The sequence below is a fragment of the Coregonus lavaretus genome (genome assembly GCF_964263955.1).
Source record: "Coregonus lavaretus genome assembly, chromosome: 20".
NCBI classification, from domain to species: Eukaryota; Metazoa; Chordata; class Actinopteri; order Salmoniformes; family Salmonidae; genus Coregonus; species Coregonus lavaretus.
The window spans coordinates 45,320,759-45,463,525 of record NC_140007.1 but is presented as its reverse complement, the minus strand read 5'-3'; the positions used below and the strand labels follow the sequence as shown (position 1 = coordinate 45,463,525).

The 142,767-nt window shown below is 43.5% G+C and overlaps 8 protein-coding genes and 1 long non-coding RNA gene across 12 annotated transcripts; 6 read left to right on the top strand and 3 right to left on the bottom strand.

Annotated features, from left to right (window-relative positions):
* The first annotated feature begins 13,558 nt into the window (after window positions 1–13,558).
* Window positions 13,559–20,232, top strand: spsb1 (splA/ryanodine receptor domain and SOCS box containing 1). Its single transcript, XM_084185278.1, has 2 exons — window positions 13,559–14,311; window positions 16,852–20,232. The coding sequence occupies exons 1-2, from the start codon at window positions 13,618–13,620 to the stop codon at window positions 16,977–16,979; spliced, it is 822 nt and encodes a 273-aa protein (XP_084041404.1). The 5' UTR covers window positions 13,559–13,617; the 3' UTR covers window positions 16,980–20,232.
* A 5,734-nt stretch (window positions 20,233–25,966) lies between these two features.
* LOC311148335 (solute carrier family 25 member 33-like) lies at window positions 25,967–46,888 on the top strand. Its single transcript, XM_084185269.1, has 7 exons — window positions 25,967–26,143; window positions 29,926–30,108; window positions 37,867–37,944; window positions 41,108–41,208; window positions 42,349–42,415; window positions 45,060–45,340; window positions 45,647–46,888. Exons 1-7 carry the CDS (start codon window positions 26,100–26,102, stop codon window positions 45,847–45,849), a joined length of 957 nt encoding a protein of 318 aa, XP_084041395.1. The 5' UTR covers window positions 25,967–26,099; the 3' UTR covers window positions 45,850–46,888.
* Window positions 46,889–51,435: 4,547 nt separating this feature from the next.
* LOC311148339 (uncharacterized protein) lies at window positions 51,436–61,686 on the top strand. Of its 2 annotated transcripts, none has more exons than XM_084185274.1 (7): window positions 51,436–51,959; window positions 52,203–52,586; window positions 56,694–57,002; window positions 57,334–57,450; window positions 57,718–57,915; window positions 61,055–61,213; window positions 61,518–61,686. In XM_084185274.1, exons 1-7 carry the CDS (start codon window positions 51,917–51,919, stop codon window positions 61,553–61,555), a joined length of 1,248 nt encoding a protein of 415 aa, XP_084041400.1. In that variant the 5' UTR covers window positions 51,436–51,916; the 3' UTR covers window positions 61,556–61,686. The 2 variants fall into 2 exon arrangements, with proteins under 2 accessions (XP_084041400.1, XP_084041399.1); XM_084185273.1 differs by having other exon boundaries at window positions 52,203–52,670.
* A 1,799-nt stretch (window positions 61,687–63,485) lies between these two features.
* Window positions 63,486–70,595, bottom strand: LOC311148343 (uncharacterized protein). Its single transcript, XM_084185279.1, has 6 exons — window positions 69,756–70,595; window positions 69,401–69,499; window positions 69,075–69,109; window positions 68,873–68,955; window positions 68,696–68,752; window positions 63,486–66,136 (listed from the first exon to the last, which is right to left on the bottom strand). The coding sequence occupies exons 1-6, from the start codon at window positions 69,835–69,837 to the stop codon at window positions 65,914–65,916; spliced, it is 579 nt and encodes a 192-aa protein (XP_084041405.1). The 5' UTR covers window positions 69,838–70,595; the 3' UTR covers window positions 63,486–65,913.
* A 709-nt stretch (window positions 70,596–71,304) lies between these two features.
* Window positions 71,305–73,207, bottom strand: LOC311147310 (uncharacterized protein). Of its 2 annotated transcripts, none has more exons than XM_084183994.1 (4): window positions 72,227–73,207; window positions 71,999–72,071; window positions 71,767–71,886; window positions 71,305–71,653 (listed from the first exon to the last, which is right to left on the bottom strand). In XM_084183994.1, the coding sequence occupies exons 1-4, from the start codon at window positions 73,084–73,086 to the stop codon at window positions 71,552–71,554; spliced, it is 1,155 nt and encodes a 384-aa protein (XP_084040120.1). In that variant the 5' UTR covers window positions 73,087–73,207; the 3' UTR covers window positions 71,305–71,551. The 2 variants fall into 2 exon arrangements, with proteins under 2 accessions (XP_084040120.1, XP_084040121.1); XM_084183995.1 differs by having other exon boundaries at window positions 71,344–71,653; window positions 71,999–72,068.
* A 2,697-nt stretch (window positions 73,208–75,904) lies between these two features.
* Window positions 75,905–87,302, bottom strand: dnase1l1l (deoxyribonuclease I-like 1-like; the record flags this gene model as incomplete). Its single annotated transcript, XM_084184031.1, has 8 exons — window positions 75,905–76,114; window positions 76,234–76,325; window positions 76,480–76,642; window positions 76,821–76,933; window positions 84,050–84,177; window positions 84,335–84,421; window positions 84,699–84,787; window positions 87,159–87,302. The coding sequence occupies 8 exons, from the start codon at window positions 87,300–87,302 to the stop codon at window positions 76,034–76,036; spliced, it is 897 nt and encodes a 298-aa protein (XP_084040157.1). The 3' UTR covers window positions 75,905–76,033.
* A 12,766-nt stretch (window positions 87,303–100,068) lies between these two features.
* On the top strand, window positions 100,069–101,158 carry LOC311147544. Its single transcript, XR_014614803.1, has 3 exons — window positions 100,069–100,143; window positions 100,555–100,667; window positions 100,817–101,158. It is a non-coding gene; the product is annotated as an uncharacterized lncRNA (long non-coding RNA).
* Window positions 101,159–110,136: 8,978 nt separating this feature from the next.
* On the top strand, window positions 110,137–116,606 carry LOC311147904 (ATP synthase F(0) complex subunit B1, mitochondrial-like). The gene is made up of 7 exons (XM_084184740.1): window positions 110,137–110,278; window positions 112,611–112,647; window positions 112,836–112,978; window positions 113,628–113,791; window positions 114,539–114,664; window positions 115,729–115,908; window positions 116,357–116,606. The coding sequence occupies exons 1-7, from the start codon at window positions 110,251–110,253 to the stop codon at window positions 116,432–116,434; spliced, it is 756 nt and encodes a 251-aa protein (XP_084040866.1). The 5' UTR covers window positions 110,137–110,250; the 3' UTR covers window positions 116,435–116,606.
* A 736-nt stretch (window positions 116,607–117,342) lies between these two features.
* Window positions 117,343–134,852, top strand: LOC311147903 (epidermal growth factor receptor kinase substrate 8-like protein 3). 2 transcript variants are annotated; one of them, XM_084184738.1, is made up of 19 exons: window positions 117,343–117,430; window positions 122,418–122,482; window positions 122,817–122,887; window positions 124,993–125,057; window positions 125,485–125,643; window positions 126,390–126,539; window positions 127,105–127,196; window positions 127,304–127,401; window positions 127,842–127,981; window positions 128,702–128,822; window positions 129,072–129,142; window positions 129,477–129,551; window positions 129,856–130,001; window positions 131,825–131,990; window positions 132,491–132,519; window positions 132,719–132,815; window positions 133,810–134,012; window positions 134,239–134,371; window positions 134,553–134,852. In XM_084184738.1, exons 2-19 carry the CDS (start codon window positions 122,442–122,444, stop codon window positions 134,595–134,597), a joined length of 1,902 nt encoding a protein of 633 aa, XP_084040864.1. In that variant the 5' UTR covers window positions 117,343–117,430; window positions 122,418–122,441; the 3' UTR covers window positions 134,598–134,852. The 2 variants fall into 2 exon arrangements, with proteins under 2 accessions (XP_084040864.1, XP_084040865.1); XM_084184739.1 differs by lacking the exon at window positions 117,343–117,430 and adding an exon at window positions 118,947–119,010.
* Window positions 134,853–142,767: the final 7,915 nt, after the last annotated feature.

Sequence of the window (142,767 nt, the reverse complement as noted above, 5' to 3'; positions counted from 1 at the left end):
AGGGTAAGCCTACAAGAAAAACAGCCCTTATTTTAAGTGTTTCTAAAATCCCCTATGGGAAAAATGAATGGTGGAAAAACGACTGGAATAATTTCCCTGTTTGACTGCTAGGTTTTATGGGTATTATGACACACACACTGTGGGGCTCTATTGAGGGCTTCCACCATTTTAATGTAGTCAACTGGGTGGGATTTCCAACTTCATTGGCTGATCCCTCCAAACGGTAAGAAAACGTTTTGCTACGAAAGCGAGCGTTTGTCCAGGTAGTTACCTCCCCGTTTCGGTCCGTTTGGTTCCTAATGAACATACCCCAGCAAAGCGTCTGGGCGCTATTGGACCACGTGACCGGTTAGGGCAGCGATCATTTTACCTAATTCATGTCCAACCTAAAATGGGAAAGAGGTGCGAGGACTGGAGAGGATAAAACGAACAGCAATGGTTTAGTTTAGGAATTTTGTTTTAATCGCAAAACCTCGCGTTTCCAACCCTCTGCAGCAGGTTCTATTGGCTGAAAAAAAAGAAGTTGCCAAGCAAAGGTGAGTTTTATTTAGTTCGTGTGTGTAGAGCTTTTGTTTCGGCTTTACTTATGCTATGTTTTCCTGTCTAGATAGCTAATTGACATTCAAGGTTTTTAGAAGTGAACAACAAAACACATGTCATGGAGACTCAATCTTTGACACACTTCCTCTGTTAGGGCTACAAAGTCACTGCGAAGTACCTTCACCCTTGCTAGGTAGGTGCTAGATACTTTCGCGCATGGAACTCAAAAGTGGCCCAGTGTCATAGTTAACTTCCAGCTGGAGTGAAAGTTATGTTAACTACTCGCCAGGAGCAGACGGACTTCAGCTGCTGCCTTGCTAGCCAGAATCCGACTAACTAGACAACCATTATATGGCTCGGAAAACGTACCTCAATCCAGGGATGGCAGTGTACTCTAATTATCCCAACTGACAAATTGAGAAAATTAAAATATTGCTAGTTTTTCGTCAGCATACTAGGTTAGCTAATGGTTATAGCAGCCCATTGGATTCCATGAAATTGTTGGGGTGAGTAGCTACCGGAAGTGTTGTCGAATCCAATGGGCTGCTATAACATTAGCTAGCCTAACATACTGACGAAAAACTACCAGCATTTAAAAACTAGCAGTATTTAAATCTTATCGATTTGCTACCAACTGGATTGAGGTACGTTTTCCGAGCCATATCTCACGCCGGCTCGGGGCTGTAGTGATAGCCTTGTTCCGACTCCAGAATGTAATGAACATCTAGTCGGATTCTGGCTACTGCTTAGCTAAGAATATAACTCCAGTGTTTGAATGTAATGAACTTCGATTTGTAAAACGTAATCTCTTTTAAGTCATAGTCATAAACCACACTGTAAAAAACAACAACATGTTTTTACAGTAATTTACTGGCAGCCAATTACCTGTAAATTACTGTAAAAACTAAACAAAGTACAGTATGTTACCATGACTTCCAAATAAACTTTAGTTTAACAGTACACTACTGTAAAGTTTACGGTAATGTTCTGTTAAACCAAAGTTTATTTGGAATTTACGGTTACATATTGTACTTTTGTTTTTTTACAGAAAGTTACAATAAAAACAATAGGATTTTTTTTTTTAAACAGTGCACGTTTCCATCCAGTATTTATGCGAATGAAGTCATGCGGTACAAAAAAAAATCACAAGTGTGACGGATACAGGAAGATTCGATACAATTTTATAAATGTCGACAATTTGTTCGTTCGACAGTGGCATCTATTTGTTTCGGGTAAAATTAATTACGCGACGAATTGAAGTGGAAACAATTTATTGTGCAATTGTTGATAGAATAACTACCATATTGAGGTACATTTGCAGTCATGCGTTGCTATGTTGTGTGGTCCTCCCACTGCATCTTGAAAAAGCATGCACAGTTTAGGCTACAGGGCGGTGAAAGTGCACAAGTGATTCGCTTGATGCTCCTTTCCAATAAAATCGAGGGTCTTAATTTGTATACTAGTGACATGATGATTGGTGCTTAGCTGCCAATTAACAAATAAAAATGATCTTTCTCTTAAAAGTGTCCACTTTATCTGCAAACTGTTGTCTAGAGAGCATGCAGATTGGGCAAGTTTGACATTTATCGCCACAGTTTGTGACAACTATTGATAGATTGGAAAATGCAATGGAAACGCATTAAACTCATGTTTTTTTTTTATTTTGGTACATGAACGCTTAAGCGCAAAAGTGTTTTGCTGTGCAGTACATCGTCACACACAGGCTTTTATCTGCAACAAAGTCATTCTGATGGAAACACACCTCTGGTGGGGAAATGTGCATATTTTAGTAAATGTTTTATTTATTTTTACCTTTATTTAACTTGGCAAGTCAGTTAAGAACAAATTCTTATTTACAATGACGGCCTACACCGGCCAAACCCGGACTACGCTGGACCAATTGTGCGCCGCCCTATGGGACTCCCAATCACGGCCGGTTGTGATACAGCCTGGAATCGAACCAGGGGGTCTGTAGTGACGCCTCAAGCACTGAGATGCAGTGCCTTAGACCGCTGCGCCACTCGGGAGCCCAAGTGGCTCCACATTGAATAAAGCTTTCTACACTCATGTATCTAGACCAGGGACCTGGGACTTCCCGTGCAGGTTCAACCTGCTGATTGGAGTTGGCTTCTCTTTCATTTTAGAAACCCAGGATTCTATAACTGGGGGCAGATGGGAGCATAAAAGTGCCATATCATCTATATAGAGTTAGTGTTTGGGCCTAAATGTGGGCCCGGTCAACCCGAGAGACTAGATGTGGACCTGGTCAACCCGAGAGACTAGATGTGGACTTGGCTTAGCTAAATCCTTTAGAGTCCCCTCCACATCTCAATCAGCTCCTTACTAGCCCAGGAAACCCAGCAAGCCCAGCTGCAGGATTGTCACACAAGACACTCACCTTGCACCTCCCCTCACATTCACTTATGGATGGTATGAATAGGGACAGGTAAAAACACATTGACACATTGCATAAACAATCAAATAGGTCATTTTCAACACCCCTCCTTATTCAACCTAAGAATTAAAAAATGAAGGAATTACTTTAAAGTCTCTTGGCGGACCACCATCGTAGGGTAGTACATACCAACTGTCGCTAATCCTCATTTGAAATGTATGATCTATACTGAACATAAATATAAACGCAACAATTAAAAAAGATTTCTGAGTTACAGTTCATAAGGAAATCAGTCAATTGAAATAAATTAATTAGGCCCTCATCTATGGATTTTACATGACTGGGAATACAGATGTGCATCTGTTGGTCACAGAACCAGTCAGTATCTGGTTTGAGCACCATTTGCCTCATGCAGCGTGACACATCTCCTTCGAATAGAGTTGGTCTGGCTGTTGATTGTGGAATGTTGTCCCACTCCTCTTCAATGGCTGTACGAAGTTGCTGGATATTGGCGGGAACTGGAACAAGCTGTTGTACGTGTCGATCCAGAGCTCAATGTGTGACATGTCTGTTGAGGATGCAGGCCATGGAAGAACTAGGACATTTTCAGCTTCCAGGAATTGTGTACAGATCCTTGCAACATGGGGCCGTGTTATCATGCTGAAACATGAGGGGATGGCGGCGGATGAATGGCACGACAATGGGCCTCAGGATCACGTCACAGTATCTCTGTGCATTCAAATTGCCATCGATAAAATGCAATTGTGTTCGTAGCTTATGCCTGCCCATACCATAACCCCACCGCCACTATGGGACAAATTCTCTAAAGCGACTTTGGAGGCGGCTTATGGTAGAGAAATTAACATTCAATTCTCTGGCAGCAGCTCTGTTGGACATTCCTGCAGTCAGCATGCCAACTGCATGCTCCCTTAACTTGAGACATCTGTGGCATTTTGTTGTGTGACGACAACTGCACATTTTTAGAGTGGTATTTTGTCCCCAGCACAAGGTGCACCTGTGTAATGATCATGCTGTTCAATCAGCTTCTTGATATGCCACACCTTGATATCTCCAGCACAGAGAGTGTGCAAATTAACATGTTTCATACTCCCTGTCCTGAGGCCCTGAAGGCTGGACAGGCGTTGAGAGGGACGGTTGTTTAAACCAGGCTGTGATCGTAAATGGCTCCCTATATAGTGCACTACTTTTGACCAGGACTCGTAGGGCGCTGGTCAAAAGTAGTGCACTATGTAGGGAATAGGGTGCCATTTGAGACATGAAATGGCCACCCACTGCAGGGCTATACTTCCTCTGTTTGGCCATCACTGAGGAGACATGACCTATTTAAAAATAGTTGTTTACTTGCATTCGAAAAAGAGCCAAAACACTTCTCAATGAACTCGTCTTCAATTAAATTAGTCTGGCCTTCCGTTTCTCTTCTCAGAAGTAGCTTGCACAGTTTAGTTTCTGATAGCACAGTTCCCTGTATGTCTGTAGTTCCCTGGCTGTATGATGATAGCACAGTTCCCTGTATGTCTGTAGTTCCCTGTCTGTATGATGATAGCACAGTTCCCTGTATGTCTATAGTTCCCTGGCTGTATGATGATAGCACAGTTCCCTGTATGTCTGTAGTTCCCTGGCTGTATGATGATAGCACAGTTCCCTGTATGTCTATAGTTCCCTGGCTGTATGATGATAGCACAGTTCCCTGTATGTCTATAGTTCCCTGGCTGTATGATGATGGCACAGTTCCCTGTATGTCTGTAGTTCCCCGGCTGTATGATGATAGCACAGTTCCCTGTATGTCTATAGTTCCCCGGCTGTATGATGATAGCACAGTTCCCTGTATGTCTATAGTTCCCCGGCTGTATGATGATAGCACAGTTCCCTGTATGTCTATAGTTCCCTGGCTGTATGATGATAGCACAGTTCCCTGTATGTCTATAGTTCCCCGGCTGTATGATGATAGCACAGTTCCCTGTATGTCTATAGTTCCCCGGCTGTATGATGATAGCACAGTTCCCTGTATGTCTATAGTTCCCTGGCTGTATGATGATAGCACAGTTCCCTGTATGTCTATAGTTCCCTGGCTGTATGATGATAGCACAGTTCCCTGTATGTCTATAGTTCCCTGGCTGTATGATGATAGCACAGTTCCCTGTATGTCTGTAGTTCCCTGGCTGTATGATGATAGCACAGTTCCCTGTATGTCTATAGTTCCCTGGCTGTATGATGATAGCACAGTCCCCTGTATGTCTATAGTTCCCTGGCTGTATGATGATAGCACAGTTCCCTGTATGTCTATAGTTCCCTGGCTGTATGATGGCACAGTTCCCTGTATGTCTGTAGTTCCCTGGCTGTATGATGATAGCACAGTTCCCTGTATGTCTTTTTATTTTTTTATTTCATCTTTATTTAACCAGGTAAGCCAGTTGAGAACAAGTTCTCATTTACAACTGCGACCTGGCCAAGATAAAGCAAAGCAGTGTGATTAAAAACAACAACACAGTAACATATGGGGTAAAACAAAACATAAAGTCAAAAATACAACAGAAAATATATATACAGTGTGTGCAAATGTAGCAAGTTATGGAGGTAAGGCAATAAATAGGCTATAGTGCAAAATAATTACAATTAGTATTAACACTGGAATGATAATGTGCAAGAGATGATGTGCAAATAGAGATACTGGGGTGCAAAAGAGCAAAATAAATAACAATATAGGGATGAGGTAGTTGGGTGGGCTAATTTCAGATGGGCTGTGTACAGGTGCAGTGATCGGTAAGGTGCTCTGACAACTGATGCTTAAAGTTAGTGAGGGAGATAAGAGTCTCCAGCTTCAGAGATTTTTGCAATTCGTTCCAGTCATTGGCAGCAGAGAACTGGAAGGAATGGCGGCCAAAGGAGGTGTTGGTTTTGGGGATGACCAGTGAGATGTACCTGCTGGAGCGCAGACTACGGGTGGGTGCTGCTATGGTGACCAATGAGCTAAGATAAGGCGGGGATTTGCCTAGCAGTGATTTATAGATGGCCTGGAGCCAGTGGGTTTGACGACGAATATGTAGTGAGGACCAGCCAACAAGAGCGTACAGGTCACAATGGTGGGTAGTGTATGGGGCTTTGGAGACAAAACGGATGGCACTGTGATAGACTACATCCAATTTGCTGAGTAGACTGTTGGAGGCTATTTTGTAAATGACATCGCCGAAGTCAAGGATCGGTAGGATAGTCAGTTTTACAAGGGCATGTTTGGCAGCATGAGTGAAGGAGGCTTTGTTGCGAAATAGGAAGCCGATTCTAGATTTAACTTTGGATTGGATGTCTATAGTTCCCTGGCTGTATGATGATAGCACAGTTCCCTGTATGTCTATAGTTCCCTGGCTGTATGATGATAGCACAGTTCCCTGTATGTCTATAGTTCCCTGGCTGTATGATGATAGCACAGTTCCCTGTATGTCTGTAGTTCCCTGGCTGTATGATGATAGCACAGTTCCCTGTATGTCTATAGTTCCCTGGCTGTATGATGATAGCACAGTTCCCTGTATGTCTGTAGTTCCCTGGCTGTATGATGATGACAGTTCCCTGTATGTCTATAGTTCCCTGGCTGTATGATGATAGCACAGTTCCCTGTATGTCTGTAGTTCCCTGGCTGTATGATGATGACAGTTCCCTGTATGTCTGTAGTTCCCTGGCTGTATGATGATGACAGTTCCCTGTATGTCTGTAGTTCCCTGGCTGTATGATGATGACAGTTCCCTGTATGTCTGTAGTTCCCTGGCTGTATGATGATGACAGTTCCCTGTATGTCTGTAGTTCCCTGGCTGTATGATGATGACACAGTTCCCTGTATGTCTATAGTTCCCTGGCTGTATGATGATGACAGTTCCCTGTATGTCTGTAGTTCCCTGGCTGTATGATGATGACAGTTCCCTGTATGTCTGTAGTTCCATGGCTGTATGATGGCACAGTTCCCTGTATGTCTGTAGTTCCCTGGCTGTATGATGATGACAGTTCCCTGTATGTCTGTAGTTCCCTGGCTGTATGATGGCACAGTTCCCTGTATGTCTGTAGTTCCCTGGCTGTATGATGATAGCACAGTTCCCTGTATGTCTATAGTTCCCTGGCTGTATGATGATGACAGTTCCCTGTATGTCTGTAGTTCCCTGGCTGTATGATGATGACAGTTCCCTGTATGTCTGTAGTTCCCTGGCTGTATGATGATGACAGTTCCCTGTGTCTATAGTTCCCTGGCTGTATGATGATGACAGTTCCCTGTATGTCTATAGTTCCCTGGCTGTATGATGGCACAGTTCCCTGTATGTCTGTAGTTCCCCGGCTGTATGATGATGACAGTTCCCTGTATGTCTATAGTTCCCTGGCTGTATGATGATGACAGTTCCCTGTATGTCTGTAGTTCCCTGGCTGTATGATGGCACAGTTCCCTGTATGTCTGTAGTTCCCTGGCTGTATGATGATGACAGTTCCCTGTATGTCTGTAGTTCCCTGGCTGTATGATGATGACAGTTCCCTGTATGTCTGTAGTTCCCTGGCTGTATGATGATGACAGTTCCCTGTATGTCTATAGTTCCCTGGCTGTATGATGGCACAGTTCCCTGTATGTCTATAGTTCCCTGGCTGTATGATGGCACAGTTCCCTGGCTGTGTGCCTGTCGTTCCCTGGCTGTGTGCCTGTCGTTCCCTGGCTGTGTGCCTGTCGTTCCCTGGCTGTGTGCCTGTCGTTCCCTGGCTGTGTGCCTGTCGTTCCCTGGCTGTGTGCCTGTCGTTCCCTGGCTGCGTGCATGACCTCCTAGCAACATGGACAGAAATAGATTCAATCAAATCTGCTGATAGGAAATGACACATCTCAGGTGTTCCAGTAAAGAGCATAATTGTGTTCATGGGGCTTCCTATGAGACATTCTGAACTCACAGCAACAAACAAAAAAGCATTGATTGAAAATATATTGATTGAGTTGGCAGTTGTGTGTGCATAGTGATCCAAGCTATGCAACCTGTTATTGCATATGATTACTGCATTTGAGTCAGTCAAAGAAGTCATCCCATTCATTGATTTAAAAAAAGTAAGGGCTTATGTAAGTTACCTGTATCTGAACATGGTGTCGATCTAGTCACAATTGTATGGTTGAATTTCTCAGAAGAAGTGCAATGCATCAGGCTTTCACCTAGGACTTGGTGCAAGGTCAGTAGTCTTTAGCGCTGTCCAGTAGTCGGTCACAGTGTAGCCCTTGAAAACAACAGACAGTAACAGCATGTTTTTATATTTTTAAGCCAGAAGTTTTATGATTGATTTTCCTGTTATCCCCAGACCGGACAACTGTATAATACTAAACGGCTAGCCCCGACCAGACAACTGTGACGGCTAGCCCCGACCAGACAACTGTGACGGCTAGCCCCGACCAGACAACTGTGACGGCTAGCCCCGACCAGACAACTGTGACGGCTAGCCCCGACCAGACAACTGTGACGGCTAGCCCCGACCAGACAACTGTGACGGCTAGCCCCGACCAGACAACTGTGACGGCTAGCCCCGACCAGACAACTGTGAAGGCTAGCCCCGACCAGACAACTGTGACGGCTAGCCCTGACTTCGAGCTTTCTGCCCTCTTTTTTTTATTTCCTATTTTTTGAAATTGTGGCCATATTTTAGTTTGTCTGAACACTGAAGTTTACTGCAGAGATGGAAATCTAGGACCTAGCAGCTGTCTTGCCCTCTGTCTGTCTGTTTACACTAGCAGGGCCTCGCAGTTGCAAATAATGCTGTTTGTGTTTTCCCCACTTGCTGAATGTGAAACCACAAATATTAGTTGGTTAACACACCCAGTCTTCCCTAGTTGGCTACGTCTTGAAGGCTGTCAGTTGTTTTTGTGAGTCATTTCTGATAATTTAAGGACCTAAATTTAGCTGGAAAAACATTTTAAATCGGGAAAAACATTTTAAATCGAGTTCATCTAATCAATTCTCTATGGACCGGTGAGCTCAAAATTGTATTTTTATGCACCATCATTGAGTTCGTTAGGCTTACTATGCCTTTCCAGGAGGGGCATTTCTTTCGGCAATAAGCTATGACGTTGCCCTCAACCTTTTCTTCAAGCATTTCTTGGAATTATTTCATGGAATTTTTCAAATATTCTGAAGACATGATTTAATCAAATCTGTTCCGTGGACACAGTGTCACATGAGTTGATGACATCACGGCCCGTATCCACAAAGCTTCTCGGAGTAGGAGTGGTGATCTAGGATCTGTCCACAGAATCTTACTCATTATGAACTAAAAGTCTAAACTGTCAATAAGTATTCAACCCCTTTGTTATGGCAAGCCTAAATAAGTTCAGGAGTATATATATATTTGCTTAAGTCACATAATGAGTTGCGTAGACTAACTCTGTGTGCACTAATGTTGTTTAACATGATTATTGAATGACTACCTCATCTCTGTACCACACACATACAATTATATGTAAGGTCCCTCAGTCGAGCAGTGAATTTCAAACACAGATTAAATGACAAAAAAACAGGAAGGCTTTCCAATGCCTCGCAAAGAAGGGCAACTATTGGTAGATGGGTACAAATAAATAGAAAAAGCAGACATTGAATATCCCTTTTGAGCATGGTGACGTTATTAATTACACTTCGGATGGTGTATCAATACACCCAGTCACTTGAAAAATACAGGCGTCCATCCTAACTCTGTTGCCGGAGAGGAAGGAAACCGCACCATGACTTTAAAACAGTTACAGAGTTTAATGGCTGTGATGGGAGAAAACTGAGGATGGATCAACATTGTAGTTACTCCCCAATACTAACCTAATTGACAGAGTGAAAAGAAGGAAGCCTGTACATATAAAAAAAAAAATATTCCAAAACATGCATCCTGTTTGCAACAAAGCCATAAAGTAATACTGCAAAAAATGTGGCAAAGCAATTAACTTTTTGTCCTGAATACAAAGTGTTATGTTTGGGGTAAATACAACACATTACTGAGTACCACTCTCCATATTTTTGTAAGCATAGAGGTGGCTGCATCGTATTATGGGTATGCTTGTAATCGTTAAGGACTGGGGAGTTTTTCAGGATAAAAAAGAAACTGAATGGAGCTAAGCACAGGGAAAGTCCTACAGGAAAACCAGGTTGTCTGCTTTCCAACACAGTGGGAGATGAATTCACCTTTCAGCAGGACAATAACATGCACTGAACAGAAATATAAAAGCAACATGTAAAGTGTTTTTATGAGCTGAAATAAAAGATCACAGATTTTCCATACTCACAAAAAGCTTATTTCTCTCAAATTGAGCACAAATTTGTTTACATCCCTGTTAGTGAGCATTTCTCCTTTGCCAAGATAATCCATCCCCCTGACAGCTGTGGCATATCAAGAAGCTGATTAAACAGCATGGTCATTACATAACACAATGCCACAGATGTCTCAAGTTTTGAGGGAGCGTGCAATTGGCATGCTGACTAAAGGAATGTCCACCAGAGCTGTTGCCAGAGAATTGAATGTGAATTTCTTTACCGTCGTTTTGTAGAATGTTGCATTCGGAAACTATTCAGACCCCTTCACCTTTTCCACATTTTGTTACGATAAAGCCTAATTCTAAAATGGATTAAATAGTTTTTTCCCCCTCATCAATCTACACACAATACCCCATAATGACAAAGCAAAAACAAGTTAAAAAAAATATAAACTGAAATATTTACTTAAGTATTCAGACACACATTTTTAAAGCACCTTTTTGCAGCGATTACAACCTCAATTCTTCTTGGGTATGACGCTACAAGCTTGGCACACCTGTATTTGGGGAGTTTCTCCCATTCTTCTCTGCAGATCTGTCAGGATGGATGGGGAGTGTCGCTGCACAGCTATTTTCAGGTCTCTCCAGAGATGTTTGATCAGGTTCAAGTCTGGGCTCTGGCTGGGCCACTCAAGGACATTCAGAGACTTGTCCCGAAGCCACTCCTGCATTGTCTTGCCTGTGTGCTTAGGGTTGTTGTCCTGTTGGACCTTCACCCCAGTCTGAGGTCCTGAGCGCTCTTGAGGTTTTCATCAAGGATCTCTCTGTACTTTGCTCCGTTCATCTTTCCCTCGATCATGACTAGTCTCCCAGCCCCTGCCGCTGAAAATGGTATTGGCCAGGTGATGAGCGGTGCCTGGTTTCCTCCATTTACATTTACGTCATTTAGCAGACACTCTTATCCAGAGCGACTTACAGTTAGTGAGTGCATACCATTTTAAAAAAATATTTCTTTATACTGGCCCCCCGTGGGAATCGAACCCACAACCCTGGCGTTGCAAACACCATGCTCTACCAACTGAGCTACATCCCCTGCCGGCCATTCCCTCCCCTACCCTGGACGACGCTGGGCCAATTGTGCACCGCCCCATGGGTCTCCTGGTCGCGGCAGGCTACGACAGAGCCTGGATTCGAACCAGGATCTCTAGTGGCACAGCCTTAGACCACTGCGCCACTCGGGAGGTATACGTGATGCTTGGCATTCAGGCCAATGAGTTTAATCTTGGTTTCATCAGACCAGAGAATCTTGTTTCTCATGGTCTGAGAGTCTTTATGTGCCTTTTGGCCCAAGCGGGCTGTCATGTGCCTTTTTACTGAGGAGTGGCTTCCATCTGGCCACTCTACCATAAAGGCCTGATTTGGTGGAGTGCTGCAGAGATGGTTGTCCTTCTGGAAAGTTCTCCCATTTCCACAGAGTTACTCAGTCAGAATGACCATCAGGTTCTTGGTCACCTCCCTAACCAAGGCCCTTTTCCCCGATTGCTCAGTTTGGCAGGGCGGCCAGCTCTAGGAAGAGTTTTGGTGGCCACTGTGTTCTTGAGGACCTTCAATGCTGCAGACATTTTTTGGTTCCCATTCCCAGATCTGTGTCTTGACACAATCCTGTCTCGGACCTCATGGCTTGGTTTTTGCTCTGTGGAACCTTTTTATATAGACGTGTGTGCCTTTCCAAATAATGTCCAATCAATTGGATTTACCACAGGTAGACTCCAATCAAGTTGTAGAAACATCTCAAGGATGATCAATGGAAACAGGATGCACCTGATCTCAATTTCGAGTCTCATAGTGAAGCATTTTAATACTTAATAAATAAGGTATTTCAGTTTATTTTTTTAATAAATGTGCACAAATATCTAAACCTGTTTTCGATTTGTCATTATGGGAAATTGTGTGTAGATTGAGGACATTTTTATTTCATCCATTTTAGAATAAGGCTGTAACGTAACAAAATGTGGAAAAGTTGAAGGGGGTCTGAACTTTCCGAATGCACTGTACTTTACAATTTACATACATTAACGTGTGGTGTGCGTGTGCATCTATCAGTTACACACAACAAGTAGGTCACATGGGGAAGAGGCACTGTTGCTTTATTTGTTTTTTTGAAACCAGCTTTGCTGTTCACTTGTGCTATATGAAATGGAAGGAAGTTCCATGCAACCATGGCTCTGTATAATACTGTGCATTTCCTTGAATTTGTTCTGGACCTGGGCACTGTGAAAAGACCCCTGGTGGCATGTATTTTGGGAAGTGTGTGTGTGTCAGTGCTGTGTGCAACACAATGTTTCTTATAAAAAAACTAGAAGTGATGCAGTCAGTCTTTCCTCAACTCTTAGCCAAGAGGGGCTGGCACGCATAGTATTGATATCAGCCCTCTGATTACAATGACGAGCAAGACGTGCCGCTCTGTTCTGGGCCAGCTGCAGCTTAACTAGATCTTTCTTTGCAGCACTTGACCACATGACTGGACAATAATCAAGATAAGATCAAACATAAGCACAGTTTGTCATTCAGTCAGGTTTTAACAAGGCTAGCATGTATATCAACCAGCCATAGTCCATTGATCAGCCAGCAGATGTGGGTTAAGGCACTGAAGCAGTTATGAAATGCGAATGTGTACTATGACTTGTGTGTCAGCTACATGACGTGAAAGTAGTCGGTGTACCATCTTGGTCCTGTTGGAGGGCATGGTAAACCATCTTGGTCCTGTTGGAGGGCATGGTAAACCATCTTGGTCCTGTTGGAGGGCATGGTAAACCATCTTGGTCCTGTTGGAGGGCATGGTAAACCATCTTGGTCCTGTTGGAGGGCATGGTAAACCATCTTGGTCCTGTTGGAGGGCATGGTAAATATTTTCTGGCCATTATCCCACTGAACTGAATGTTATGGTGCCACATGTATTTATCTGAAATGTATATTATCTAATGTCATAAGTAATAGAATATTTTGCCACTTAGCAGATGTTATTTATTTTTTATCCGAAGCGACTTATAGTACATTATGTGCATGCATTTATAGTATAAACCCTGTTACTAGCTCCAGGCTGTTACCAACTGAGCCACACAGGCCCATATTATAGTGATTGGGAAATAGGAAGCCAATGAACTGTAGTGTAATTAACGTTCTTCCATCTTCCCTTCCTCCTATCTCTTCTCAGGTGGGATTGAACCAGCAGCTGGCCTGACTCTGTTAACCGGCAACCAGTAGCAGGGCCACCGATCCAGCCTCCTGATTGGCTGTGGAGGAGGAGAGGAGGGGGAAACTGACAATCAACTGATTTTGGCTTGCTCCCCTCTTTTTTTTCTTTGTTTTGAGGAGGGGGGAGGAGCAGGTGGACTCAGGCTCTCTGTGTGTTCTATCTTCCCAGACGAGCATGGGGCAGAGCGTCCCTGGAGGCATAAAGACTATTGACATGAGGGACCCGGCGTTCAGGCCTCTGAAGCTGGAGTTGGCAGCTTTGGACCACGCCAAGCCCTCCAGGCTGGACCTGCTGCTGGACATGCCCCCTGCTGGACAGGAGGTCCAGATGCAGCACTCCTGGAACAACAACGACCGATCCCTCAACATCTTCGTCAAGGACGACAACAAACTGGTCTTCCACCGGCACCCCGTGGCTCAGAGCACGGACGCCATCCGGGCCTGTATCGGCTACACCCGGGGGCTCCACGTCTGGGAGATCAGCTGGGCCATGAGGCAGCGGGGAACGCACGCCGTTGTTGGCGTGGCGACAGGAGACGCGCCACTTCATTCTGTAGGATACACAGCCCTGGTGGGTAATAACCACGAGTCCTGGGGCTGGGACCTGGGACGGAATAAACTCCACCACGATGGGAAGAACCAGCCCAGTAAGGCATACCCTGCATTCCTGGAGCCGGATGAGACGTTTCTAGTCCCCGACTCGTTCCTGGTAGTGTTGGACATGGACGAGGGGACTCTGAGCTATATAGTGGACGGACAGTACCTGGGGGTGGCTTTCAGAGGGCTCAAGGGGAGGAAGCTGTATCCTGTCGTCAGTGCTGTGTGGGGGCACTGTGAAATACGAATCCGGTACATCAATGGACTCGATCGTAAGTGTATATATATATATTATCTAAGGGGTTCAGGGTTGGCTTTTGTCTTTGCTCTGAGTCTAGGGCTGCACGGTTTGGACAAAATATCTAATTACAATGTTCTTTGGCCAGATATTGCGATTTTATGAATTAAGGACCTTTTTTTTTTTTTTTTTTTTAATATGTGCGAGATGGAATCTTGTATCTCCTGTCCAGCTTGTTTATCGTGTTCTTGAAGCTGTCTTTGCTGACTGTAAATCAAATCCTATTTTATTTGTCACATGCGCCCGAATACAACAGTGAAACGCTTACTTGCAAGCCCTTAACCAACAATGCAATTCAATAAATAAATAGGAACCATGTCTTTTGGCTATGTGATAGGCGATAGCCTCAGTGATTTCTATGTGTCTACGAGATGTTTTTTCATAGGGTGTTACCCTTGAAAACGCATCGGCAATCAATGCCTTTTTAACATTGGTGGCTGAGGCGTGATTGGCCAGCATGCCATGCAGAGTTAGAGAGCCCCCTTGTGATTGGTCAGCATCCTCCTGTGCATGTAGAAAGTGAGTCTAGCACATCTAAAAAGAGTCTATCACATCTCACTGGAGGAGGTGGCGTAGGCTAGTTTTTGTCGTATTAACGGAGTGTCAAAGAAAGGAGAAAATCGCAGCCTCTTGCGATATGGATATTGCACGTGCCAATATCACAATTTCGATCTGAATTTTGATTAATCGTGCAGCCCTACATGAGACACAGTTTTAGACTTTCTAAACGCTATAGGAGTCTACTAGAGCCATGTCTCACGGCCAGCTGTTGGGCGCTTTCAGCAGGACACGACATTCTGGAACGTTCAGATAGAAATATGCTGTGTAGAACAAACATGCCTCTCTGACGTGGCATTTATGATCAGGAATAATGTTGGCTCTATTCATGACCATTGTTTTGATCTGTAACGTTTGACAACGTAAGGGCTACTGCCCGTGACCCTAGCCATCCCGCTAATGCTTCCTCCTAGGGAGCTTTAGCAGCTCTGTCTGTCTAGACATTGGGTTGTGGTTGTACAGACTGACGTGATTCATAACTAAATCATAGACACAAATTTGGGCTGTGTCCAGAATGACACTTGAGCATAACTGTAACAGTCCATTCAACGGTTGGGCCCATTTAAAACACATTACTGCACACCAAGGTTACACCGGAGCATCTAGGCTTTCTTGCCTGGTTCCAGATCAGTTTGTGCTCTTTCCAATTCCTATGGTTACTGTTAATGTATAGGTGTTGGCAAGGCAACACAAACAGATCTTGGATCAGGCTAGAACAGACTACAATTAGGCTAGCGTGGTCCCAGATCTGTTGGTGCTGTCTTGCTTATTTCTAGGATCATTTTCGCACATTTTGTCTTGCTGGCCGTGACTATGACCATAGGAGTTAACAGAAACTTCACAGATCAGGTTAGAGGCTTACAGACTACACCATTAGGCTAGCGTGGTCCCAGATCTGTTTGTGCAGTTTTTTTTTCTCAAACTGCAATTCAACAAGACAACCTAAACAGATCTGGGACCAGGCTAACAGCCATTGATCCTAACTATTATCCAAGCCAGTTGGGCACTACCTGATAAGGTGCCACTGGCATCGTGATAACATCACTTTATCTCTCTGACCGATGCCCCAGAGACAATCCTGTTCATCACATCTTTTTCTCTTCTACCATCTTAGGCCCGTGTAGCTCAGTTGGTAGAGCATGGCGCTTGCAACGCCAGGGTTGTGGGTTCGATTCCCACGGGGGGCCAGTATGGAGAAAAATAAATTAACAAAAATACTGCACTCACTAACGGTAAGTCGCTCTGGATAAGAGCGTCTGCTAAATGACTAAAATGTAAAATCTTAGGATTTGACTGCTACCTCTCGGGTTGGGTAGCAAGGAGTCACGAGAATGGTCTTTAAGTAATCACTGATCTGACATAAAGTAGAATGGTGTACTGTAACAAGATTTCCATTGCATTGTCAGAAGCGTGGAATGAAGCATTCATTTCAAGAGTATTCACAAGGCCCAGGAGTTTTTCCTTGCCATGTGATTTGACCATGAAAAACTCTGGCTCCTAGATTCCCTCTCTAGATAACAAAACTCTGGCTCCTAGATTCCATCTCTAGTTTAGAAAAGAAAGCATTGTGGCTTTGAAGGGTGAAACAAACCTCCGTGGACAAAAACAAAACACGATGCCTGTGACTAGTGGGAAATGACTCCCAATGGACTGGACTGACTCACCCTCATGACTCCTCGTCCACTCTTCTCCTCTCGGGGGAACGTGGTTTCTAATGAGAAAATACATGTTTTTCAAAACATGTTGTTGTACGGGAGCGATTCACTCCTTGTACACTAATACAAATAAGCATGACGTAATCACGGTAGTAAAATGTTCATCAAAACAAGTTGTTGTTGTACAACAGGACAGTTATGATTGGATGGGTGGGGGGTGTGTCATGCTCTCGCTGATATTGAAGTTAAACTAAATGTGAAAGTCTATATTGCTGCACTCTAAATCTCTCTTTCTCTCCAGCTGAGCCTCTCCCTCTGCTGGAGCTGTGTCGGTGCTCTGTGAGGGTAGCTCTGGGCAGAGAACGACTGAGTGACATCCATGGTCTGCCCCTGCCGGCCTCTCTCAAGAACTACCTTCTCTACCAATGACCCCGGGCCCCTGAGCACGACGACATTGAACATGCCTCAGATCCACGGTCTGCCTCAAGAACTACCAAACGGGCTGCCCTGTGCCCTTCACTCACAACACACACTGAGTTTTCACTGTCCGCCTCTGTCCATAATCAACAACTACCGACGACAACCCCGAGGGATTGTCCTGTCCCCTAACTAGGGATTGTCCTGTCCCCTAACTAGGGATTGTCCTGTCCCCTAACTAGGGATTGTCCTGTCCCCTCACAACCCTCATTATGGACACCGAGCACAGGCTCAGAACCACAGCCCACCCCTACTGGCCTCCGTCAAGAACTACCAATGACCAAGGGAGGGACTGGGTCTGGGACTCCCTCACAACATCTCTCTCTCTCTGTCCCCTGACTGCCACGTCTGTGCCATCAATACATACACAGAGCACGCCTCAACCCTCGCTCTCCATCTTCGGGATGTACCTATTGAGGGTAAACCAACCAGTTCAGCAACCCAACATCACTCCAGCCTCTGGGTTTGAACTCTGACTTATCCTCCCAACCCAGCCCTCGGGGCTCGTTTGCACCAATCACATTACACCACAGAGTGAGAAGAACACCATTGTGTGACGCTCGGCCTGTTCAGGAAGCTATAGAGACAGTGGTTGGTGATGGGTCAGGTCTTTTTAGATTTTTATAATCGGCGCACACAATGCGGGTAGATTTAGGTATTGGCGGGTAAGAAGATCTTTCACCAGCCACGTTGGCGGGTGGTCAGTTTGCAGGGCTCGACAGTGCCAGCGTTACATTCGCGAATAAAAAGTCAAAAGTCAAGTATGCATGCACATGTTAGAAAAATACTGCGGTAGCTGTTTTCTAAGTATTTCTGCTATTTTCTACCATCGCTGCTAATTGCGCAAATAAATCCTATATCCAACGTCGCGCAGCAACACTGCCTGGCAGGGGAGCTGAGCTCACCGAGTGAAGTGCTGATAGATACATTTTTGTAGGCGCTGCGCACGGGCATGAAAGTTAGTCTAATTTACTTGAAAGTCTACAAAGTGAGACTTTGTCCTCCGTGTTTCTTGGCTATTTTAAATTGTTTTGTTCACAAGCTCGGTTGTTTTTCAACGTTAGTTTGAGTCCGCTGCTTATAACTGATGGTGAAGAGACGCCATAATCAGATCCCGAATGTCACACAGACACACGTGACAGAACTCGAGTGGCCCCGTTACTACGGTAACCTCCCGCCCTTAAAGGTGCAGCTGGACATTTTGTCTCAGATATTTTTGATTTAAAAGACAAAAAATGATATGAAATGTACTTCTTACTAACACATTTCTTGTTTTAGAAACATTACAAAGCATGGTCATCTGTTTTTCTTTTGTAATTATGGCAAAACTATTTTGGCTGGTAAAAAAAAATCTGAGTGGCTGGTAGATTTTTTTTATCTCCCATCTACCTTGCCACAATGGCTGGTGGACCCTAACAGTACATATTAGGCCCTGTTTATACTCCTGTTTTTATGGTTTACTTTAATCATATACTGAGACATCCACGTCTGTGACGGACATGACATGCAGACAGATGACTTCAAACAGAACTTTGCTGTTCCTGAGGACCAGAGGATGACTGCCACGGTGGGATTCCTGTCTGTCTGCTGGTCATGAGGACCAGAGGATGACTGCCACGGTGGGATTCCTGTCTGTCTGCTGGTCATGAGGACCAGAGGATGACTGCCACGGTGGGATTCCTGTCTGTCTGTCTGCTGGTCATGAGGACCAGAGGATGACTGCCACGGTGGGATTCCTGTCTGTCTGCTGGTCATGAGGACCAGAGGATGACTGCCACGGTGGGATTCCTGTCTGTCTGCTGGTCATGAGGACCAGAGGATGACTGCCACGGTGGGATTCCTGTCTGTCTGTCTGCTGGTCATGAGGACCAGAGGATGACTGCCACGGTGGGATTCCTGTCTGTCTGCTGGTCATGAGGACCAGAGGATGACTGCCACGGTGGGATTCCTGTCTGTCTGCTGGTCGTGAGGACCACCATGTAAAGACAAGTGAGACTCCTGTATGTCTGTCTGTGTATATTGAAGTGCAATGAGTTTGACGGTATGTCAGTCTGTTTTGACCTCTTAAATGTCATTTACTTTTCAATCCTTTTGTTTTCAGTTTGGCTTTTAAATGAAAGATCAATCACGTGAGACACATGTACGACTTGTCCTGTTGGTAAATGGTTAGATTAGCGATGGCTGTATGACATGAAAAATGTATGCACTCACTAAATTTAAGTCGCTCTGGATAAGAGGGTCTGCTAAATGACAAAAATGTAAATGTAATGTCCTGTTGGGAAATGGTTAGATTAGTGATGGCTGTATGACATGTCCTGTTGGTAAATAGTTAGAATAGTGTGTTGGAATCAAACCTTTCACTCCCTAAGTTTGTTGGAGCGGCAGTTGTGTGGTAGAATAGATGTGTTTGGAGGGGCAGTTGTGTGGTAGAATAGATGTGTTTGGAGGGGCAGTTGTGTGGTAGAATAGATGTGTTTGGAGGGGCAGTTGTGTGGTAGAATAGATGTGTTTGGAGGGGCAGTTGTGTGGTAGAATAGATGTGTTTGGAGGGGCAGTTGTGTGGTAGAATAGATGTGTTTGGAGGGGCAGTTGTGTGGTAGAATAGATGTGTTTGGAGGGGCAGTTGTGTGGTAGAATAGATGTGTTTGGAGGGGCAGTTGTGTGGTAGAATAGATGTGTTTGGAGGGGCAGTTGTGTGGTAGAATAGATGTGTTTGGAGGGGCAGTTGTGTGGTAGAATAGATGTGTTTGGAGGGGCAGTTGTGTGGTAGAATAGATGTGTTTGGAGGGGCAGTTGTGTGGTACATAGATGAGTTTTATGACCCCATTGAAGTGCTGAGTTTGTTAAATAATTATTTTCCAAACACCAACACTTTCTGACCACAAGGTGTTGCCATTTCTCATGTCTTTATAATTCCCCCTCTTGTTGATGGTCTATCATAACAACAATAATATATGCCATTTAGCACTCTTTTATCCAAAGTGACTTAGTCATGCGTGCATACATTTTACGTATGGGTGGACCCGGGAATCGAACCCATTACCCTGTCGTTACATGCACCATGCTCTACCAACGGCTACAGAGGACCACCATGAAATGGTACTCCTTTTATATCATTGTTGAGAGATTTTCTTAAAGGTTTTATGAAGTTAGTTGCTGTTCACCGTCCTCACTCTCATCAGTAGAAGACGGTTGACTTCTCCAGTGGGGGGAGGATTTAACCCAGCGTGTGGGACTTCTCCAGTGGGGGGGGGGGGGATTTAACCCAGCGTGTGGGACTTCTCCAGTGGGGGGGGGGGGGATTTAACCCAGCGTGTGGGACTTCTCCAGTGGGGGGGATTTAACCCAGCGTGTGGGACTTCTCCAGTGGGGGGAGGATTTAACCCAGAGTGTGGGACTTCTCCAGTGGGGGGGATTTATCCCAGCGTGTGGGACTTCTCCAGTGGGGGGAGGATTTAACCCAGAGTGTGGGACTTCTCCAGTGGGGGGGATTTATCCCAGCGTGTGGGACTTCTCCAGTGGGGGGAGGATTTAACCCAGCGTGTGGGACTTCTCCAGTGGGGGGGGGGGGGGGGGGGGGGGGGGGGGGGGATTTATCCCAGAGTGTGGGACTTCTCCAGTGGGGGGAGGATTTAACCCAGCGTGTGGGACTTCTCCAGTGGGGGGGATTTATCCCAGAGTGTGGGACTTCTCCAGTGGGGGGGATTTATCCCAGCGTGTGGGACTTCTCCAGTGGGGGGAGGATTTAACCCAGAGTGTGGGACTTCTCCAGTGGGGGGGATTTATCCCAGCGTGTGGGACTTCTCCAGTGGGGGGAGGATTTAACCCAGCGTGTGGGACTTCTCCAGTGGGGGGATTTAACCCAGCGTGTTTATTCTGCAGTGCTGTCTGCTAGGCCCGGTAGGCTGGACAGACCAGCACTGACCTCTAATGTTGATGAGGAGGTGATAGATCTCTCCGTTTCTCCTGGAAGAACCACCACCACAGTTTGTATCTCAAGGTGACCTTTAACCCCTACCCTTAAAATGGATAGTTCAACCAAATGACATATTTAGTTCCCAATCATTCTAGTGCAGTCCACGCTTTTGGTTAGTTTACCTAGTCTCCCCTTGTCCATAGAATGCTTATAGGGTAAGGAAACCAAGATTATGTTATTTAGTTTTTTCGATGAACAATCCCTTTAACTCTGCAATCCCTTTTAACTTTATTTCTGTAATATTTGAAGTGCCCTAGTTGTTTTATGTACTGTTGGGGACACCGTAGATTTTAAAGACAGTTTTTTATTGGAGAGCTTTTTATATAAACTGACGGATGACATCGCTGTGATCATTTGTAGCGTGCACCAGCAGCTGATGTCTTCTCATTGCCCACCAAGCCAATCAGTGTCCATGTTCATGATTTCTCTTCCTGCTTTGGACCCATACAGAATGTTTTGTAATGTGTTTAGAGGACTTGTTTGGGTAGAGGGATCGGGGGATCCTGAAACGTGACTGGGGGGGGTGGGGTGTTATTGGATGGTATGGGGTCTTTTTTTAATTAGTTAGCTATTATTTGTTTTAGTTGGATATCATAGGTTCAAATGACACCCTATTCCCTACATAGTGCACTACTTTTGACAGGGGTCGATAGGGCTCTGGTCTAAAGTAGTGCACTATATAGGGTATCATTTGGGACGTACAATAGGAATGTAAAGTAAAATTGGAGAAAAGCCAATCCACACGTGCTGCTGCAACGTGATGCCAAGAGGGTACAAATTATTGACAGCATATTGTCATATTATGAGACATTTTCTGTCTAGTATTTTAAATGTCCAGATGTAGTCCGTTTGGCATTGTGCTGAGCCTTGACTGTGCTGCGCTGATAGTAATTTTTTTTTAAATGTCTATCTCGCTTGCAACTACTCATTTGGTTAGTATTCCTTGATGAAATGGTTTGTAACTATAATAAAAGTTTATTTCAAATTATATTCTGTGTTGTGCTGTCAAGTTACTTTGTTCTGTATGATTTCATTGGCGCTCGAACTATAAATAAATAAATAAATAAATAAATAAATAAATAAAACTATCAACAAGGGTAGCCGAAGCAAGTGGGAATCGAAATGGTTCTGAATTGTGTGAAGACGGTGGCAAGAAAAAGTATGTGAACCCTTTGGAATTACCTGGATTTCTGGATAAATTGGTCATCAAATGTGATCTGATCGCCATCTAAGTCACAACAATAGACGTACACACAGTGTGCTTCAACTAATAACACACAGATTATTGTAATTTTTCTTGTCTATATTGAATACATCATTTAAACATTCACAGTGTAGGTTGGAAGAAGTATGTGAACCTCTAGGCTAATGACTTCTCCAAAAAACGAATTGGAGTCCGCTAACATGGAGTCCAATCAATGAGACGAGATTGGAGATGTTGGTTTGAGCTGTCCTGCCCCGCAAAAATTATTTAGGCAGAAATCCAGGTAATTCTGAAGGGTTCACAACCTTTTTCTCGACACTGTATTTCAACCTTACTAATCTGTCGGTTGCAATGATCATGGGTTTGATTCCCACTGGGGCCACCCGTATGAAAAATATGCACGCACTTTGGATAAAGGTGTCTGATTAGTAGGAAAAGGGAGCTCCACCGGCATCTTCCTTATCTAACCGTCAGGGGAAACCAAAGGGCACATACTGGCCTTACAGCACCAGCTACCTTAATGACCGTTTAGTTGAATCGCAAAAGTCAAAAGGATCTCTTATAAAACATTCAACCCCAAGTGAAATGTTTGCTGTAGTGGCTTAGCTGTGTGTGTGTGTGATCAGAACAAAGACCTCTGATCAAAACAGTTTTTTTTTTACTCTGATAATTCTGCAGTGTTGCCTCCTGCAACAAAAACCAAACAGTGAACGTCTACTACTTCTATATAAAAGTCAACAAACCAGTTGTATTTTTGCTCAGAGTAAAATAAAAAAATAAAAACTGGTTCACTGATCAGTCAGCAGATTTCCACTGACCAGATTTCCAGGTGGTTGAATGACTTCTCTGTCTGTACTCCATAGGATATTAACCTTGATACCATGGACAGTAGAGTAGTACTTTATGAAATTGTTTCATCACTCCGCATCAATAAATCGCAAGGACAAAACATGTAACCATGACAAACACATTTTTTTTTTTAAACAGACACACATGAAAGCACCTGCACCTTAGTAGCCATTTAAGATGTGATTCTGATGTTCTACCGGGGTGATTCTGATGATCTACCGGGGTGATTCTGATGTTCTACCGGGGTGATTCTGATGTTCTACCAGGGTGATTCTGATGTTCTACCAGGCCTGCTGACTACATGTCCTTTCAGTTCTTGGAGTGCCTTGGGGGGTAAGTTCAATGATTGTGCTGAAGGGTAGGGGGTACGGGACTTGGATTGGAATTTTGAATTGGGCACATGCCATATGATTTCCCTGAAGTGGTCACCAGGTGTAGTGACCAGGTGTAGTCATACTGCTCTATGGATATAAAGCTAGCCTTGTGCGTGTCCACTAGTTGAATCACTCTGTATGCATCAAGACCTCCTCTTGCTAACCCCTCTGGGTCGTTCCATTTGATTTCAATCACTTTTTGACCTCACCCCTTTTGATTTGAATGAAACTTTCTATATATATATATATATTTGCCCTTGGTAAAAGTGGTCAGAAAGTAACTGACCACTTCTACAAATATTTCAGAGAGGTGCTCACTCAAAGTTGACCCATTTTGCACATCCTTGTCTTCATCACTGGAAAATCTAATGGTTGAGTTTGATATCATTTCAACGTTTTCAAACAGGGTTGTCAAACTATTTGATCATTTCTTGATGATTATAAATTTGTATAAAAATGATGTCATTTTTTAAACCTTTAACATCAATTATCTAAAAACGCGTAAAATCTCCTTTTATGTACTAATTTAGTACACTGGCTAAGTGAAAGTAACATGTTATAAGGTATATAACCCTTTACAATTATTTCCACCTGTCCAGTTCTTTCTTATCAGTAACCTGGACTAAAAGAAGGAGAAGGGCAGGATAGGACATCAGATGCACTCCCTTGAGTACATTGTTTAATTAGATACATGATTTATCTCTCTGTTGTCAGCTGTTCTGTCAATCTTCTTGCCATAAATAAATGAAAGAGGCTCCCGGTTGTGTTGTTGCCAGACCTCTCTACGTCATGGTCAACGCCCCCGACCAGCCCCCATGACACAAATTACATTCTTCAGATTCTGCGCAGAATTTGATTCCCGTTCTCCTAGCAGCAGGATATTATCCTGCCAGCACGATCGCGGATTTTGTTTTCAACATAAGAGTCCCCCTGCAAAGAAATGCTAAACTTTGGGAATATCGATTTTTTTGTTGTTGCTTTGCACTATAGTGCAGTACAATTGTTTTTCACAGCACTGAAACCACCTTTGAAAAAATAAATTGATAATTTGACATATTTTAATTGTAATAGTGTATTATTTATATCAGCATTTCTTTTGAAAGTTTAATATAATAAATAATAATATAATATGCCATTTAGCAGACGCTTTTATCCAAAGCGACTTACAGTCATGCGTGCATACATTTTTTTTTTGTGTATGGGTGGTCCCGGGGATCGAACCCACTACCTTGGCGTTACAAGCGCCATGCTCTACCAGCTGAGCTACAGAGGACCTGTTACGTTGAAAGCTATTGTGTAGGGTATATTTAAAGAAATACACTTTTAATTAAATACAAATGTGTTATTGGACATACTCAATAGAGTCTGCAAGACTTAAATGGGTCTCTTGTGCTGGGCAACGGGTTTAATACAGAGTGCTTGTGACTCCTTAAAGACTCTGCATGGTCATTTACTGCGATGCAGACGTCAGGGCTTTCATACTTCTTGCGCTTAGCGGAACAGAGCAGAGCTATTGTGAAGGAAGTTGTCAAGGAGGTAAGTTTGTGTTTATACAGGACGTACGGCCCCCCCCCCCCCCCACCATCAACCAATCATGTCAATACAGAGCTATACAGAGCCCTCCGCATTGTTACAACATTTGAGAGGCGCACAGCGATGCAGAACGAAGCTGGTCTCCCGAGTGGCGCAGTCGTCTAAGGCACTGCATCGCAGTGCTAGCTGTGCCACTAGAGATCCTGGTTCGAATCCAGGCTCTGTCGTAGCCGGCCGCGACCGGGAGACCCATGGGGCGCCGCACAATTGGTCCAGGGTAGGGGAGGGAATGGCCGGCAGGGATGTAGCTCAGTTGGTAGAGCATGGCGTTTGCAACGCCAGGGTTGTGGGTTTGATTCCCACGGGGGGCGAGTATGAAAAAAATTAAATAATGTATGCACTCATTAACTGTAAGTCGCTCTGGATAAGAGCGTCTGCTAAATGACTAAAATGTAAAATGTAAAAATGAAGCTTGATTAGGCCTCTGCATGCTTCCGGAGGCTTCCGCAATTGCGTCATACCCTCCGTACGAAGCTTCCGACCACATTTTCAGATCAAGCATAAATTGGCTTTTACTCCACCCACTCTATTCACTGCAATGCAATACATGGTATATGGGATACTTATTGACTCCAGTCCCCCTCCAAAACGAACCATATTTGGTTTGTAGAGACCCTAGTGAGTATTTCCCACCCCACTTTAGCTGAGCCAGGTAGGACAGTTCTCTCTACAGCCCAATACTCTCAACATACCAATGTCAACATTGTATTTTTTCATTATTGGTCTTTAAAAAATGTTTTCAAAACCCTCTTTTTTTTTTAAAAAATTCAGAAATTACTTATTGCATTTTCTTGTTGGCACAATAAAAGTGGTCATTGATTAAAATTCTATCATTTGAATGAGTTATCCACATTGCAACGTTTTCAAATGCAGGCTATTATTTTGAAGGTTTTGTCGTTACCATACAAACTGACGTCATCGTTTGTGCTGCTGGCAGAATATTAGTCAGAGTTTGGAAAGCTTCAGAGAAAGCCGGGTGGACAGCTGATGAGGAAGATAAACCACATTTTCGCCTCTGACTTATAAAGATTACATTTACGAGAAGACAAAGAAGATTATGGTTATATTTTTTAAAAATGGCACAGAATAATAATACGCTATTACATCTATTCGCAGGGGGGTAAGTGGTCCTTTCCGACCTTTCTATCTAACTAGTGTTAGCATAGCTGAATATTTTAAAAGGAATCTAGTCGGCTTCTGCTTTTTTCGTGGTAAATTATGTTAGCTTTTGCGTTAGATTGATGGGTACTCGGCAACTTGCTTTGTCGTTTTTTAGAATATTTGTGCTCCATCTTGACCAAGCTAATCATATTCTCGCCAAACCGAAATGTCACTACCTAGCTAGCTAGCTAATTGCTCTCGTTCCCAAGGAGTGAGAAGGCCTCGCTCGCTACATGAGGTTGCTAGCTAGTTCTAATGGTGGACTGTGTTATTCGGCAATTTTGCTAGCGATTCCAGAACAGTATTTTAACTGGCTAACAAGTGTTTATTGTATCATTCGTCTAGTTATGCAATGTCAGGTGGCCAACTATTGTTCTTCTCACTGCTAGCTAGCTAGACTAATCAACCGGATATTAATTTCTGACGCGTCGCTAGTTTAGCTATACAACTAACAGTTAGCTAACTTTTTATAGAGGAAATGTGGGAAACCTAGCCATTTGTAATGCTCTCTATTTCTACAAAGGTCATAACACTTGAGATATGAACTCGAATACAACAACTAATGTTGTGAATGTTTTTTAATTTGATGTGGCATTAGCTAACTGGCAAATGTCGGAGTCTATTCTGACCTTAGAATATGTCCTCCTCGCGTTACATAATCGTTCCCAGTCAGTCAGTCATCCATGTGCTGCAGCTAGCAAGCGGTCTCGTCTTAGTTACAGCAGCTTAGAATAGAGCAATCTATTATATTTATAGCTAGTTATATACTATTATATTCTAAGATGTATAAAAGATGATCAAAAGCTACCTAAAATGTATTTTGAGCTAATATGTAGCTTGCAATTCATGAGAAATTCTATCCGGCTTGAACTTGGAAGTTTATCAAGGTTCTTTGGAAGCTAGTAGGACCATTGTCACTCAAGGTCACCCCATTGACAGCTCTTGACATTTTGGGAAAGCACTATTCAATACCTAGAACTGCTATTCCATTTAATTGGGGGATATATTATCCTATATTCCCCACAGAGGAAAATAAATGCAAGTCATATAGTTATCTCTAATATAGGCCCTATATTTATTAGAACAGCCAATGTTAAGTACTATAGTGGTGAGGATTATGGTGAGAACGCTTCCTTTGTCAAATCAGGACATTAAAAAATATTAGTAGCTACAGTAGAATAGAGCAAACATCATAAGTGACAAGCTCACACGGACTAGTTTCCTCTGATATCAGTGTCAAGGCAATACTACATTTTTTTTTTGATTGAGATCCAAGAATCTAGTCTAGCCTGCCTTTCCAAGCTGCACACTGAGTGCAGACGTGACACCTGAAAACGGTATTTACACAGGCTAACGTAGGCTAATGCTAACATAGGCTAATGCAATGGTCTCTTCTTCACTTGTAAATGAATGCCCTATTAATGGTCGTTTTCTGGTTTCACATTTGAACTGATTCAAATGTTAACTTTGGGTGTCTGGAGGACTTCCATGATATGGCTTGTTCCCATGCTGTGTTTAGGATACGTGCCACTGCCACACGTAGGGTTACGCAACTGTCTCATCCACAGTATGTTTTTCCCATTGCCTCCCATACCGCTAGGAGATGCTTATGATAAACCGAGTTATGTGTTTGGAATTGGAAGCCGTTGCTTTCAACACAATATGCCCTTTAGACGTTCAGTACAGCCAGCCAGTCAGGTACAGGTTCAGTACAGGATACACACACTAGAGCAGGGGTGTCAAACTATAGAGATGCTATTAAATTACTAGAGGGACTACAGTGCATTTGGAAAGTATTCAGACCCCTTGACTTTTTCCACATTTTATTACGTTACAGCCTTATTCTAAAAATGATTACATTATCCCCCCCCCCCCCCCCCCCCCATCAATCTACACACAATATCCCATAATGACAAAGCGAAAACCAGGTTTTTAGACATTTTTGCGAATGTATAATTAATAAAAAAACTCATACCTTATTTACATAAGTATTCAGACCCTTTGCTATGAGGGAGAGGTTGTTATCCTGGCACCACACTGCCAGGTCTCTCACCTCCTCCCTATAGGCTGTCTCATCGTTGTCGGTGATCAGGCCTACCACCGTTGTGTCGTCAGCAAACTTAATGATGGTGTTGGAGTCGTGTTTGGCCACGCAGTTGTGGGTTATGTGTATGCTTGTCAGCGGCAAGGACTAGGGAGTTTTTAAAGATAAAAATAAACAGAATAGAGCTAAGCACAGGCAAAATCTTAGAGGAAAACCTGGTTCAGTCTGCTTTCCAACAACTACTGGGAGACAAATTCACCTTTCAGCAGGACAATAACCTAAAACACAAGGCCATATATACACTGGAGTTGCTTACCAACACAACATAATTTAGAATGTTCCTGAGTGGCCTAGTTACAGTTTTGACTTACATTGACTTGAAAATGTCTGTCTAGCAATGATCAACAACCAACTTGACAGAGCTTGAAGAATACAAATAAATCCAGGTGTGCAAAGCTCATAGACTTACCCAAACAGACTCTCAGCTGTAATCGCTGCCAAAGGTGATTCTAGGCATGTATTGACTCGGGTGTGAATACTTATGCCAAGTAGATTTTCAATACATTTGCAAAAATTTCTCAACATGTTTTCACTTTGTCATTATGTGTTTAACACAACAAAATGTGGAAAAAGTCAAGGGTTATGAATACTTTCTGAAGGCACTGTATGTTTAAAATATTATGATGTAACTCAATAATAAAAAATAAAAAAAGGACTAAAACCAAATCTTGACTGTGTCCAGCTCGCTAATAATCACCAAAACAAAAGCAACTGTTTTCACATTAAGACGGCAAGGAAATAACCCATTTTCAGTGCGGCCCTCCGGACCTCGTTGAAGACCGAATGCGGTCCCCCCGGGGGGCAAAATGATTTCGACACCCCTGCAACTAGAGGTTCTGCTAAACTAATCGGATTCCGTATGTCACACCTAAACTTGTCTTGGATGGACGGGGATTGTAGACAGGTTAATGTCTTCCGTGACGCAAGACTATTCCTCACTTGTTTGAGGTCATAAATCAAATGAAGTGCATTGTTTGGACATTTAGAAACGGCTATGTAGGGTTAGGCTGTAAGACCCTGTCCCCTTATTCTGTTCCCATCTGCAGCTTCAGTCAAATTACAGCATCTGGGTTCAATGACCTTTCGTACCGGATGTGTATAGAGTACATTTGAGAGCCTGTTCATGACACTGTCTCTTTTAGTAATGCCATAAAAGCACGGTGTAGCTGCTACTGCATAACTACTGTTCTGTATCTTGATGGTGAAATATACATTCCTTGAGAGAGGGAGAAATAAACAATTTCTGGGGAAATGTGACCCTACTGAATCTCACTGTTAACACTGAAACAAGACAGCAGGACTCCTTTACTTCACCCGGTATAATCATACGACACCACAAATTGCACAAATATAAATAGACGTTCGTTTTTGTATTTTATAGTCTACCATTGGCCTGTCAAAAGGCTGGTTCACTTGCTGAGGGCAACAGCTAAGGCTCTCCACCTCTGGAGGTCTATGGTCATCTTTTCCACCGTTATCGGAGCTCAGTCTCTATTGTCGTCCGCCATGTTAATTGATTAATTGTTTTCCTATTCTCTGTGCAGATGTAGTAAACCTGACTAAAACGGCCTGAGATTAGGAATGTATTATTACCGTGTTATATAAATGTTACCGTATGTTCATCTTCCTCTCTACAGATGTAGTGGTACGGTGGGAGCCATCGTGACCTGTCCTCTGGAGGTGCTGAAGACCAGGTTGCAGTCGTCAGGCCTCGCGCTCCGGCCTGTGTTCCAGGTCCAACTGGGCACGCTCAATGGTACTGGGGTCATCAGACCAGGCTCAGGCACCGTTACACCACCTGGCCTGCTGCAGGTCTTACGGTAAGGGGTTGTCCTTCTCCTTATTAGCGTGGGGCTAGTCTACTATGGGTCTTACGGTAAGGGGTTGTCCCTCTTCTTCTTATTAGCGTGGAGCTAGTCTACTATGGGTCTTACGGTAAGGGGTTGTCCCTCTTCTTCTTCTTATTAGCGTGGAGCTAGTCTACTATGGGTCTTACGGTAAGGGGTTGTCCCTCTTCTTATTAGCGTGGAGCTAGTCTACTATGGGTCTTACGGTAAGGGGTTGTCCCTCTTCTTCTTATTAGCGTGGAGCTAGTCTACTATGGGTCTTACGGTAAGGGGTTGTCCTTATTATCGTGGGGCTAGTCTACTATGGGTCTTACGGTAAGGGGTTGTCCTTATTATCGTGGGGATAGTCTACTATGGGTCTTACGGTAAGGGGTTGTCCTTCTCCTTATTATCGTGGGGCTAGTCTACTATGGGTCTTACGGTAAGGGGTTGTCCTTCTCCTTATTATCGTGGGGCTAGTCTACTATGGGTCTTACGGTAAGGGGTTGTCCTTCTCCTTATTATCATGGGGCTAGTCTACTAAGGGTCTTACGGTAAGGGCTCTTATAAGTGTGGGGCTACCACAGGTCTTGTGGTAATGGCTTCACCATGTTGTGTACAGGGCTGTGAAAAAGTATTTGCCCCTTTCTGATTTTCTCTTATTTTTGCAATTCTTGATACTGAATGTTATCAGATCTTCAACCAAAACCTAATATTAGATAAAGGGAACCTGAGTTTACAAATAACAAAAAAAAGGTACATATTTTATTTCCACTCTATTTGTACTTATTATCGATCCCCATTAGTTCCTGCCAAGGCAGCAGCTACTCTTCCTGGGGTTTATTATGGATCTCCATTAGTTCCTGCCAAGGCAGCAGCTACTCTTCCTGGGGTTTATTATGGATCTCCATTAGTTCCTGCCAAGGCAGCAGCTACTCTTCCTGGGGCCAGCAAAATGAAGGCAGTTATACAATTTTAAAAACATTACAATGCATTCACAACACACTGTGTGCCCTCAGGCCCCTACTCTACTACCACATATCTACAAGACAAAATCCATGTGTACGTGTGTGTGTATAGTGTGTATGTTATCATGTGAGTGTATGCATGTGTCTGTGCCTATTTACATTTACATTTTACATTTTAGTCATTTAGCAGACGCTCTTATCCAGAGCGACTTACAGTTAGTGAATACATTTTTTTTTTTATACTGGCCCCCCATGGGAATCGAACCCACAACCCTGGCGTTGCAAACGCCATGCTCTATCAACTGAGCTACATCCCTGCCGGCCATTCCCTCCCCTACCCTGGACGACACTGGGCCAATTGTGCGCCGCCCATGAGTCTCCCGGTCGCGGCCGGCTGCGACAGAGCCTGGATTCGAACCAGGATCTCTAGTGGCACAGTTAGCACTGCGATGCAGTGCCTTAGACCACTGCGCCACTCAGGAGCCTATGTTTGTGTTGCTTCACAGTCCCCGCTGTTCCATAAGGTGTATTTTTATCTGTTTTTTAAATCTGATTTTACTGCTTGCATCAGTTAACTGATGTGGAGTAGAGTTCCATGTAGCCATGTCTCTACAGTGAGGGGGAAAAAGTATTTGATCCCCTGCTGATTTTGTACGTTTGCCCACTGACAAAGAAATGATCAGTGTATAATTTTAATGGTAGGTTTATTTGAACAGTGAGAGACAGAATAACAACAAAAAAATCCAGAAAAACGCATGTCAAAAATGTTATAAATTGATTTGCATTTTAATTAGGGAAATAAGTATTTGACCCCCTCTCAATCAGAAAGATTTCTGGCTCCCAGGTGTCTTTTTATACAGGTAACGAGCTGAGATTAGGAGCACACTCTTAAAAGGAGTGCTCCTAATCTCAGTTTGTTACCTGTATAAAAGACACCTGTCCACAGAAGCAATCAATCAATCAGATTCCAAACTCTCCACCATGGCCAAGACCAAAGAGCTCTCCAAGGATGTCAGGGACAAGATACACAAGGCTGGAATGGGCTACAAGACCATCGCCAAGCAGCTTGGTGAGAAGGTGACAACAGTTGGTGCGATTATTTGCAAATGGAACACAAAAGAACTGTCAATCTCCCTCGGCCTGGGGCTCCATGCAAGATCTCACCTCGTGGAGTTGCAATGGTCATGAGAACGGTGAGGAATCAGCCCAGAACTACACGGGAGGATCTTGTCAATGATCTCAAGGCAGCTGGGACCATAGTCACCAAGAAAACAATTGGTAACACACTACGCCGGGAAGGACTGAAATCCTGCAGTGCCCGCAAGGTCCCCCTGCTCAAGAAAGCACATATACAGGGCCGTCTGAAGTTTGCCAATGAACATCTGAATGATTCAGGGGAGAACTGGGTGAAAGTATTGTGGTCAGATGAGACCAAAATGGAGCTCTTTGTCATCAACTCAACTCGCCATGTTTGGAGGAGGAGGAATGCTGCCTATGACCCCAAGAACAAAGGAGTGGCTCAAGAAGAAGCACATTAAGGTCCTGGAGTGGCCTAGCCAGTCTCCAGACCTTAATCCCATAGAAAATCTGTGGAGGGAGCTGAAGGTCGAGTTGCCAAACGTCAGCCTCGAAACCTTAATGACTTGGAGAAGATCTGCAAAGAGGAGTGGAACAAAATCCCTCCTGAGATGTGTGCAAACCTGGTGGCCAACTACAAGAAACGCCTGACCTCTGTGATTGCCAACAAGGGTTTTGCCACCAAGTACTAAGTCATGTTTTGCAGAGGGGTCAAATACTTATTTCCCTCATTAAAATGCAAATCAATTTATAACATTTTTGACATGTGTTTTTTGTTGTTATTCTGTCTCTAACTGTTCAAATAAACCTACCATTAAAATTATAGACTGATCATGTCTTTGTCAGTGGGCAAACGTACAAAATCAGCAGGGGATCAAATACTTTTTCCCCCTCACTGTATGTAGAACTGTGCGCCTCCCATAGTCTGTTCTGGACTTGGGGACTGTGAAGAGACTTCTGGTGGCATGTCCTGTGGGGTATGCATGGGTGTCTGAGCGGTGTGCTAGTCATTTAAACAGACAGCTCGGTGCTTTGAATGTGTCAATACTTCTCACAAATACAAGTAGTGATGAAGTCAATCTCTCCTCTACTTTGAGGCAGGAGAGATTGACATACATATTATCAATGTTTGCTCTCTGTGTACATTTAAGGGCCAGCCGTGGTGCCCTGTTTTGAGCCAATTGCAATTTTCCTAAATCCCTCTTTGTGGCACCTGACCACACGACTGAACCGTTGTCCAGGTGTGACAAAACTAGGGCCTGTAGGACCTGCCTTGTTGATAGTGCTGTTTAAGAAGGTAGAGCAGCGCTTTATTATGGACAGACTTCTCCCCATCTTAGCTACTGTTGTATCAATATGTTTTGACCATGACAGTTTACAATCCAGGGTTACTCCAAGCAGTTTAGTCACCTCAACTTGCTCAATTTCCACATTGTTTATAACAAGATTCAGTTGAGGTTTAGTGTATGATTTGTCCCAAATACAATGCTTGTAGTTTTTGAAATATTTAGGACTAACTTATTCCTTGCCACCCATTCTAAAACTAACTGCAGCTCTTTGTTAAGTGTTGCAGTCATTTCAGTCGCTGCAATAGCTGACATGTACAGTGTTGAGTCATCCGCATACATAGACACACAGGCTTTACTCAAAGCCAGTGGCATGTCATTAGTAAAGATTGAAAAAAGTAATGGGCCTAGAAAGCTGCCCTGGGGAATTCCTGATTCTACCTGGATTATGTTGGAGAGGCTTCCATTAAAGAACACCCTCTGTGTTCTGTTAGACAGGTAACTCTGTATCCACATTATAGCAGGGGGTGTAAAGCCATAACACATCTGTTTTTCCAGCAGCAGACTATGACCGATAATGTCAAAAGCTGCACTGAAGTCTAACAAAACAGCCCCCACAATCTTTTTATCATCAATTTCTCTCAGCCAATCATCAGTCATTTGTGTAAGTGCTGTGCTTGTTGAATGTCCTTCCCTATAAGCATGCTGAATGTCTTTTGTCAATTTGTTTACTGTAAAATAGCATTTTATCTGGTCAAACACAATTTTTCCCAATAGTTTACTAAGGGTTGGTAACAGGCTGATTGGTCGGCTATTTGAGCCAGTTAAGGGGCTTTACTATTCTTGGGTAACAGAGTGGCTTTTGCTTCCCTCCAAACCTGAGGGCACACACTTTCTAGTAGGCTTAAATTGAAGATATGGCAAATTGGAGTGGCAATATCGTCCGCTATTATCCTCAGTAATTTTCCATCCAGATTGTCAGACCCCGGATGGCTTGTCATTGTTGATAGACAACAATAATGTTTTCACGTCTTCCACAATCACTTTACGGAATTCAAAATTACAATTCTTGTCTTTTCATAATTTTGTCAGATATACTTGGGTGTGTAGTGTCAGTGTTTGTTGCTGGCATGTCATGGCTAAGTTTGCTAATCTTGCCAATGAAAAAATCATTAAAGTAGTTGGCAATATCAGTCGGTTTTGTAATGAATGAGCCATCTGATTCAATGAATGATGGAGCTGAGTTTGCCTTTTTTCCCAAAATGTCATTGAAGATGCTCCAAAGCTTTTACTATCATTCTTTGTCATTTATCTTTGTTTCATAGTGTAGTTTCTTCTTCTTTTTATTCAGTTTAGTCACATGATTTTTCAATTTGCAATACGTTTGCCAATCGGTTGTGCAGCCAGACTTATTTGTCATTCCTTTTGCCTCATCCCTCCCAACAATATAACTTTTCAATTCCTCATCAATTCACAGGGATTTAGCAGTTTTTAATCTTTTTATTTTATTATTTTATTTTTTTGAGGGGTAGATCAGCTTAATATTGCAGATTGTAACTTCCATCAATGTAATTGTCTGCATCACTTCCAATCCCCCATGTTTTTTTATATATATATACTCCCCTTTATTACTTTTCAACCCCGCCATCCTTTCCCTACTTGGGGTAAATTAGTAAACAACAATGCCCAGGCCTCTACTTCCAGCCTATACAGTCATTTTCTTAATGGGTGCATGCTTATTAGTAACTGGGATAAGTAATTTCATAAATGTGTCAAGTGCAGTGTCTGGTTGCTCATCATTACACACCACGGACCAACAAATATTATTTAAATCAACAACATAGGAATCACTACAAAACTTATTGTATGACCTCTTATACACTATATTAGGCCCAGCCTTTGGAACTTTGGTTTTCCTAGATATGGCTACTATATTGTGATCACTACATCTCTGCAGCATTAGTAAAGATATGATCAATACCTGTTGATGATTTCATTCCCGTACTGTTTGTAACTACCCTGGAAGGTTGACTTTTAACCTGAACCAGGTTGCAGGCACTGGTTACAGTTTGAAGCTTTTTCTTGAGTGGGCAGCTTGATGAAAGCTAGTCAGTATTTAAATCACCCAGAAAATATACCTCTCTGTTGATGGCAAATACATTATCAAGTATTTCACACACATTATCCAGATACTGACTGTTAGCACTTGGTCTATAGCAGCTTCCCACCAGAATGGGCTTTAGGTGAGGCAGATGAACCTGTAGCCATATTACTTCAACAGTATTTAACATGAGATCGTCTCTAATCTTTACAGGAATGTGGTTCTGAATATAAACAGCAATTGGCTGTGCCACCTTTACCTGCAACGACTGCAACTAAATGCTTCCTGTAGTTGCTGATCAGTCTCTCACATTGCTGTGGAGGAATTTTTGAATACTCTTGAAATGAATGCTTCATTCCACGCTTCTGACATGACATAATTGTGAAAGCAATGGAAAGCTTGTTATAGTACACCATTCTACGTATGTCAGATCAGTGATTACTTAAAAGACCATTCTCGTGATTCCTTGCTACCCAACCCGAGAGGTAGCAGTCAAATCCTAAGATTTTACATTTTAGTCATTTAGCAGACGCTCTTATCCAGAGCGACTTACAGTTAGTGAGTGCATACATTTTTTTTTCATACAGAACTGCTTTATCTCAGCGACAATTTTGTGGGTTTTCAAGCATGAACTGCTCATTTCAAGTCCTGTCACATCTCAATTGGGATTAGGTCTGGACTTTGACTAGGCTATTCCAAAACTTTAAAATGTGTTGCTTTTTAACCATTTTCACGTAGACTTGATTGTGTGTTTAGGATCATTGTCTTGCTGCAGAATGTAGCCTTCGGGATCTGTGGTAGTGGTGTTGTGCCAGGCCACACGCAGGGCTGCCAGGCTAAGAATAGGCTAGAACATGTTTTGTCCTATGGGCCCTGGTCAGAAGTAGTAGGGAATAGGGTGCAATTTGGGATGCTGCCCCTAGAATAGGGTGCAATTTGGGATGCTGCCCCTAGTTGTGTAAACGGGCCTGTGTCTCTATTCTGTCTAAAGAGGAGGCTCATCTGAGGCTAGCGTGTTCCTGGCTTTGACGTCTGATGCTACTAATTTTAAAGGCCATTCAATTAATCCTGTTTTTATATGCAAGTACTAGAGATTAAAGACAGAGTATCCTGTTCTAATCTAAGAGATGTTTGCCAGCTGTGGGGAGCGCCCGCACACGCTCTGACACACAGTACAGCGAGGACACTTATGTAAGTGCTGATGCCACCTGTGGAAATGTCCCTCGCCTGAGGCCCAGGACCTGTTTTGGGCAGGGAAGGTTGCCTCAGACCACGTACAGTGTGAAAGCGATGGGCGTGACTGTGCCTCTGCCAAATTGAACACGAGGAGGAAGCAGTGCTGAATGACGTCCCGAATGTGGTCTGTGGTTTCTCATGTTTCTCACCTCAAGGGTTTACTGCTGGGGGCCTTTGGCTGACTGACTGAACCAGTCCGGACAGGACTCGGCTGAATGGTTCAGAGGTGAATGGCTCAAATAATATTCTCAACCTTTTCACCCAGTGCAGTTTTATCATTTGACCTTTGAAACTGACCAAAAATGACGCTTGGAAGTGGGCCATTGTAATTATAAGTGACTCCACAATCTTCAAGCATCCATTTTGGTTAATTTCGCCAATAATCGTTGAATGAACCTCGTCTCCAAAATCCTTGTTTATCCAATGTTGTCTGTAGTGACAGGATAACTAGCTCTGTAAATCCATAACATGAGAACTTCTAAATCCTTTATTTCCTGAAGGGTGTTTCTTTTGAGGCCGAATTGAATTAAATGACGTCGTTACAGTGAGGGAAAAACAAAAGGTGCGAATAACAGTGTCCTTTTAAATAAGGTTTACAGCAGAGAGCGGTACTTATGCTTTAGTCCTGTTGTGTCCACCCATCTGGGCTATACCTATTTTTCTGCTACTGGAATAAATGTAATTCTCTCCTGTGTGTGTGTGTGTGTGTGTGTGTGTGTGTGTGTGTGTGTGAGAGAGTGAGAAGTCAATCCCCCAGAAGAGACTGATTTCATAGTGCATTTCCAGTTTCAAAGGGGACTGGGTGAGAGTAGGATCTCGTCCAAAACAATCTCCAGTGGTGTGGGTGATTATGGACAAAAATTAATATCGCGATAAATTAACTGAATTATCACTCATGATTAAATTGAACAATATACCCATCGCGGTAAATGCTGCATGGCCGCTGCAGACGTGGGAGTGACCGTACAGTGCCGTTAACCCTACCACTGTTGTCCCTACTACTGAATACACGTCCTAAATAGATGTTCTTGTCAAACATGAAAGTGTGTATTCAATTGACTTATTTTATTTTTATTTTTTATAGGTCAATTCTAGAGAAAGAGGGACCAAGGTCGCTTTTCCGGGGACTGGGTCCCAATCTTGTTGGGGTGGCCCCTTCAAGGTAAGTCTGCTATATGGCACACGGACTGCATTCGTTTTGGTGTAAGTCGTGTTTGTGTCCACACCCTTAACACCCTCCCCTCCCCCCTCCCTCCCTCCCCTCCCTCCCTCCCTCCCTCCCTCCCTCCCTCCCTCTCTTCCTCCCTCCCTCCCCTCCCTCCCACCCTCCCTCCCTCCCACACACTCACCCTTTTATTATGTCATTACCAAGGACCAGCTTTTAGACTTTAAGATATTATTACTGCTGTGTTGTTGAATTAAGACAAATACGTCTCTAATTACATTTGTTTCGCCATGCATTGGTGCCCAAAAAAAGAAATGGGGCCCTTTGTCTTCTGTTCAGTAGTACACTGGAAATGGAGTGAAGAGAACAGAACAGTGGGGTGGACAGAACAGTGGAGTGGACAGAACAGTGGAGTGGACAGAACAGTGGGGTGAAGGTGAACAGAACAGTGGGGTGGACAGAACAGTGGGGTGGACAGAACAGTGGGGTGGACAGAACAGTGGGGTGGACAGAACAGTGGGGTGGACAGAACAGTGGGGTGGACAGAACAGTGGGGTGAAGGAGAACAGAACAGTGGGGTGGACAGAACAGTGGGGTGGACAGAACAGTGGGGTGGACAGAACAGTGGGGTGGACAGAACAGTGGGGTGGACAGAACAGTGGGGTGGACAGAACAGTGGGGTGAAGGAGAACAGAACAGAACAGTGGGGTGGACAGAACAGTGGAGTGGACAGAACAGTGGGGTGAAGGAGAACAGAACAGAACAGTGGAGTGGACAGAACAGTGGGGTGAAGGAGAACAGAACAGTGGGGTGGACAGAACAGTGGGGTGAAGGAGAACAGAACAGTGGAGTGGACAGAACAGTGGGGTGAAGGAGAACAGAACAGAACAGTGGGGTGGACAGAACAGTGGAGTGGACAGAACAGTGGGGTGAAGGAGAACAGAACAGAACAGTGGAGTGGACAGAACAGTGGGGTGGACAGAACAGTGGAGTGGACAGAACAGTGGGGTGAAGGAGAACAGAACAGTGGAGTGGACAGAACAGTGGGGTGGTCAGAACAGTGGGGTGAAGGAGAACAGAACAGAACAGTGGGGTGGACAGAACAGTGGGGTGAAGGAGAACAGAACAGTGGAGTGGACAGAACAGTGGGGTGAAGGAGAACAGAACAGAACAGTGGGGTGGACAGAACAGTGGAGTGGACAGAACAGTGGGGTGAAGGAGAACAGAACAGAACAGTGGAGTGGACAGAACAGTGGGGTGGACAGAACAGTGGGGTGAAGGTGAACAGAACAGTGGGGTGGACAGAACAGTGGGGTGAAGGAGAACAGAACAGTGGGGTGAAGGAGAACAGAACAGTGGGGTGAAGGAGAACAGAACAGTGGGGTGAAGGAGAACAGAACAGTGGGGTGAAGGAGAACAGAACAGTGGGGTGAACATGATGAACGGTGGGGTGGACAGAACAGTGGAGTGAAGGTGAACAGAAAGCAGAGTCCTGTTCAGTAGGCAGAACATGGTCATAAATGGGGAGGTTCTACAGTGCATTCGGAAAGTATTCAGACCCCTTCCATTTTTCCACATTTTGTTACGTTACAGCCTTATTCTAAAATGGATTAAATCGTTTTTTCCCCCCACATCAACCTACACACAATACCCCATAATGACAAAGCAAAAACAGGTTTTTAGAATATTTTTCTGCTACATTTTTAAAGACCTGTTTTTGCTTTGTCATTATGGGGTATTGTGTGTAGGTTGATGTGGGGGGAAAAACGATTTAATCCATTTTAGAATAAGGCTGTAACGTAACAAAATGTGGAAAAATGGAAGGGGTCTGAATACTTTCCGAATGCACAATCTGAACGTGTCCAGTAAGGAATGCTTGTTTTAGTTTTTGCTACAATGTTCCCTAATGACTTCTGGTGAAAAAGTGTGACTGGGCATATTTTTTACTTTCACCGTTGGCACTTATTTTATGTAAGCATTAACAACAAATTGGCTAAATGTTTAATGGAGTCAATGTTTTCACTCTCGGATAGAGATATTCGAAAGCCATTCTGAAAGCACACACCACACTATCTATCAAGCCGTAACAGCCAGGCACAGAAAATACAGCTTCTGAAGGTAACCGGATGATCCCAGTGTAGACTTGGTTCCTGAGTCCTTCACAAAAGGCTCAATGGACCGTATATATAAATGGCAATTTTTCACTGCCATGATATACATACAGTACATAGTATACCGTCCTCACTGTGGTGTCTGTCTCTGTCCCTCTCTCTCTCTGCATTATGTCATCGCCCAACTTCCAAACGCTGCCATTCAGATAAATGGACATTTCTACACCCCTTGGGTTTGTACAGTGACATAGTATACAGTCATCTCAGTAAGCAGGGGGGGGATCACTCTGGGAACCCCCCCACCCCATGTCAATAAGTGGTTGGCTGATCCTCCCTCTCCCCCATGATATCAGCCAGCTGATCCTTTCTCTCCCCCATGATATCAGCCAGCTGACCCTCCCTTTCTCATGTGATATCAGCCAGCTGACCCCCCCCACCCCCTCATGTGATATCAGCCAGCTGACCCCCCCACCCCCTCACGTGATATCAGCCAGCTGACCCCCCCACCCCCTCACGTGATATCAGCCAGCTGACCCCCCCCCCCCCCCCCCACCCCCACCCCCTCACGTGATATCAGCCAGCTGACCCCCCCACCCCCTCACGTGATATCAGCCAGCTGAACCCCACTCTCCCCCATGATATCAGCCAGCTTCCAAACGCTGCCAGGCATTCAGAATGAGAATAGCACTAGTCCAGACCCATCTCTCTCTCACCCCCCCCTCCGGCCTGCCTCCGTGCTTATTCAACCCATTCTGCTGCTGCCTGTGATGGGATGGGCTGTTCCAGAAGCGGCGCGGACTGCTCTGGACAGGACACATGGCACGCTTAGCTGGCTCTGTCAAAAGCTGCTGCTTCACAGGCATCATGCAGCACCTGGAAACGTGACGTTACATAAACGCATACTGCAGTTATAAAACACAGTGAAAGAGAGGCACACGCACTCACTAAGAAATATACTGTTAGGTACATTTGTTTATGCATTGAAGGAGGAATCAGTCCGTACGATTTCTCACCCTTTATTTTTATTTTTTGTCTTCTGTCTTTTGCAGAGCTATTTATTTTGCTGCCTACAAAAAGTCTAAGGAGACGTTCAATGGCATCTTCGTCCCGAACAGTGGAGTGGTGCACATCTCCTCCGCTGGCATTGCAGGTGAGAACCAGTCTGAAGCAGACCACATAGAACCGTAGGAGCCTGCGTAGGGGACGTGGGAGCCTGCGTAGGGGACGTGGGAGCCTGCGTAGGGGACGTGGGAGCCTGCGTAGGGGACGTGGGAGCCTGCGTAGGGGACGTGGGAGCCTGCGTAGGGGACGTGGGAGCCTGCGTAGGGGACGTGGGAGCCTGCGTAGGGGACGTGGGAGCACTCTACTCGTATTCTGTATGAAACAAAGCAATAGAGCCATGCAGGTTTTATACCTGCTGTATAAACAATACAGGTTTTATACCTGCTGTATAAACAATACAGGTTTTATACCTGCTGTATAAACAATACAGGTTTTATACCTGCTGTATAAACAATACAGGTTTTATACCTGCTGTATAAACAATACAGGTTTTATACCTGCTGTATAAACAATACAGGTTTTATACCTGCTGTATAAACAATACAGGTTTTATACCTGCTGTATAAACAATACAGGTTTCATACCTGCTGTATAAACAATACAGGTTTTATACCTGCTGTATAAACAATACAGGTTTCATACCTGCTGTATAAACAATACAGGTTTTATACCTGCTGTATAAACAATACAGGTTTTATACCTGCTGTATAAACAATACAGGTTTCATACCTGCTGTATAAACAATACAGGTTTTATACCTGCTGTATAAACAATACAGGTTTTATACCTGCTGTATAAACAATACAGGTTTCATACCTGCTGTATAAACAATACAGGTTTTATACCTGCTGTATAAACAATACAGGTTTTATACCTGCTGTATAAACAATACAGGTTTTATACCTGCTGTATAAACAATACAGGTTTTATACCTGCTGTATAAACAAGTAACGTTTTTGTTGCGCCGAAGTGTGATGAAAAAGTAGTGGAATTTTGTCCACCAAAATGTGTGTATGTAATACACGTGTATATTTATTATATAACGTGTTGTATAATGATTTAATTTCTGCTTTGTCAGGAATCCTGGGGGGGGGATTTGACCTCCCTGACCTTCTTGTTATTTCCCTGAACTCCCATCCAGAGATATCTAAAATGAACTCTCTGTCCCTTTCTCTTGCTCCATCCAGTGATATGACATGAAGCTCTCTGTTTCTACTTCCTGTTTCAGCCTTTGTTACAAACTCCCTCATGAACCCCGTCTGGATGGTTAAGACCAGGATGCAGCTGGAGAGAAGGTACGCACCTTTCTATTATTCTGTAGTTCTTACATTCTACTAATGGAAGCAGAACATTAAAGGGTAACTGTAGGTAGTGTAATTACTGTGCATTAGGAAAGTATTCAGACCCCTTCACTTGTTCCTCATTTTGTTTAGTTACAGCCTTATTCTAAAATTGATTTTATTTATTTTTTATTACGATATCCTCAGCTATCTACACACAATACCCCATAATGACAAAGCGAAAACTGGTACAGTGGCCAGATGGAAGCCACTCCTCAGTAAAAGGCACATGACAGCCCGCTTGGAGTTTGCCAAAAGGCACCTAAAGTCTCTCGAACCATGAGAAACAAGATTCTCTGGTCTGATTAAAACAAAGTTAAACTCTTTGGCCTGATTGCCAAGCGTCACGTCTGGAGGAAACCTGGCACCATCCCTACGGTGAAGCATTGTGGTGGCAGCATCATGATGTGGGGATGTTTTTCAGCGGCAGGGATTGGGGGGACTAGTCAAGGATCGAGGGAAAGATGAAGTACAAAGAGATCCTTAATGAAAACCTGCTCCAGAGCGCTCAGGACCTCAGACTGGGGAGAAGGTTCACCTTCCAACAGGACAACGACCCTAAGCACACAGCCAAGACAACGCAGGAGTGGCTTCGGGACAAGTCTCTGAATGTCCTTGAACCCAATCGAGCATTTCTGGAAAGACCTGAAAATAGCTGTGCAGCGACGCTCCCCATCCAACCTGACAGAGCTTGAGAGGATCTACAGAGAAGAATGGGAGAAACTCCCCAAATACAGGTGTGCCAAGCTTGTAGCGTCATACCCAAGAAGACTCAAGGCTGTAATCGCTGCCAAAGGTGCTTCAACAAAGTACTGAGTAACGGGTCTGAATACTTATGTAAACGTAATATTTCAGGTTATTTTATTTTTAAATAAATTAGCAAACATTTCTAAAAACCTGTTTTTGCTTTGTGATTATGGAGTATTGTGTGTAGATTGATGAGGGGGGGGGGGGGAAACTATTTAATCCATTTTAGAATAAGGTTGTAACCTAACAAAATGTGGAAAAAGTTAAGGGGTCTGAATACTTTCCGAATGCACTGTATCACCAGTCACCACCATATGTAATGTGATCTTTGACGGGGCCCCATCTTGGTAGCTGTCCTGTCCTTGGGTTACGCAGTGTGCATGGTTTAACCTCTACGGGATCAGTGTCCCGTATTTGGGACGGTTGAGCTAACATGCGAGCATGACTGTTGTAAGTAACAGAAAACTTTCCAGGACATAGACATGTCTTCTATGGGCAGAAAGCTTACATTCTTGTTAATCTAACTGCACTGTCCAATGTTCAGTAGCTATTACACCCCGACCGGCCATCTAGACGTGTGAAAGTGTATAAGCTAATGATCCATCATGTATGACATTCCTGGGAGTGTGTAAACTTATATTTTGTATTACCATATCATTTTTGTATGTTCTCTATAGTTATGTACTTGAAAATGTATCAATTGACCAATTCGGCACATTTGGGCAGACTTGATACAAAATAGTCCAGTATTGCAACGCTTCACTAGATCATTCTGAAACTTTGCACACACACTGCTGCCATCTAGTGGACAACATCTCAATTGCGCCTAAACTGCAATATTATATTGTGGCCTTTCTCTTGCATTTCAATTAAGAAGAAAAAAAGGAAACATGTTTTTTTGTTTTTTATTATCTTTTACCTGATCTAATGTGTTATATTCTCCTACATTCATTTCACATTTCCACAAACTTCAAAGTGTTTCCTTTCAAATGGTATCAATAATATGCGTATCCTTGCTTCAGGTCCTGAGCTACAGGCAGTTAGATTTAGGTATGTCATTTTAGGCAGAAATTGGAGAGGGAAAAAAAGGGTCCGATCCTTAAGAGGTTAACGTGTCCAGGCAGGTCCATAAATACCCCAGCTGCAGACGCGTTAGGCTGCGTTGGAGGACGAGGCTATATTTACACAGAAGCAGCATCCCAAATGGAACCCTATTCCCTATATAGGGCACTACTTTTGACCAGATCCATGTTCAAAAGTAGTGCACTATGTAGGAAATAGGGTGGCATTTGGGATGCAGAGAGCAGTAGGACCGTGTGAGGTCACAGTTACAAGTATGTCTGGTGACCCGTCTACCCTCCAGACTTGTTCATATAGGTAGTCGGTCACTCAAACTATAGCTAACTAGTGGAAAAAATGAATTTGTTAGATGAATATATTTCGAAAAAGTTTGTATCATGCTAAATGCACATTTCATAAAGGTAAAAAAAGTAACAGTGGACATTACAATACAGGATGTATTGGTCTCTTGAGTATTTGTATGCACACTTCCCCACACTAAACAACACTTGATCTGCTTGAGGTTGTGTTGTTGACTAGGTATTGTGCCCCTGACACCTCAGTTCTTGGTCATCTGCATTAGGGCACACCTTAGCAGAATATAGCAAAACCACTCTTATAGGACAAGTTCAGATTGTAGGCTACCACCCATAAATGACATTCCTGCAGGAAAATGTTTGTTTTTCGTATCTAATTTAACCTCTTCTCTCAATTTTCTGCCAAATCACTTTGTGACAACTGCTGATGTAGGGTTTTAAATCAAATAAATACTGACTGACTGTCTTTTCTCCAGGGCGCGAGGTGAGAGGAAGACGAACGCGCTGCAGTGTGCCCGTTACGTTTACAAGACTGAGGGCGTGAGAGGTTTCTACCGGGGGCTGACGGCGTCCTACGCTGGCATCTCCGAGACCATGATCTGTTTCCTCATCTACGAGACGCTGAAGAAACGCCTGAACGAAGCGCGCTTCACGTCGCCAAACAGCGAGACAGAAAAAGGGGCGTCGGACTTCCTAGGCCTGATGATGGCAGCTGCTTTCGCTAAGGGCTGTGCTTCCTGCATAGCCTACCCACACGGTAAGCATGGGGATTAACGGGTATGAATAAAATGAATGTTTTGGTATTAACTTGTCATACCACACCTCAACTACAACAACACACATTGACGTAAGAGGCAAAACGCAACAGCTTTTAATTGACAATGGCCCAACCTACACACATGACTCAATACTAAGTTGAGTGAGCAGCCTTTTAGAAAAACTGGACTTCTAAAACTCCACACATTCCTTCCGTCTTTGGTGAAATACTCTATAAACTGCGTTCAAAATCACGTTCTAATTGTAACGCATCTTTCTTCATTTCTCCCCTTCTTTCCTCCATCAGAGGTGATTCGGACAAGGCTGCGAGAAGAGGGAAGCAAATACCAGTACTTCTTCCAGACGGCACGGTTGGTTGCAGTGGAGGAGGGCTACGCTGCTTTTTACAGAGGACTCGTTCCACAGCTCATCAGACAGATCCCCAACACAGCCATCGTCCTCTCCACTTACGAGCTCATTGTCCACCTGATGGGAGACTCCTCGCAGTGATCGACAATGACAACCACATGGTAGCTAAGGAAAGACCCGTTTTGGTCGGCCCCATCCAAGATGGAAGGGCAACACGACGTAGCTATAACCCAAGCCACGTTGGGCAAGAAAGAGACAATCGTGAAATTGCAGAAGAAAGTGAATTTCTGTTTTGTTGGAAAGACTTGATTTTTAGAGACTTGGTTTCTCTTGAGGGAATTTGAAGGCAGGTTTTACTGTTATCCAAAGACCTGAAACAGATTTTTTTTTTAGGATGCATCCTAAGTAGCAAACTATCTCCTATTTAGTGCACTACTTTCGACAGGGGTCCTTAGGACTCTGGTTAAAAGTAGTGCACTAGATAGGATGCCGTTTCGGACTCAGATAATTTTGTTTTAATTGAAGCATGTTATTTAGAAGTTGTTCAGAAGAATTTACACTCAAGAATTGTGGTACTACTGACCGGACAACTCTAGCCTGAGTGCCAGATCTGTTTGTGTTGTATTGCCAACTACATTGCTGTCATTTTTAAAGTTGAGTTGGCAAGACAGCACAAACGTATCTGGGATTCAGGCTAGGACAACTCCATATCTGAGAAGAACTTCAGTTTTCGTTGTCATGACAAGATAAAGAGGTCATCTGAATAGAAGAGTACTGTTAAATTCAACTAAATTATTTTTATTGTTATTGTTATTATACTGTCTATTGTCTGACTGTTTCTCTGATGCTTATCGATGTTGAATGTCCAAAGATCCATCAAGGTCTTGGGCTACAGGTTATTTCATTTTACGCTAATGAAGGAAGAGAAGGTAAAGGCATAACTGTGAGCCAACGAACCCACCACACTTCCATCATGATAGTTCCTGCTTTATTCATTCACTACCACATGGTGATTTTGAAGTGTGATTTTTAATTATCGCTGAGTAATGTATCATACAATTATTTTTCAAATACAGGTTCATTTGTATATTGTGTTAAATAACATAATCACCTTTTTACAATATAATGACAACGTGAATGCTTATTTGACCAGTGGCTCAATAAAATTGGCTCAAGTGTTCGGTTCATTGTTTTGAATGATGTAAAACTACAGTAATCTGGCTGGAAAAGATGCACTGGACTATTGGTGTTTTAAGGATTTCACTTGGTGGTCGACAGTAAAAAGGTGCTGAAAATGTCAACTACAAATCAAACTACACTTACGTAAATGTTTTCACTTTTGATTGAACCAATATGCCAGATTGAGATTATTACAATACTGTACTTTGTCTACAGTATTTTGAAGGGTACATATTAGTGATTGACTATTAGCCTTTATCGATCCAATGCGGTTTCTGATTACCATAACATCCTCATAACATGTTGCATAAATTGTTTGGAGAGGACTGTGGACACCTAAAACTACTGCCAAATACTGTGGCTTGCAAACTCAGTCTTTCTTTCCCTACTAAAATAATTAAAGGTAAAAAATACTGTAAAGTACATTGTGTTTTTGGTATGCAATCCCACGGGTTTGTATCCTAAGTCTATTTTATTCACACAGTGTGACAGTAATTATAACTATTCATACAGTGTGTCATTACACATAAAACAGTCTAAAGTGCTTACATAAACATTTTGAAAATGTTGAAACAAGAACGCATAAAATAATGATCGATGTATAATCAAACTTCAGTGTTTTACGGGTGATTGAGTCCAAATACTTTAGTGCATTTGGAAAATATTCAGCCTTTTCCAAAAAAAAATTACGTTACAGCCTTATTCTAAAATAGATTTAAAAAATGTTTTCCTCAATCTACACACAATACCCCATAATAACAAAGCAAAAACATTTTTGTTTTTGTTGGCACATTTATTAAAAATATAAAACTGAAATATCACATTTTACATAAGTATTCAGACCCTTTACTCAGTACTTTGTTGAAGCACCTTTGGCAGCAATTACAGCCTTGAGTCTTCTTGGGTATGATGCTACAAGCTTGGCACACCTGTATTTGGAGAGTTTCTCCCATTCTTCTCTGCAGATCCTCTCAAGCTCTGTCAGGTTGGCTGGGGAGCGTTGCTGCACAGCTGTTTTCAGGTCTCTCCAGAGATGTTCGATTGGGTTCAAGTCCGGGCTCTGGCTGGGCCACTCAAGGACATTGATACTTGTCCCTAAGCCACTCCTGCATTGTCTTGGCTGTGTGCTTAGGGTCGTTGTCCTGTTGGAAGGTGAACTTTCGCCCCAGTCTGAGGTCTTGAGCACTCTGGAGCAGGTTTTCATCAAGGATCTCTCTGTGCTTTGCTCCGTTCATCTTTGCCCCGATCCTGACTAGTCTCCCAGTCCCTGCCGCTGGAAAACATCCCCACAGCATGACGCGGCCACCACCATGCCTTCCGTGAGCCGACCTGTGACACTGTGTTTGAGGCGCTGAAGAAAGCAGTGATCAACTGTGTGGTGTTGGCCCATCCAGACTTCGACAAGCTTTTCATCCTGTCCACCGACACCTCACTGCATGGCCTGGGCGCTGTTCTCTCCCGAAGAGAAGGCCAGACCGATTGCGTTCGCAAGCAAGTCCCTCAGCCGCAATCAAGCTAAGTACCCTGTACACAGACTGGAGTTCCTGGCCCTCAAGTGGTCTGTGTGTGACAAGTTTAGTCATTGGCTCACAGGTTCACAGTGTGGACTGATAACCCTCTCACATACATCATTACCAAGCTTGATGCATGTGAGCAGCGCTGGGTCTCCCAGCTTGCAACATACTGCTTCGAGATCAAGCATGTTCCAGGGAAACTGAATGTTGTGGCCAACGCACTGACCAGGGACCCGTTGTGAAGCCACTGAGTCATCGACTCTTGTCTGAGCCATATTTGGAGCTGCTTAGGAAAGCTGTGTCAGTGGACCACATGAGCACGTTAGCCCCAGATGGCAAAGACACACTCCCCTCCTTGTCCATAGAAGAGCTCAAGTCCCACCAACAACATGATGTTGCCATCTCCAGAGTGATCAGCGCAGACCATCCAAGCGTGAGCATCACAATGAGAACCTGCTCGCTCTGAAGATTCTGAAGCAATGGGAAAAGCTCAGACTGCTGATCAATATCTTGTACAGCTTCCAAAGATCCACTTACCAAGAGCAAGAGATTTCAGTGCGTCCTGCCTGAGACTCTGAGGAAGGAGGCCTTGTCTAGTGTTCACGACCTGGCTGGCCACCAGGGTCAGCCACACACCCTCTCCTTCGCCCATCACAGGTTCTTCTGGCACGACATGGAGAAAGACGTCTGCAACTATGTCAAGACCTGGCATCCTCTACTGACGGAATGAGATCGATATCCATCCAAGATACCTGGGCCAGGTCAATTAGGAAGGACTGCTCGCTAAAGTGTTTTAGGGAGTGTTTGACAGTGATGAGGGGTGGTCGTTTGACCGCGGACCCGTTACGGATGCAGGCAATAAGGCAGTGATCGCTGAGATCCTGGTTGAAGACAGCGGAGGTGTATTTAGAGGGTAAGTTAGTCAGGATGATATCTATAAGGGTGCCCATGTTTACGGATTTAGGGTTGTACCTGGTAGGTTCCTTGATAATTTGTGTGAGATTGAGGGCATCTAGTTTGGATTGTAGGATGGCCGGGGTGTTAAGCATATCCCAGTTTAGGTCACCAAGCAGTACGAACTCTGAGGATAGATGGGGGGCAATCAATTCACATATGGTGTCCAGGGCACAGCTGGGGGCTGAGTGGGGTCTGTAGCAAGCGGCAACAGTGAGAGACATTTCTGGAAAGGTGGAGCTCAAACTGTTTGGGAACAGACCTGGATAGTATGATAGAGCTCTGCAGGCTATCTCTACAGTACATTGCAACTATGTTGTAGTTGGGGATGGACATTTCCTAAGCCAGGATTCAGACACTGCTAGAACATCAGGGTTGGCGGAGTGTGCTAACGCAGTGAATAACTCAAACTTAGGGAGGAGGCTTCTGATGTTAACATGCAAAAAAAACAATGCTTTTACGGTTACAGAAGTCAACAAATGATAGCTCCTGGGGAGTAGGAGTGATACTGGGGGCTGCAGGGCCTGGGTTAGCCTCTGATCCGGTGTTAAAGGTCCAGTGATTCCGGCAGAAAAACCGATATGTTCTGGGTCGATAACGCGCTGTGCAGACAGTGCAGACTGGCCGATAATAGTCCAGGCTAGAGCTGGCTGGTAGGTAGTGCAGGCCACGGACAATGGTGAAAAACCGCTAACGGTGGCTAATAGCAAGTAGCTAGTTAGCTGGCTACTCCCGTCCGGTAGACAGAGAGGTAGATAGCCGGGATATGGGCCTGGCTCGAGGCTAGCTCAAGGCTAACTGGTGCTTGCTTCGGGCGCAGTGGTGATTAGCCAACAGCAACATCCATTCGGTTGCAGCTAGCTAGTTGCGATCCGGTGTTAATGTCCAGTGATTCAGTTATTCCGGCAGAAAATCTGATGTTCTGGGTGAAAACCGCTAACGGTGGCTAATAGCAAGTAGCTAGTTAGCTGGCTAGCTAGTTTCAACTGGAGATTCTAGATAAAAGGTAAGTCAATAATAGAATCCGTTCCACATTGATTGAGGCGGGTTGCAGGAAAGTATATTTAGTAGAAGGATGAAAAGTGTGATGGGAAATATGTACGAAAAATACAAAAATATACAAAAAACAGGCTATTTACACGGACACACACAGAGTACACGACCGCACTGCGCCATCTTGGATTTATCACTAAACACAGCCCTTATTTTAAGTGTTTCTAAAATTCTCTATGGGAAAAATGAATGGTGGAAAAACCATTGGAACCATTTCCCTGTTTGGTCGCTAGGTTTTATGGGTATTATGACACCTCCCTTGTGGGGCTCTATACAGCTATGGGTGCCTCAATCCGACTAAACTACATTTCAGCAACACTTCCCGAGTTACGCTTACACACAGGTGTTTGGAACGTGCTGATAGCTAATTAGTACACGTGGTCGCCTCCTCGTCCGTGTTTTCCGTAAACAAGGGCTGTAACATGGAGATATGGCCGTGTGGGAACACTAACCCTATCAACGTGTGTATGAATTTAACCTTTTGTTTTTCGAAAATTATTTCTTGCTGATATGAAAAATAAGGTCCTTATGCTTCCAATACTGTACTGCAGATTGAGCGTCAGGGATCTTAACAAAACTCCCCCTACAGAAGACGCCTTCCTCCAAATACTCTTATGTGTAATATAATGGAACTGAGAGTTATGATCAACGGCTAGGCTGTACAGTGCATACAAGTATGCCCCCAATGCAATTCTGAATTCGAAGACATCCACAGTGCGATTTCAGACTTTTTATCAAATTAACTAATAATTGTCTTTTGTTGAATTTATACAACAACATTCCAAACTTGTTCACCATTATTTAGTTTAATTGTGGCATGATTTCACAATTTTTTTAATCAGTTTGCATGTTTCAATGGTGGCCTTTTATTTTGAAGGCAAACCGCCGATTCCACTTTGTTGCTCACACTAATGTTGTTCACGAAACACTGGTATAATTCCTTACGTAATTACGTAAGTGCGACGCGTCGCGGACATGTGTCTTGCTAGTTTTAGAAAACAACTCATCTTTCGAAAGGATTCACCGATAGCCGTGACGTGATTATATATCGATGAAAAAATAATACTGTATCTACATATTGAACAATTAAATGTTTTTAACCATAATCTTCGCGTTCTCTCAAAAAAGGTTTGTAGTTAAAGAACATTCATATTTACGACACGGAGTAGTTTTCTCGGTTTGATATTTGTATATGTTTGATATAAGTTATGAAACGCGAAAGGAAGGACCGCGACGGACCTGTATTTAGCCAGCTAAGCTAACCACGCAGGATCGAATACAGTGTCAGTGACTGAAGGAATGTAGCTAGCCAGCTGTACTACGAGCTAACACGCCGAAATCCATCAGATAGTAGTGTGGTAGTTTGACTTGTTAGCCAGCTATAGTGGTGTCAAGTTGAAGGTCTCCACTCCCCTTATCGGTGCATTTTGAGTAGTCCGTTTCCCCGAAAACCGAATCAAAGCTAAACGTCAGCAGAACCATCTCTCGATTTGCGGTCAAATGGAACAATGACAAAGATGCTGAATATTCTACTTGTCTTTACAACGCTAGGTCAGTGATCATTCGATATTTTTTCTGTGTGGTGTAATCTGTTAATTTTAGAATTAGCTAACTTACGTATTTCAATACTTAAGTATTTCAATATGCTTGTGTGATGAGTTAAGTGTCAGATACATCATGTTGAGTACTGAGACTGTAGCGGCTAACATCGATATGTCTGCTTTGCTTGAGTAGTTAAGATTATAGATAAAATGTACTGTTTTCCTCACTCTTTCTCTTGCTGTTCCCATACAGGCTGTGCTCTTGTTACTTGGGATGTAGATGCAGACGGTGAGTCACTCAGAATGATACAGTCTGCAGATGGCGTGTCGTCAATCCGCCTAGTCAGCGGGGACACTGACTGTTCGGGACGCGTGGAGCTGCTCCAGAGGAACCAGTGGGGGACGGTGTGTGACCACGGCTGGGACCTGAGGGAGGCTGACGTGGTGTGCCAGGAGCTGGGCTGTGGGCTGGCCGAGAACGCCCTCCGTGGAGCTGCGTTTGGCAAGGGCACCGGAAAGATCTGGCTGAGGCACGTCCAGTGCTCGGGCCATGAGGCGAGCCTGACGCGATGTCCCAGGGTCCTCCACAGTGAACCCACCTGCACACATGATAATGACGCTGGGGTGAAATGCTCAGGTGAGACTGAGGACCAGGAGGATAGCCTAGTACCAGATCAGTTGAAACGGTTTAAACAGATCTGGGGCCCCCGTGCTTCAGGAGGTAAGGACACCTAAAATAGTGGGGGTTTTGAAATGGGACAGAAAACATTTCCACGTTGGAGTAACGTTTAAGAATTGATAATATGCGTGTGATGTGATTGTACAGTGGTTCCTCAATTAAAAGTTGAGTCATGCCATGGTGGTCCTCTGTAGCTCAGCTGGTAGAGCACGGCGCTTGTAACGCCAAGGTAGTGGGTTCGATCCCCGGGACCACCCATACACAAACATGTATGCACGCATGACTGTAAGTTGCTTTGGATAAAAGCGTCTGCTAAATGGCTTATTATTATTATTATTATTATTATTATTATTATTATTATTATTATTATGGTGTAGCTTTACAGTGCTTGCCGTTAATGCTCGTTCAAACCACCAGAGGGCATCTTTGAGCACATCTACTCAATTTATTAATAAGGGCCTTTGAAGCTGAGCAGAGATCACCATGCCATGCAATTATGAATACACTTCATGATTTAAAATTAAATTATATATTTCATTTTAGGCCAATGGTAAGCGAAAAGGAAGAAGATCAAGCAAGCCGAGTCCCAATATGGGCAGAATATTGTATGAAATATTCTGATGGTTAAAGGCCGACATTTGGTCGTTTCAATTAAATCGGGTTATTTCAATTCAAATGTGACTCGTTCCATTCTACATTCTCTTGTTGATATTATATCCTGGCCTTCATTTAGGATTATTTTAGTGGTAACCCGTTCTCCGGTTCACAACGCTGTATGGGTTTTGACTGACAGCAGTTATAAACAACAACAAGATGCCCCATCCCTCCTGCTACTTTTGCACATTTGTTGTTGTCTGAGTGAAGGAAATGCTGTAAAGTGAAGGAAATGCTGTAAAGTGAGGGAAATGTTGTAAAGTGAAGGAAATGCTGTAAAGTGAAGGAAATGCTGTAAAGTGAAGGAAATGCTGTAAAGTGAAGGAAATGCTGTAAAGTGAGGGAAATGCTGTAAAGTGAGGGAAATGCTGTAAAGTGAAGGAAATGCTGTAAAGTGAGGGAAATGCTGTAAAGTGAGGGAAATGCTGTAAAGTGAGGGAAATGCTGTAAAGTGAAGGAAATGCTGTAAAGTGAGGGAAATGCTGTAAAGTGAGGGAAATGCTGTAAATCGAGATGCTACCAGATGCTTCTTTCTATTGTTGTCATCTGTTCAGTAACATACCATAATAATGTTTTTATTTAATTTTATTTATTTCACCTTTATTTAACCAGGTAAGCCAGTTGAGAACAAGTTCTCATTTACAACTGCGACCTGGCCAAGATAAAGCAAAGCAGTGCGATTAAAAACAACAACACAGAGTTACATATGGGGTAAAACAAAACATAAAGTCAAAAAATACAACAGAAAATATATATACAGTGTGTGCAAATGTAGCAAGTTATGGAGGTAAGGCAATAAATAGGCTATAGTGCAAAATAATTACAATTAGTATTAACACTGGAATGATAGATGTGCAAGAGATGATGTGCAAATAGAGATACTGGGGTGCAAAAGAGCAAAATAAATAACAATATGGGGATGAGGTAGTTGGGTGGGCTTACTTTTATACTATTCCAGGTATACCTTTCAAGTGTCTCCGCTGTCCTGGCGTCGTGGGGGAGCTTGTTCCACCATTGGGGTGCCAGAGCAGCGAATAGCTTTGACTGGGCTGAGTGGGAACTGTGCTTCCGTAGAGGTAGGGGGGCCAGCAGGCCAGAGGTGGATGAACGTAGTGCCCTCGTTGGGTGTAGGGTCTGATCAGAGCCTGAAGGTACGGAGGTGCCGATCCCCTCACAGCTCCGTAGGCAAGCACCATGGTCTTGTAGTAGATGCGAGCCTCAACTGGAAGCCAGTGGTATATACCAGGGTTCCCCAACTGGCGACCACCCGCGGGTCACCAGTTGGGGAACCCTGGTATATTGGACCCGCGGGTGGTTTTATCTGGACCACTAGTTTTCATTGTAGGACATAAAATACTGTAAAAATACCAGGAAATCAGCTCCAAGTGATTTTAATTTAGGAAATCTGTTCCCAAGTATTCCCACGCATCATAGAGACGTGATCTTATGCAAATGTAAGCAAGGTTTGAAATTATTATGTTTTGTGGTCAATTTGCAGTCTACAAATGATTTGTAATGATGTTCCGGCCCCCTGACCATCCGCTCGAGAAACAAATCGGCCCGCGGCTGAATCTATATGATGATCCTTGCAATATACCGTACCAGACCATAATATACCTCAATGAACCGCAGCATAACCTCAGCTTTTAATTGAGGAACCACTGTGGGTTTTTTTTGACAATGTACGTGGCTAGGAATTATCCTAATGGCTGTATAACATGGTGCCTTCAGAAAGTATTCACACCCCTTGACTTTTTCCACATTTTGTTGTGTTAAAGCCTGAATTTAAAATGAATTAAATTGAGATGTTGTGTTGCTGGTCTACACACAACACCCCATAATGTCAAAGTGGAATTATGTGAAATGTCTTCAGTCAATAAGTATTCAACCCCTTTGTTATGGCTAGCCTAAATGAGTTCAGGAGTAAAAATGTGCTTAACAAGTCACATAAGCTACATGGACACACTGTGTGCAATAAGTGTATAACATGATTTGTGAATGACTACCTCATCTCTGTATCCCACACATACAATTATCTGTAAGGTCCCTCAGTCGAGCAGTGAATTCCAAACACAGATTCAACCACAAAGACCGTGGAGGTTTTCCAATGCCTCGCAAAGAAGGGCACCTATTGGTAGATGGGTTAAAAAAATATATCCCTTTGAGCATAGTTAAGTTATTAATTACACTTTGGATGGTGCATTAACATACCCAGTCACCACAAAGACACAGGCGTAACTCAGTCGCCGGAGAGGAAGGAAACTGCACAGGGATTTCACCATGAGGCCAGTGGTGACTTTAAAACAGTTACAGAGTTTAATGGCTTTTAGAGGAGGAAACTGAGGATGGATCAACAACATTGTAGTTACTCCACAATACTAACCTAATTTACTTTTATTTTATTTTACCTTTATTTAACTAGGCAAGTCAGTTAAGAACAAATTCTTATTTACAATGACGGCCTACCCCGGCCAAACCCGGACGACTGAGATGCAGTGCCTTAGACCGCTGCGCCACTCGGGAGCCCTAATTGACAGAGTGAAAAGAAGGAAGCCTGTACAGAATAAAAAAACATTGAAAAAAATGCATCCTGTTGGCAACAAGGCACTAAAGTAATACTGCAAAAAATGTGGCAATGCAATACATTTTTTGGCCTGAATATATATATAATGTTACGTTTGGGGCAAATCCAATAAAACTCATTACTGAGTACCACTCTCCATATTTTCAAGCATACTGGTGGCTGCATCATGTTATGGGTATGCTTGTAATCGTTAAGGACTGGGGAGTTTTTCAGGATAAAAAAAAAGAAACTGAATGGAGCTAAGCACAGACAAAATCCTAGAGGAAAACCTGCTTTCCACCAGACACTGGGAGGTGAATTCACCTTTCAAGCAGGACAATAACCTAACACACAAGGCCAAATCTACACTGGAGTTGCTTACCAAGAAGACAGTGAATATTCCTGAGTGGCCGTGTTAGTTTTGACTTAAATCTGCTTGAAAGTCTGGCAAAACTTGATGGTTGTCTAGCAATGATCAGCAACCAATTTGACAGAGCTTGAAGAATTTTGAAAATAAGGGGAAAAATTGTACAATCCATGTGTGGAAAGACCTAAAGGCTCACAGCTGTAATCAATTCGAAAGGTGATTCTAACATGTATTGACTTAGGGGTGTGAATACTTATGTAAATGAGATATTTCAGTATTTTATTGTCAATACATTTGCTAAAATTTCTAAAAACATGTTTTCACTTTTTTTATTTATTATGGGGTATTGTGTGTAGATGGGTGAGGGGGAAAAAATATCATTTTAGTCCAATTTGAATTCAGGCTGAAACACAACGACGTGTGGAATAAGGTCGAGGGGTATGAATACTTTCTGAAGGCCCTGTATCGATCTCCCTGACAGGTACACTGTTGACGCCCACCCTGTCCCTGCTCTCCCCTCACACTGTCTTCTCTGCCGGGGAGACGGTTCGCTTCGGCTGCACTGTGCTACTGGGCCACCACCTGAATGGCTTCCACCTGTATAAGAGGGGCGTCGCCACCCCGTTGGTGACTCAGAGGGTGGACTCTGCCCAGACCAGGGTGGAGCTGACTCTGTCTGACCTGGAGACGACCCACCAGGGCAGCTACAGCTGTCTGTACAGGATCAAGGGCAGCTCTCCCTCCTCCCCGCTCAGCTCTCCACCCAGCAACTCTATCAACATCACTGTGGGTGAGTCATCTGGGGCCTGTTTTACTTAGTAGGATACAAAATGGAAGAAAAATAAGATTTGCTACAGTATTCGCTAAAGTTCATTAGGGCACACCGTAGCAAAAATGTTTTGTAACATAAAAGGGAAAACTTGTATTTATTGGACAGGTAGTACCTCCTCGTTTCACTCTATTTCAAAACATGTTCTCCCTACTGAACTCATCTTTTATCATTTTGGTTTTGTCTGAGATCCGGACATCTTTTCCAGGAGAAAAAAAGACTGACTTGTTTTGTAATTTTGATCTATCTATTTTGACCCCCCCCCCCCCCCGTCTCCCTCCCATCTCGCCAGTGGAGCTGCACACCCCTCAGCACTGGTACAACACGTCCATCGAGGCTCCCACAGGCTCTGTCATCAAAGGCCACAGCTTCACCATCACCTGCTCCGCCGAGCAGCAGTACCCTGGAGGTAGCTTAATTGATTAATACATTAATTGATTGGATTTATTTTACAATAAATAAATAAAAAACTAATTGGTCTGGTTTCTTGGATATTAACTGTAGCCCTGTACTAAAAAGCCATTTCAATGGAGATTCTCCAATAAGCTTTTTAGTCTAGGGCTAAACTGTCTCCGGAAAACCGGCCCATATAGGCAAGAAGAAGCAGTACATAGCTACATTTACAAAAACTGTCCAGGATAACACAATATTCAAAATTTTTAATTTCCTTATTGAGGTTCCTTTCAGCTGCGTCTGATCCGTTCCAACGGCACGGTGCGCCAGTCGCTGCCCGCCCTCACTCCCTCCGTCACCTTCACCTTCTCAAACGCACAACGCTCCAACGAGGGCTACTATTACTGCCTCTACAGGGTCCAGCTGGGCGGGAGAACCTTCGTGTCCCGGGAGAGCCAACCGCTCCCCATCTCCATCAGAGGTGAGGACAGGGCAGTCAGCATTTAGGGCAGGGATGGGCAACTGGCTGCTCCCATTTTGAAGCCCTCGGAACAATTTCCCCCCCAAAATAGTAGAATACAAAAGGTGCCATTTCAAAATGTTTTTGTGCATCAGCAGTTGTATTGCTATGTCAGTCACTGATAGTCAGTCAATTAGCCCATGTCAGACACATTTTGGGGGGGATTGCTAAGTTAGTTTAGCAACCAGCTATCAAAACCATGGTCGAATTACCGGCCGGGGGGGCCCCCATTGATTTTGTTAGTCAGTCTCACTCAGATATCATGTTAAAAACTGCAAACATGACTCTCCACCCTATGGCAAAATGTGTAGAATTGCAGCAAACTTTCTTTTAAAACTGCAACATTTTCTCTATTTTCACATAATGACTGTCTGTCCATTTGGGTTGTGTCCATAGACACACAGTGTATTCGGAAAGTATTCGGACCCCTTCCCTTTTTCCACATTTTGTTACATTACAGCCTTATTCTAAAATGTATTAAATAAATAAAAATCCTAATGAATTTACACACAATACCCCATAATGACAAAGCTAAAACAGGTTTTTAGAAATTTTTGCAAATGTATTAAAAATAAAAAACATACCTTATTTACTTAAGTATTCAGACCCTTTGCTATGAGGCTCGAAATTGAGCTCAGGTGCATCCTGTTTCCATTGATCATCCTTGATGTTTCTACAACTTGATTGGAGTTCACCTGGGGTAAATTAAATTGATTGGACATGATTTGGAAAGGCACACACCTGTCTATTTAAGGTCCCACAGTTGACTGCATGTCAGAGCAAAAACCAAGCCATGAGGTCGAAGGAATTGTCCGTAGAGCTCTGAGACAGGATTGTGTCGAGGCACAGATCTGATTCAAGCAGGTCTTTTATGGTAGAGTGGCCAGACGGAAGCCACTCCTCAGTAAAAGGCACAAGACAGCCCACTTGGAGTTTGCCAAAAGGCACCTAAATTAAACTCAGACCATGATAAAAAAGATTCTCTGGTCTGATGAAACCAAGATTGAACTCTTTGGCCTGAATGCCAAGCGTCACGTCTGGAGGAAACCTGGCACCATCCCTACGGTGAAGCATGGTGGTGGCAGCATCATGCTGTGGAGATGTTTTTCAGCGGCAGGGACTGGGAGACTAGTAAAGATTGAGGGGGAAAATGAACGGAGCAAAGTACAGAGAGATCCTTGATGAAAACCTGCTCCAGAGCGCTCAGGACCTCAGACTGGGGAAAAGGTTCACCTTCCAACAGGACAACGACCCTAAGCACACAGCCAAGACAACGCAGGAGTGGCTTCGGGACAAGTCTCTGAATGTCCTTGAGTGGCCCAGCCAGAGCCCGGACATGAACCCAATCGAACATCTCTGGAGAGACCTGAAAATAGCTGTGCAATGCCGCTCCCCACCTAACCTGACAGAGCTTGAGAGGATCTGCAGAGAAGAATGGGAGAAACTCCCCAAATACAGGTGTGCCAAGCTTGTAGCGTCATACCCAAGAATACTCAAGGCTGTAATCGCTGCCAAAGGTGCTTCAACTAAGTACTGAGTAAAGGGTCTGAATACTTACATAAAATGTTTTTAATTATTTAAAAAAATTATAATAATTATACATTTGCTAAAATTTCTGTTTTTGCTTTGTCATTATTGTGTGTAAATTGTAAAAAACTATTTCATCCATTTTAGAATAAGGCTGTAATGTAACAAAATGTAAACTGTAAGTGAAGTGGAAACGTTGTTAGAAATTGCGTAATTCAAATCTGGGATTGGAATAAGAATCAAGAGATCTTCAATCCAAGCTTAATTTATTATATGCAAAATGTATGTATGATAAGTATGAAGGTTCGTATATACGGGTCCGCTGAGATACCACGCAGGGCACTCAGAGAACTGATCCATTGTTCTAAGTTCTTCTTCAAATACTCTGACAGAAAGCCTCCACCTCTTCTGTTGGCCAACCAGAGCAAAGGACTGAGTGTGGTTCAGCCAATCCGTTGGCGCAGGGGTTGGTCCCAACTCCTCGGCACTCCATTTGTTGCACATTGTTGCCAGGCATGTTGCCAGGCATAAGTTGCTATCATTATAACCTATGGAATCAGCACCCAAAAGACACCATTCCACTGTACTCCATGTACCCATGTTCAAGGACAGTTTCACAGACAACAAAGAGAGAGTGTTCGTATCTGTAAGAAATACAAGTCTTATCTGTCCTACCCCTAACGTTCCTTACATGAATAACAGCCTGTTATGTGAAACAATTTATATCAGTACAGTTCATTAATGCATTCCTTCCAAGCTATTCATCACATACAGATCCAATTATGAGAAAAATAGAACCCAACAACGTCTAGGAGCAACAACGGCTCAGCAGGGAAGTGGCAGGCCACACAAGCTCACAGAACGGGACCGCCGAGTGCTGAAGCGCCTAGCGCGTAAAAATCGTCTGTCCTCGTTTGCAACACTCACTACCGAGTTCCAAACTGCCTCTGGAAGCAACGTCAGCACAATAACTGTTTGATGGGAGCTTCATGAAATAGGTTTCCATGGCCGAGCAGCCCAAGATCACCATGCGCAATGCCAAGCGTCGGCTGGAAGGCCCTTTCCTGTTTCAGCATGACCATGCCCCGTGCACCAAGCGAGGTCCATACAGAAATGGTTTGTTGAGATTGGTGTCGAAGAACTTGACTGGTCTGCACAGAGCCCTATCCTCAACCCCATCAAACACATTTGGGATGAATTGGAACGCAACTGCGAGCCAGGCCTAATCGCCCAACATCAGTGCCCGACTTCACTAATGCTCTTGTGGCTGAATGGAAGCAAGTCCCCGCATCAATGATCCAACATCTAGTGGAAAGCCTTCCCAGAAGAGTGGAGGCTGTTATAGAAGCAAAGGGGGGACCAACTCCATATTAATGCCCATGATTCTGGAAGGAGATGTTCGATGAGCAGGTGTCCACATACTTTTGTTCACATAGTGTATATTCATTTTTGTTTGTGTACTTCATTGGTTGTGTCCACCCCCTCAGACCTGGAAGATACAAACCATAATATAAAACATTGATCACTTCTCATATTGTCTGTCTGTCCATCTGGGTTGTGTCCCCCTCATCAGACCCAGACCCAGTGTTGAGCCCTATGGTGATCAGCTGGCTGGCGTCTGCTCTGACCTTCCTCGTGGCTGTCCTCCTCATCATCATCATCATCGTTGCCAGAGTCATGCTCTGCAAGAGACAGAAGAAACCCTCGGAGCTAGAGAGAGAGACCAGAACCTGTGAGTCCTTGTCTTGTATTGTCCCACTCCTAGCTTTAGCCTGGAATCCAGGTTGGGGTCAGTTCCATTTCAATTCCGGTCAATTCAGAAAGTAAACCAATTCCACATTTTGACTGGAATTGAAATAGAATTGACCTCAACCCTGCTGGAATCCAAACTAATAGAAACACTGGTGAAACGGGGCTTATCAGTTTGGATTCCAGGCTATCTTGGCTTACCACTTTCAAGTTAATTTAGAAGAATCATCCTGTATAACCACTAACAGACTGACGTGTCCATTTTACATGTCTGATTTGACCAACAGGTGTGGACAACACGTATGTTGCCTTAGCAATAAAATGATGAGATGAGCAGATATATTGGAGAAAGAGAAGGACCATGTGTTTGAAGATGGAACCCTCAACGCAGACTTTCCGGAGCTGACAACCTTCCTCAGGGATGGGGTCACAGACAGAGATATATATATATATATATATATATATATATATATATATATATATATATATATATAGGTGACACAAGACAAGTACCAAAGCACTACGTTGGAGCCATACACACGACATGCCTCAGTCTGTCACCATCTACTAGAACCTACTAGAACCTGGTAGAATCCTGCATTAGAACATGACAACAGCACTTGTAGGTAGATTTGTTAAGCCGTCGTCCATATACCAGGCACACTGTAATGAACACTACAATCAGCTAACTATAAAAGGACAATGACTACAATGACCCTCTTGGACACTTTCTGGACCAGTTCTCATGTCAAAATCAGCTACAACTGACAAGGCTGGACATTAAAATAGACTGAGCACTGTGTTCCAATGCCAATGATTTAAAGTGTTAAATGATGGTTGAATAAGACTGACGGTCAGTTAAACTATTTCACGATTGATGTCAACAAGAGAACAGCGGACACTTGTTGGACTGAAGAAAGATTCACTTAAGGCGTCAGCATGCTTCAGTTGGGCTGGCGGCTAGCCGAAGTCGGCTAGGGGAACCGAACGAGTGTGCTCACATACTCCCTTAAAAGACCGTAGCTTGAAAAACAAGAAAAAAGCGGCAGTAGGACTGTTTGTCCATTTTGAGAAGCCGTAGCCAGTATACACTTCCTCAATAGTCCGAATTAATCGAAGATACAGTAACTCAAGAAATCTGTCATTAATTTTGACGTTTTTGCTGAGAAGATTTTAGTTGCGTATTTTTACATCTAAGATGTTCGGTGCAGTATTTAGCAATGAAAACATGTCGTCTCATTGAATAACAACAGACTTTACTGAAGAATCTCTACTATTGACCAATCACCGACGAAGGGGCGTAGACTTCGGCTACGGACTTCGGCTTGCCTCAAGAAAAAAATGTGTGCCTGAACAACATTCAAAAACCCTTACCGAAGTCCAAAACGAACAACAACGTCACAAAATGTCGTCATAATATATGCGCTAACTCTTCCGGACTGTTTCGGCTGGGAAGCATGTGGACGCCTTTAGGCTTGGCAAGCTCCACTCCTGATTGGTGGAGTAGTTTGATAGCCTGGTCCCAGATCTGTTTGTGCTGTCTTGCCACTGTTGGTGAGACAATGACCACAGGAGTGGGCAAACGGCACAAACAGATCTGGGACCAGGCTAGGAGTTTTTGATGATACTGGTGTTCAGACAGAAAGCTTGACTGTGAAATCAATTTGTTCTCTTCAGGTCTCTTTGTTAATATGTTGTGTATTTACACTATTTATTAGTTGAATCAATTTTTTTGTATTTATTTATTACAAGACTTCACTGTAAATTAACGTGAGGCTACATCAAGGATCATTAATTCTTTCTCTCACAGATAACAATCCATGATTAGTTAGAGAAATGTGTAGTCATGTTTCAGTAGAGGTGACCCTAACGACAGATCTGGGACCATCTTGCTGATAGTTGTGATGTAACCTCGGAAGCCCAGGCTTCGCTCGATCTGGAAGGATGACTTAGCGAGACTAGTTGTGATGTCCATCTCCAACAGAGACTAGTTGTGATGTCCATCTCCAACAGAGACTAGTTGTGATGTCCATCTCCAACAGAGACTAGTTGTGATGTCTAGAGAGAATCTATGGGGGCCAGGGTTTTTATATTTTACTTACTTAGTCATATGAATGACCACATTCACCGATATCGCTGTAAGTTCTGTTCACCGTATGTAGCTGGGAACAAATAAAAAATATGTATAATCTGTGATCACAGATTTTATCCTCCACTAGCCAGTGTTCAATAAGTTAAAAGAAAGAAATGAGAAATTGTGTTTTGATACAGAAACATTTATTTTAAAGTTGGGAGATTACTCAAAATGGCTGGATACGAAATATATGCGAACAGTTTACTGTCTTGCTGAAAAGTATTTATTTGTAGACTGTGGGTACATCCTAAATGGCATCCGATTCCCTATATAGTGCTCATTAACTACATTTGACCACAGTCCTATGGGCCCTGGTCACAAGTAGTGCACTATATAGGGAATAGGGTGCCATCTTGGAACGCAGACTGTGCTTATAAACATTATTGTGTGACCAAAGTGATATCCTCTGATGAAACAGACAAGTTGTCTGGAAACGTCAAAAAGTGATTATTACAAATGATACTGCAGGTGTAGAAACGTGTACTTGTGACGTCGCCATAAAGCCATCTAACAAAACCACAATTCACATCACACACACCAAACATTTGAATGACAATACACCTACCACAGCAATTGCATTTGTATAAATGTGTGAATTGAACCTTTAACAAGTCAAAATGCTAAGGCACTTCATTTAGAACATTGATGTCATTTAGAACTTTGTAGTGTCATTTAAACAACCAAAAATAACAATTGATTTTCTTGTTCATTAAGAAAGCTAAACTTTTGATTCAGTTAGACCATGCCCATTACAAGCTTATCTTCCTAAAAAATACAGTTATTTCAGAATACTTGACTCATTGTTACTGCTTTGTAGTATACCCCCCAGGACGCAGAGAGATTACTGCGTATGGCTGACTAAGCCATACTATACAAGTAGATGGCACATTGTGTCAGGACTTTTACACCAATAGCCATTACCAAATCATAGTACACTACATGACCAAAAGTATGTGGACACCTGCTCGTCGAACATCTCATGCCAAAATCATGGGCATTAATATGGAGTTGGTCTCCCCCTTTGCTGCTATAACAGCCTCCACTCTTCTGGGAAGGCTTTCCACTAGATGTTGGAACAGAGCTGCGGGGACTTGCTTCCATTCAGCCACAAGAGCATTAGTGAGGTTGGGCACTGATGTTGGGCGATTAGGCCTGGCTCGCAGTCGGCGTCATCCAAAGTTGTTCGATGAGGTTGAGGTCAGGGCTCTGTGCAGGCCAGTCAAGTTCTTCCACACCGATCTCGACAAACCATTTCTGTGTGGACCTCGCTTGGTGCACGGGGGCATTGTCATGCTGAAACAGGAAAGGGCCTTCCCCAAACTGTTGCCACAAAGTTGGAAGCTCAGAATCGTCTAGAATGTCATTGTATGCTGTAGTGTTAAGATTTCCCTTCACTGGAACTAAGGGGCCTAGCCCGAACCATGAAAAACAGCACCAGACCATATTCCTCCTCCACCAAACTTTACAGTTGGCACTATGCATTGGGGCAGGTAGTGTTTTCCTGGCATCCGCCAAACCCAAATTCAGCTGTCGGACTACCAGATGGTGAAGCGTGATTCATCACTCCAGAGAACTCGTCCAATGGCGGTGAGCTTTACACCACTACAGCCGACGCTTGGCATTGCGCATGGTAATCTTAGGCTTGTGTGCGGCTGCTCGGCCATGGAAACCCATTTCATGAAGCTCCCGACGAACAGTTATTGTGCTGACGTTGCTTCCAGGGGCAGTTTGGAACTCGGTAGTGAGTGTTGCAACCGAGGACAGACGATTTTTAGGCGCTTCAGCACTCGGAGGTCCCGTTCTGTGAGCTTGTGTGGCCTACCACTTCCGTGGCTGAGTCGTTGTTGCTCCTAGACGTTTCCACTTCACAATAACAGCACTTATAGTTGACCGGGGCAGCTCTAGCAGGGCAGAAATTTGAGGAACTGCCGTTGAAAGTCACTGAGCTCTTCAGTAAGGCCATTATACTGTTTGTCTATGGAGATTGCATGGCTGTGTGCTTGGAATTGTATACACCTGTTAGCAACTGGTGTGGCTGAAATAGCGGAATCCACTAATTTGAAGGGGTGACCACATACCTTTGTGTGTATATAGTGTATTTCTGATTGATATATAGTATGTGGTAAGTTAATTTACTGTAAGCCATGGACACTACATTTTTTAAGATGATCAAGACAGTACTGTGAGAAATTGTCATCACTATTACCCAAAGAAGCACCGTATTTTGGTAACAGAATACTATACGTCATCTAGTAACTATATACGAGTTGGGACGGGAGGAAATGTTCTGCCGTTCCTTTAACCAATAGTGAAGTATGGCAGAACCCAATGTCAGTCACCTTTTTTTTATATAAACCACAAGCAAAAAGAATAACAGGCATGGGATGTGCCTTAGTACATTCGTAAAATATGAACACTGGGTCGTATTCATTCACACAGTAGCGAAACGTTTTAAAACGTTGTCCGACTGAAAATTAGCGATTTTCTTATTGGACAAGTTAAAATACGTCCCAGATTTGGAAATGTATCTGTAAATGTCGTAAATGTCATCATTGGATTCTGTTAAAGGGGCTACTCTCTGCGGACTCCATGTTGATAAATATGAAGTAGAGGAACCCAGCTACGATCAGGAAGACCAGGAACTGGATCCAGAGAGGGATCAGTCTCCCAGATCTCTCTGTTTTTTCCTCCTCCACAACACCACCTCCAGACTTCACCACAGGCGTTGGTTTGGAGTAGGACGAGGATGATGGTGTGTTGTAGACATGGGGCCTGAAAATGGGGCATTTAGTCTCAAATATGACTACATTCAGGTATGTGATCAGGACAACATAGAAAAGCAGGCCCTTAGTTAGGGGATAGGTCAGTTTCGATATACACTGAGTATACCAAACATTATGAACACCTTCCTAATATTGAGTTGCAATCTCCCCATTACCACGAGCCCGTCCTCCCCATCACCACGAGCCCGTCCTCCCCATCACCGCGAGCCCGTTCTCCCCATCACCACGAGCCCGTCCTCCCCATTACCACGAGCCCGTCCTCCCCATTACCACGAGCCCGTCCTCCCCATTACCACGAGCCCGTCCTCCCCATTACCACGAGCCCGTCCTCCCCATTACCACGAGCCCGTCCTCCCCATTACCACGAGCCCGTTCTCCCCATTACCACGAGCCCGTCCTCCCCATTACCACTAGCCCGTCCTCCCCATTACCACGAGCCCGTTCTCCCCATTACCACGAGCCCGTCCTCCCCATTACCACGAGCCCGTCCTCCCCATTACCACGAGCCCGTTCTCCCCATTACCACGAGCCCGTCCTCCCCATTACCACGAGCCCGTCCTCCCCATTACCATGAGCCCGTCCTCCCCATTACCATGAGCCCGTCCTCCCCAATTAAGGTGCCACCAACCTCCTGTGGTTGACTCCAATGCTTCCCACAGTTGTGTCAAGTTGGCTGGATGTCCTTTGGGTGGTGGACCATTCATGACGGGAAACTGTTGAGCGTGAAAAACCCAGCAGCGTTGCAGTTCTTGACACAAACCGGTGCGTCTGGCACCTACTACCATAGCCCGTTCAAAGGCACTTTAATATTTTGTCTTGCCCATTCACCCTCTGAATGGCACACATACACAATCCATGTCTCAATTGTCTCAAGGCTTTAAAATCCTTCTTTAACCTGTCTCCTCCCCTTCATCTACACTGATTGGTGGATTTAACATGTGACCAGTAAGGGATGATAGACTGGCCAGGTGAGAGCTGTCATGAAAATAGTGTTCTTAATGTTTGTATGCTCAGTATTTCACACCCCTTGACTTTTTCCACATTTTGTGTTACAGCCTGAACTTAAAATGGATTCAATTTAGATGTTTTTGTCACTGGCCTACACACAATACGTCATGTCAGGGTGGAATTGTTTTTTTATTTTATTTTTGTTACAAATTAAAAATGAAAACCTGAAATGTCTTCAGTCAATAAGTATTCAACCCCTTTGTTATGGCTAGCCTAAATGAGTTCAGGAGTAAAAATGTGCTCATCTCTGTATCCCACACATACAATTATCTGTAAGGTCCCTCAGTCGAGCAGTGAATTTCAAACACAGATTCAACCCAAAAAAACAGGGAGGTTTTTCCAATGCCTCGCAAAGAAGGGCACCTATTGGTAGATGGGTACAAATACAAAAAGAAGACATTGAATATCCCTTTGAGCATGGTGAAGTTATTAATTACACTTCGGGTGGTGTATCAATACACCCAGTTACTACAAAGATACAGGCGTCCTTCCTAACTCAGTTGCCGGAGAGGAAGGAAACCGCACAGTGATTTAACCATGAGAGCAATGGTGACTTTAAAACTGAGTTTAATGGCTGTGATAGGAGGAAACTGAGGATTGATCAACAACATTACTCCACAATACTAACCTAATTCACAGAGTGAAAAGAAGGAAGCCTGTACAGAATAGAAAACATTCCAAAACACATTGCTGAGTACCATTCTCCATATTATGGGTATGCTTGTAATCGTTAAGGACTGGGGAGTTTTTCAGGATAAAAAATAAACAGAATGGAGCTAAGCACAGGCAAAATCCTAGAGGAAAACCTGGTTCAGTCTGCTACCCACTAGGCAACGAATTCACATTTCAGCCTAAAACAGAACCTAAAACACAAGGCCAAATCGACACTGGAGTTGCTTACCAAGAAGACAGTGAATATTCCTGAGTGGCCGTGTTTTAGTTGACTTAAATCTGCTTGAAAATCTATGGCAAGACTTAAATGGTTGTCTAGCAATGATCAACAACCAATTTGGCAGAGCTTGAAGAATTTTCAAAAGAATAATGGGAAAATGTTGTACAATCAAGGTGTGCAAAGCTCAGAGACTTACCCAGAAAGACTCACAGCTGTAACATGTATTGACTCAGGAGTGTGAATACTTATGTGAATTAGATTTCTGTATTTTATTTTCCAATACATTTGCCAAAAAGTCTCAACATGTTTACACTGTCATTATTGGGTATTGTGTGTATGTTGTATGTATCAATTTCATCCATTTTGAATTCAGGCTGTAACAACAAAATGTGGAATAAGTCGAGGGGTATGAATACCTTCTGAAGGCACTGAATATGAATGGAGGATAAATGTCAGAAAAGCAGGAATCACATCCCTGAACATTAGCATGGTTTCAGATCGGTTTGTCATGTATTGCCAACTCATATGGTTGTTGTTGGCATGACAATGACCATAGGACTTGGCAAGACAGCATAAACAGATCTGGGACTAAGCTATGAAAACATTATTATACATGAACAATTCGAAATATTTCTAAACAAGACTCACTCATCAACATATTGTCTTCTGCTGCTGTACTCTGGTCTTGATCTTGAATAGAGTTTGCTGCAAAGGAGAGAGAAACAAGTTGATTCGTTTTATTGGTCCACTTTAACCAACTGACCACAAAAACACTGGATAACATCACAACATTTATTAATGCAAAAAATCTGTAAACAAACGTACTCATCCACAAAGTCCCTCTCACTGTACTCTGGTCTTGACCTCATGTAGGGTTTCCCATCTCCAGAAGGCCCCGCCCTCATAACCTGCAAATATGAGAAACAGAAGAATATTGATGGTAAAACAGTTTGAATCTCCATCTATAAAATGACAGGTTGTAGAAGCAACTATGAACAAATGAATCAACCCAAGGTTGGATACTTACTGGTGTCCGATAGGTAACATAGGTAATTTCTTCCTCTGAAATGAAGAAAGAAAAAGTAAACGAACATTCCGGCAGGTAACCTAGCTGTTAGAGCGTCGGGCCAGTAACCCAATGGTCGCTGGTTCGAATCCCCTAGCCGACTAGGTGAAAAACTGTCGCTGTGCCCTTGAGCAAGGCACATAACCCTCATTGGTCCTGTAAATCGCTCTGGATAAAAGCGTCTGCTAAATGACAAAAATGTAATTCCTGATTTCCACTTAGCTCAGTCTAAAGATGGTAGCTGTATGCATAATGTAGCATTGTGTTATCGTGTATGTATAACTTACGCTCTTCTCTGTAGAAGGTTTTGTCTGGGGATGGTTTTGTGACATTGTTTTTGGCCATGGCCTCTCTCAGCTTCTTCTCATACAGGGCTCTTGTAGTGTCTCCAAAAATGCAGAAATGTTAGATGTGGCTCAGTAATGCAATTGAACGCAATGCAATTATTATAATTGAACCATTGCTACATGACTATTATAACATCATCAGTACATTTGAGACCGTCTGGTCATAGACATGTAGTCTATTAGGCAGGCCTACTCAGCAGGCTAGAAATGATTAGATACAGTAGCTAGCTCAATCGTTATTCAGCTTAGCTAGCTAACGTTAGCTAGCTAATTCAAAAATGAAAGAATTACTTACTAACGATAGGCCCGTGCTTAATTCCATACTCGTCCAATAGTTCCCTGATTTCTTGGTCAGACTTATTTCCCAGCGTGGCCATACTGTCGGCTGTATATTTATACTCTTTGGTTGCGACAGAAAATTACTCGCGTTGACTGACTACAGTAACAACAGTTACAGTTTAAAAATCAACAATGTTCTACCACCCACTTCCCCACAATGTTACCATAGAAATAGAATAGAACGGCCTTGGAACCTCCAATCACAGAGTTTCTAAACCCTGAGGCGTAACATCGCGAGACTCCCGGGAACGCTTGCGAAACAGGAACAAACAGACCAGGCTCATTGATAAATCAATGAGAGAAGTGAAAAATGATTCCTTAGTTGTTAATTTTCTCGAAATCTAAAGGCACAAACTAGATTCGAACCAATGTATTAGGTAGTTCAACATGTTATTACTCCAACCTCATAAAAGTGACAAACTGAAACGTTTTCATTTTCGCCAAAAACTACATTTTATCGGAGTGCCTTTGAGTTGACGGCTTGCACATGCGCAGTTCGACACGAGACGACCGTTAGGCCGGACGAAGTGTTTCTACGCATGCGCTTAGCTAGACAACGTCGCCATGAGAAGCAGTTTTAGCCTATCTTCATACTGTCTTTGCTTTAACCCTGGCAATTTGACTGGTAAACTCATGGGTACACTCGCAATGGCTGCCTGTTATTGTGATGCGATAATTTCAATGGTAATGTAGAATGTTCATTTAAATTGGGTTACCTGATGTGGCTCATGCAATAGAATGTACTTTTTGTAATGTCAATTGAGTTGAATCAACAAATCACAGCATAAGTAAACATTTCATTGTTAGTCTACACCTGTTATTTACAAAGCGTGTGACAAATAAAAATTGATTTGATTTATATGGATGGGTACACTTCCTGCTTTCCTCCTATGCGTACTCACGCAATGGCCACCAGTCCAACCATTATGCCATCATTGACTTGAATGGGGGATCTCCGTTCTATTTTTACATTTTACATTTTTAGTCATTTAGCAGACGCTCTTATCCAGAGCGACTTACAGTTAGTGCATACATTATTTTTTATACCCCCCGTGGGAATCGAACCCACAACCCTGGCGTTGCAAACGCCATGCTCTACCAACTGAGCTACATCCCTGCCGGCCATTCCCTCCCCTACCCTGGACAACGCTGGGCCAATTGTGCGCCACCCCATGGGTCTCCCGGTCGCGGCCGGCTACGACAGAGCCTGGATTCGAACCAGGATCTCTAGTGACACAGGTAGCACTGCGATGCAGTGCCTTAGACCACTGCGCCACTCGGGAGACTATTCATTCTATTTCTATAATTCGCTACAACGTTATTTCAGTTTCCTCTTTTTGAAAATTCCATTTCACCCGCGACAGCGCTCTCATAGGTATTTCTTACGCTCTGGCAAGAGTCACGTAGTACCAGAGAATTTAGACAATAAGGCTTATATTTGTGTGGAGAATCCAAGCTTTCTGTATCTGTGATGTAAAAAAAAATATGGAAAATACTGAACCTTTAAAGTTGAATGGGAATATAAAGAGACCCCTTTTATTAACCACCAAACAGATGAAGACATGATACAGATGAAGACATGATGAAAAATAAAACTGACAGCAACTACAGCATAAGGAGATAGTATTTGCCTTACAAGTAAGCATTTTTTTTACTTAGCTTCTGCTACTTTATTATTATCTAATTATGTTCAAGCATAGGCACATTGAAGATACAGTTTTAGTCGTTAGCAAAAACAACATTTGGTCCACATCACCAGTTCAAGTCCAGTTGGTCTGTTGTCCACCAGAATGTCAAAAGTCCAATCGCTGTCAACAAGGTCATCTTCACCAGGAACTTCAGCACCCTCAGACACTACAAACACACAGTGTGTCAGAGGAATCAATCAATCAATGAAGCCCTTTTTTACAGCAAGTTGTGGGTTAAAGACTTACCCCGGTCTCTCTTGCTGTGGGTTAAAGACTTACCCGGTCTCTCTTGCTGTGGGTTCGAGACATTTTGCCGAGATCTTGTAGTTCTCCTTGTGGCTTCTGACTCTCCTGAGTCTCAGGTAAACTCATTCTCAGTCTCTCAGGCTCACGCTGCTCCTGAAATAGACACACTACATGGTCATGTGTTGGTGGCCAAAGGAAAGAGAGAGAGAAAGAGAGAGAGAGAGAGCGAGAGAGAGAGAGAGAGAGAGAGTGTGTGTGTGCTCACTTCAAGCCTTGCTGTAGAATCCAGGTCCTCATCTCCGTCAGATGAGCTGTCGACCAAATCCATGTCACTGCTGCTAAGAACGTAATAGACAGACGGTAGTATAGGAAATTATTTCACTTATCCATCTACCACAGTGACAGTACAAATGACATGTCTTGTTCAAGTAGAACTAAGCATTTCCTGGTTGGCGGGTGTCTTGAGTAATTTTATGTAGGCAATTTCACTTACCTGTCTGTATATTCAATGACTTGAGGAAGGGGATCCATGCAGAATTGAACTCTAGGCTTCCTCCCTGAAAAAGCACCTTCTGTTCCCATAGCCTCCTTCTCCTCTTCAGCATTATAAAACTTGTAGAATGCCTCGATTCTCGCTCTCTCTTGTTTCCAACTCCTCTCCTCCTCTTCTTCTTCATCATCTGCAAATTGTTCCTCTCCCACTGTTATTCCGCTCCCCTCATACTTGTAATCTAGAATGAAACCACTCCTATCCACATTACTATCCCCTGTGTCCCATCTTATTTCGGTGTGAAGGTGGTTCTCCAACTTTCCTTCTAGCTCATGCAGGATTTCGTGAAGATACTCCTCTTTTGAGGCCTCTGGCCCATCTTTACCCCAAGTCCCCCCTTTGTCCTCTCTTAGTTCAGTCTCCGACGTACACAGCGCTCCGGGAAAATCATCCTCAGAGTCAGATGATGACATGTTGCCTGTACCCTTACCCATGTTACACCTGGTTACAGCTGCTGCACTGGGTCCAGCCTCACTGTGAAGGGTAAAAGTGGGGACATCAGAGATGGTGTGTGAAAGATGCAGGTCGGCAACTCTCTGCTTGGAGCGGTCCTCCTCTCCACCCTCCCAGTCAGGTAGAGGTGAAACCTCAGATCCGCAGTCTCTCTGAGGAAGACCCTGGTATTTTGGCAGGGCTGGGTGTTCTTCATTCTTCTTCTCTGGGTCTTCATCCTCCTCATTATCACTGGAGCTCTCACTGGAGCCATCACTGGAGCTATCACTGGAGCTATCACTGGAGCTATCAGCTTCAAGATTGTCTTCAAAAATCTTGTCCATGCTAATGTCAATATTGGTATTGCACATCGCACAATCTGCAAAATCTTGTTTACCTTCCACGCTCAGAGAGATAGCAGCTCTCGCCTCTTCCTCTCCCTGAACATGGCTATCCGTCTGCTCGGCTACTTCTCTCTCTGGGTAGACATTCTTGTCTGTCTTTAAATTACCCTCAGAGGGACTGGACAGTGTGCTTTTGTGTGCTCCCACTTTCTCTCCATCCTTGTCGTATTCACTTGGAGAGAAGTCAGAGGGGTAATCTGCGAAGCTTTCACCCGCCTCTTGGTGGTCGTCCCCTAGGAAGTCCTTCATTTTCTCCTCAAGCGGGTGTTCCACAAAGGTATTGACCATAAGATATTGCAGATTGTGCGTTGCTGCGGGATCAGGACAATCAGAAACAACCTCTGGAGCTCCATCTTCATCTCGCTCTTCTTCCTCTTCCTTCTCCCGAGGAAAAGTCTGCTGGGAGAGTAAGTTCACAACTTTCTTACCCTCTTCTCTATGGTTTTCGGTGATTGAGCTAGTCAGGACTGAATCAGATGATTCCTCTTGGTTTTCTTCAGCCGTCGGTCTCCCCTCTTCTTCAGACCCTTCACTTATATCTGCTGTGATCTCCATGGTGCCATCTTCAGTGACACCCTCAAAACACCTGACATCACTGTTCTGGTAAGCACCTCGCTCTACGTTTCTGATGTCAGGGTTTTCCCTCTCCTCTTGGGCAAAAGGTTGTTCTGTAGTTACAGTCTTTTTTATATTCTCTTTATCGTAGTGAACAGACCAACCCCCCGGGGAGCCAATGTGCTGTATTCCTGTGTCCTCTTCTTCTCCTGACTCCATCTCCTCTTCCTCCTCTTCCTCCTCCTCCTTGCCCTCCTCCTCCTCCTTGCCCTCCTCCACCTCCTCCTCCTCGCCCTCCTCCACCTCCTCCTCCTCGCCCTCCTCCACCTCCTCCTCCTCCTCCTCCTCCTTGCCCTCCTCCCCCTCCTCCTCCTTGCCCTCCTCCTCCTCCTCCTTGCCCTCCTCCTCCTCCCCCTCCTCCTCATCATCAATAGGTTGTGTATCCTCTTCAGTCAAACTCAATGTCTTCACTGAGATATGGTCAGATACAGTTTCTCCACCAGGCTCTTCTTCTTCCTGTCCTTCATCCTCATCTTCCTCTTCCTCTCTCAGCACTGGTAATCTTCCAGAGGACATTTCTGTCTTGGCTTCGTCAAAATCAAGAGGCTCAAAGTCTAACCCTCCTTCAGGGAAAGATGGGAGGGATATGTCTGCAACAACAACATCACAGACAGAAAAAGATCATAGTAGATGGCAAATAATGACAGACAGAAAACCCAAGCAATAATATATTTCTTGTAACTTTCAGGAAATGAGTGCACTAAATGTCAGTGAATTTGCAGTGCTCTAGCTACAACCTGCATAACGCTTACCTGAAAATGCATCCGTTAACAAATCAGCCAAGTGCTGTTCCATCTTCTCTAGGTACAATAGGATAGGTAAAGTCAAACAATATGTCATAAGATTTCTGTGCCTTTTAAGTTATTCAGTTTACCAAAAGACACGTTTTTGTAACATTTGAAAGCATCTTTTACAACAAAATTCTTCTGATTTCTGACAGGAAGAGACTGTGTTTGGGTTCACGTCTGTTATTGCTTCAACCAGCTTCCTGTCAGAATGGGGATGCAGAAATAGATTCAAACACATCGACAAAGTAATGACAGACAGCACAAAAAGAGAACAACAAAATGATTAAAAAATATATACAAATTGAAATGGGAGAAAACTATAGTCTGTTAAAAGCATTTGGTTCTTCATAGATAAAAGTCACACACAGGAAGATGTTGATGTACTCACCGTAGATTTAACACGTATGACGCACTGTGGTTTTACTTTCTGATGTCTAACACAAGCCCCAGCCCTGACTCCCTCAGAGATGTAAGCTACCACTTCCCCCCTGCCGGTGTCTGGCGCTATCAAATGAAGGTGCATCATCTGTATAGGGCCCTAATTTATACTGAACAAAAATACAAACGCAACATGTAATGTGTTGGTCCTATGTTTCAGGAGCTGAAAATAAAATATCCCAGAAATGTTCCAGATGCACAAAAAAGCTTGTTTCTCTCAAATGTTGTGCACAAATTTGTTTACATCCCTGTTAGTGAGCATTTCTCCTTTGCCAAGATAATCCATCCACCTGACAGGTGTGGCATATCAAGAAGCTGATTAAACAGCATGGTCATTACACAGGTGCACCTTGTGCTGGGGACAGTAAAAGGCCACTCTAAAATGTGCAGTTTTGTCTCAAGTTTTGAGGGAGCGTGCAATTGGCATGCTGACTGTAGGAATGTCCACCAGAACTGTTACCTGAGAATTGAATGTTAATTTCTCTACCATAAGCCGCCTCCAATGTCACCTTAGAGAATTTGGCAGTACATTCAACCAGCCTCGCAACTGCAGACCACGTGTAACCATGCCAGCCCAGGACCTCCAAATCCGGCTTCTTTACCTGCGGGATCGTCTGAGACCAGCCACCCAGACAGCTGATGAAACTGAGGAGTATTCCCTCCCAGGCCCACCCATGACTGTGCCCCTGCCCAGTCATATAAAATCCATAGATTAGGGCCTAATTTATTTATTTCAATTGACTGATTTACTTATGTTAGTCTGAGTTAGGGATTAATCCAAACTAGAATTCATTCTACATCAAAATGTTTAGATATCCAATAAATTAATTGCATTAGTCTCTGTGCAGACAAAGATATAGCATGTTTATTTTTCATAATAGTAAATACAGTTTGATACAGTATAAATTCCAACAACAATCCAACAACAATCCCTATAATTTTTTCAAAACTCCTACATCATTTAATTTAAGTACCTAAAATAAATTGAAATAAATAAATACAACTGAAATAATCGGGAGTAAAAACATGATCGCAATGGTTGTTCGTAATGTTGATGGTGCAGTGGGGGGGGTCTAAAGTTCATGGCGCAGGAGGTACCGATGGTTGGGCTTCAGGTCAACTTCTACTGGGAAGTGGTCACTGACTTCCAACGCCTAAATGTAAACAAACAAATAATATAAAATCAGTCAATCAAAAGAATACAGGTTGATTTCAACTTATATCATACATTTCAACTGATTTCAAAATGTCAGTGTCTGAGAAGTTAAGTTACCTCGTCTTCGGTAAGGTGGAACTCCTCTTTAAAGTTGAACGGTTTAGCCGAGGCAGGAACTATCCCAGAGATCATCTCTCTGCCGTGGATAACTATCCTGGAGTGGGACGTATATAGAGAGGAGGCATATCATGATTATAGTAAGAAGAAGAAGAAGAAGAAGCTTCACCCACAGATAAAAACGTACAGAACACATGTACCAGCACACATACAAGTCTTGTCCAATGATTCTATTGTGTGGGTCACCTGACCTGTCGTATGCACAGTGTGTCTTCTGCCGGACAGTTGTATCCTGTTCATCTCTAATCAGCCAGCGGAACTTGGGGTCGCTCCTCAAACGCACCGCTCTGAAGCCCCTGACGGTGATGTAGCTGCAGGCTGCATTCAAGTCCCCTAAGATCACCACATTCTAGAGGAGGACGGATGAACCGTATCAAAACAAACAAAACACAAAACAGGAAGTTACAGTAAGTTGACCTCAATGACCTCAAGGGAATAGTTAATTATCAGGAGAAGAGGAAGGAATAAGATTAGAGAAATCTGAGGAGCTTCTAGTAATGTTATCTGAACGATTTAAATCAACTAACCTCAGTCTTCCACTTCTTGCAGATCCCATTGAAAACAGTGTAGAGTTCATCGATCTCTTTCATTGCTGTTTTGGGACAGGTGTGTTGGCCCACCAGGACAAAATCCTTCACCACTGTAGAAGGAGAGATTTTAAAAGAAATTCCTGTCATGTCATTTAATAATTTTGAAAGTTTGACTTAGCCTTGGTCCCAGATCTATTTCTAACAGTGTTGTAATACTCGAGTCCGGTCTCGAGACCACATATTGAGTGTCTTGGTCTTGTCTCTGTGTCGGATACATTTTGACTCATTTTGACTCTCGGACAGTGAGGACTTGTCATTTCTTCCCGAGACCAGCCGAGACCAGCGGAATATTTGTATTTATTATCGATCCCCATTAGCTGCTGCCAAGTCAGCAGCTACTCTTCCTGGGGTCCAGCAAAATTAAGGCAGTTATATACAATTAAAAACATTACATTACATTTCACAACAGATTTCACCACACATTAAGTGCCATCAGGCCACTACTCTACTACCACATATCTACAGTGTATTCGGAAAGTATTCAGACCCCTTGACTTTTTCCACATTTTGTTACATTACAGCCTTATTCTAAAATTTATTAAAATTGTTTTTTCCCCTCAATCTACACACGACACCCCATAATGACAAAGCAAAAACAGGTTTTTAGAAATGTTTGCTAATATATATATATATATATATTATTTATATATCACATTTACATAAGCATTCAGACCCTTTACTCAGTACTTTGTTGAAGCACCTTTGGCAGCGATTATAGCCTCGAGTATTCTTGCGTATGATGCTACAAGCTTGGCACACCTGTATTTGGGGAGTTTCTCCCTTTCTTCTCCTGATCCTCTCAAGCTCTGTCAGATTGGATGGGGAGCGTCGGTGCAGAGCTATTATCAGGTCTCTGCAGAGATGTTCGATCGGGTTCAACTCCAGGCTCTGGCTGGGCCACTCAAGGACATTCAGAGACTTGTCCCGAAGCCACTCCTGCGTTGTCTTGGCTGTGTGCTTAGGGTTATTGTCCTGTTGGAAGGTGATCATACGCCCCAGTCTGAGGTTCTGAGCGCTCTGGAGCAGGTTTTCATCAAGGATCTCTCTGTACTTTGCGCCGTTCATCTTTCCCTCGATCCTGACTAGTCTCCCAGTCCCTGCCGCTGAAAAACATCCCCACAGCATGATGCTGCCACCACCATGCTTCACCGTAGGAATGGTGCCAGGTTTCCTACAGATGTGACGCTTGGCATTCAGGCCAAAGAGTTCAATCTTGGTTTCATCTGACCAGAGAATCTTGTTTCTCATGGTCTGAGAGTCCTTTAGGTGCCATTTGCAAACTCCAAGCGGGCTGTCAATTTGCCTTTTACTGAGGAGTGGCTTCCGTCTGGCCACTCTACATAAAGGCCTGATTGGTAGAGTGCTGGAGAGATGGTTGTCCTTCTGGAAGGTTCTCCCATCTCCAAAAAGGAACCCTGGAGCTCTGTCAGAGTGACCATCGGGTTCTTGGTCACCTCCCTGACCAAGGCCCTTCTCCCCCGATTGCTCAGTTTGGCCGGGTGGCCAGCTCTAGGAAGAGTCTTGGTGGTTCCAAACTTCTTCCATTTAAGAATGATGGAGGCCACTGTGTTCTTGGGGACCTTCAATCAGGAATTCCCCAGGGCAGCTGTCTAGGCCTCTTGCTTTTTTCGATCTTTACTAACGACATGCCAATGGCTTTGAGAAAAGCCAGTGTGTCTATGTATGCGGATGACTCAACACTATACACGTCAGCTACTTCAGCAACTGAAATAACTGCAACACTTAACAAAGAGTTGCAGTTAGTTTCGGAATGGGTGGCAAGGAATAAGTTAGTCCTGAATATTTCTAAAACTAAAAGCATTGTATTTGGGTCAAATCATTCACTAAATCCTAAACCTCAACTACATCTCGTAATGAATAATGTGGAAATTGAGCAAGTTGAGGAGACTAAACTGCTTGGAGTAACCCTGGATTGTAGACTGTCATGGTCAAAGCATATTGATACAACAGTAGCTAAGATGGGGAGAAGTATGTGCTCAATTTCCACATTATTCATTACAAGATTTAGTTTAAGTTTAGGGTTTAGTGAATGATTTGTCCCAAATACAATGCTTTTAGTTTTAGAAATATTTAGGACAAACGTATTTCTTGCCACACATTTGGAAAACAGCCTAAACAGCTGCCCCGGGGAATGCCTGACTCTACCTGGATTATTAAAACACTCTCTGTGTTCTGTTAGACAAGTAACTCTCAATCCACAATATAGCAGGGGATGTAAAGCCATAACACATTCGTTTTTCCAGCAGCAGATTATGATCGATATTGTCAAAAGCTGCACTGAAGTCTAACAAAACAGCTCCCACAATCTTCTGAATTTGTGGCTGGCATGTCCTGTCTAAATTTGCTAATCTTGCCAATGAAAAAAAATAATTAAAAGTAGTTGGCAATATCAGTGGGTTTTGTGACGAATGAGCCATCTGATTCAATGAATGATGGAGCTGAGTTTGCCTTTTTGCCCAAAATTTCATTTAAAGCTTCTTACTATCATTCTTTATGTAATTTACTTAATTTTTTTGTTTCATAGTGCAGTTTTATTCTTCTTTCTGTTCAGTTTAGTCACATGATTTCTCAATTTACTGTACGTTTGCCAAACGGCTGTGCAGCCAGACTTATTTGCTGTTCCTTTTGCCTCATCCCTCTCAACCATACCATTTTAAAATTCCTCATCAATCCACAGGTATTTAACAGTTTTTACAGTCATTTTCTTAATGGGTGCATGCTTATTAGCGATTTCATAAATGTGTCAAGTGCAGCGTCTGGTTGCTCCTCATTACACACCACAGATCTTCAACATAGGGATCACTACAAAACGTATTGTATGACCTCTTATACACTATATTAGGCCCAGCCTTTGGAACTTTGGTTTTCCTAGATATGGCTACTATATTGTGATCACTACATTCGACGGAGTTGGATACTGCTTTAGAGCAGAGTTCTGCAGTATTAGTAAAGATATGATCAATACATGTGGATGATTTAATTCCTGTGCTGTTTGTAAATATCCTGGTACATTCACTGATAACCTGAACCAGGTTGCAGACACTGGTTACAGTTTGAAGCTTTTTCTTGAGTGGGCAGCTTGATGAAAGGGGCGGCAGGTGAAAGGGGCGGCAGGTAGCTTAGCGGTTAAGAGCGTTGTGCCAGTAACCGAAAGGTCGCTGGTTCTAATCCCCGAGCCGACTAGGTGAAAAATCTGTCGATGTGCCCTTGAGCAAGGCACTTAACCCTAATTGCTCTGGATAAGAGCGTCTGCTAAATGACTTAAATGTAAATGTAAATGAAAGCCAGTCAATTTTTAGGTCACCCAGAAAATATACCTCTCTGTTGATTTCAAATACACTATCAAGCATTTGACACACATTACCCAGATACTGACTGTTAGCACTTGGTGGTCTATAGCAGCCTCCCACCAGAATGGGCTTTGGGTGAGGCAGGTGAACCTGTAGCCATATTACTTCAACAGCATATTTCAGAGCTAGAATCAATTATTTAAAAATAAATGTTCAGCAGTTCCGAGCTAGCCCTCCTTATGTCGTTTGACCCCCACATGGACTACAACAGCGTCATCCCCTGGCAGCTGTCGTAGAACGGTAGGAAACAACCTTGTGATGTCCTGTACCCGTGCTCCGGGATAGCACAGGGTTTTTGCCCCGGGAACCGTGATGTTACTCAACATAGAGCTGCAGATGATGACAGCTGGTGAAGTAGAAGGAGTAAAAAAAACTCATACAGGTAATGATCAGCTTCCATTCAGTCAGCGCATAAAACCGCTTCACCGGGCCAAATATATACACGTTGATGAAAACAATATCTTATCGCCTATTGAAACCTGGACCTCCTACTTTACTCGTAACATTACTGTTCGTTCTCTGCTTTCGTTGAAAAAAAATATCCTCAAACTTTGTCTCGCTCGCTGGTAGCAGAGTATGTGAGTTGAGTGGTTGGAAATCCAGCTCATCACTGATCTGCTCCGGTCCTCTCCTAATGCTCTGCTAAAAACCGTTCCACACTCAAAAACCACTCCCGCTCCAAATTTGCTCCATTCATTAAAATCACAATTTAACCAACACCCATCTATTTTTGTGACTACCTGGACCTTCCATTTGTTTTTTTTATGTATTGAAACGAAACCATATGGGATTTGAATGAAAAGTATTTGAATAAACAAGTTGAATGTAAGAAGCGAACATATAATTTCAAATAGGGCCTTTTGGGCCAAAATCAATTATGGCCTATTGTTTAGGTAATAGAACGAAAATGAACGAAACGTTTAAGAGATCTGATTTTTAGTTTATTAAAACTTTGCTACAATGACACACTTAGTTATCTACCCACCTCATTCCTTTCTTTCAGCACGTAGTAATAAGTACACCAATAAGTGTATTTTCAGATCCCACAATGATTCTTTAGTTGTGGATGTTTCATGTAGCCAGCGTGTAACAACTGCCATATCCCGCCCGTAGAACAATGGCATCTGGTCTATAACCTAACAGTTTAGCACCATACCAGCAGGTGGCATCCAACCCTAACACATAACAGCGGACACAACATCGCCGCACTCCCTCTCTTGCTCTTGGTCCTCATCTTTGTAAGTCACCTTGATTTAGCACCTGTGTGTTTTATCAGTTTCTTTGTGAAAATATTTAGCGAACATCCATGACAGTAACTAAAGCAAGGGGCTATTAGCAGCAAACAAGAAGACTACAATTGCATGCTGGGTCGGGCATGCCCTGAGCTCCTGAAGTGAGCGCTACTTGGAGCGAAATTGGAGCTGGCGAGAAGGCCTACATCCAGCCTTTGGGAATCTCGCTTTGCGCTCCAGTCAAATTGGACTCCTAGCTCTGCTCCAGCTACGCTCAGCTCACATACTCCGGCTGGTAGGGAGGAGTGGGGGGAACTGTTTGAAAGTTGTGCACTCAGTATTAGTAAGGGGGAGACCACTGGGGGGAATTGTAACAGTCTTTATATAGACATGTTTGGGCAGTGCTGAACTGTGGCTATTGGACCCCAAACAAAGAAATCAAGAAAATGAACAGACACATAAAATCACTTAATGCTTAGTCAAACAGGCCTGAGGCTGAGCCGAGCTTCGAGCTGCCACTCAAACAGAGATAGCACCCCACGGGGATAATGCTACCTACAACATAGTCCACATAGTCCAACAACACAGTCCGTAAAAGAAAGCGTACAGTATTATATAGAGCCATTGTCGCATGGAACTCCGTTCCATCTCATATTGCTCAAATGAACAGCAAACCTGGTTTCAAAAAAACAGATAAAGCAACTCCTCACGGCACAACGCCTCTCCTCAATCTGACCTAGATTTTTTTTTTTTGTATTTATTGATATGTAGGCTATGTGTGCAGTTTTTAAAAGTATGTAGTTCTGTCCTTGAACTGTTCTTGTCTATTAATGTTCTGTATTAAGTAATGTTTCATGTTGTGTGTGGACCCCAGGAAGAGTAGCTGCTGCTTTCGCAACAGCTAATGGGGATCCTAATACAATACCAAAAACAACAACACTGCTTACACAACCTATGATAATAATACTATGCCATTTAGCAGACGCTTTTATCCAAAGCATGTTACAGTCATGCGTGTATACATTTTTGTGTATGGGTGGTCCCGGGGATCGAACCCACTACCTTGGCGTTACAAGCGCTGCACTCTACCAGCTGAGCTACAGAGGACCTAACGCCATCACTATCACCAAAAGCGACAACAGGATGTGTGTGACAGGCTTGTGATGCTGTAAGGACAGCGACTGTAATACTCCATGTAGGAGAGAGACTTTTCTAGTAAAACACATGGGGATGATGGGAAGACCGCAGTCACACACAGCATAATGTTAAAGGATAAGCAGTCCGTTCACTTGGACAAAAAAAGGGCCAGTAGGTCCCAATCATAAGACTACAAAAACACAACCATTAGGCTAAGCATTTCCCAATTGAAATGTACAACTATTACTTCCCATTGCAACAACAACAAAAAAAAATCATTCAGCACACAAAGTAACCAGTGATCTAAAGCTTAAATTCAACAACGTTTCACACACATAAGTTATTTTCAAAGAGATGGCTAACAACAGTAAGCGCACCGCAATAAAAAGCACGGTTCCACTCACCAGATGATGATCATTTGAAGCTTAACTTCTTGTTGAAAGTTAATCTTCAAAAGGGCGAAGCTAACAAATTAGCAACAACATCCTCTTCGATAACACCTGCTGCAGCCGCTGCAAACTAGCCTAAAACCAAAGCTAGCTAGCTAGACCGTGGGTAAACTACTGCTCGCTATTGCGCTTCTCCAATAGAAATCCCTGATCACACTTGTAGGCGATGTCATGGCGACGTCGGCTAGCTAACCTCATGTGTAGAAACACGTCATCGGATCTAACGGTCGTCTCGCGCCGAACTGCGCATGTGCAGGCCGTCAAATCAAAGTCACTCCTTCGATATAAAGTTGTTTTTGATAAAAATTAGTTATTTTGTCACTTTCACGAGGTTAGAGTAATAACATATTCAACTACTTAAGACATTGGCTCGAATCTAGGTCGTGCCTTTAGATTTCTAGAAAAAAAAAAAGTACAACTAATTTTAATTTCTCTCATTGACTTCTCAAACCCCAAACCCCTAGCCTGGTCTGTTTGGTCTGTTTCGGAAGTCTCGCGATGTTGTACAACTAGGTTTAGAAACTCTGTGGCAGAAGTTTCCAAACGTTTTTGTAAAAATGGTCCCACCTAGGGCTGTTACGGTGACTGTATTACCGCCACACCGGCAGTCACGAGTTAGTACAATCATGGTCTTGAGTTGGACTCGTTCTTTACTGGGTCTCGAACCCCTCGTCCCTCTCCCGGTCTCGGTCTCGGTCTTGACTCGGTCTCTCTCCCCCCCCCCCCCCTCCGGTCTTGAAACGGTCTCGCTTTAGGTGGTCTCGAACACAACACTGATTTGTGCTGTTTTGACAACCCCTATGGTCAATGGCTGGCAAGACAGCACAAACAGATGTGAGACCAGGCTAGAACTACTATCTGTATAAGGTATCCTACAATCCTTTAACACATGGCACGTTCCTGTCTCCAGATTGCATGATATGAGATGACATCACATTTTAACTTAAGACAGTGATTGATATATGGAAGGTTCTCACAGGTAGTGGGCGAGTGAAACCGGACAATGAAAGGCTCTCTGGAGAAAACCTCGGTGTCGTTGTTCGTCCCCTCTCCTCTCTCTAGCTCAGGATACTGGCAATGCTCTCGTACCTGCAGCACATCTTTCCTAGAGATGATTCAAGCCAATCAATTAATCAATCAACCCATCCAATCAATCCACAGAGAGGAGTGCTGCGGTACTGAAACACTGCAGTGTTTCAAAGATTCTTATCTCAAAAATGTAAAGTTTATAGTAAGCCTGTGTAAAAAACGTAATGGCTTACTTGTAAATGTAGACATATTGCTCTTTGTACGTGTTCTTCCCCAGTCTCATACTCTCTATGTAGGAGTATGCATGTGATTTGTCAAAGCTGATGGTGGAATGGCAAACAGACATCAGGTGAAGATTAGAACCCTAATCATGATAAGACTTTAATCTCAACATACTGTAAATGTCTTATAAAGGGTTAATTCTATATGAAGGTAAAGGACCCTGCTGTATATGACCTGTATTGTTGCCATGTTACCTCAGTAAACATGTTAACCTGACTCACTCTGTCTGCCTCATCCATATCTAAAAACATCACACACATTTAAAAGATCACCGAAGGTCAACAAAGCAATTTAAAGATCCCCCTTGTTATGTACCTGTTAAGATCCTTCACCAGTGTAGGTATGGCTTCACCTTTAGCATCTCGAACCTCCTGGATCAAACACAGGTCACAGCGAGCAAGAATCTGGGGAGAGGGGAGGGAAACAGCTTTTGGTTATATTGTTGGATATCAAAATACCATAATAATGAACACAGAATAGTTGTGACCAAAGCATGTGAGCGGAGTTGAGCGGTTGGAAATCCCACCACTCCGGTGCTCCATGTCTTTCCTACTGCTCTGCTAAAATCCGCTCCACACTCACAGAAAAAAATAACTCTCTCCAAATTCGCTTCATTCATTAAAATCACAATTTAACCAACACCCATCTATTTTTGTGACTACCTGGACCTATCAATTGGTTTTTAAGTATTGAAACCAAACCATATGGATTTGAATTACAAGTATTTGAATAAACATGAAAAGGCGAACGTAAGAAGCGAACATAATTTCAAATAGGCTACATGTCATATTAAACAGCATATAAACACTATAAATAGGCCAGGAGCCAGACAGGGAGCCTAAGAACGAACGAAAATGATTTATTTAGGCTATATTATTTAAAGCCTATAGCCTACAAAGAAATACATCGTGAAGCATTTGCGAGTGCAACACAATAGGCTGGTAGGGACATAAAGGGCTCAGCATTTAAACAACATTTCGTTGTATTAAATCATTATAGTCTATAAATTGTGCATACAGGCTGTGACTTACTTATAATTAAATACAAATTAAACGAAAAATGACTTATTAGTGCCTTTGAATTCATTTTTAAAATTCAATTTTAGAAACACAAGTTTGGCCAGTCTGTAGCTTCAGGCTCATGTGATGGTGCCGGGAGAGCCGGCCAGCAGCTGAGAATATCCTCTCCACCCTTGCAGAGCCACTGGGGATGCTATACACCCCTTTGGCCACTCTTGCCAGGCAGGGCAGAGATGCAGAGCTGTTTTTAAATGTTTCTATAGGTAGGCCTAAAGGTTTTTAAGCAAAATTAAGCAATCAAAACGGAAAGCTCCTTGAACGTGAAAAATATGGCAGGCCTATTGGGCCAAAATCAATTATGGCCTATTGTATGGATAATAGAACGAAAATGAACGAAACGTTTAAGAGATCTGATTTTTAGTTTATAAATACTTTGCTACAATGACACACTTAGTTATCTACCCACCTCATTCCTTTCTTTCAGCATGTAGTAATAAGTACACCATCATACTTTTGGGATAAGTGTCTTTTAAGATCCCACAATGATTCTTTAGTTGTGGATGTTTCATGTAGCCATCGTGTAACAACTGCCATATCCCGCCCGTAGAACAACGGCAATGGCAACAGTTTAGCACCATACCAGCAGGTGGCATCCAAGCCTAACACATAACAGCGGACATTACATCACCGCACTCCCTCTCTTGCTCTTGGTCCTCATCTTTGTAAGTCGCCTTGGTTTAGCACCTGTGCGAACTCCCAAGACAGTAGCTAAAGCAAGGGCTATTAGCAGCACACAAGTAGACTAGAAATGCATGCTGGGGCGTGCGTGCCCTGAGCGCTATTGGAGCGGGCAAGAACGCCGACAGACGCTCCAGCCTTTGGGAATCTCGCTCCACGCTCCAGTCACATTGGGCACGCTCAACTCCTCTCCAGCTCTGTTCAGCTCACATACTCTGTTTGTGACGTTCTAATTCAATGGTGATAAACATAGTGTATGGTTGGTCGCTCTTCATTCTTGTTCTCCCATAGCTGTCTAGTTTAGTTGTTTAGCAGTAGATGTCTAGTTTAGTTGTTTAGCAGTAGATGTCTAGTTGAGTTGTTTAGTAGTAGATCTCTAGTTTAGTAGTAGCTGTTTAGTGGTTTAGTAGTAGCTGTTTAGTTGTTTAGTAGTAGCTGTCTAGTTTAGTTGTTTAGTAGTAGCTGTTTAGTTTAGTTGTATATCAGTAGCTGTCTAGTTTAGTGCTTTAGTAGTAGCTGTCTAGTTTAGTGGTTTAGTAGTAGCTGTCTAGTTTAGTGCTTTAGTAGTAGCTGTCTAGTTTAGTTGTTTAGTTGTAGCTGTTTAGTTTAGTTGTTTAGTAGTAGCTGTCTAGATTAGTTGTTTAGTTGTAGCTGTTTAGTTTAGTTGTTTAGTAGTAGTTTAGTAGTAGCTGTCTAGTTTAGTTGTTTAGTAGTAGCTGTCTAGATTAGTTGTTTATTAGTAGCTGTTTAGATTAGTTGTTTAGTAGTAGCTGTCTAGTTTAGTGGTTTAGTAGTAGCTGTTTAGTTTAGTGGTTTAGTAGTAGCTGTCTAGTTTAGTTATTTAGTAGTAGCTGTCTAGATTAGTTGTTTAGTAGTAGCTGTCTAGATTAGTTGTTTAGTAGTAGCTGTCTAGTTTAGTTGTTTAGTAGTAGCTGTCTAGTTTAGTTGTATAGTAGTAGCTGTCTGGATTAGTTGTTTAGTAGTAGCTGTCTTCACACTTCTTGTCTCTTACTCCTACCTTGATCAGAATTCCCATAACCTTTTTGTTTTTAGCTTTCGCCTCGCCAAAGCTCTGAACGTTGAAGGCGCAGATTTTCAGTGACAGTGCAATGTGCCACATACACAGTCCCACAAAACATGTCACAAGAACTGGCGACTTCATTCTGTTTTGGATAGGAGTTCTGTAAACACAGTAAAACAGAGCTGCTCAAAATGACGTTTGAATTGTGACAACATAAAAAACGTTTTTCTTGGGCATGTAATTGTCTGGGGTTAAAGATAATCATCTATAACTAAGTTTGTACTAGATCAGTTGTGGCTTAAATTTTATAGTGCTGTTGTATAATATGTAATTCATGTTGTGTAGTAATTTGTAATATTCATCATATTAGACAACATTTTAATATTACTCATATGAAATCAGAATGTCTCTTACCCTCTGTGCTAGTTTTCAGGTAGGTCAACCCCAGTGGAGTGAAGAGTCATCTCCTGACTGTCCTTTCCTTTGGTATATTGGGAACATACAGGTAACATAGAGAATGAAAGACAAGAGGCATTACGTCCCAAATGGCACCCTATTCCATTATCCCCTACCTTCTTTTACCCAATAGGGCTCTGGTCAAAGGTAGTGCACTATATAGGGAATAGGGTGCCATTTGGGACGCTGACAGGGGCAGAGGGCATGGGGTCTGTTGTGCTGTGTCAGTGGGACATTCAGAATGGAGCTCTATCTGGAAACTTTAGCTACACCATTGAACACAGTGGCTCAATGGACTCCATCACACATTCTGCTTCTGACCTGAACACACACACACACACACACACACACACACACACACACACACACACCACGTTGGCTACACAACTGAACACACACAAGCACAATGGACTCCATTACACATTCAGAATGTTCTGCTTCTGACTGACTATTGTCTCAAAGGTTGAGTACTGCCCAACAATAGACCACAGAGAGTCATATGATATTAGGACAAACTACGAATAAAAAATGGGGAATAATGTTTCTCAATCTGTGGGCTAGATCAGGGGTTTTTCATGTCAAGGACCCCCAACTATGATCAGCCCCTGGCCGAGGACCCCCAACTATGATCAGCCCCTGGCCGAGGATCCCCAACTACATTTAAAAAATATATTTTCACCCCGTACCTTGTAGCCGCTAGATGTTGCATTTTAAGATTTCAGGGGGTAGTTAAGGTACAAGGAAATAGTTGTGTTCAGCTCCTCTAGTAAAAAAAAAGTAGATTTCACTTTGTGTTTATGAATGACCACTCAGACAAAATAATAAGGAATATACTGTCGCCAATTCTGTCAACGATTATTAGACAATCAAGAGTGTAGTTTCACATTGGTAGCACTGAGTAAGGAAATTGGTCTGTAAGTAAAAGTATATATTTTTGTGCATATTTTAAGTAAATCGTTTCTTGTTCTTTGACAAAACGTGGGTTGTCTGATGTTTTTAAGTTTCTTTTTCTCACACTTTTAGTGTTTATTTCTTCATGCAAGTTTGGTAAGAACCCGTTTGTTGCATTTACATTTATCATTATACACTTCTACCATGAAATACTATGTGGATTCATTTTAATATGATCATATTTGAAATAGCTTACAGTACAGGATCTTTTTAAGCATGTTTATCAAACAATGGCAATGTAAGTAAAAGCTGAAAAGCAAATACATTACAACTTAAAATGGATTTAATGAAAAATAAGAAATATGCTAATCCTTAAAGGGGCCCTTCACCACTTTTTAACCTCTAATCCATTATTTACAGCACCATACCAGTGTATACATAATATGTGGGAAAAAATTGATAGACTTGTTTATTTTTTGTCAGGATTTTCAGATAAGATTGTTCAAGCTTGTGAAGGGAATACCGCTCCTCTTGATCGTGGTACGTTCTGATAGGAGCCTATTTCAGCCGTAAACATGTGAACAATGTTTTGAACATTTGGGGCAGATTTCCAGGACAGATTAAATTAAACCTAGTCCTGGACTAAGAAGCTCTCATCCAATGAAAGTGCTTCTTAGTCCAAGACTGGGTTTAATATGTGTCTGGAAAACCAGCCCCTGGAAGTTGTCATGACATTTCTGTCATTTGTAAGACTATTGTGGACTTCTCCGGCAAATGTCATGTTTTTTAATTCCACAGACTGGGGAACCATAAAGGTCAAGCCAACTATGGAAGGACAGATAGTTGAGTTTGCTCACATGGCATTTGGGATACATGGCGTTTAAACTAATACCAACTGCTACCATGCTTGTTAACTAGATATTTTGTCTTACAAGTAATGCTATTCTTTTTACAACTTTTCCAAAATAGTTCCAAAATGGCACTATTCGTTGAAAAGACATTAGGCTGACATATTTTGTTATGTCATAGCAGTGGTGTAAAGTACTGAAGTAAAAATAATTTAAAGTATTACTTAAGTCGTTTTTTTTGGGTATCTGTACCTCACTATTTATATTTTTGACTACTTTTACTTCACTACATTCCTTAAAAAAAATATCATACTTTTAACTTCATACATTTACCCTGAAACCCAAAAGTACTCGTTACATTTCGAATGCTTATTAGGACAGGAAAATTGTCCAATTCACGCACTTCTTAAGAAAACATCCCTGGTCAACCCTACTGCCTCTGATCTGACGGACTCACTAAACACAAATGCTTAATTTGTAAATTATGTCTGAATGTTGGAGTGTGCCCCTGGCTATCCTTAAATAAATAATACAACTAGAAAATGGTGCTGTCTCGTTTGCTTAATATAAAGAATGTGAAATGATTTATACTTTTACAGTGAGGGAAAAAAGTATTTGATCCCCTGCTGATTTTGTACGTTTGCCCACTGATAAAGAAATGATCAGTGTATAATTTTAATGGTAGGTTTATTTGAACAGTGAGAGACAGAATAACAACAACAAAATCCAGAAAAACGCATGTCAAAAATGTTATAAATTGATTTGCATTTTAATGAGGGAAATAAGTATTTGACCCCTCTGCAAAACATGACTTAGTACTTGGTGGCAAAACCCTTGTTGGCAATCACAGAGGTTAGACGTTTCTTGTAGTTGGCCACCAGGTTTGCACACATCTCAGGAGGGATTTTGTCCCACTCCTCTTTGCAGATCTTCTCTAAGTCATTAAGGTTTCGAGGCTGATGTTTGGCAACTCGAACCTTCAGCTCCCTCCACAGATTTTCTATGGGATTAAGGTCTGGAGACTGGCTAGGCCACTCCAGGACCTTAATGTGCTTCTTCTTGAGCCACTCCTTTGTTGCCTTGGCCGTGTGTTTTGGGTCATTGTCATGCTGGAATACCCATCCACGACCCATTTTCAATGCCCTGGCTGAGGGAAGGAGGTTCTCACCCAAGATTTGACGGTACATGGCCCCGTCCATCGTCCCTTTGATGCGGTGAAGTTGTTCTGTCCCCTTAGCAGAAAAAGACCCCCAAAGCATAATGGTGCCACCTCCATGTTTGACGGTGGGGATGGTGTTCTTGGGGTCATAGGCAGCATTCCTCCTCCTCCAAACACGGCGAGTTGAGTTGATGCCAAAGAGCTCCATTTTGGTCTCATCTAACCACAACACTTTCACCCAGTTCTCCTCTGAATCATTCAGATATTCATTGGCAAACTTCAGACGGCCCTGTATATGTGCTTTCTTGAGCAGGGGGACCTTGCGGGCGCTGCATGATTTCAGTCCTTCACGGCGTAGTGTGTTACCAATTGTTTTCTTGGTGACTATGGTCCCAGCTGCCTTGAGATCATTGACAAGATCCTCCCGTGTAGTTCTGGGCTGATTCCTCACCGTTCTCATGATCATTGCAACTCCACGAGGTGAGATCTTGCATGGAGACCCAGGCCGAGGGAAATTGACAGGTCTTTTGTGTTTTTTCCATTTGCGAATAATCGCACCTACTGTTGTCACCTTCTCACCAAGCTGCTTGGCGATGGTCTTGTAGCCCATTCCAGCCTTGTGTAGGTCTACAATTTTGTCCCTGACATCCTTGGAGAGCTCTTTGGTCTTGGCCATGGTGGAGAGTTTGGAATCTGATTGATTGATTGCTTCTGTGGACAGGTGTCTTTTATACAGGTAACACGCTGAGATTAGGAGCACTCCCTTTAAGAGTGTGCTCCTAATCTCAGCTCGTTACCTGTATAAAAGACACCTGGGAGCCAGAAATCTTTCTGATTGAGAGGGGCTCAAATACTTATTTCCCTCATTAAAATGCAAATCAATTTATAACGTTTTTGACATGCATTTTTCTGGATATTTTTGTTGTTATTCTGTCTCTCACTGTTCAAATAAACCTACCATTAAAATTATAGACTGATCGTTTCTTTGTCAGTGGGCAAACATACAAAATCAGCAGGGGATCAAATACATTTTTCCCTCACTGTATATGGAGTGTTGATACAATTTATTTAATAATACGGTACCGGATTCAACATAACAAACTGCACGTAAATTGCCCCTTGCTATCTGAAGGATGGACAAAGAACATATCTCAGCTCTTATATCCACGTTACATTTACATTTACAATTTAGTCATTTAGCAGATGCTCTTATCCAGAGCGACTTACAGTTAGCGCATACATTATTTTATCGAACCCACAACCCTGGCGTTGCAAACGCCATGCTCTACCAACTGAGCTACATCCCCTGCCGGCCATTCCCTCCCCTACCCTGGACGACGCTGGGCCAATTGTGCGCCGCCCCATGGGTCTCCCGGTCGCGGCCGGCTACGACAGAGCCTGGATTCGAACCAGGATCTCTAGTGGCACAGCTAGCACGGCGATGCAGTGCCTTAGACCACTGCGACACATTTCTTCAACAACATCTGGGCTCCCGAGTGGCGCAGTAGTCTAAGGCACTGCATCTCAGTGTTTGAGGCGTCACTACAGACCCCCTGGTTCGATTCCATGCTGTATCAAAACCGGCCGTGATTGGGAGTCCCATAGGGCGGCGCACAATTGGCCCAGCGTTGTCCGGGTTTGGCCGGTGTAGGCCGTCATTGTAAATAAGAATTTGTTCTTAACTGACTTGCCTAGTTAAATAATTTTTTAAAAACCATCAGTGGGCACTCCCCACCCTGATGGTACTAGCTTGTACCCCATCTATCAATCACTCTAAGATAAACACCAGTGGGCCCCCTAGACATCCTGGCCCTAGACTCTGTGGCACCAAGAGTGACCTATCTAATGGATTAACCTCATTCCTAAAACACTGTATAAACCCCTCATATCAATGGGTGAGAAAAATATATATGTAATTCAGGCTGTAACGCAACAAAAGTTGGAATAAGTCAAGGGGTTTTAATATTAATATTTTATTTTTCCATATGGGAGTCTTCAGGGGGTGGGTGAGGTGCAATCAAACAGTTATCTCATCAGATTTTCCAGTAAGGAAGGTCTTTCCTTATTGTCAATTCTGTCAATCTTTACCTAGACATTCAAGAGTACAGTATCAAATTAGTGGTGATATACAAAACAAATCAACGTTTATTGGTCACGTGCACAGTGAAATGTTTACCTGCTAACTCTCCTCAACAATGCAGTACAATATCAATATCAATCAATAATGAAATACCAAATACAAAGTCCAAAATAACAAGTAGTAAAAATAAGTAGAAGGGAACCTCAGTTGGTAGAGCATGGTGCTTGCAACTCCAGGGTTGAGTGTTCGATTCCCACGGGGGGACCAGTACGAAAAAAGTATTAAAATGTATGCACTCACTACTGTAAGTCGCTCTTATTCAGAGCGTCTGCTAAAAAGTAATACAAGCGTGGTATGAGACGTATGTACACAATTGAATATACAAAATCAAATCAAATTTTATTGGTCACATAAACGTGTTTAGCAGATGTTATAGCGGGTGTAGCGAAATGCCTGTGCTTCTAGCTCCGACAGTGCAGTAATATCTAACAAGTAATATCTAACAATTTCACAACATATACCCAATACACACAAATCTAAGTAAGGAATGGAATTAAGAATATTTACATATATGGACAAGCAATGACAGAGCGGCATGGACTAAGATACAGCAGAATAGTATAGAGTAGAACTATACAGTAGGTTTTATAAAATGTGCTATGTCAAATGATGATGATTGTTATACAAGCAGTAAAGTGAGAAGTGACTTGGTATAGCAGCTTAATAAATAAATAGTAATAATAAATAGTATGAGACTGTGGTGTGTGTGTGTGTGTGTGTGTGTGTGTGTTAGGGATAATGTTGAACCTTTTAATGCGCTATTGGCCGATTGTGCAGGTGACGTTTTTAGAAATGTATGTTCTGTGTACAGTATATTTATGTATTTTTTTTAAACTGACAAGTAAAATCAATCAATCATGAAATGAAAAATGACTTATAACAGAACAAATGATCAGGAGAATTGTAGGGATTCATTAAAATGTCCCTACCATCATATCAAAGCCAATATGACACCAATGTCAATGAAACTTCGCAAATCAACTTGATTGGAGGTACACAACACACTCCCTGCCTCTCTTCATGAGCTGTCCGGCCGTTACCGAGAACCACATACCTGACTTTTAACAGGGTCGTTAGCATTAGAAAAAAACTAAATGTATTGCCCCGACCTAGCTCAATATCTAGGCTACAGCGACCATAAAGTGATCATTAGACTTGCCACCTTTTTGGACTGAATACGTTTTTAGGGGCAACAGTTTTGATAAAATGTATAATTTATCACTCTCACGTGCTTGTTTCTGTACATTAAGAACCAATGAAGTGCTACCTTTTTGTAGCATTTCTGACAATGCTAACATCGAAACTCAGAGTTCTAACACCAGGTCGGTTGCTCGGCAACAACACAGCTGCTTGTACCAGCCTGCCAGTCATAAGAAGTGTATGGGAACAAACCTAGGCTACCGTATATACTGTAGCTAGCTATATGGTGCCTTTCATCAAGTATTTAAAATGGCAAGATATTTATCAAGTTTGTTGGTCTGTAAGTAAAAGTTTCTTATTCGTGCATACTTGAAGCTTTGATTTGTTAAAAACCTTTTCGTATTTTGCTCTTTGACAAACTTGATCTTTGTCTGATTCACTCTCTCGATCCATTTGCCTATGTAAATACATAGTGCTATTGTCGAGTCTCTTGAGAGAGGAAGGAAATAAAACCTCAAACATTAATCTAATGAATCTATTTAAACTAATATGCCATATAGTTGGTAAGAGAGCACAAACGGATCTGGGACTCAGGCTAGTGCTGTGGTCATATAGGCCTGAAGCAGAAGGAGCACACGCACCCACCCACTCTTTTTGTGTGATCAAGTTTTTATTATTTTTGGGTTGACAGGACACAAAAACACAAACCAACTGTCACACCCTGATCGGTTTCACCTGTCTTGTGCTTGTCTCCACCCCCCACCCGGTGTCTCCCATTTGTCCCCATTTATCCCCTGTGTATTTATACCAGTGTTTTCTGTTTGTCTGTTGCCAGTTCGTCTTGTCTCGTCAACCATTCTGCCTGCCCTGACCCTGAGCCTGCCTGCCGTTCTGTACCTTGTGACACTGTTCTGGATTACCGACCTCTGCCTGCCCCGACCCTGAGCCTGCCTGCCGTTTCTGTACCTTTCGGACTCTGCTCTGGATTACTGACCTCTGCCTGCCCTTGACCTGTCGTTTGCCTGCACCCTGTTTCTGTAAATAAACGTTTTGCTATTTTCGAACTGTCTGCATCTGGGTCTTATCCTGAGCCTTGATACCAACAGACAACAACATGTATCCCCCTTCCCTTCCCACCCACAGGACCTGCTTATCTGAATACATACAGTATATCAAAGAAGTGACTTTAACTTGTCATGTGTTGTAGTCCATATGTTAATAGTGTCTGATTTTGCACCATGCATTAGAGAGATTGATAGTTCAAGTTGAGCTATGTCGATGAATGAGGCCGGCAAGCCAAATCCTTCTTTGCCTGTATGTTAGGGTCAGTAAAGAATACAGTGCATTCGAAACGTATTCAGACCCCTTCAACTTTTTCATATTTTGCTATGTTACAGCCTTATTCTATCTTCCTTGAGATGTTTCTACAACTGCATTGGACTCCACCTGTGGTAAATTCAATTGATTGGACATGATTTGGAAAGGCACACACCTGTCTATATAAGGACCCACATTTGACAGTGCATGTCAGAGCAAAAACCAAGCCATGAGGTCGAAGGAATTGTCAGTAGAGCTCCGAGACAGGATTGCTTCGAGGCAAAAATCCGGGGAAGGGTTACCAAAAAATATCTGCAGCATTGAAATTCCCAAAGAACACAGTGGCCTTCGTCATTCTTAAATGGAAGAAGTTTGGAACCACCAAGACTCTTCCTAGAGCTGGCCGCCCTGGCCAAACTGAGCAATCGGGGGAGAAGGGCCTTGGTCAGGGAGGTGACCAAGAACCTGATGGTCACTCTGACAGAGTTCCAGAGTTCCTCTGTGGAGATGGGAGAACATTCCGGAAGGACAACCATCTCTGCAGCACTCCACCAAACAGGCTTTTATGGTAGATGGCCAGACGGAAGCCACTCCTCAGTAAAAGGCACATGACAGCCCGCTTGGAGTTTGCCAAAAGGCACCTAAAGACTCTCAGACCATGAGAAACAAGATTATCTGGTCTGATGAAACCAAGATTGAACTCTTTGGCCTGAATGCCAAGCCACCAGTCTGGAGGAAACCTTGCACCATCCCTACGGTGAAGCATGGTGGTGGCAGCATCATGCTGTGGCGAGGTTTTTCAGCCGCAGGGACTGGGAAACTAGTCTGGATCGAGGGAAAGATTAACGGAGCAAAGTACAGCGAGATCCTTGATGAAAACCTGCTCCAGAGCGCTCAGGACCTCAGACTGGGGCGAAGGTTAACCTTCCAACAGGACATCGACCCTAAGCACACAACCAAGACAACGCAGGAGTGGCTTCAGGAGAAGTCTCTGAATGTCCTTGAGTGGTCCAGCCAGAGCCCGGACTTGAACCCGATAGAATATCTCTGGAGAGACCTGAAAGTAGCTGTGCAGCGACTCTCCCTATCCAACCTAACAGAGCTTGAGAGGATCTGCAGAGAAGAATGGGAGAAACTACCCAAATACAGGTGTGCCAAGCTTGTAGCGTCATACCCAAGAACACTCGAGGCTGTAATCACTGCCAAAGGTGCTTCAACAAAGTACTGAGTAAAGGGTCTGAATATTTATTTAAATGTGATATTTCAGTTTGAAGTTTTAATAAATTTGCTAACATAAAAAAAAACGAGCATACAGAGACCCTGGGGACAGAGCATACAGAGACCCTGGGGACAGAGCATACAGAGACCCTGGGGACAGAGCATACAGAGACCCTGGGGACAGAGCATACAGAGACCCTGGGGACAGAGCATACAGAGACCCTGGGGACAGAGCATACAGAGACCCTGGGGACAGAGCATACAGAGACCCTGGGGACAGAGCATACAGAGACCCTGGGGACAGAGCATACAGAGACCCTGGGTACTACCTAAGGACATAGATCAGAACCACAGGGTACTACATAAGGACGTAGAGCAAAACGAAGCTGCAAATAAACGAAAAATGAAGAACCAGGCAGATCGTGTTGCTTTTTCAAGTCTTGGAACACAAGTAAGCTACAACTGTCCACAATGTCAGAGAGAGTATGCGTTCCCTTCTCACTCCAAGCTGGAAAATATATTGGCTGGCCACCCAAGAGGAGGCTGGGATTTTAAACAAAATATATTGGCTGGCCACCCAAGAGGAGGCTGGGATTTTAAACAAAATATATTGGCTGGCCACCCAAGAGGCGGCTGGGATTTTAAACAAAATATATTGGCTGGCCACCCAAGAGGAGGCTGGGATTTTAAACAATGGCATTTGGGGATGATGATTAATTATATACTTGGAATGGTTCCCCCATTGAACACGGTAATGTAAGCATTTGCGTGACGATGGGCCAAAGGTGAGTTTGGCCTTTTTGAAAGAGATTTTGGAATACACCAGATCTTGGTGCCTGTACGGCTTTGCTAAATTCTCCTCCAGGAGGCGCCATGCCACTGAGATATTGGGGTTCAACCACACGTAGTGGGCGTAGCATAAATGCCCAAAAGTATAATTTAAGATTGGGGAGGATTTGGCCTCCAGAACACTTCTCTCTGTAAAGTGGACATTTTGATCCGAGGGCGCTTGCCCTTCCATATACATTTGGAGATCAACCTGTGCAGTTTCTTACAATATCCCAGTGGCGGTGAAAGGGGAATCATAGAGCTGTAAAAGTTTATCAGGTGGAAGTATGTTCATCTTAACGATGGAAATGCATGTCTGAAAAGAGTTTGAGAATTTGAGCATTGCAGGTCAGAGTCTTATTTGTTTATAAACACTATTAAAAATTGGTAGTGGTGATGATCTGTAAAGGACGGTGAGATGTCAATACCTAGGTAATTTTGTAACCTGAGATTGAACTGAAGTTTTTCAAAGATATTGAGAAGGATACGGTAGAGAATGAGGAACGTCTCCAACAAATAATAAAATATACTTTGCATAAAGTGAGATATGGTGGTCAGAGATGTGAGCAGTGATAGGAACATGTGTGGACTGATGGACTTCCTGACCCAGGGGTTCTAATCATAAAGTGAAGAGTAAGCTGCTGAGAGGACAGCCTTGCCTTGTCCCTCTGGAAATGGGGAAGTGTTTAGAACATCATTTCCCAGTAAGCTCCATAGCAGATGGATTAGAATACAGTACTTTGATCATGTTCATAAAACAATCTCTGAAGCCCATACATTTGAGTACTGTCAAGAGGTACTGCCATTCAAGGCGACCGAAGGCCTTTTTTCGGCATCAAGTGAGAGAACAGCAGCAGGAAGTTCTACATTTGGTACAATTTCATCATTATGTTTAACCTGTGATGAGTACAATTCAGATAACCAACTGTTGAAGTAATCATTTTGCCTAGCTCAGGTATCTGAACTTCCGCGATGCTGATTGAATGTAGACGCTGTTATCAGGGAAATATCAGGGAAATATCAGGGAGTGTTCAGAGGGGTTGGTAGGGTACAAGGAAGTAGTATTAGCTCTTCTAGTAAACAACTAGCACGTGCCATAATAAGGCCTTTGTTCCTTCAATTGGAAATTCTATCAATCTTTACCTAGACATTCAAGAGTACAGTATCACATTAGTGCTGATATACAATACGTATAAATGTTTTTCACTGACATCAAAAAAATCAATCAATCATAAAATGTAAATTAAACTTATAACAGAACAAATGATCAGGAGAAAGGTTGCCTTGTCTAAGAAAAGTTTCTCACTTGTGCATAGTTGTAGCTTTGATTTGTTAAAAACTTTTTGGGGTATAAATTATCTCACTATTTGACAAGCTTGATGTTTGTCTGAGACTCTGCCTTTAAGAGGGGTGTGAACAGTTTGAACAGTTTAGGATCACATAAAGTTGCGAGGTGGGGGTTTGTTACTACGGCGATAAATGACAATATCCATCCGGACCGTTGCCATCCAGGAAATGTGTGTGTCTGGACCTTCTCAAATAGTATTTGAGTACCCCTGTTCTAGACATTCAAGAGTACAGTATAAAAAATAAAAAATATATATATTTGTTTTAATGTATGCACTCACTAACTGTAAGTCACTCTGGATAAGAGCGTCTGCTAAATGACTAAAAATGTAAATGTAAAAAATCAAATCAAAGTTTATTGGTCACGTGCACGTAAACGGTACAGTAAAATGCTTATTTGCTAACTTATTGTACTGCACATTTGAGGAGAGTTCGCAAGTAAGCATTTTACTGTACCATTTACATGCACGTGATTAATAACAGTATCTATATCAATCAAGAAAATCAAATGCCAAAATACAAAGTCCAAAATAACAAGTAGTAAAAATAAGTCTAACATTTTTTTTTTTTACTGCTGATATACAATTCCTAATTATTAGGGGTAATGTTTAACCTGTTATATCTTATCTTAGCCTGCTGATAATCTTATAAAAATGAAAATGTGTATACATGTAGGCAGAGCAAAAGGATCAGGAGAGAGGTCGTCTTGTCATCAAGTGTTCAAAATGGCAAGATATTTATCAAGTCTGTTGCTGTGTAAGTGAAAGTTTCCTATTAATTTGTTTATATTTCTATTTCACAACTTTGATCCTGTGATCATATTTTTTTAGCCTATGAATCAATAGTGTTATGTTGAATTTGTTGTCAACTTTGCTGAAATAGGACTGGATCAGAATTAAATAAATAAAAACAATCTCACTTTACGAGACTTACAGTATATATTCACACAAATACCTTAGCCATCTTTTTCAAAATATTTGACTAAAAATAAATGTTTCTCTCACTTTCAGTGTTGATTTCATCGTGGCAAGTTGAATTTGGTAAGAAGCCGTTTGTGCATTATGATACAGTAGTCTATACATTTTTATATCACAATCATTATTTAAAATCAAGGTACTGTACATTATCTTCTTAGCAATGTATCAAACATGGTAAGCAAAGTTTTAAAAAAAGCTCAGTGAGCAAAGAAATTGTTATTACAAATGAAAATGTATACAATGAACTACAGAAATATGATCAGAAATAAAATATACAAAAATATTCTGTATGCTAATCAGGAGTTTCACAAAGCTCCAGGATTGCCTGTGAGGGGCAAACTGCTCATCTTCATTGTGGTAAGTTCTGATAGGAGCCTTGCTCATACCGTTATTTCAACATATTATATATTATTTCCATTTATTATCTTCCATTCAAAGTTTTCATGAGATTTCTGTCATTTTGTAAAAGCATATGGTGGAGGTACGTGGTGGTGGAGCTTAGGAGTGTGCGGGTTCTATTTCCTTTATAAACAGAGGGTGGAACCATAAGGATCATTGGAGCCAACTATGGACGGAGAGATCATCGGACCTGCGGACGTGGTATCTGGATATACAATGGCAACTGCATACACCATGGTACCTACGCTATTGTGTCTTCCAGGTAAGGCTTTTTTTCTTTTCTTTACAAGATGAAATGTTCTCTGTACACTTTTAAACTTTAGAGAATTTTTCTAATGATAACACAATTTAAATTGAATCTGTGTTATTAGCAAACTGAAGGCTGTTGTATGATACTCATTCAGCAAAATGGCATTGAAAATATGTAGAATATGTCTTTATGGACCTGTATATTTTATTTTACATATTTTATAGACGTTGCTGACTATTTTTGGGCCAAATCAAGGCTGGGCCAACACAATTTTCAACATCTGTGGTTGTTCAAATCAAGGCCAGGGTGGACAAACCAAATTTCAATCAATGATTAACGTCCATGGATGTCATGCGTCAGTTGGTGCTCACTGGGTAAAAGTCTGGCAGTTGTACGTGTATAACCTCTCTCTTTTAACTTCAGGTGTAATGGCAGAAGCTACTGTGCGGTCCCTGCAAGAAACTCTGTTTTCGGGGACCCATGTCAAGCAATTTGGAAGTATTTGGAAGTTAAATGGATATGCAAGCGTGCTGCCTGTGAGTGTTTTCCTACCAATTTATATAACAAAATAGCATATATATATATATATATATATATATATATAACACAATAACATATTTATATAACAAAATAACATATTTCACAGTGATTGTCATTGTTTCATAAAGCCTTTGTATTTCAACAGCAGCTGCTGCTGCAGGTCAAATGGGATCAGGCATGCTGGTACAGCGTGAGCAAGCCGCAGGCCCACATTACCAGTTGACGAATGTACAGCAGACTCCGTATCTGAACAAGCAGTCACCCCCCCGTAGGAAAGTTGCCCCCTCCAGTGGAAAACAACTCACAGGACAGTGATAGGCTTAATCTTTCACTTTTGTCTTGAGTGTTGTGTTTTTCAACTTATTTTACCACTTTTTCTTCTTAAGGCATTCATGATGATGACGACTCGTTGGAAATGGTTTACCATATCAGACCTGACAGTGAGTCATTTTAGTCACATCTATTTCCATAAACTCTACACACCATTGTAGTTGAGTTGTTGGAAAACAATCATTACCATTAAAGTGTAGGAACACTCATTCAGTACTTTGTTTCTTAAACAAAATGACTCAAATAGAATACTTATTGTGATACTTATTAACTGATTTGCATGATTTTTGTAAAGTCAAATATGAAGTACAGAAGACAAATATTAATTTCAAACAATTATTACATAATGATGGCAGTAAATTGTTATTTTTGTCCCTGAGTTTTTGTAATAAACATTGTAAATATTGTTGTTTATGTAAAACTATTTGCAAAGAGACTTCTTAAAGATGAAATTAAAAGCAACTCATTCATCTATAAAGGCACACAAAAGTTCTGAGTTAGAAATATAAAATCAATGATTACAAATTGTTTTATCTTTTATCATGTGCATAGTTTTTTGTTATTTTTTTCTCATAGTTCAGTCTGCCCCCGGTCCCCCCTATTGAAATGTACATATGTATAGGTATTGTATATTGTAATTTGTAATTGTTTATGACTTACAATAAAAAATAAATAAATGTTTAATACCCTAACAAAATTTCCTAATTTACAATTTTTTTTAGTCATTTCAGCAGACGCTCTTATCCAGAGAGACTTACAGTTAGTGAGTGCATACATTTTCATACTGGCCCCCCGTGGGAAACAAACCCGAACAAATCCCTAATTTACACCAAACAATCTCAACATACGAATTCTATTCCTGAGCTGAGCTGTGGTAGCCTGAGTCCCAGATCTCTCTGTACTGTCTTGCCAAGTTCAATGTCATAGAGTTGGCAAGACGGCCTCCAATGTCATACAGTTGGAAAGAGAGCCTCCTATGTCATAGAGTTGGCAAGACAGCCTCCAATGTCATAGAGTTGGCAAGACAGCCTCCAATGTCATACAGTTGGAAAGACAGCCTCCAATGTCATACAGTTGGAAAGACAGCCTCCTATGTCATAGAGTTGGCAAGAGAGCGCACACCAACCTTGGACTCAGGCTAGTGTTGTAGCCAGATAGGCCTGAAGCAGCCAGAGTGTTGTGGTCAGACAGGCTTGAAGCAGCCAGAGTGTTGTGCTGAGGCTGCCTGCAGTAGATAGCCCCTCTATGTGTTCCTCTACAGCTGAGTACAGGTCCTGGACCTGGTCCCTGAAAGGAGGGAGCCCCGCCCACAAGATGGCCACCATCACCACGGACAGCAGCAGCAGCACACACAGTCAGTCACAAGACACAGGGCTTCTAGAAACATCTTTAAAACCTTAACCTGTACTGAAGAACAGCAGAAAAAAACAACAACATTTACTTCAAAGTGGATGTAACTGCGCCGTCAGGGGCATATTTCAGAAATGCATTTCATTACATGGGTTATGGGGTGATTTTGGGCAGAAGGACAATAGAGGGAAGGAGATGTTCACTGCTGCTGCTGCTGCGTCGCAGGCTGAGCTGTCTGAGTTCGTCCCTGCACTGCGTCAGACGGACCTGGCACGACTGGCACTCTTCCTCCACTGCCTCCAGCTTGTTCTGCAGCTCCACACACACACACACACACACAAATTTTTTACATTTACATTTTAGTCATTTAGCAGACGCTCTTATCCAGAGCGACTTACAGTTAGTGCATACATTATTATTTTTCATACCCCCTGTGGGAATCGAACCCACAACCCTGGCGTTGCAAACGCCATGCTCTACCAACTGAGCTACATCCCTGCCGGCCATTCCCTCCCCTGCCCTGGACGACGCTGGGCCAATTGCACGCTGCCCCATGGGTCTCCCGGTCGCGGCCGGCTACAACAGAGCCGGCCACGAATTGAAACATCTGTACATTCTATTCACGGTTACTGGTCCATTTCAGATTATGATAATTTGAGGTGATCAATGAACATGTAATAACTCATATTCCTCATGCTTTCACTGTCAGGCTTAGCACAGTAAAGAGGCTCCCTCACCTCTCTCTCCTTCAGCCGTAGTCGGTCCTGAGTGTGATGGAGCTGCTCCTCAACTTGATTTCCTTCTCCCCATGAGAACTGCTTCTGCTGTGATGACACAATAAGCTCCTCCTCCACCTCCCTCTCTCTTTCCCCCTCTACCTGCTCCTCCTCTAGCACTTCCTCCAACACAGCCAACTGCACCAGGGTCTCCTCCAAGTCTTCTGACTCCTCTGACAATACATCCAGCTTCCTCTGTTCCTCCTCCTCCTTTCAGCAACACACTCATCTGCTCCTCCTCTTCCACCTGGGCCAGGGACACCCCAAAGGGACGACGACTCAGCGCTGGGATCTAGGAGTCAGGGCAAGCAGGGATAGTCATTAATCTTCCAGGGACGACGACTCAGTGCTGGGATCTAGGAGTCAAGGCAAGCAGGGATAGTCATTCATCCTCCAGGGACGACGACTCAGCGCTGGGATCTAGGAGTCAGGGCAAGCAGGGATAGTCATTCATCCTCCAGGGACGACGACTCAGCGCTGGGATCTAGGAGTCAGGGCAAGCAGGGATAGTCATTCATCCTCCAGGGACGACTCCTCAGCGCTGGGATCTAGGAGTCAGGGCAAGCAGGGATAGTCATTCATCTTCCAGGGACTCCTCCTCAGCGCTGGGATCTAGGAGTCAGGGCAAGCAGGGATAGTCATTAATCTTCCAGGGACTCCTCCTCAGCGCTGGGATCTAGGAGTCAGGGCAAGCAGGGATAGTCATTCATCCTCCAGGGACGACTCCTCAGCGCTGGGATCTAGGAGTCAGGGCAAGCAGGGATAGTCATTCATCCTCCAGGGACGACTCCTCAGCGCTGGGATCTAGGAGTCAGGGCAAGCAGGGATAGTCATTCATCCTCCAGGGACGACTCCTCAGCGCTGGGATCTAGGAGTCAGGGCAAGCAGGGATAGTCATTCATCCTCCAGGGACGACGACTCAGCGCTGGGATCTAGGAGTCAGGGCAAGCAGGGTCAAAGTGGAGAAACTGCCTCTAGTTTTCTGGTAGAGTTCTTCTAATTTTTTCCTAACGGTGATTGCTCTCCATAATGAGGCCTGGGCGAAAGGAAAAGCAACAATGAAGGGACTCCGTAATTAAGCTAAAATAACATTTCCTTAATAAATGAGCTCAGGATCGTCTGAATAAAAGGATAAAAAAAGGCCTAATATCAACAAGATGAACTTCAAATATATTGATAAAGACAATAGACATGTACAGTAGATGGTAAGCTAAGGAATAACATGTATATTTTCTTACCCATTCACTGCTGTACAGTTCAGCCAGGTCATCTTTGGTTGTTCTTGTTCTTCAAGCCATAATCAACGGACGTCCATTGGATGTAGGCCTAGAAGTCATAGGCCAACACACTGGGCACAGACGTCAATTCAATGTCTATTCCACGTTGGTTCAACGTAATTTCATTTAAATGACGTGGAAACAACGTTGATTCAACCAGTGTGTGCCCAGTGAAAACTGACTCTACCTCACAACGACTCTGTCTTGGCTTCGTCGCAAGATAGTACAACTGTTGTCCTTGACCTTTGCCCTTTCTGACCTTGGCAGATTTGACTTAGGGGGTCACACTGTAGTAACCCTGCAATGTCTCGGACCACGGCTGTATCGGCTTCACAGATGACACAACTGTCATCCTTTCCAAAGTCTTTTGCCCTTTTTGGGCTGACTGATCTTCTGCTGGTAAATTCCTGCTGTCTCCTCTGCCTCAGCTCCTTCTTTGATCCACCTGGTGAACAAATATCTAATGGGGTTTTGAGTCTGCACGCAAACTGATGTCACATAAAGCAATTCCTTCATTTTTCAATTGTTTTTATCAGGATGCAGTTTGTCAATATAGTCCAACACAAACAGTGTAGCCTCTATGGCACATTTGCTAACATAACATCATGGAGCTTGTGTAGGGAAGGAAAGCTTGAATACATGGAGAGGTTTTAGACGTCTGCATTGAGTTGTTGCAATAGATGGATGGGACATGTTACCCTCTCAGTTACTAATCTTGTCTGAAGTAATGGATCCTGAGGAGCCGGTGTGTGTTAAAAAACAGCCTCATATGCCTACAGTCTTTCTCCCTCTTTGTCACGCCCTGGCTCTGGGGACTCTTAAATGTTGAGCCAGGGTGTGGACTTGTTATGTTTAGGTGTCTATGGGTGTTCTAGATTGTGTATATCTATGTTGGCCAGGGTGGTTCCCAATCAGAGACAGCTGTGGCTCGTTGTCTCTGATTGGGGACCATACTTAGGCAGCCTTTTTGGCACTTTTGTATTGTGGGATCTTGTTCTGTATAGGTTTGTGTTGGTGAACCTTTAGACTTCACGTATCGTTTTGTTGTTGGTGTATAGTACTCATTGAAAGATGTACGCCTATCACGCTGCGCCTTGGTCTGCCTCTTACAACGATCGTGACACTCTTCTAAACTGTGTCCTCCCAGTAGCTTCTCTGGTAACTTCTCTGTCTGTCTTTCTCAGGTCGCTCTTTCTGTCTTGCTGTCTTGCATGTTTTTTTCAGGAAGTGGAGGGGATGGGGAACCACACCAGTCTTATGTGTTCCTCTATCTCACAAACCAGCTGTACTAGAGCTGATTCCACACACTGCTGGGATCCAATGATCTCAGACTCAGCCTGCAAGGCCAAGTCGACCCAATGATTACAGACTCAGCGAGACTGGTCAGCTGTTTACAGTGCTATGTAGTTGGTCTCATATGTAACTAATGGAAAGAATGCATATATTGTTAACCTCCCATCAGTCTCTTACTGTTAACGTGTGTGTGTGTGTGTGTGTGTGTGTGTGTGTGTGTGTGTGTGTGTGTGTGTGTGTGTGTGTGTGTGTGAAAATAAAATGGGGTTGATTGCCTCTGGACTTGAGTTATTGCACAAAAATTGCTTTCAAACTGTGCCCTATTCACCAAGCTCAAGAAAGTAAACTGCAACCAGTGGAGTAAAGTACTTAAGTAAAAATAAAGCAGGGGCGCAACTTTCACTGGCGACGAGGGGGACATGTCCCCCCCACATTCTGAAATTGCATGTTTTGGCCCCCCCCCCCCAGTTTTATCATTGGAATGTGATACAAAACGAGGCAACGGTGTGGTTTAGGACCATGCGGACGCCTCCGAACGGTCAGTTAGGCTGTTTGGAGTGTTTATCCAATCCAAAAATATATATACAGTGGGGAGAATAATGTATTTGATACACTGCCGATTTTGCAGGTTTTCCTACTTACAAAGCATGTAGAGGTCTGTAATTTTTATCATACGTACACTTCAACTGTGAGAGACGCAATCTAAAACAAAAATCCAGAAAATCACATTGTATTATTTTTAAGTAATTAATTTGCATTTTATTGCATGACATAAGTATTTGATCACCTACCAACCAGTAAGAATTCCGGCTCTCACAGACCTGTTCGTTTTTCTTTAAGAAGCCCTCCTGTTCTCCACTCATTACCTGTATTAACTGCACCTGTTTGAACTCGATACCTGTATAAAAGACACCTGTCCACACACTCAATCAAACAGACTCCACCCTCTCCACAATGGCCAAGACCAGAGAGCTGTGTAAGGACATCAGGGATAAAATTGTAGACCTGCACAAGGCTGGGATGGGCAACAGGACAATAGGCAAGCAGCTTGGTGAGAAGGCAACAACTGTTGGCGCAATTATTAGAAAATGGAAGAAATTCAAGATGACGGTCAATCACCCTCGGTCTGGGGCTCCATGCAAGATCTCACCTCGTGGGGCATCAATGATCATGAGGAAGGTAAGGGATCAGCCCAGAACTACACGGCAGGACCTGGTCAATGACCTGAAGAGAGCTGGGACCACAGTCTCAAAGAAAACCATTAGTAACACACTACGCCGTCATGGATTAAAATCCTGCAGCGCACGCAAGGTCCCCCTGCTTAAGCCAGCGCATGTCCAGGCCCGTCTGAAGTTTGCCAATGACCATCTGGATGATCCAGAGGAGGAATGGGAGAAGGTCATGTGGTCTGATGAGACAAAAATTGAGCTTTTTGGTCTAAACTCCACTCGCCGTGTTTGGAGGAAGAAGAAGGATGAGTACAACCCCAAGAACACAATCCCAACCATGAAGCACGGAGGTGGAAACATCATTCTTTGGGGATGCTTTTCTGCAAAGGGGACAGGACGACTGCACCGTATTGAGGGGAGGATGGATGGGGCCATGTATCGCGAGATCTTGGCCGACAACCTCCTTCTCTTAGTAAAAGCATTGAAGATGGGTCGTGGCTGGGTCTTCCAGCATGACAACGACCTGAAACACACAGCCAGGGCAACTAAGGAGTGGCTCCGTAAGAAGTATCTCAAGGTCCTGGAGTGGCCTAGCCAGTCTCCAGACCTGAACCCAATAGAAAATCTTTGGAGGGAGCTGAAAGTCCGTATTGCCCAGCGACAGCCCCGAAACCTGAAGGATCTGGAGAAGGTCTGTATGGAGGAGTGGGCCAAAATCCCTGCTGCAGTGTGTGCAAACCTGGTCAAGACCTACAGGAAACGTATGATCTCTGTAATTGCAAACAAAAGTTTCTGTACCAAATATTAAGTTCTGCTTTTCTGATGTATCAAATACTTATGTCATGCAATAAAATGCAAATTAATTACTTAAAAATCATACAATGTGATTTTCTGGATTTTGTTTTAGATTCCATCTCTCACAGTTGAAGTGTACCTATGAAAAAAATTACAGACCTCTACATGCTTTGTAAGTCGGAAAACCTGCAAAATCGGCAGTGTATCAAATACTTGTTCTCCCCACTGTATATAGGTATTACGCCCCCCCCCCACTTCTAAAACCAAAGTTGCACCCCTGCTTTAAAGTACCACTTAAGGAGTTTTTTTTGGTATCTATACTTTACTTTACTAGTTATATTTTTGACAACTTTTACTTCACTACATTCCTATAGAAAATGATGTACTTTTTACTCCATACATTTTCCCTGACACCCAAAAGTACTCGTTACATTTTGAATGCTTAGCAGGACAGGAGAATGGTCCAATTCAAGCACTTATCAACAGAACAACCCTGGTCATCCCTACTGCCTCTGATCTGGCTTACTCACTAAACACACATACTTAGTTTGTAAATTATGTCTGAGTGTTGGAGTGTGCCTTTGGCTATCCATAAATAAATAAAACAAGAAAATGGTTCCGTCTGGTTTGCTTAATATAAGGAATTTGAAATGATTTATACTTTTACTTTTACTTTTGATACTTAAGTACATTTTAGCATTTACATTTACTTTTGATACTTAAGTATATTTAAAACCAAATACTTTTAGACTTTTACTCAAGTAGTATTTTACTGGGTGACTTTCACTTTTACTTGATTCATTTTCTATTAAGGTATCTTTACTTTTACTAAAGTATGACAATTGGGCACCTTTTCCATCAAATCAAATCATTTTATTAGTCACATACACGTGTTTAGCAGATGTTATTGCAGGTGTAGCGAAATGCTTGTGCTTCTAGCTCCGACAGTGCAGTAATATCTAACAAGTAATATCTAACAATTTCACAACATATACCCAATACACAAATCTAGTAAGGAATGGAATTTAAGAATATATACATATATGGACAAGCAATGACAGAGCGGCATGGACTAACATACAGTAGAATATTATAGAATAGAATACAGTATATACATATGAGATGAGTAGTGCAAGATATGTAAACATTATTAAAGTGACTAGTGTTCCATTTCTTAAAGTGGCCAGTGATTTCAATAGGCAGCAGCAGCCTCTAATGTGCTAGTGATGGCTATTTAACAGTCTGATGGCCTTGAGATAGAAGCTGTTTTTAATTATCTCGGTCCCAGCTTTGATGCACCTGTACTGACCTCGCCTTCTGGATGATAACGGGGTGAACAGGCAGTGGCTTGGGTGGTTGATGTCCTTGATTATCTTTTTGGCCTTCCTGTGACATCGGGTGCTGTAGGTGTCTTGGAGGGCGGGTAGTTTGCCCCCGGTAATGCATTCGGCAGACCGCACCACCCTCTGGAGAGCCCTGCGGTTGCGGGTGGTGCAGTTGCCATACCAGGCGGTGATACAGCCCGACAGGATGTTCTCAATTGTGCATCTGTAAACGTTTGTGAGGGTTTTAGGTGCCAAGCCAAATTTCTTCAGCCTCCTGAGGTTGAAGAGGCTCTGTTGCGCCTTCTTCACCACACTGTCTGCGTTGGTGGACCATTTCAGTTTGTCAGTGATGCATACGCCAAGGAACTTGAAGCTTTCCACCTTCTCCACTGTGGTCCCGTCTATGTGGATAGGGGGGTGCACCCTCTGCTGTTTCCTGAAGTCCACGATAATCTCCTTTGTTTTGGTGACGTTGAGTGAGAGGTTATTTTCATGGCACCACACTCCCAGAGCCCTCACCTCCTCCCTGTAGGCGGTCTCGTCATACTGTTGTGTCATCTGCAAACTTGATGATTGAGTTGGAGGCATGCTTGGCCACACAGTCATGGGTGAACAGGGAGTACAGGAGGGGGCTGAGCACGCACCCTTGTGGGGCCCCAGTGTTGAGGATCAGCGAAGTGGAGATGTTGTTTCCTACCTTCACTACCTGGGGGCGGCCGGTCAGGAAGTCCAGGACCCAGTTGCACAGGGCGGGGTTCAGACCCAGGGCCTCGAGCTTAATGATGAGCTTGGAGGGTCCTATGGTGTTGAATGCTGAGCTATAGTCAATGAACAGCATTCTTACATAGGTATTCCTCTTGTCCAGATGGGATAGGGCAGTGTGCAGTGTGATGGCGATTGCATCGTCTGTGGATCTATTGGGGCAGTAAGGAAATTGAAGTGGGTCTAGGGTGATAGGTAAGGTAGAGGTGATATGATCCTTGACTAGTCTCTCAAAGCAACTATATTTAGGAGCTTTACTAATATCCCGTGCAGCAAAAAGTCAAATCTATGTTACTTGTCTGCCACCTAGTGAATAAAACATTGAATAACTGGAGAATTTGTATGACCCGGACATACAAGTCCCGTTTACGAAGGCATAGAATCTCGCGACGTTTGACAAGGGTTTCCCATTCCTCCGCCATTCTTGTGGCTCTTTGCAGTAGAAGGGCACGAAGAGAGCAGTGCCCAGTAAACCAAGGTCTTGGTACTTTGTCGTTCAACCATGCTGTCTAGGGTCGTTTTCGTTTCAGGTATGCAATGCCAGCCTTTTATACATACGATTGAGTTGAAATAGCAGTAGTAATGCCACGAAGTGTGGCTGACTTGAATGTGAATCTGAAGGGTAAAGTCAGGAGGAGAAGGCCGCCCTCACATTGAATGAGCAACATGCAACCCTAGCAAGGCTAACGACAGCTAGTAAATGTAACTATAAATGTAACTTGCAAAATGTTATTCATTTGTCCAATTTGGGTAGGTATTGCACAGGTTTTGAAATAGTTAGCTAAATGTCAAGGTAAGTCATTGTTTTTCGCGATATTAGTTAGATAACTAAAGTTAGCCTGGTTTGATTTCTGCCCTTGGCTAGCCAACATATCTGACCCGCTTGTTTACAACTGCACTAGGGTCAGACCGCATTTCTGTGTAGATTAAGTTACTCTGGAGCCTAAACGAGATATTGTTCAGAAAACATACCTCAATCCAGAGATGAGAAATGCGTTGCACTCTGAATTGTCCCATTATCCCAACTGTTACTCTGAGAAGATTAAACAACTGCTAGTTTAAGTAAAATGCAGTTTTCGTCCTCATGCTAGCTAGCAGTAGCCACAGCAGCCATTATGGATGCAAGTCGCGTTGAACAACAAAGGAGCTGATTGGCTGACACTTCCATTCCAAAATGGCTGCTGTGGCTTCTGCTACCTAGAATGAGGAGAAAAAGGACAGTTTTCAGAGCAAACTTGATATTTATTCTGAGCCATGTCTCCGCAGTGTCTTAATCTAAATGGGTCATTCTCATGAAACGGTCCAAAAAAACAAGTGTAATTTATGATTAAATTTCCTCTTGAATCACTGAGATTAGGATCTGTAATTATCAATTTCATAATTATTCTAGTTTCTTTATCAGATATGCATTTTCCAAAAATGCACATTACGTAACAGTTTTCGAAGTCCCAATTTAAAAAAAAAAAAAAAAAAAAACAATTAACATTGCTCCCCTAATGAAAAAGCCTGAGTTAAACAACACTGAACATAAAAATATTTCAAATGAAATTATACAATTATTATGAAATTAAATCAGACTTTTCCCCAATTTTAGTTCTTTAGCATTTTCGGTAATGGCGAAGGCCAAGTGGGGTAAAGGGGGTGTTTGAGAATAAGAACTTCATTCTGAAGGAATATAAGTGAATAAATTAACTTGCACTCATCTAAGGTGTACTCCTCTAGGTGATGCATCATGGGTGAATAAAACTTTATTTAAAAACTGATTGGAGTTTTTACAGGAACTTGAAGAAGTGTTACGTTAATGACATGTTCAGACACTGTTTGTACATAATAAATATTATAGTTTAATGTAAACTTCAACTAGTATACAATTTTTTCAGATTTATGGACAAACTAGACCAACATATTTTGTGTTTTATCCAAATAAGTTCGGTTTTTCTAAAGATCTTTTATATTTTTTATTAAATGACACAACATTTAATCCGGACGCATTTCGGTAATGAGAATTTGGCCTGGAAATATTTTAACATACTTTACCGGTAGACTGTGGGGTTGGTCCTTTTGGAGGTAGGAATGTGAGACTACATATCCACAGTAAAGTATAATAACAAACTTTTCAAAGCGCTGGTAGTGTGTTCAGATTTCTATCACCTGAAGCATGAGCAGGACAACGGCATGGACAACCGGTAAAGTACGTTAAAATATTTCAACTTTTGGGCTAGTAGAGGTCGTGCAACAAGCTAACTGTTTGCAAAGCTAACTGGCAGTTGGCAACACATCTTGCAAGTTCATGCATGATAATGGCCTCTTGAAGTTTGTATTTGTTAGGTAAGTATTTAGGTAACTAGCTAGCTAGTTATCCATGTAGCTGTCCAAGTAAAACTCAACTCCACGATGTACTTCAGGTTAACCGAGTTGAGCAGCAACAAGTGTGGGCAGACTGGAGCTCCAACAGTACATTCAATGAAGTTTGTATGTGCTGAAATCTGTAGTTTTTTTTTTTTAAATAAACGCTCCCGTCCGCCCACTCTCGTCGCCGCTCTATCATGTAACTAGCAAGCTAGAGACAATATTGAATTCTGGAAGCTTGCTAACTAGCTAGCATGGTAACGCTTGCAGATGCCATGGCTATTGCGCTTGACGGCTGACTAACGTTGGCTAGCTAAAGCTTGTCAGTGTGTACAGTTCACAAGCACATTCTCTTTGTTTGATTGATTGCATAAGTAAAAGTCCATATTCATCTCTACAATTATGTTCAAAATTGAGCAACAGAGCACTCTTTCAAGCAGCCACAGTCTCCACATGTTTAGTTTCATTGACACTTTCATGACGTTCAAAACATTTGTGCTTTTTTTCCTCCAGCTAATGCTGTAAAGAGCAGTGGTCCCCTCGGCGCTGGGTATGCATCTGTTGTCTTATTATGACTTCCAACCTTTAACTGAAGCAAACATTGGTATTTATTAAATATACATATAAACTGAAATAAGGGTGACAAAATTATAACGGTCACCTTGAACTCAACATTGAAGATCTACATGCCCATCCCTTCTGCAGTTCCTGTAATAAGTCGTCTGTCTGTCCTCCCAGGTTGGTCCAGCTGTCCCACCTCCACACGTCCCCCAGCAGCCAGGCCCCAGTCCCCGCTCTGCCAGACAAAGGAGGCAAGACACGCCATGGAATCATCCCAGAGGAACTCTTTCAGCTCCTGTACCCCAAGACTGGAGTCACAGGTCAGTAGAACTTCCCCAAACCTGGAGCATCGTTCAGCAACGTTCGGATAGAAATATGACATGTAGAACAGACATGACTCACTGATATGTAGACTAATAATTTCAGCTGTATTCATTACATTTCTATCTGCATGATCAACGATGTTTGCATATTGAATGTGGTCACTCCTCTCACCTTTCCTCATCTCCTCCTCTTCTCTCCTCCTCCCCTCATCTCCTCCTCCCCTCCTGCCCTCATCTCCTCCTCTTCTCTCCTCCTCCCCTCCTCTCCTCCTCTCCTCCTCCCCTCATCTCCTCCTCTCCTCCTCCCCTCATCTCCTCCTCTCCTCCTGCCCTCATCTCCTCCTGCCCTCATCTCCTCCTCCCCTCATCTCCTCCTCTCCTCCTGCCCTCATCTCCTCCTCCCCTCATCTCCTCTTCTCTCCTCCTCCCCTCATCATCTCCTCTTCTCTCCTCCTCTTCTCTCCTCCTCCCCTCATCTCCTCCTCTTCTCTCCTCTCCTCCTCTTCTCTCCTCCTTTCCTCCTCCCCTCATCTCCTCCTCTTCTCTCCTCCTTTCCTCCTCTCCTCATCTCCTCCTCTTCTCTCCTCCTTTCCTCCCATCTACTCTTCCCTTGACACTCACCTCACTCCTGTCCTGTTGTCTCCAGGCCCCTACATGCTGGGTGCTGGGCTACTCACATACATCCTCTCCAAGGAGATCTACATCATCAACCACGAGACCTTCGCTGCTGCCTGCATGGGTACCGTCATCATCTATGGTGTCAAGAAATTCGGCCCCGACGTTGCAGCTTTCGCTGACAAACTGAACGAGGTGGGGAATTTGTCCTCCTCAGTCTGTTTGGGTTATTTGATCATTCATTGCAGGAGTTGTTAGCATAAATGTATGTTGTAGTAGTGCTCTGGAGTGCTGAAAAGATGCACCATGTCAACACAGCCTCGTTTCTACTCAATTTTAAATTTAGGCTTTGAGCCCCCCCCCCCTTAATGCCAGCCAGTTCTGAGACATTTCATATGTTTGAGGAAATGGATCCATACTGCAAACGGTCCATACTGCAAACGGTCCACACGGTCCATACTGCAAACGGTCCACACTGCAAACGGTCCACACTGCAAACGGTCCATACTGCAAACGGTCCATACTGCAAACGGTCCATACTGCAAACGGTCCATACTGCAAACGGTCCACACTGCAAACGGTCCACACTGCAAGCGGTCCACACTGCAAACGGTCCACACTGCAAACGGTCCACACTGCAAACGGTCCACACTGCAAACGGTCCACACTGCAAACGGTCCACACTGCAAACGGTCCACACTGCAAACGGTCCACACTGCAAACGGTCCACACTGCAAACGGTCCACACTGCAAACGGTCCACACTGCAAGCGGTCCACACTGCAAGCGGTCCACACTGCAAGCGGTCCACACTGCAAGCGGTCCACACTGCAAACGGTCCACACTGCAAACGGTCCACACTGCAAACGGTCCCTCTGAGGCTCGTAGTCTCATAGCTGACCTATGACCCTGACCCTCTGATGTTGTCTGTGTGGTTTTGCAGGAGAAAGTTCAGAAGGCTCAGGAAGTGAAGGACCTGGCCATGAGCAGCTTGGCTCAGGCCATCCAGGATGAGAAGAAGGAACAGTGGAGGGCGGAGGGCCGACAGATGCTCTTCGACGCTAAGAGGGTGAGTGTGACTGACTGAGAGTAGAACACGGGTCTCCTTTATGCATTCAAGACCGTGTTAAATCTGAGCTAAAACCTAGGCTCGACCATACACACCCAAATTAGGTGGAATCAAGCCAACTAAAAAGCATTTGATAGAGACCTATTGAACATGGTCTTTAGTCTGTGTAACCACTCCTAGGGCTGGTTTAATTGAGCATAGACCTTGATTAAAAATCATTCTCAATGGAGAATATCTGTTGAAAGAGTGTTTTAGTTCAAGACTAAACTTTATCTGGGTCTGGGAAACCAGACTGTAATGTCTTGGTATGATTTTGGCATGAGATGGTGTACTAATGTCTTCTCCTGTCCTCCTGTCCTCTTCTCCTGTTGTCCTGTCCTCCTGTCCTCTTCTCCTGTTGTCCTGTCCTCTTCTCCTGTCCTCTTCTCCTGTTGTCCTCTTCTCCTGTTGTCCTGTCCTCTCCTCCTGTCCTGTCCTCTTCTCCTGTCCTCTTCTCCTGTTGTCCTGTCCTCCTGTCCTCTTCTCCTGTTGTCCTGTCCTCTCCTCCTGTCCTGTCCTCCTGTCCTCTCCTCCTGTCCTCTTCTCCTGTTGTCCTGTCCTCTTCTCCTGTCCTCTTCTCCTGTTGTCCTGTCCTCTCCTCCTGTCCTGTCCTCTTCTCCTGTCCTCTTCTCCTGTTGTCCTGTCCTCCTGTCCTCTTCTCCTGTTGTCCTGTCCTCTCCTCCTGTCCTCTCCTCCTGTCCTCTTCTCCTGTTGTCCTGTCCTCTTCTCCTGTCCTCTTCTCCTGTTGTCCTGTCCTCTCCTCCTGTCCTGTCCTCTTCTCCTGTCCTCTTCTCCTGTTGTCCTGTTGTCCTGTCCTCTTCTCCTGTTGTCCTGTTGTCCTGTCCTCTTCTCCTGTTGTCCTGTCCTCTCCTCCTGTCCTGTCCTCTTCTCCTGTTGTCCTGTCCTCTCCTCCTGTCCTGTCCTCTTCTCCTGTCCTCTCCTCCTGTCCTGTCCTCCTGTCCTCTTCTCCTTTCCTCTCCTCCCTCCTCATTCCCTCCTTTCCTCCCCCACCCCCCCCACCTCAGAACAACGTGGCCATGCTGCTGGAGACCAACCGCAGGGAGAGGGTCCACATGGTGACCAACGAGGTGAAGAAGAGGCTGGACTATCAGATCGCCCTGCAGAACCTCCACCGCCGCATGGAGCAGGAACACATGGTTAACTGGGTGGAGAAGAACGTTGTTACCAGCATCACCCCCCAGCAGGTGGGTTAGGGATGGGAGACCGATGGGGAACATTACATACTTGACTGGAGTGTGTAGTCAGTGTGTGTATAGTTGGTATATAGTCGTGTGTGTGTGTGTGTGTATGTAGTTGGTGTGTATGTAGGTGGAAGGTGTAACAGTATACAGGTGAGTCAGAAAAGAAAATCTCAGAGAGAAACAGTGTATAAAAAAATTTAATTAAACTCTCCACTAGAGGTAGTTACTGTACCCTGCCATGTTTCTGGTAGGTAGGTAGCTTGTTCTCAAAATGAACTTGGCAAATGTCAGCCGGCGTTTGCTGTATTGATGGGCAACAGAATTACAGCTCAACCCGCTGCAATTTGGTTTATTTTGACTTTTTAAAAAATGTATTCTTGTTTCAGTTGACCCTTGACCTTGCTAATGCCTTGCTGTCTGACTAACCGTGTTTGTTCGTTCTGTGTTTCAGGAGAAGGCGAGTATTGCCAAGTGCATCACAGACCTGAAGGTGTTGGCTAAAATCCAGCAGGCTAAGGCCACTGCATAACTCACTACTGTGCTGTCTACACCTTTGCCACTGAACCCCAACTCATTGATGCCCACTTTTCATTACAAATCAACTATTTCCTCTTAACGATATGGTCTCTGTCTCTGTCCATGTTATGAGTGTATATACACATCAACTGATCATAAAATAAAAGGTTCATTTTATTCACTAACCTTTATAGTTTGGCGTTATTAACCGTCTGATAGTGCTGTTACGATCCTCAACGTGCTGAAAACACTTTTGATTAATATTTGTTGGTAGTGTGGGTTCTGGTTCAAAGCAACAATCTGGGATTTTGTTTTTCAGCAAAATGGCCCCCACCACAAGTTCTGTTATACCAGGCCCAGTTTTGACAGATTCTAATGGTGTACTGTAGGTGATAACACACTGTTGGAAAATTGTGTAAGAGGTCTTAACGTTTCCTGTCTTGTGGGGCGCTAATAATGTCTTATCAACAGAACTGCCAGGCATTCCCAACCCTTTGGACTCATAACGGACAAAAAAAACAGAGATTTGTTGCTTTCCATCGAGCCGTAATGACCCTTATAGAAACTAAGGGCGGAGTCCCAAATTACACCCTATTCCCTATGGCTCCTGGTCATAAGTAGTGCGCTATACAGGGTGCTGTTTGGGACGCACATTAGCTGTGGGGCTGGCCATTCTCTGTCGCTGCTGGGACCTGTTCAGGAGTGTGTAACGTTAGCGATAGGAATGTGTTGGGACAGATACGACTGTATGTGTAGTACAAGGAGACGGGACACGGCTGTAGTTATGTTTTCTATCAACTGTCAAATGTTCACCTCACTGAATGCACTCTCGCAGGTGGACTTTGACCGTGGCGTTTCCAAGCAGGAAGTCAAGGATAATAATTGTCCATATTTTTTTTTAAACCTGCCGATTGTGTTGGATGCTGCTCCTCGAACATGTATGCCACTATTGGAATATAAGAGAATTGATCATGGAACAGTGAATTGAGGACACAGGCTACATTCACAGGTAATAATATTGGACTTCATCCAAGTGGATGCTTAAGAGACTATATAAAAATATGTACTGTACTGAAATGTCTGTGGTATAAAGATACAGAAATGTGGAAATACGGGAGGGACCAAGAAAGGACAATGATGAGCTTTGGAATAAAGTTATTGCAAGTTGGTGCATTCGGAAAGTATTCAGACCCCTTCCCTTTTTCCACATTTTGTTACATTACAGCCTTATTCTAAAATTGATTTTTTAAAATATTTTTCTCAATCTACACACAATACCCCATAATGACAAAGGGAAAACTGGTTTTTAGACATTTTAGCAAATGTATTACAAATTAAAACAAATCCCGTATTTACTTAAATATTCAGACCCTTTGCTATGAGACTCGAAATTGAGCTCAGGCGCATCCTGTTTCCATTGATCATCCTTGAGATGTTTCTACAACTTGATTTGAGTCCACCTGTGGTAAATTCTATTGATTAGACATGATTTGGAAGGCACACACCTGTCTATATAAGCTCCCACAGTTGACTGCATGTCAGAGCATAAACCAAGCCATGAGGTGGAAGGAGTTGTCTAGAGCTCCGAGACAGGATTGTGTCGAGGCACAGATCTGGGGAAGGGTACAAAAAAATGTCACACAGTGGCCTCCATCATTCTTAAATAGAAGAAGTTTGGAACCACCAAGACTCTTCCTAGAGCTGGCCCCCCGGCCAAACTGAGCAATCGGGAGAGAAGGGCCTTGGTCAGGGATGTGACCAAGAACCCGATAGTCACTTTGACAGAGCTCCAGAGTTCCTCTGTGGAGATGGGAGAACCTTCCAGAAGGACAACCATCTCTGCAGCACTCCACCAATCAGGCCTTTATGGTAGAGTGGCCAGACGGAAGCCACTCCTCAGTAAAAGGACATGACAGCACACTTGGAATTTGCCAAAAGGCACCTAAAGACTCTCAGACCATGAGAAACAAGATTCTATGGTCTGATGAAACCAAGATTGAACTCTTTGGCCTGAATGCCAAGCGTCAAAGATTGAACGGAGCAAAGTACAGAGAGATCCTTGATGAAAACCTTTTCCAGAGCGCTCAGGAGTTTTTTTTAATACATTAGAAAAAATGTCTAAACCTGTTTTTGCTTTGTCATTATGGGGTATTGTGTGTAGATTGGAATTATGGAAGAAAAAAACGATTTAATCAATTTTAGAATAAGGCTGTAACAATGTGGAAAAATTCAAGGGGTCTGGACACTTTCCGAATGCACTGTTTATTGCAGTCTGAATTTGTTTAGCTTCATAACAGAATCAACATTGCATTTATTACTGATATCTCCATTAGTAAATATTGATTTTGTGACCACATACTTTTTAGCCAGTAGGGAAATGGTTTTTATTGTCACCTGGAAGGTAGTAAATGTGTTATGAACTAGTTGATATATAACTGTGGTGGTACCTGGCAAGGTGAACTGGGACTAAGCCTACCTTTTAGATCAGTGTTACATACATCTCTTATTTTACTATACTGGCTAAGGACCCATTTTAAAGGAGGAAGACTGCTGTTCAACTGTCAGCTGCTGACTGAATAGAACACTGAGGTATGTCTGCTGCTGACTGAATAGAACACTGAGGTATGTCAGCTGCTGACTGAATAGAACACTGAGGTATGTCAGCTGCTGACTGAATAGAACACTGAGGTATGTCTGCTGCTGACTGAATAGAACACTGAGGTATGTATGCTGCTGACTGAATAGAACACTGAGGTATGTCAGCTGCTGACTGAATAGAACACTGAGGTATGTCAGCTGCTGACTGAATAGAACACTGAGGTATGTCAGCTGCTGACTGAATAGAACACTGAGGTATGTCAGCTGCTGACTGAATAGAACACTGAGGTATGTCTGCTGCTGACTGAATAGAACACTGAGGTATGTCAGCTGATGGCTGAATAGAACACTGAGGTATGTCAGCTGCTGACTGAATAGAACACTGAGGTATGTCAGCTGCTGACTGAATAGAACACTGAGGTATGTCTGCTGCTGACTGAATAGAACACTGAGGTATGTCTGCTGCTGACTGAATAGAACACTGAGGTATGTCAGCTGCTGACTGAATAGAACACTGAGGTATGTCAGCTGCTGACTGAATAGAACACTGAGGTATGTCAGCTGCTGACTGAATAGAACACTGAGGTATGTCAGCTGCTGACTGAATAGAACACTGAGGTATGTCAGCTGCTGACTGAATAGAACACTGAGGTATGTCAGCTGATGGCTGAATAGAACACTGAGGTATGTCAGCTGCTGACTGAATAGAACACTGAGGTATGTCTGCTGCTGACTGAATAGAACACCGAGGTATGTCAGCTGATGGCTGAATAGAACACTGAGGTATGTCTGCTGCTGACTGAATAGAACACTGAGGTATGTTAGCTGCTGACTGAATAGAACACTGAGGTATGTCAGCTGATGGCTGAATAGAACACTGAGGTATGTCAGCTGCTGACTGAATAGAACACTGAGGTATGTCAGCTGCTGACTGAATAGAACCCTGAGGTATGCCAGCTGATGGCTGAATAGAACACTGAGGTATGTCAGCTGCTGACTGAATAGAACACTGAGGTATGTCAGCTGCTGACTGAATAGAACACTGAGGTATGTCAGCTGCTGACTGAATAGAACACTGAGGTATGTCAGCTGCTGACTGAATAGAACATTGAGGTATGTCAGCTGCTGACTGAATAGAACACTGAGGTATGTCTGCTGCTGACTGAATAGAACACTGAGGTATGTCTGCTGCTGACTGAATAGAACACTGAGGTATGTCAGCTGCTGACTGAATAGAACACTGAGGTATGTCAGCTGCTGACTGAATAGAACACTGAGGTTTGTCTGCTGCTGACTGAATAGAACACTGAGGTATGTCAGCTGCTGACTGAATAGAACACTGAGGTATGTTTTGAGGTCTTGCCATGCCCTTTTTATAAGCCTTATCAGACTATTTGTATTGCCGTCGAAATGTTCCCTGTTCTGCGATGAGAATGATTAGACCTGAAATATTACTTTGATTTCTAGGCCAACTTTCATTGACAATCACTTCACATTTCAAGCATTAATTCATTCATGATTTGCTTTCTTGTCGACATGTTTCTCTGAACTATTTCACCTTAACCTTAACCATTCACCTGTTGTATGGGATATATACTGGTTTGTGAACAGAGGTGATAGCAAGTGTTTTATATTCTATATAAATTGCCAACCACTAGGAAAAAAATCCTTGGTAGTGATTAACCAGTGTCTGACTGATGCAAAGTTTGTGTAACTCAGCTTGTTCGTTCTTGGTTTCCTACACTACCAGTCAAAAGTTTGGACACACCTACTCATTCAAGGGTTTTTCTTTATTTTTACTATTTTCTACATTGTAGAATAATAGTGAAGACATCACAACTATGAAATAACACATATGGAATCATGTAGTAACCAAAAAAGAGTTAAACAAATCAAAATATGTTATATTTGAGATTCTTCAAATGGCCACCCTTTGCCTTGATGACAGCTTTGCACACTCTTGGCATTCTCTCAACCAGCTTCATGAGGTAGTCACCTGGAATGCATTTCAATTAACAGGTGTGCCTTCTTAAAAGTTAATTTGTGGAATTTCTTTCCTTCTTAATGCGTTTGAACCAATCAAGTGCTTTGATGGAACTGGCTCTCATGAGGACCGCCACAGGAATGGAAGACCCAGAGTTACCTCTGCTGCAGAGGATAAATTCATTAGAGTTACCAGCCTCAGAAATTGCAGCCCAAATAAATGCTTCACAGAGTTCAAGTAACAGACATCTCAACATCAACTGTTCAGAGGGGACTGTGTGAATCAGGCCTTCATGGTCGAATTGCTGCAAAAAAAACACGATTAAAGGACACCAATAAGAAGAAGAGACCTGCTTGGGCCCAGAAACACGAGCAATGGACATTAGACCGGGGGAAAATTGTCCTTTGGTCTGGAGTCCAGATTTGAGATTTTTGGTTCCAACCGCCGTGTCTTTATGAGATGCGGTGTGGGTGAACGGATGATCTCCGCATGTATAAATATATCACACGTAAAGCATGGAGGAGGTGTGGGGGTGCTTTGCTGGTGACACTGTGTGATATATTTAGAATTCAAGGCACACTTAACCAGCATGGCTACCACAGCATTCTGCAGCCATACGCCATCCCATCTGGTTTGGGCTTAGTGGGACTATCATTTGTTTTTCAACAGGACAATGACCCAACACACCTCCAGGCTGTGTAAGGGCTATTTTATCAAGAAGGAGAGTGATGGAGTGCTGCATCAGATGACCTGGCCTCCATAATCCCCCGACCTCAACCCAATTGAGATGGTTTGGGATGAGTCGGACAGCAGAGTGAAGGAAAAGCAGCCAACAAGTGCTCAGCATATGTGGGAACTCCTTCAAGACTGTTGGAAAAGCATTCCAGGTGAAGCTGGTTGAGAGAATGCCAAGCGTGTGCAAAGCTGTCATCAAGTCAAAGGGTGGCTATTTGAAGAATCTCAAACATAAAATATGTTTTGATTTGTTTAACACGTTTTTGGTTACTACATGATTCCATATGTTTTATTTCACAGTTTTGATGTCTTCACTATTATTCTACAATGTAGAAAATAGTAAAAATAAAGAAAAACCCTTGAATGAGTAGGTGTGTCCAAACTTTTGACTGGTACTGTAAGTCAACTGAATTGGCACATTTCCGGATTCATAATAACTGTCGGCTTGTAAGACTGATTACTCAGTCAGAACTAAAGGTGTGTGAGCTTCGATAGAACCGGAGTTGAACGATCATCCCCATTCCAAGTCATCGTTCTGTGATGCGTGGTAGTTCTATTTCTTTTATGGCTGGTTTCCTGTACATCTCTTTCCTGTCATGTGATCAAAGCAGGTCACAGGTCACACGCTGTTTTCGCAAGACCGGCTGATACACTACCATGACCTTTGCCCTTTTTGCAGGTTGGTGACGTCACGATTCAAAAAATGTTTGGGAACAACAGCGGGCTGTTTTCCTCTCAACCAAGGTACAGTGCACATCTGTGTTCTCGTTGTCTTGATTATTAAGTGGGTTGCTAAATCCGGTCAAGGAAAGACAGTAGCGATATGATCAGCCACCTTACATCATGGGTGTCCTCTGGAGACCGACTGTACTAACTACACACACCCGTTACTATATAAACGATACATCATATTGTGTGGCAATGCTAAAACTCCCTTAGAGTTAGTTGATCTGAACATTGCTAACATACTGCACTTCATAAGGTGCTTGTTGATCTAGTTGTCAGACGACATACAGTAATGTTGTATTGCCTGTAAGTACACAGCAGAGTTAGTAATGTGTGTGTGTGTGTGTTGTAGAGGGTTCCCTCAGGTGGATCCTCCCTCTCAGAGGTCCAGTTTGTCCAGGCCCAATGCCAGATCCATATACAGTGAGTTCAAAGTTCACCTCAATCATGCTTACCCAATGCGGGAATCATTTTGTGTATTGCCTCTTTTCCATGTTGTCTGTAGCTTGTGAGGTGTGGAAACACTGTTGCTTTTATATATTTTGTTTTGTTGCTTTTTGCGCTATTTCTCTGTCTGCGTGCTACGTGTTGCTTGTTCTATGTTGCTCTGTCTGCGTGCTACGTGTTGCTTGTTCTATGTTGCTCTGTCTGCGTGCTACGTGTTGCTTGTTCTATGTTGCTCTATCTGCATGCTACGTGTTGCTTGTTCTATGTTACTCTGTCTGCGTGCTACGTGTTGCTTGTTCTATGTTGCTCTGTCTGCGTGCTACGTGTTGCTTGTTCTATGTTGCTCTGTCTGCGTGCTACGTGTTGCTTGTTCTATGTTGCTCTGTCTGCGTGCTACGTGTTGCTTGTTCTATGTTGCTCTGTCTGCGTGCTACGTGTTTCTTGTTCTATGTTGCTCTGTCTGCGTGCTACGTGTTGCTTGTTCTATGTTGCTCTGTCTGCGTGCTACGTGTTGCTTGTTCTATGTTGCTCTGTCTGCATGCTACGTGTTGCTTGTTCTATGTTACTCTGTCTGCGTGCTACGTGTTGCTTGTTCTATGTTGCTCTGTCTGCGTGCTACGTGTTGCTTGTTCTATGTTGCTCTGTCTGCGTGCTACGTGTTGCTTGTTCTATGTTGCTCTGTCTGCGTGCTACGTGTTGCTTGTTCTATGCTGCTCTGTCTGCATGCTATGTGTTGCTTGTTCTATGTTGCTCTGTCTGCGTGCTACGTGTTGCTTGTTCTATGTTGCTCTGTCTGCGTGCTACGCGTTGCTTGTTCTATGTTTCTCTGTCTGCGTGCTACGTGTTGCTTGTTCTATGTTGCTCTGTCTGCGTGCTACGTGTTGCTTGTTCTATGTTTCTCTGTCTGCGTGCTACGTGTTGCTTGTACTATGTTGCTCTGTCTGCGTGCTACGTGTTGCTTGTTCTATGCTGCTCTGTCTGCATGCTACGTGTTGCTTGTTCTATGTTACTCTGTCTGCGTGCTACGTGTTGCTTGTTCTATGTTGCTCTGTCTGCGTGCTACGTGTTGCTTGTTCTATGTTGCTCTGTCTGCGTGCTACGTGTTGCTTGTTCTATGTTTCTCTGTCTGCGTGCTACGTGTTGCTTGTTCTATGTTGCTCTGTCTGCATGCTATGTGTTGCTTGTTCTATGTTGCTCTGTCTGCGTGCTATGTGTTGCTTGTTTATGTTGCTCTGTCTGCATGCTACATGTTGCTTGTTCTATGTTGCTCTGTCTGCGTGCTACGTGTTGCTTGTTCTATGTTGCTCTGTCTGGGTGCTACGTGTTGCTTGTTCTATGTTTCTCTGTCTGCGTGCTACGTGTTGCTTGTTCTATGTTGCTCTGTCTGCGTGCTGCGTGTTGCTTGTTCTGTTTCTCTGTCTGCGTGCTACGTGTTGCTTGTTCTATGTTGCTCTGTCTGAGTGCTACGTGTTGCTTGTTCTATGTTTCTCTGTCTGAGTGCTACGTGTTGCTTGTTCTATGTTTCTCTGTCTGTGTGCTACGTGTTGCTTGTTCTATGTTTCTCTGTCTGCGTGCTACGTGTTGCTTGTTCTATGTTGCTCTGTCTGAGTACTACGTGTTGCTTGTTCTATGTTTCTCTGTCTGCGTGCTACGTGTTGCTTGTTCTATGTTTCTCTGTCTGCGTGCTACGTGTTGCTTGTTCTATGTTGCTCTGTCTGCGTGCTACGTGTTGCTTGTTATATGTTACTCTGTCTGCGTGCTACGTGTTGCTTGTTCTATGTTGCTCTGTCTGCGTGCTACGTGTTGCTTGTTCTATGATGCTCTGTCTGCATAAAAATAAACTCAAACTCAAATTTTGGTAAGCACTAAGCCTATTTGTTTAATTCAATCTTTCAGTAAGCACTAGGCGTAATAGTTCAATTCAATCTGTCAGTAAGCACTAGGCGTAATGGTTCAATTCAATTTAACAGTAAGCACTAGGCGTAATGGTTCAATTCAATCTGTCAGTAAGCACTAGGCGTAATGGTTCAATTCAATCTGTCAGTAAGCACTAGGCGTAATGGTTCAATTCAATCTTTCAGTGCAAAGGAAGGAGTATTCTGAAACAATCAACAAACAACCAGATAGCTTCCAGTACAGAGTGGAGGTAAGGTCAATTCTGAACATTCAGATTGAAATGTATTGTGTGGCTCTCTTATGATGTCCGTCATGTAGAACAGGAGTCATGTCTCCCTTTAACTCTGCTTAACAGCACCTGTTCACATTCTATTCTAGCACCTGTTCACATTCTATTCTAGCACCTGTTTACATTCTATTCTAGCACCTGTTTACATTCTATTCTAGCACCTGTTTACATTCTATTCTAGCACCTGTTTACATTCTATTCTAGCACCTGTTTACATTCTATTCTAGCACCTGTTTACATTCTATTCTAGCACCTGTTCACATTCTATTCTAGCACCTGTTCACATTCTATTCTAGCACCTGTTTACATTCTATTCTAGCACCTGTTTACATTCTATTCTAGCACCTGTTTACATTCTATTCTAGCACCTGTTTACATTCTATTCTAGCACCTGTTTACGTGTGACTTGGACGGCCAGGAGGTGCGTAGCCTGGATGACTGTGTGGCCAGGCTGCAGAGACTGCAGGCTAAGGGCCGGGTCTGGGGACAGGAGATGATCCTGGAGGTCCAGGGAGGATACCTGCAGCTCAACGACATCGAGACCAAGGTTGTCAACTGTCTCTAGACGATGTACAATGTATCAAAATGTATCTATTGTTTGTATATGGAGACCCAAGGTACTGTCTCTGTAATAGATGTGTTGTCAGTAACAGACACGACAGTCTGTTGTACGCCTGTGTCTGTATTGTTCCTGTCTGTGTCGAATGCTGGTGACAAACAACATTTATACTGTGGAGATCAAAGTTCAGTTCAGTTATTCTTATGTGTGGTACAGAGGCGGGCGGGTGGGTGGGTTTGGAATACCATAATGATGCAAATTAGAAATACAGTGGTATTGGGTATTGTATAACTTGTATTAGCTTGACTTCATCTGTGTCCAGGCAATCTTATGAAGTCACGCTGTGTCTCTTTTGCCACGTTCACAAGTCGGAACTAGGAAACTCTGATGTTGCCGACTTGTTAACGAACTGGTTGGAGTTATACACATGCCGTGTTCAACCAGTTAGCAAGTCGGAAATGTCAGAGTTCCGACTAGCACGTGAACGCGGCATGAGTTCTCTCTACAGGCAGAGCTGGAGTATGTGCCTTTGGGAAGTGTAGTTCAGACCAAGGCCGTGTTGGACACCTGTGCCTACAACTCCCTGCTCACCTTCTCCCTACCCCTCTGTTCTCTCTACAGACAGAGCTGGAGTCTGTGCCTCTGGGAAGTGTAGTTCAGACCAAGGCCGTGTTGGACACCTGTGCCTACAACTCCCTGCTCACCTTCTCCCTACCCCTCTGTTCTCTCTACAGACAGAGCTGGAGTCTGTGCCTCTGGGAAGTGTAGTTCAGACTAAGGCTGTGTTGGACACCTGTGCCTACAACTCCCTGCTCACCGTTATGGTCCAGGAACGCAACAGACGCATCGCTCAAGTCTTCATGTTTCAGTGTGAGGAGGTCAGGGTGAGTGAGACAGATTTCACCACCCTAACATCACTGTACATGGACAAGTTACACATTTCACCATAACCTCAGCTAATACCGACAAGTTAAACAGATGCCTTTTCTTTCAGGTAGAGATGTGAAGTGTGTTTCACCCCACTGTCTGACTCTGGGGAAACATCAGTGAACGATTGGATAATAGTATTTCTTAACCTTTTGGTAGGAGAATATCTTGGATAGTCATAGCTGGAATTAGGAAAAAGTAACTCGGAATTCACCACTGTGAAAGTAGCAGGAATCCAGCTCATAGTACCCTTTATGTATTTATTAATGTCAAAACGATTTCACATTGGGAACTGTGCTCCCATGAGTTCCTCCTCAACCCATATTCCAGCCCTGGGTGTAGGGATGTAGTGTATGAGGTATCCTGAGCCAGATTGGTTCTGTTTGTTCCTCTGAGCAGAACCCATCAGAGACCTGGACAGGGCTGTCCAACACAATGCTAACACTCCACCTGGTGTCACCTAGCAGTGTCTTAATGAGACTAACCTGTATAAATAGGAGATTGTTCTGTCTGTTCTTCTAGGCAGAGCACATCAGAGAAGACCTGGACAAGGCTGTTCAACACAACGCCAACGCTCCTCCTCCTGAACCTCGCAGAGAACCAAGCAGACACCAGTACGACATCAGAACACGCACACGCACACACACGCACACGCACACACGCACACACGCACGCACGCACACACACACACACACACCTCCTGAACCTCTCTCTTTTTCAGGAGTAATCCTCCTCCTCCCATGATGTTGCAGGAGAGGACCCCCCCTCCCCCTGACCGTCCCGCACTGCTGTACAACGACAGGAACAGCAGGGAGAATGGTCAGTCTTTAGCTCTGTCTTGAAAGTGTACAAGGCGTCAAATATTTGATTCCTCCTGTCCTTGATTCCTCCTGTCCTTGATTCCTCCTGTCCTTGATTCCTCCTGTCCTTGATTCCTCCTGTCCTTGATTCCTCCTGTCCTTGATTTCTCCTGTCCTTGATTCCTCCTGTCCTTGATTCCTCCTGTCCTTGATTTCTCCTGTCCTTGATTTCTCCTGTCCTTGATTCCTCCTGTCCTTGATTTCTCCTGTCCTTGATTCCTCAATTCCTTGACTCCCTTTCATAGTGCATTAAAGGAGAGGTGCCAAGGTCCCTCCCTTCGAACCTTCTCCTCCAATGAGTTTTGAGAATGGCTGCAAGGAATTTCCTTTATGCTTTTCTGCAAAAATTGAGTTGAATGCCTAAGGTTGAGATCTGTCTTCATCCGTGTGTGTTTCCAGAGAGCTTCCCTCTGCCTCCAGTCTTCAGCCCACCACAGCAGCCACTGTACGGTCAGGAGATGTACGGAGGGTCACAGCAGTACGGAGCTAGAGACCAAGAGCCCCCCCACCCTCAATACACTGACACACAGAGGAGTGTGGTCAGTACTGTGTCTGTTACCTAACACAACACCCTAACCATAACCCCTTACCCCCAACCCCAGCCTAACCCCCAACCCCAGCCTCACCCCCAACCTCAGCCCCACACCTGGCCCCAGCCTCACCCCCAACCCCAGCCTAACCCCCAACCCCAGCCTCACCCCCAACCTCAGCCCCACACCTGGCCCCAGCCTCACCCCCCAGACCCAGCATCACCCCCAGATCCAGCCTCACCCTTCACCCCCAGCCTCACCCCCCAACCCCACACCTGTCCCCAGCCTCACCCCCAGACCCAGCCTCACCCCCAGATCCAGCTTCATCCTCACCCCCAGCCTCACCCCCAACCCCAGCCTCACCCCCAGACCCAGCCTCACCCCCAACCCCAGCTTCATCCTCACCCCCAGCCTCACCCCCAACCCCAGCCTCACCCCCAACCCCAGCCCCTAGCCTGTTACACCAGATTTTAAGTGCATTGTTCCGTCTGGTTTAACCAGGCTATCTGTTCCCCAACGCAACATACAGCAGTTGTATTTCAGACAATATCCCCCAATTTTGTAGCCTGGAATCTGTAGTGGATATTGCTCCATTTCACTGTCAGTGAAGTGAAGGAAATATTCTGTTTGGATTCCCGGCTACCCATTTTAGGGTACATTTAAAAGTGTGTTTCTCAGTCATTCGATGTGCTTTAGAATAGCTCCTTCTTCCATTATTTGTCTGTGTAGGACATTTTAAACCATGTGCTGAATGACTTGGAGTTGTTCATTGAGAAAGTATCAGCTGCCGTTCCTAATGAAGACAAGAACAAGGACAAGAAGAAGAAGAAGAAAAGCTCAAAGCAAAACGGTGATTTCAGTCAAATTATCTCCAATCAGTGTGGGAAACACTGGTCCCAGATATGTTTGTGCTCTTGCCAACTCCATTACGCTAAATGTCAAGCCAAACATGACAGTGAGTTACAAGGAGTTAGCACAAACATACTGGCACTCAGGCCAGGAAACACTAGGGTAAAGGACTGATGCTCTGCAGAAATATTTATAACTGATTTGGGTTTCTTTCTATACTGGAAAATAATAATTTGACTCTTTTCTCTAGCTGTCAACTTGCCACATTGGGAGGAGTTTGTCGCCTGTCTTCAGAAAATCAAGTATGGATTCAACCTACTGGTATGTTTCCCTCCTATAAGAAATCAGAAGATGGCAGATGTTGACTTGAACTAAGTGTTGACTTAATTCACCTCAGGTTTTCTATAATTGCATATAATTAATCAGAAATGAATGGTATTTTCATATTACCTGAAAATACAGTATGCTGTTGAATTACTCTGTACAACTCAGGGGTTTAGTTTCCTGGGGTGAGTTTGGGAAACCCTGCTTTATAGTACCGATTGCAACACAGCCCATTATCGCTGAACTTATCTTTCTGTGTTAATCGGAATGTGTGCCTCATTGGTTCTTGTGCTGGGTAAGCTCTGTCGTCATCGGTCCTTTTCTGTTACAGGGGAAACTGAATGGAGAGATCCAGAACCCTAGCGCTGCTGACTTTGTCCACATTCTCTTCTCCAATCTGGGCATGGTGAGCGTCTTGTCTTGTTTTGGTAAAAAGCTGAGGGATGGGCCTGGAGAAATGTAACCACTCTCAGATTAATAGACATTTGAATAATAGACAGTTGAACTAAGGTAATGACGCATTTATAAGTTATATTCTTTAAGAATCAATGGGTATATATTATTAATTTATAAGATCCAAAAATGGATGTAGGATATCAAAAAATGAATGTAGGATTCTAGCTTCAATATATGTCCGGTAAACCTGTCCCACAGCGTTTAGATATTTGGATGACCCCATTCCCTCTCTCCTGTCATTGTCTCTATTCCAGTTAATGTCCCACTACCCCCCCGACCTGCCCCCCTCTGTCCTGACCCCCCTGCTGACAGAGCCAGCCCTCATCCTGCTCAGCCTGGTGGTCACCCCAGAGGAGGACAAGCAATGGAGGGCCCTGGGGGACGCCTGGAACATCCCCAGGTAAAAGACCCTTAGTACCCCATAACCACTTCCTGAGTTCCCCTCCCTATTCCCCCCTCCTAACTCCCACAACCAGCTCTGGTAGACAGCTGGAACATACCCAGGATTCCCTTTAACAACCCCTCTGTTTTCCTAAGTGGGCTCTATTCCATCCCTAAGTATCACCTATCCCTTTCCTTAGTACCTCGACACAAACAAACAAACTAACGCCCCGTGTAGCTCAGTTGGTAGAGCATGGCGCTTGCAACGCCAGGGTTGTTGGTTCGATTCCCACGGGGGGCCAGTATGAAAAAATAAAATAATGTATGCACTCACTAACCGTAAGTCGCTCTGGATAAGAGCGTCTGCTAAATGACTAAAATGTAAATGTAACTAGGTACCACTATCCCTTTCCTTAGTACCCCTAACCTCTAACTAACTGGACCAGCTGTGAAGGGTCCTGGGTAACAGCTGGAACATACCCAGGTATGGCTGCCCTTGGACACCCCTTCATATTAGTGGATTCGGCTATTTCAGCCACACCTGTTGCTGACAGGTGTATAGAATCAAGCACACAGCCATGCAATCTCCATAGACAAACATTGGCAGTAGAATGGCCTTACTGAAGAGCTCAGTGACTTTCAATGTGGCACCGTCATAGGATGCCACCTTTCCAACAAGTAAAATTTCTGCCCTGCTAGAGCTGCCCCGGTCAACTGTAAGTGCTGTGAAGTGGAAACATCTAGGAGCAACAACAGCTCAACCGCGAAGTGGTAGGCCACACAAGCTCACAGAACGGGACCGCCGAGTGCTGAAGCGCGTAGCGCGTAAAAGTCGTCTGTCCTCGGTTGAAACATTCCCAACTGCCTCTGGAAGCAACGTCAGCACAATAACTGTTCATCGGGAGCTTCATGAAATGGGTTTCCATGGCCGAGCAGCCACACACAAGCCTAAGATCACCATATGCAATGCCAAGCATCGGCTAGAGTGGTGTAAAGCTCGCCGCCATTGGACTCTGGAGCAGTGGAAATGCTTTCCCTGGAGTGATGAATTACACTTCACCATCTGGCAGTCCGACGGACGAATCTGGGTTTGGCGGATGCCAGGAGAACGCTACCTGCTCAAATACATAGTGCCAACTGTAAGTTCGGTGGAGGAGGAATAATGGTCTGGGGCTGTTTTTCATGGTTCGGGCTAGGCCCCTTAGTTCCAGTGAAGGGAAATCTTAACGCTATGGCATACAATGACATTCTAGACGATTCTGAGCTTCCAACTTTGTGGCAACAGTTTGGGGAAGGCCCTTTCCTGTTTCAGCATAACAATGCCCCCGTGCACAAAGCGAGGTCCATACAGAAATGGTTTGTCGAGTTCGGTGTGGAAGAACTTGACTGGCCTGCACAGAACCCTGACCTCAACCCCATCAAACACCTTTGGGATGAATTGGAACTCCGACTGCGAGCCAGGCCTAATCGCCCAACATCAGTGCCCGACCTCACTGATGCTCTTGTGGCTGAATGGAAGCAAGTCCCCGCAGCAATGTTCCAACATCTAGTGGAAATCCTTCCCAGAAGAGTGGAGGCTGTTATAGCAGCAAAGGGGGGACCAACTCCATATTAATGCCCATGATTTTGGAACGAGATGTTCGATGAGCAGGTGTCCACATACTTTTGGTCATGTACTGTATGTGGGTTGGTTTACTTGTTAGGTACTGTATATAACCAGACCTGGGTTTAATTAGTATCCACTTTCTATCAGACCTGGGTTGAAATAGTATTTGATTGAACCTGCCTGTTTTGCAACTAGCCAGCGAGGTGTTCATTGGTTTCCTATGTTTGTTGTACCAGGTCTAACTGGCCAGACAGTCACATGCTACCGCCCTACAACCCAGAGTTCTATGATGGTTGGCTCCCACCCAAGCCTGTCCCACCGGCAGCCAATCAGGGCCTGAGGAGTAGCAACAGCCAGCACATCCCCCCCAGAGAGGAAATGATGCAACAGATGCCTGATGAGGTAACAGAAATCATGACATCAAACAACAAAATCTAATAAAATGCCATATGGATTTCAATTATTTGTTAAAGCAGTGAAGGTCTCGAATCCTAATTTGAGATACAGTATTTGCATTTAACTCAGATTTTTGCACCAAGTTATGTAAATTTATATAAAATTAGGATTCAGCCATAAGAAGCAATGTTATATATCATTATCTCATGGTAATCCCTCTGTCCTGTGTCCTCTGTCCTGTGTCCTCTGTCCTGTGTTCTCTGTCTTGTGTCCTCTGTCCTCTGTTCTCTGTCCTCTGTCCTCTGTCCTCTGTCCTCTGTTCTCTATCCTCTGTCCTCTGTTCTCTGTCCTCTGTTCTCTGTCCTCTGTTCTCTGTCCTCTGTCCTGTGTTCTCTGTCCTTGTCCTCTGTTCTCTGTCATCTGTCCTGTGTTCTCTGTCATGTGTCCTCTGTCCTCCATCTTATTACATTATGTTTCTCATTGCTTTATTGTCATGACTGTCACAGCCCATGATGAATTCTCCACCACCTTCACGGTAAGCTACATCATCAACCAAAGCAGCTATACTGTTTTGATGACGATATCCTCAGTAATTCAATAGTGGGTAAAAGGATTGTATTCCTTTTTGTCATTGGCCCTTTGCTTTGCTATTACGTTGTCATGCAACGCTATTAAGTTCCTATAACATTGCTATTACAATGCCGTTACATTATGTTTCTCTGTCTCCTCTGCAGCCCCAGTGAGCTGGCCCCAGATAGGATGTGTGTGATCTATGACTTTATGGCCAGGAACCCCCAGGAGCTGAGCATTTTGAAGGGAGAGGTGGTCCAGGTGTGTTAGGGTTGGGGTTGGGGTTGAACCACCAGGTGGGTGTCCTGACTGAACATTATGGAGGGAGAGGTGATCCAGGTGGTGTGTCTGAATGAACATTATGGAGGGAGAGGTGATCCAGGTGGTGTGTCTGAATGAACATTATGGAGGGAGAGATGATCCAGGTGGTGTGTCTGAATGAACATTATGGAGGGAGAGGTGATCCAGGTGGTGTGTCTGAATGAACATTATGGAGGGAGAGGTGATCCAGGTGGGTGTCTGAATGAACATTATGGAGGGAGAGGTGATCCAGGTGGGTGTCCGACTGAACATTATGGAGGGAGAGGTGATCCAGGTGGGTGTCTGAATGAACATTATGGAGGGAGAGGTGATCCAGGTGGTGTGTCTGAATGAACATTATGGAGGGAGAGGTGATCCAGGTGGTGTGTCTGAATGAACATTATGGAGGGAGAGGTGATCCAGGTGGTGTGTCTGAATGAACATTATGGAGGGAGAGGTGATCCAGGTGGTGTGTCTGAATGAACATTATGGAGGGAGAGGTGATCCAGGTGGGTGTCCGACTGAACATTATGGAGGGAGAGGTGATCCAGGTGGTGTGTCTGAATGAACATTATGGAGGGAGAGGTGATCCAGGTGGTGTGTCTGAATGAACATTATGGAGGGAGAGGTGATCCAGGTGGTGTGTCTGAATGAACATTATGGAGGGAGAGGTGATCCAGGTGGGTGTCTGAATGAACATTATGGAGGGAGAGGTGATCCAGGTGGGTGTCTGATTAAGCCCATGGCTCCTTTAAGGAACACAGGCCATTGACAAATGTCTTCCATCTCACTGTTGAATATGGATTTAAAAAATAATAGCAGTGAATGTCAACCAAACCAGAATCAAAACAACAAAATAGATATAAATGGTTAGGAAAATATATCTGTGAAAATAAACGTATTGTTGATCTAAAGAAGTGATTTTAAGTTGTTAATTGCATTTGTGTGTTTCTAGGTCGTTGACAAGTCGGGGCAGTGGTGGAGGGTCCGTAATGAACGTGGTGAGGAGGGTCATGTTGCTAAGAACGTTCTAGAACCTCTGGATGGAGGGGAACCCTGGGGTGAGGGCCAGAAGATGCGCTCCCCTCCACCCCTCAACATGCAGTCCAGACCTGCAGACGTGAAAGCCTGGCTGGAGTACAAGGCCTTCTCCAAAATGTAAGACATTACATGGACAACAAACTATTATCTTTCCTCCTTGGGGGCTCTGCTTACCAGCACTGTAAAACGGACTCAGGGACCGGTCAGCAACATGTCACGGACCACCGCAGGTCCACAGACACCTCAGGTCCACAGACCGGAGGTTGGGAAACATTGTGCTAAATAAACTTTTTGCTGTGTTGTGGTGTTTTATATGCTTATGAAGGCTTTATGTTGTCATTAGAACGGTTCATAGCCTGAGCGTGCTGAATGGAGCCCTGCTTCTGGGGATGACCAGAGATGATATGAAGATGGTGTGTCCAGAGGAGGGAGGAAGAGTCTTCTTCCAGCTGCAGGCCATCAAGTCCTCCATAGCTGTGAGTGACAGTAGCATTCATGCACACGCACGCACACAACTCAGATCAAGCAACCTGAAGTTATAGCTATCTGCTAAGAGTTTGGGTGCATTTCTACCACTGACAAATTCAAGCTGAATGAAATGCATTGTCTGTGGAATAGAGATAAACCACCAGGCTTCTTTTCTCTCATTGTCTGCAGCTTGCCAGTGAGTCCAATGGATACGGCCCTTACAACGGTCGTTAGACTGACCTGTCACCAATAACAACCAAGAGCCTACCGGAGGAGAAGAATAACTCAACTATTTAACTTTCATTTAATCATATTTTTTTTTGTCCATTCATAGACAGGTTGGTTGTTTAGCAACAAAACTGATGCGTGCATAACTATGGGTCAAAACAGACGGGATTGGTTTTGACTGTTGACAACATGTCAACTATATTTTGTCTCCAAATGTTTATTGAAAACGTTAATAAATATATCTTTGAACTTCCAAGATCATTTCAGACATCTGAGCATCCCCTTTCTTTTACCAGATAGTCACCAGATAGTCACCATGTGAGACACCAGATAGTCACCAGATAGTCTCCATGTGAGACACCAGATAGTCACTAGATAGTCACCAGATAGTCTCCATGTGAGACACCAGATAGTCACCAGATAGTCACCAGATAGTCATCATGTGAGACACCAGATAGTCACCAGATAGTCACCATGTGAGTCACCAGATAGTCACCATGTGAGTCACCAGATAGTCACCAGATAGTCATCATGTGAGTCACCAGATAGTCACCAGATATCATCATGTGAGACACCAGATAGTCACCATGTGAGTCACCAGATAGTCACCATGTGAGTCACCAGATAGTCACCATGTGAGTCACCAGATAGTCACCATGTGAGTCACCAGATAGTCACCAGATAGTCACCATGTGAGACACCAGATAGTCACTAGATAGTCATCATGTGAGACACCAGATAGTCACCATGTGAGTCACCAGATAGTCACCATGTGAGTCACCAGATAGTCACCATGTGAGTCACCAGATAGTCACCAGATAGTCACCATGTGAGTCACCATATGAGACACCAGATAGTCACCATGTGAGTCACCAGATAGTCACCATGTGAGTCACCAGATAGTCACCATGTGAGACACCAGATAGTCACTAGATAGTCATTATGTGAGACACCAGATAGTCACCATATGAGACACCAGATAGTCACCATGTGAGTCACCAGATAGTCACCATGTGAGTCACCAGATAGTCACCATGTGAGTCACCAGATAGTCACCAGATAGTCATCGTGTGAGTCACCAGATAGTCACCATGTGAGTCACCAGATAGTCACCATGTGAGTCACCAGATAGTCATCATGTGAGACACCAGATAGTCACCATGTGAGTCACCAGATAGTCACCATGTGAGTCACCAGATAGTCACCATGTGAGTCACCAGATAGTCACCATGTGAGTCACCAGATAGTCACCAGATAGTCACCATGTGAGACACCAGATAGTCACTAGATAGTCATCATGTGAGACACCAGATAGTCACCATGTGAGTCACCAGATAGTCACCATGTGAGTCACCAGATAGTCACCATGTGAGTCACCAGATAGTCACCAGATAGTCACCATGTGAGTCACCAGATAGTCACCAGATAGTCACCAGATAGTCACCATGTGAGTCACCAGATAGTCACCAGATAGTCACCAGATAGTCACCATGTGAGTCACCAGATAGTCACCAGATAGTCACCATGTGAGTCACCAGATAGTCACCAGATAGTCACCATGTGAGTCACCATATGAGACACCAGATAGTCACCATGTGAGACACCAGATAGTCACCATGTGAGTCAACAGATAGTCACCATGTGAGACACCAGATAGTCACTAGATAGTCATCATGTGAGACACCAGATAGTCACCATGTGAGTCACCAGATAGTCACCATGTGAGTCACCAGATAGTCACCATGTGAGACACCAGATAGTCACCATGTGAGTCACCGTGTGACCCCCCCCCTCAAACCACCATGTTTCTATAAAGGAACAGCGAAGGATGTTGTATGCTGTGCACTGCACATGGCTGACTGAGCTATCCCTACCTGGATCAGTGTAGACTTCCCTCTGGTCCAACATGGAGAGGGGTCTTTCAGAATAGACTTCCCACTGGTCCAACATGGAGAGGGGTCTTTCAGAATAGACTTCCCACTGGTCCAACTTGGAGAGGGGTCTTTCAGAATAGACTTCCCACTGGGCACAGACGTCAGTTCAACGTCTATTTTGGATGTACATTTAGTTGAGTTGTTAATTAATGTGAATTCAACATGAAATCAACAAAAAAATGTCACTATTACATTGGATTTAGGTTAAAAGCTGGGTGAAAAAAGGTATGAAATTCCCTTACGTTGATTAAAAGTCATCACGTTGAATTTTGTTGTTGAAATGACGTGGAAACAACGTTGATTCAACCAGTTTTTGCCCAGAGGGTTGTGCTGAACTGTTTCTCTCTCTCGCTCTCTAATTCAAATTCAAATAGCTTTATTGGCATGGAAAGTGTTACCACATACAACGCCAAAGCAAACATATAGACACATATCAAATCAACGATGACGCAGATAGACAATACTAGGAAAAATAATAATACTCAATGAGTAGTGACAATTAACAGAACACTACAGTAAGAAATTCATGTGGACAATACTGAAATAGTGAGAAAGACACAGGTAGCAATGTTATTGTTCTGGTTGGTCGTTCCACTGGCTGTCCCTACGGGTGTGGCAGGAAGCTACATACTGTATCTCTCGCTCTCTCTCAATTCACATTTACAATATTAACATAATTAAAATAATAATAATCAATTTGTCAACGGGACAATCTCTCTCTCTCTCTCTCTCTCTCTGAGGGATTTAGTACGGTAATGATAGATGCAGTGGACAGAAAGGTCTGAGGTTAAAGGTTAGAGGTTAGCTTCCCTGTTTAGTTAAATTCACGTGGAAAAGTCTGGACGGATTTCCCTTAAAACTGTCCTGAACAATTTACATGATGTTGGAAAGTTCAAACAAAACCTTGACGTTGTGGTTCCTTGTCTATCTACTAGACCTTATTAACAGAGATCTCTTTCTGTCTCTCAGTCTTCTCCCTCTCTAAAATGACTAAACCCATTGAACTGTCTGCAATGCATTTTCTCTCTTTCCTGTGCCTTGCCCTTGTCTGGGCACACACCTTATCTGTACTGATTGTCATAAATACCAGTTGAACTCTGTGACAGCTCGACTAGGCCTACATAGTATCTGAGCTCCATTCTGTGTGAAAATGATGACCCAACAAATGACTTACGTGTGACGGAAAGGCCCAGTGCAGTCAAAAAAACGTGATTTTCCTGTGTTTTATATATATTTCCACACTTGGAAATAATACTGTGAAAATGATGATAATGCTCTTTTTAGTTTAAGAGCTGTTTGTAAAGGACTGCCTGAAATTTCAGCCTGTTTTGGTGGGAGGGAGTTTTGTCCTTCCGTGGTGACATCACCATGCAATAAATTAGTTAATAGACCAATAAGGAAGAGAGTTCCAAACAAAAAGTTTCCCCTTCCCACTCAAACCACTCCCAGAGTCCTAGCAAAAATTATTGCTTTAGAAATTTTAGCTAAGAAGCTTTTTCTGTTTCTTTCTTTTTTGTTGTTGATTTTATTTCACCTTTATTTAACCAGGTAAGCCAGTTGAGAACAAGTTCTCATTTACAACTGCGACCTGGCCAAGATAAAGCAAAGCAGTGCGATAAAAACAACAACAAAGAGTTACATATGGGGTAAAACAAAAAAAATAAAGTCAAAAATACAACAGAAAATATATATACAGTGTGTGCAAATGTAGCAAGTTATGGAGGTAAGGCAATAAATAGGCCATAGTGCAAAATAATTACAATTAGTATTAACACTGGAATGATAGATATTTGCACAAGAGATGATGTGCAAATAGAGATACTGGGGTGCAAATGAGCAAAATAAATAACAATATGGGGATGAGGTAGTTGGGTGGGCTAATTTCAGATGGGCTGTGTTCAGGTGCAGTGATCGGTAAGGTGCTCTGACAACTGATGCTTAAAGTTAGTGAGGGAGATAAGTCTCCAGCTTCAGAGATTTTTGCAATTCGTTCCAGTCATTGGCAGCAGAGAACTGGAAGGAATGGCGGACAAAGGAGGTATTGGCTTTGGGGATGACCAGTGAGATATACCTGCTGGAGCGCATACTACGGGTGGGTGTTGCTATGGTGACCAATGAGCAAAGATAAGGCGGGGATTTGCCTAGCAGTGATTTATAGATGGCCTGGAGCCAGTGGGTTTGGCGACGAACATGTAGTGAGGACCTGCCAACAAGAGCGTACAGGTCACGTGGTGGTTAGTACAGTGGGGAAAAAAAGTATTTAGTCAGCCACCAATTGTGCAAGTTCTCCCACTTAAAAAAATGAGAGAGGCCTGTAATTTTCATCATAGGTACACGTCAACTATGACAGACAAATTGAGATTTTTTTTTCCAGAAAATCACATTGTAGGATTTTTAATGAATTTATTTGCAAATTATGGTGGAAAATAAGTATTTGGTCACCTACAAACAAGCAAGATTTCTGGCTCTCACACACCTGTAACTTCTTCTTTAAGAGTCTCCTCTGTCCTCCACTCGTTACCTGTATTAATGGCACCTGTTTGAACTTGTTATCAGTATAAAAGACACCTGTCCACAACCTCAACCAGTCACACTCCAAACTCCACTATGGCCAAGACCAAAGAGCTGTCAAAGGACACCAGAAACAAAATTGTAGACCTGCACCAGTCTGGGAAGACTGAATCTGCAATAGGTAAGCAGCTTGGTTTGAAGAAATCAACTGTGGGAGCAATTATTAGGAAATGGAAGACATTCAAGACCACTGATAATCTCCCTCGATCAGGGGCTCCACGCAAGATCTCACCCCGTGGGGTCAAAATGATCACAAGAACGGTGAGCAAAAATCCCAGAACCACACGGGGGGACCTAGTGAATGACCTGCAGAGAGCTGGGACCAAAGTAACAAAGCCTACCATCAGTAACACACTACGCCGTCAGGGACTCAAATCCTGCAGTGCCAGACGTGTCCCCCTGCTTAAGCCAGTACATGTCCAGGCCCGTCTGAAGTTTGCTAGAGTGCATTTGGATGATCCAGAAGAGGATTGGGAGAATGTCATATGGTCAGATGAAACCAAAATAGAGCTTTTTGGTAAAAACTCAACTCGTCGTGTTTGGAGGACAAAGAATGCTGAGTTGCATCCAAAGAACACCATACCTACTGTGAAGCATGGGGGTGGAAACATCATGCTTTAGGGCTGTTTTTCTGCAAAGGGACCAGGACGACTGATCCGTGTAAAGCAAAGAATGAATGGGGTCATGTATCGTGAGATTTTGAGTGAAAACCTCCTTCCATCAGCAAGGGCATTGAAGATAAAACATGGCTGGGTCTTTCAGCATGACAATGATCCCAAACACACCACCCGGGCAACGAAGGAGTGGCTTCGTAAGAAGCATTTCAAGGTCCTGGAGTGGCCTAGCCAGTCTCCAGATCTCAACCCCATAGAAAATCTTTGGAGGGCGTTGAAAGTCCGTGTTGCCCAGCGACAGCCCCAAAACATCACTGCTCTAGAGGAGATCTGCATGGAGGAATGGGCCAAAATACCAGCAACAGTGTGTGAAAACCTTGTGAAGACTTACAGAAAACGTTTGACCTGTGTCATTGCCAACTAAGGGTATATAACAAAGTATTGAGAAACTTTTGTCATTGACCAGATACTTATTTTCCACCATAATTTGCAAATAAATTCATAAAAAATCCTAAAATGTGATTTTCTGGATTTTTTTTCCTCATTTTGTCTGTCATAGTTAACGTGTACCTATGATGAAAATTACAGGCCTCTCTCATCTTTTTAAGTGGGAGAACTTGCACAATTGGTGGCTGACTAAATACTTTTTTCCCCCACTGTATATGGGGCTTTGGTGACAAAACGGATGGCACTGTGAAAGACTACATCCAATTTGCTGAGTAGAGTGTTGGAGGCTATTTTGTAAATGACATCGCCGAAGTCAAGGATCGGTAGGATAGTCAGTTTTACGAGGGCATGTTTGGCAGCATGAGTGAAGGAGGCTTTGTTGTGAAATAGGAAGCCGAGCTGGTGGCCGGGGTAGTGATAGCCAGGTGGAAAGCATGGCCAGTCATAGCAAAATGCTTGTTGAAATTCTCAATTATTGTAGATTTATCGGTGGTGATAGTGTTTCCTAGCCTCAGTGCAGTGGGCAGCTGGGAGGAGGTGCTCTTATTCTCCATCGACTTTACAGTGTCCCAAATCTTTTTGGAGTTAGTGCTGCAGGATGCACATTTCTGTTTGAAAAAGCTAGCCTTTGCTTTCCTAACTGCTTGTGTATATTGGTTCCTAACTTCCCTGAAAAGTTGCATATCGTGGGGGCTATTTGATGCTAATGCAGTACGCCACAGGATGTTTTTGTGCTGGTCAAGGGCAGTCAAGTCTGAGGAGAACTAGGGGCTATATCTGTTCTTAGTTCTGAATTTTTTGAATGGGGCATGCTTATTTAAGATTGAGAGGAAAGCACTTTTAAAGAAAAACCAGGCATCCTCTACTGACGGAATGAGATCGATATCCATCCAGGATACCTGGGCCAGGTCAATTAGGAAGGCCTGCTCGCTAAAGTGTTTTAGGGAGCGTTTGACAGTGATGAGGGGTGGTCGTTTGACCACGGACCCGTTACGGAGGCAGGCAATAAGGCAGTGATCGCTGAGATCCTGGTTGAAGACAGCGGAGGTGTATTTAGAGGGTAAGTTAGTCAGGATGATATCTATGAGGGTGCCCATGTTTACGGATTTAGGGTTGTACCTGGTAGGTTCCTTGATAATTTGTGTGAGATTGAGGGCATCTAGTTTGGATTGTAGGATGGCCGGGGTGTTAAGCATATCCCAGTTTAGGTCACCAAGCAGTACGAACTCTGAGGATAGATGGGGGGCAATCAATTCACATATGGTGTCCAGGGCACAGCTGGGGGCTGAGGGGGTTCTGTAGCAAGCGGCAACAGTGAGAGACTTATTTCTGGAACGGTTACAGAAGTCAACAAATGATAGCTCCTGGGGAGTAGGAGTGATACTGGGGGCTGCAGGGCCTGGGTTAGCCTCTACATCACCATAGGAACAGAGGAGGACTAGAATAAGGATATGGCTAAAGGCTTTAAGAACTGGTCTTCTAGTGCGTTGGGTACAGAGAATAAAGGGGGCAGATTTCCGGGCGTTGTAGAATAGATTCAGGGCATTATGTACAGACAAGGATATGGAAGGATATGTGTACAGTGGAGGTAAACCTAAGCGTTGGGTAACAATGAAAGAGATAGCATCACTGGAGGCACCAATTGAGCCGGTCTCGGCGTGTATGGGGGGTGGAACAAAGGAGCTATTTGAGGCAGTTTGAGAGGGACTTGGGGTTCTACAGTGAAATTGTATAATAAGAACTAACTGGAACAGCAATAGGCAAGGCATATTGACATGGGAGAGAGGCATAAAGCAATCACAGGTGTTATTAGAGAGAGCTAAGACAACAACTGGTAATGGCGATGAAAGTTTGGGCTGAGGCTAAACAGATAAACAGGACAGGGTACCGTGTAAAGGAACAGTCCAGCAGGCATCAGCTGTGCAGCTGAGTGATCATAAGGTCCAGTGAACAGCAATATGTGAGTCTGAGAGCAGTTCAAATTGGTGCTACAGCACAGCGAGCAGAAAGCACGGCTGTTGTTTGCGTGTGCTAGCGGGCCGGGGCTAGCAGATGGATCTTCGTAGTCGTTGCAACGGGAAGCCTGTTGAAACCACAGATGATTACGTCGGCTGACCAGTCGTGATGGATCAGCGGGGCTCCGTGTCGACTCTAGGAGGTCCCGTCCGGTTGACAGAGAGGTAGATAGCCAGGAGATGTGCCTGACTCGAGGCTAGCTCAAGGCTGATTAGCCAACAACAACATCCATTTGGTTACAGCTAGCTAGTTGCGATGATCCGGTGTTAAAGGTCCAGTGATTCAGTGATTCTGGCATAAAATCCGATATGTTCTGGGTCGATAACGCGCTGTGCAGACAGTGCAGACTGGCCGATAATAGTCCAGGCTAGAGCTGGCTGGTAGGTAATGCAGGCCACGGACAATGGTGAAAAACCGCTAACGGTGGCTAATAGCAAGTAGCTGGTTAGCTGGCTACTCCCGTCCGGTAGACAAAGAGGTAGATAGCCGGGATATGGGCCTGGCTCGAGGCTAGCTCAAGTCTAACTGGTGCTTGCTTTGGGGGCAGTGGTGATTAGCCTACAGCAACATCCATTCGGTTGCGGCTAGCTAGTT

Bases quoted from the DNA above. Each gene is read 5' to 3' on its own strand.
- LOC311148343 (XM_084185279.1), bottom strand. From the start codon at position 69,837: ATGGCCACGCTGGGAAATAAGTCTGACCAAGAAATCAGGGAACTATTG. The intron at 68,753-68,872 runs GTACGTTTGTTT...TCTCCTTTGCAG, and splicing joins GAGAGGGACTTTGTGGATGA to CAAACTCTATTCAAGATCAA. The intron at 66,137-68,695 runs GTGAGTCTTGTT...CCCCATTTTCAG, and splicing joins AGAAGACAATATGTTGATGA to GCCCCATGTCTACAACACAC.
- LOC311148339 (XM_084185273.1), top strand. From the start codon at position 51,917: ATGACAAAGATGCTGAATATTCTACTTGTCTTTACAACGCTAG. The intron at 57,003-57,333 runs GTGAGTCATCTG...CCATCTCGCCAG, and splicing joins CTCTATCAACATCACTGTGG to TGGAGCTGCACACCCCTCAG. The intron at 61,214-61,517 runs GTGAGTCCTTGT...TTTGACCAACAG, and splicing joins AGAGAGAGAGACCAGAACCT to GTGTGGACAACACGTATGTT.
- LOC311147904 (XM_084184740.1), top strand. From the start codon at position 110,251: ATGCTGTCTAGGGTCGTTTTCGTTTCAG. The intron at 112,648-112,835 runs GTATGCATCTGT...CTGTCCTCCCAG, and splicing joins AGTGGTCCCCTCGGCGCTGG to GTTGGTCCAGCTGTCCCACC. The intron at 115,909-116,356 runs GTGGGTTAGGGA...TCTGTGTTTCAG, and splicing joins CCAGCATCACCCCCCAGCAG to GAGAAGGCGAGTATTGCCAA.
- LOC311147310 (XM_084183994.1), bottom strand. From the start codon at position 73,086: ATGTGCAATACCAATATTGACATTAGCATGGACAAGATTTTTGAAGAC. The intron at 72,072-72,226 runs GTAAGTGAAATT...TTACGTTCTTAG, and splicing joins GTCATTGAATATACAGACAG to CAGCAGTGACATGGATTTGG. The intron at 71,887-71,998 runs GTGAGCACACAC...TGTCTATTTCAG, and splicing joins ATTCTACAGCAAGGCTTGAA to GAGCAGCGTGAGCCTGAGAG.
- LOC311148335 (XM_084185269.1), top strand. From the start codon at position 26,100: ATGGCACAGAATAATAATACGCTATTACATCTATTCGCAGGGGG. The intron at 26,144-29,925 runs GTAAGTGGTCCT...TCCTCTCTACAG, and splicing joins TTACATCTATTCGCAGGGGG to ATGTAGTGGTACGGTGGGAG. The intron at 37,945-41,107 runs GTAAGTCTGCTA...TGTCTTTTGCAG, and splicing joins GTTGGGGTGGCCCCTTCAAG to AGCTATTTATTTTGCTGCCT.
- LOC311147903 (XM_084184738.1), top strand. From the start codon at position 122,442: ATGTTTGGGAACAACAGCGGGCTGTTTTCCTCTCAACCAAG. The intron at 128,823-129,071 runs GTGATTTCAGTC...TCTTTTCTCTAG, and splicing joins GAAAAGCTCAAAGCAAAACG to CTGTCAACTTGCCACATTGG. The intron at 132,520-132,718 runs GTAAGCTACATC...TCTCCTCTGCAG, and splicing joins AATTCTCCACCACCTTCACG to CCCCAGTGAGCTGGCCCCAG.
- spsb1 (XM_084185278.1), top strand. From the start codon at position 13,618: ATGGGGCAGAGCGTCCCTGGAGGCATAAAGACTATTGACATGAGGGAC. The intron at 14,312-16,851 runs GTAAGTGTATAT...CTTTCTCTCCAG, and splicing joins GTACATCAATGGACTCGATC to CTGAGCCTCTCCCTCTGCTG.